General features: G+C 44.4%; 1 long non-coding RNA gene across 1 annotated transcript; it reads left to right on the plus strand.

Moving 5' to 3' along the window:
* Nucleotides 1-12,063: 12,063 nt before the first annotated feature.
* LOC144690068 (uncharacterized) lies at nucleotides 12,064-113,597 on the plus strand. The gene is made up of 3 exons (XR_013578745.1): nucleotides 12,064-12,127; nucleotides 13,715-13,869; nucleotides 113,502-113,597. It is a non-coding gene; the product is annotated as an uncharacterized LOC144690068 (long non-coding RNA).
* Nucleotides 113,598-144,179: the final 30,582 nt, after the last annotated feature.

Consider the following 144,179-nt stretch of genomic DNA (forward strand, 5'->3'; position numbering starts at 1 on the left):
ATAGTGTTCTGGCCTCATCCTCATATTGAGTCTCCAGCCTGAAACCTTTCTTCAGGACAAAGTGATCTGTCACTCTCAGTCATGGATGCGAGCCTGTGAGTGAGGTTACCCCTGTGTGCACAGAGAGTGCTTCGACAGCACCATCGTCTGATCATTGACAAGGACCCATGGGCCAGCCTTCACATGGAGCTCCCCAAGTTCCCATCCAGCATTGCCTTGGCATCTGTGACCCCGCAAATGTCGACACTAAAGCACACACATCAGATGTTGTGGAGCTTTGCTCTGAATTGAGCTCCCATTTGAGGCCTCCACATTTTCATTCCAGCAGTGTCGAGTAGAGAGAAGGAAACCTGGCACACTGAATGCATTGCGACGATCAGCTAACCATGCTGATTGCCCATCGGAGAGCTGGCTCACAGGTTATGTCCAGCCACGCTAGCCAGACTTTATGGCCCAGAGCTGCACCTTTTCGTTTAATAGTCCGGCATCTGCGGCCTAGACACACACCTCTGAGCTGGTACAGCCATTGCTGTCTAGCCAACAGTTCAGGAGTCACCAAGTCCATCATTCTGCATCACGTGGGTGGAGGTTGGGGACTATTGTAGGGGTGATGTCTAACTGTTCATGTGGTCTCGACATCACGCCACAAGCTGCCATGAGCCCCGACTATTACTTGAAATGTAACCCAAGCCTGACAGACATTACATGGAGGCCATTGAAAGATGCACCGAGTTGGATTGACTCCAATGCGGGTCACCAGTAAAACCTGTAAGATCCACATAGATCAGTCTTCAGTGCAGCAACATCAGGAGAGAAAACCAAACTGCTGAATCTATACTCGTGAGTCCACTCGATATTATTCCCTGACAAGTCTAAGACATGCACTGCCCAACCACCATGTCAGTGGAGCTACAGGCTTTGCTCGAGTTGCTGCTGTGGAGGGAAAGGTGACTGACTGTACAGAGATCGAGAAAAGCACCATAGGCCTGAGGCACGTGATGGGAGATAAGTGAGGGGGGGTGCACCTGTTACACCTGTATGACCTCGGAGCATTGTACCAGACAAGAATTTCCAAAGCAGTCCATGTCCAAATGCAACAAGACCTGAACAATACCCAAACTTGGACTGACAAGTGGCAAGTAACATTCGTGCCACACAAGTGCCAAGCAATGCCCATCTCCAGCCAGGGAGAATCTAACCATCACCCCTTGACATTCAATGGCATTACCATCGCTGAATCTTCCACTATCAACATGCTGGAGATTACCATTAACCAGAAACTGAACTGAACTAGCCATATAAATACTGTGGCTACAAGAGCAGGTCAGGGGCTAGGAATCCTGTGGTGAGTAACTCACCTCCTGACTCTCCAAAGCTTGTCCATAATCTGTAAGACACAAGTCAGGAGTGTGATGGAATATTTTCCATTTGCCTGGATGAGTGTAGCTCCAACAGCACTCAAGAAGCTTGACACCATCCAGGCAAAGCAGCCGGCTTGATTGACACCCCATCCACAAACATTCACTCCCTTCACCACAGATGCACAGTAGCAGCAGTGTGTACCATCTATGAGATGCACTGCAGAAACTCACCATGGGTCCTTAGACAGCACCTCCCAAACCCACAACCGCCACCATCTAGAAGGACAAGGGCAGCAGACACATGGGAACACCATGACCTGGAAGTTCCCCTCCAAGCCACTCACCATCCTGACTTGGAAACATATCACCGCTCCTTCATTGTCACTGGGTTTAAATCCTGGAACTCCCTCCCTAACAGCACAGTGGGTGTACCTACACCACATGGACTGCAGCGGTTCAAGAAGGCAGCTCAGCACCACCTTCTCGAGGGCAATTAGGGATGGGCAATAAATGCTGGCCCAGCCAGCGAAACCCACATCCTATGAATGAATTTTAAAAAGTATATACAGTGAGTGAACACTCATGTCACCATTGTGCTCTCAATATTTCTTAATTTTTCTTAGCCTACCACTACATCTAGGAGTAACCCCAACATCCACAGCAGAGGTGGAGTCAGACTGCTGACTGCTATGCCTCTGTTGCCTGTGATGACCTTGGTGGGCGTCCTCTGGAGGGCTGGAGCCTGGAGGGCCCTGGCCTGCTCTGGGTCTCCTACTGTGGGGCAGGTGCACCCACCTTGGCCTGAGCAGCTGGAGTTGCTGGGGTGACAGGCAGGGGGGACTTGGAGCAGCTGGACAGTCCAGGAGAGTCCGAGGTGAGATTGGCCTGGGTGTCCAGCTGACGCTTCTCCTCCCTGTGGGTGCCCGAGGGGCCCTCCCTGACTCCGTGAGGAGAAGGGACTCGTGGAGGAGATCGAGGTGCCCCGTCCTCTTCTTGCCTGGCCATGATGGATCCCACTTATGGCTATAGCGATGATGTGCATGTCCACGCGCATATCTGGCACAAACTGCTGGACCAAGGTCTCCATGACAGTCACCATCTTTCCAACGATGTCCTCGATTACTGGCATGTCAGTGCCACGACATCAGGCAGAACATGAACAGACTCCTCCATCCTCTGCTCAAATCTGGTGACGGCCTCTGACAACCCTGCCTGCTGTGCCTCTGCCTATCTCTGGAGCTCCAACATCTCTCAGAGGGCCGATTCCAGAGGCTTGTCATCAGACCTGGACTCAGCAGGAGCCTGGCCTCCAGCAGTCCTCCGAATGTCGGTGACCATGGCTGTCACTGCCTCTGCCTGCTGTGAACCTGTATCTGTGCCGTGCTCACCAGATGGTGACCCTGAGCCTGCTCTTAAACTAGGTCCCACTGAGGTGTGTGTCTCTCCATTGGTGGAGGATGCAGATGAACAAAGTGATGGCTCTACATCTAGTGGGTCCTCAGGATCCTCATCGTGGGTGACCTGGAGGGTGGGGCTGATGCACTGGCTGATGTGTCTCCTCCTTCTCTTGCTGGTGGCTGCAATAGAGGAAAAATTAGTGATTGGTTGGAAACTCACCTACAGTAAAGAGCACTCCCAGTTTCGGTGGGTGGGTGAAGACTAGAGGATGGGGTCTCACTGGCTTGTTGGGAGATGCCAATCTCTCCTTAGGCATGGGTACGGTCCCTGTCCTCACCAGCCAGCTCTATCACCTGCTGCTCAAAGTGGCCTGAGCTCTGGCATCCCATCTCTGGTCTGGGATCTCTCCCTGTGGTTGTGGGCCATCTTTTCCTGCATAAAGACAGCAGGACAGATGCCAAGGCAGATGATGAAGCATGCCTGCCTCCTGTGTGTGCTGAGTGGACCGATGAAGACTCGACGAGGGCAGGGTGTGACAAGAGATGAAAATGTAAAAGTGTGTTTGAGAGAATCAGTGATGATGTCCCTTGTGCTGGTAAGTGCGTGAGATTCCTGTGGACTGTAACCCTGCGAATGCCTGATGGCCTTGTGAGAGTGTGAGTTGAGATTGAGGAGGAGGTTGACTTACTCTGGCGGAGTGGATGAGATCATTCATCCTCTTCCTGCACTGGAAGGCAGTCCCTCTGTTGAGCAGCGCTGCCCTGGCAACCTGCTCCCAAGGCTTTGTGGTGAGGTTAGTGGGCCTCTAGCTCCCATCACGGCTGTAAAGTATTTTGTGCCTGTCCTCGACTGGAGTGCTGCCAGTGCCTTGTCCCTGAACTTAGGGGCACAACGCTTATCTCCTCTGGGGGCTGGCGCTCACCACAGCAAGCCCTCGGCTGCAGAGAGCCAATGTGTGCACAGGTGCCGTTTAAATAGGGCATCCATAAATAGCAGCTGATGAGGTCACAGCAGGTGGGCAACCCCAGCCCATCCCGCTGCGTGACACAATGTGCTTCTCAGTTACACGTGCATAATGAGGCATGGTGATGTGGCATGGAAACCGGCCACGCCAGCCAACAGGCTCCACACCGCCTTTCCCGCTGGCCACCGCTCTCAGTCTCCGATCGGAAAATTCCGCCCTACATTTGTTCTTACCTTGTTTAGCTCCATGGGCCCTTGATTCTACATTTCAAAGGCTGAATTCTTAGCCAGCAGACTCTCGGTAGGAACATCGCAAGATTTGTCCCATTGTCAACAGCAGTAATGTAATTGTAGAAAAGTAAAACTGGGCAATCAATGAAAATTACATTACAAAATGAATATTAAGACTTTATTTTCTCCTGCCTTTACTCTTTCCTTAGTTTGGTACAATTTCTATTTCTTACATGGTTTATGAAAAGCCTACTTTTCACTGCAACAACCCCTGCACAGAACCTGAAGCATCAAATTCAATCTGAGCTCATTATGGCTTCTGCGCGAGTCCATTCAGTTTGGGTTGCATATGGAAATGAACTTCGTGCCCTGGGAAGTAATGCAATCAGAAAATGAGCCAAAGAACTGAAAAGACATGTCCCACACCGCTTCTTGGTACCTAAACACATTCAATCTGCCAATGGAAATAGTGCACTCAGTGGGGAAACTACTCTTCCATCTCCAGGATATTTATAATGCAATGGTTTCTGCTATTTTAATTATACCTTCCACCTCTTTAGCTTTGATTTCCTTTGGGTTTCCTCTTCATGTTTGTCTCCCTCCCCATTCCTCTCTCTTTAGCTTGTTTACAAGACTCTGCTTTCCATGTGACATCCTTCTCCCTCTCCTTACTACCTTTCTTATTTCATCTTTACGGGCAGAAATTTTCATCCCTGGCGGGTGTGTGCCCGAGCCGAACAGGAGTGAAATAGTGTGCGATGACGTCAGGCGAGTGTCCCGACATCACTGCGCACTCTCGCGATCTTTCGGTCAGCGGGCACGCGCGAGAGGCGGCAGCATGCCCGCCGACAATTAAGGTGCCTATTTAAAGGCCCTTAAGTAATTAATTAAGTTTCATTTTTCACTGCAGGCTCAACCATTCAGTTGGTGGGTGGGCGAATAGGCCAAGCAGCCTTTGCATTTTTAACCAAACCTCGTCCACGGGCGGGATGGGGCTTCCAAAGGTGACTAAAAACACAGTAAAAATTTCCCAACATCCTTTTCTCCATCCCCTCTTGATGTGACTGATCACATGTGGGGACGTGTTAATATCACATGTAAAAAATTGATTTTACATTTTAAAAATCCTTCAGCTCTCTGAGGCAGCTCTGTGCCTTCAGGAAGCTGTCGACGCGCACTCCCCCTGCGCATGCGCACATTTCAGCGCTCGCGCTCCTCCAGCACCCCACCCCAGCAGCGCTGAGGCTCTTAGTGCACCTTTCACGCTGCCTGGCCATCAGTTGTCCAGCCAGCGTGAGATTGCAGGCGGCGATCACTCTCACGGCCGTTCCCGGGCCTGCCCGACGAGGGGAAAATCCTCCCCTATGTTTTTTTGAGTGTTGAGCTGGTCGCCTCTGCACTGTTTATCACTGCTATTGCTTCCTTTGCTAATTACTTTTCCCTCCTTGTTTCTTCCTTTCATTTCTCCCTCCTCTTTCACTCCTGTTAGCTCCTTTTTGATTTTTTTGTTTATTTTTATCGAACGGCCATTTTAGTGGTTCATTGGTGGCATTCTTGTGCAAAACCTTCTTGCATGAATTCCACAAAAAGTATAGCACAGAAACAAACCATTCAGCCCAACTGGTTCATACTCCACACAAGTTTCTTCCAGCCCCCCCCTCACCGTATCCACATATCCTTCATGTCTTTATGTAGCTTTCCCTTAAATGCATTTTTCTTGGGTTGTCTTGGAACATTTTTGCTACATTAAAGATGCTTTATAAATGAAAGTTTTTGTTGCTATTTATGTTCTACGTTCTTATCACTCTTTGGGTACATTTGGTAGTTTCAAAATCAATAAATTTAGTGTGACGACCGTTTTTGTAGCCTGGTAAACTAACAGGGTCAGAAGCCATGTTGTACTAACCTAGAAGACATTTTAAACCCGTTATTGCATTATTGGAAACCAGCCAGATTAGCGAAGTAGAGAGCCTTAGTTGTGAAACAGTTAAAGAATAAGTAATTAATCGATAGATGTATTAGTAAGGTTACAATATAACCTGCAACACAAAGTATGTTTTATAATTACACGTAATTAACACTTGATTTTAAATATACTAATCATGAGAATTGTAAAATGACATCTCTCCAGCCAGTCTGGGGAGATAAGGTGTACTAAACTCGAAACTTTCATGACCTTGTCAAGTTAGATTAAGATGGGGAATGAATGGGTCATTATCCAGCCTCTCATTTTTGAGTGGTCTATTGTATTAAGGCATCAGGAGATACTAACAGGTGTCAGGAGTCAATTATAAATCAGCAGCCAGTTAAATTAACAAATTATTGTTCAATACTTAGGCTTATTCAAGATAAGAAAATGTGAGTTGAGGGGATAAAATTGAAGGTTTCGAGTAGCCATTTTGTTAACGTTATCCACCTTTTAGGGTTATCTTCACTTCACATCTTTGGCCTGATCAACCGAGGAAAGTTGTGAGAAGTCTGTTTGATTGTTAAAGTTAAGCTTTCTCCTCTTACTGTTGGTTTCTGCTAATTGCTGTTAATTAAGACTTTGCTTTTTACCTTTCCAACTTGTTATCTTTCTATCTTTTAATGGTTAATAAATCTTTTGAATTTACCATTTAAAAGTGTTCAGTCTTGCCAGGTGGTTAATTTTTGTAGAACCTGATAATTTAATTCACAGTTGGGGACTTATTGCAAATGATATGTACCCCATAAATCAATTCATTTCTCCTGAATTCCCAAATGGATTAAGATGTGGCTATCTTATATTTATGGCCCCCAGTTTTGGTCCCCTCGCAAATATAAACATTGTTGCCATAAAACTGCCTCATAATCTTAAAGTGCTCTTCAGTAATTCCTCAGTCTTCATTTTCTAGGGAAAGTACCTTCTACCTGTCTTTCATTCATTGCACCTATTTGCTTATATATTTCTTCCTCTGCCTCCATCTTGTTTTATTCTAGGTAGCCAGGTGGTGAAGGATAGAACTGGAGCCAATCTTTACACACTTATAAGCTTTTATTTACAGAGGTACACATTACCAGTATGCACCTTCAAACCCAACAACCACAATTTCAGTCTGTTTCCTTTTATATGAGCATGAGTGAATCCCTGATTAACGCACAACACCGGAACAGAATTAAACAGAATTAATATGCAGTTAACATCTTCTATGAGTAGATGATCTGTAGCATCTCCTATTAGCATAATCAATCTCTACTTATCTTTTAGCTTAATCTAAAAGGAGTGGAATTTACTTTGCACTTGGATCCCGCCTCCCCGGCATAAATATTGGGGTGAACCTGTCCCCACTCTGCTGGATTACACTACAGCCATTCAACAGTGGACAGGCCAATTAAATGGCCAGCAGCTCTTTGGTCCCAGCAGCGCCACTGGGAGCGGTGGCCACTGCTGGGATTGCATCCAGTCCCTAATGGCGATCATCACTGGAGCCAGATGCAGAGGTAAAAGGAGGGGTGGGGAGTGGGGAGTGGGCATGCTACTGCCAGCACCAGCCTGGCAGGCACCAGTGAGCAGGGTGAGAGGAGTGGGGGTCTGTGACGCACAGGCTAAGGGGGGGAGAAATGTTGGGGAGGATGGTTAGACCTTGGAAGGAGGCATCCGATGGGAAGGGGGTAACACCACCCCCCCCTCCGCCCCCCCCCCCAATCCCCAAACCCTGCCCCCGCCCCCTGCCTACCACCAGCCCAAACAGTGAAAGCTGCCGGGCTTCACACTTGGCACCAACTTCTACCCATTGTGAAAAAAAAATTGCAGCCATTAATTACTCACTTAAGAGCTTCAATTGGCACATGGGCAGGCGGGTGACCGGCTGCCTTCCCCACACGCATGTAAAATTGTGGGAGGTCAGGGGCAGGGGCAGGTAGGTAGCTGCTGGGAATGGTGCCCATGGCACTGTGCCCAATTTTATACCCCCTTCCCACCTGCCAACCCACCCCAGGAGATCGTCAAATTCAGTCCATGGATTCTGTTTCTATTTTGCTGTTAATTATGTCCTATTGTCATTATGTTATCTCTAATTAGTACAGCTACCCTACCTCCCATTCTGATTTCCCTACCCTTTCTTAATATATTCGAGGCTCTAATATGTAATTGTCAGCTCTGTTCTTAATGTAACCATGTTTCCATCATCCCGACAATGTTTCGGTTCCTCACGACAAGTTATTGCCTCCAGTTGCCCCCAAACATATTTCCACATTTATGTTCGGAGAGAAAAAAATGACACAGAAACACTTTGACATCTGAACCTGCCCCTCAGGCTGCATAATACAAAACATGGCAGTTAGAATATGGCCGATGCTGACACGTGTGCAATGAAGGTGTGACCAGCCGTACAACACACAATTTTCAGGTATTTCAAATTTGCGTGGACCAACAACAGCATCTTGCATTTATGTGGTTCCTTTAATGTAATAAAACATCCCAAAGTGCTTCGCAGGAGCATTATAAAGCAAAATCTGACACCGAGCCACAAAAGGAGTTATTAGGGCAGGTGATGAAAAGCTTGGTCAAAGGGGTAGGTTTTAAGAAGTGATTTCAAGGAGAAAAGTGAAGTAGAGAGGCAGAGAGGTGTAGGGAGGGAATTCCAGAGCTTGGGGCCTAGACAACTGAAGGCACAGTCACCAATAGTGGGGCAATTAAAACCAGGGTTGCCCAAAAGGCCTGAATGAGAGGAGCAGAGAAATGTATGAATTAAAGAAATGATATAGCGCGTGATAGGTGTGACCTTAGGCAGGTCTATGGAACAGCAATAATGAGAAATGTTAGTGATTTTATTCTATGAGATGATTTACCTCAGTTTATATCAATCATTCAGTTGTAGGTACTACAGGTTTGAAACAGTCTCTGAGAGACAGAATGGGACAAGGAAAGGCAACAAAACTTGCAATTATATAATGGTTTTAATCTGATGAAACATTCCAAACAACCTCACAGCAGAGATCATCAGACAAAGTTCGACACTGAACCACATAAGTGATATTAATAGTCGTTTGGTAGTACAGAACTTGAGTATTGCTGAAAAAAGAGACATGTCAAAGCTTTTCCTCTTGCACTCATCAGGACACTTTGCAAGAATACCAATATAAGGGGAAAACAACAATTTATACTGTATGTGAAGAGAGTGCTGATTGGTTGGCAAGTGGACTCTGATTGATGGAGGCGCCCTATTTCAGCAACATGGTGAATAAATGGCTCAGGCCTTATTTACAAGGTTGCCGATAAGACTAATCTTATAGCATGTGGAACTGTAAGAATCCAGGTGCATATATTGACCAGTGAAGGTAGACTGTGTTAGAGAACCCTCTGGCAGATTTTTCAACTAGTACGTCAAGGAAGGGGAGTTCATTTGACTGCTCCATGTCAAAGGTGAATTTCAGTGCAGAATGGAACACATTAAGACATGTAAGGAAATTATTACATGCAGCTGCAAATTCTAATATGTGGATGATACCTTCATGATATTTAAATCCACAGTTGCATTCGCTGACTCATTCCTCAGGGCAATGCTTTGCCCAATCAAGGTTAAGCTGCCTGGTTTAAATTTCAAACAATGCTTGGCAGTTAACTGTCAATCACCATCACTAGTGCATTCTCCATGGCAACACCTGTACCAATCAGAGTCCACTTGCCAACCAATCAGTACTTTCTTCACATACATCATAACTTGTTGTTTTCCCCCTTAGATTGGCATTCTTGTGAAATATCCTGCTGAGTGCAAGACAAAAAGCTTCAACATGTCCCTTTTTTCAGCAATACTTAAAAGATATTAGGACTGGTGATCAACATATTGAAACAAAACCTGTGCCTTACAAAAAAAGAGCTGGGTTTTAAAAATGTCTTAAAGGAGGAGAGAGGTGGAGAGATGCAAAGGCTTAGGGACAGAGTTCCCGAGCTCAGGGATTAGAAATCTGGGGGCACAGCTGTCAGACAAATAAGCACGCATATATTTTGCTGGATAAGAAATATTCTTAGCTCTTTCAGAAATGCTCATTTCGTCAGGTATATGGCAGTAGCTGGTACAGTCCAGAAACGAAAAAAATAAGAGAGTCTTTGCTATTATGCGAAAAAAATTGAGGCTAACAGTATTGGACCAGGAGCCATATTTAATTCCATTGCATAATAAATGTCTGAACATTACAGGCGTGACTTTAAAGCCCCCATTGCCCAATGAGAACAGTGCATGCAAAATAGGGATTCAAATCTGAGTCTTCCTGATGGGGTCGGGAATCCCCGAATCAGGTCCCAGCCGCCATTTTTAAAGAGCGCCCGAGTCATCCCAACTCGGTGAAAATCCAGGCCACGTCACTGGACTAGTAGTCCAGAGGCCCAGGCTAGTACTCTGGGGACATGGGTTCAAATCCCACCATGGCAGCTGGTGGAATTTAAATTCCATGAATAAATCTGGGATTGAAAGCGAGTCTCAGTAATGGTGACCACAAAACTATCATGGGTTATTGTAAAAACCCATCTGGTTCACTAATGTCCTTTGGGGAAGGAAATCTGCCGTCCTTACCTGGCCTGGCCTACGTGTGACTCCAGACCCACAGCAATGTGGTTGACTCTTAACTGCCCCCTGAAATGGCCCAGCAAGCCACTCAATTCCAAGGGCAATTAGGGATAGGGAACAAATGCTGGCCTTGCCAGCGATGCCCACATCCCATGGAAGAATAAAGAAAAAAAAAATTAATGCCCATCAACCTGATGCCAGCTCCAGCCTGGAGTTGTCCCTGGTACGTTTCAATGAGGCCAGAGAGTTAAAATGGCTCAAGTTTGACGTCAACAAGTCTGGCACTCACTCCATCAGCCCCCACGCTCACTGCAAGTTAAAATCCAGGCTTTAAAAACCCAGTTGCCAGGCAGTTGAATTCGACTCTGGGTCCCATTCTTCAGGACACTCAGATAACTGGGTAAGCGCGATAAACCTGCTGTCACATCATCAGCGAGAATGGGAGGTTTGGTATACTGCTGGGCGCCTTATACAGGATGTGTCTAATTTTAAAAGCACAAGAGGTAAAAGGACAAAAGAAAAATGATGACCCCTGTCATGACGTTTAGTTTAATTGAGTTATGAACTCCCTGTGTCTGATTTCTTTCTCTTAGTAATACCCAAAGAAGGCAGATTGCAATTCTGACAACTTAAATTTTTCTCCAAGTCGCATTGTTTTTCGAATGATAGGAAAAACAAAGTTTGAAATTAAATAAATATTTACAACACAAAGCCCTTTTTAGATATCCATCGGACTCCCATCATTTATATTGTGACAAGGTTGCATTCTGTTAGAATCAGTCCATTTTGGAACCGTCTATTGTTCCATATCCAGTAAAGAAATAGATTTCTAGCAATCTGTCATCTGCTATTTCCACACTGATTTTTTTATTCATTCACGGGATGTGGGTGTGACTGGCTAGGCCAGAATTAACAGCCCATCCCTCGTTGTCCTTGAGAAGGTGGTGGTGAGCTGCCTTCTTGAACCGCTGTGAATATGTTGCAAATATCTAGTTCATGGTTCATGTGTTTTAGAATATACCTATTAGTTTTAGAATATAACTTGTAGTTTTAAGAATTAAAGTTTTAACTTTAAAAACTGGGTTAAATGCAACATAAACAAGCTGGGAAGTTATCACACTTAAAAGGTCAGAATAGAAGTGATGGAACTATTAAGCAGCAGGTGGAGAATCTTAAACAATGCATGAAAACAGAAACTAAAAATGGAAACAGAAAAGGGAAACATAGGAAGGAAACTGCACCTCTCAGTTTCTAAGACAACAAAATCTTAACCTGGGGTTTGGAAGCCAAAACTTCTAGGCAATCTGAAACTGGTTGAGGCTATATAACGAGATGCAGGGCCATCCAAGTAGTGGTTGCAGCTTGGAACTGGTGTGAGCAGTTTGCAGCTTACTGAGCAAAAGGTAGCCAAAGTGAATGATATTTAGCTAGCTCTGCGCTGCAGGATTTTTGCTCTGCTAACTTCATCATTCACTATGCGGGTGAGGCTTAATCTCAGTTTGAATTTTGTGGGGGGAAGATTGCCTCGTTTTAAACTAGTGAAACAATCTCAGAGTCCTGTGGCAAAGACAGCAAACAACAGGCTAGCTTGGAAGTATTGAAAAAGCAAACAAAACAAGGGACTGAGGCATCTGCAGTCAAGAAATGGTAAATTAAAGTTTTATCTCTGATAATATCTGGAGCTGAGGAAAATTCTCCAGAGGACTGTGGCATAATTATGGGGTGTTCCTACAGAAGTAAATTACTTTAAAAGTGAACAAGTAAGAAGCAAACCTAAGCGCCTGGCATATGAGGGTATAAGCTATAGAATTAACTTAATTGTATTTGCTTTGTTTAATTTGTTCTGTATAAAATAAGGTTTGTGTTTTGTTTAAAAACTGAAATTCTGTGGCATCGTTCTATTGGTTACAATGAGGTGTTCAGATTTCTCTTTAAATGTTAATGGTCCCTAACTGGGTCATAACGAATGATGTAATTTTTCATCTATGATCAGTCTGAATCTAAAGTCAAACTGTGCTTTCAGGAGGCACAGGTTTAACATTTCATCGGTTTTACTAAGGAAAGAAAATGTTGATTTCTAGATGCTCTCTTTAAACACATTTAACCAATAAAAATAGCTGTCTCATTATAGGAGCACATATTGATTTAAGTACTCAATGTCAAAAATGTGCTTGTTGCACTGAAGTATAAGAGATGTGTCTTGAATCAATGGTGTCAGTTTTGCCTGAGTCAAATAGTTATGAGTTCAAATCCTACTCCAGAGACTTGAGCATGATAATCCAGATTAACGTTTTAACAAGGGACTGCTGAATTGTCAAAGGCTGGATGAGATATTAAACTGCTGCATTTAAACCACTTGCATGGGGATAAAATATCTGTGAAGTTCTTTAAGGAAGAGCAAGGGTGTATACATTAATCAACATCACCAAACCAGAATTTGTGATTATTTATCTCTGCTGTTTACGGGATCTTGCTGTGGACAATTTGACAACTGTGTCCGCTGATATTTCTACAATTACTGCAGTAGTTATGAAGTGATTTGAGATGTCTGAGTCAGAAAAGCAGGTCATAAATATCAATTCTTACTCTCAAAGTTAGGTTCATTAGACTGTGAAATCATGAATCAGATTGTTTAAATTAGCCAATGATATAACACGTCTTGCCTCAGAGCTGTGAAACATTGTCAAGTTTATCTCATTATGAAGAGCAAATGCTGTTGGTATCAGATAACGTGGCACTGAGATTTGACTGCACTGGGAAGGGGGGCCTTGCTTTGGGACCATTGGGAGAAGTTGTGGCTTGGCCACATTTCTTTCAAGAGGAATTGTTTATAAATGTGAAAAGGAAACATTTGTAAGACGACAGGGAAAGAGCAGGGCTGTGGGATTAATTTGATAGCCCTTTCCTTGCCTGGACACAATAACCACCAGTCCCTATAATTCATTGCAGGAGGAAAAGTTGGGCTTGGCAGAAGTCAGGGGTGGAGTGTGGCTTCTGGTACCATTGAGGTAGGGAAGAATCTGGAAACACTTCTGTAAGAGACATCGCAGGGAGTGAGAGATATTGGTCAGTGGTGGGGAGTGTGGCAGTGGGGGGGAACTCAGTGATTTTTAAACTGGAAGCAGGTAAGCTCGCTGGATTGGGGCTGAAACCTACTCATCCTGTCCCACAAGCAGTGCGACAACAGGACTTACCTCATGGATCCAACCATTCATGTCTCCTTTTACCTACCAGGTTTCCCAAGGCCTGCAAAAACATTAATTGAAAATAAAAAGCAGCCTCCTGAAATGCTTTTACTGGAGAATCTGCCTCCTGAGAGTGACTTGCTGACCTGCCACTTGACCCACCTCCAGCGAAACCAGAATCAAGCAGGATCGAGGTGGTTTGGGGTCAGGTTTGAAATTATTAATAGCTTATCTTCTTACTCAAGTGAAGTCCATCAATTCTGGAAGTTACAAATTTACCCAGTGAATCCATGGCCCTGGTTTTGTTGCCGAAGTCTATGGTAAATTTAATGGTGCTCAACGTTATCGATGTATAAATCACCCAGCAACTTGTTAAAAGTTAGTGCAAAAATTCGTGTTTAATGCTGTTTCCATGGGCAGAAAGTTTCATTCGGCGGTGGTCACGCCCCCGACCCGCTCGAACGTGAAATGACGCGCGTTGACATTGGCTGAGTGTGCCGACATCAACGCGCAGTCACCCGATAGTCCCTTCAGTGGGCGTGCACCAAAGCCAGCAGCGCGCCTGCCGACAATTAAAAGGCCCTGTTAAGGCCATTAAGTTATCGATGAAATTAAAATTTTCGCTAACGGTTGGCGGGCAGGCGAAAATGCCAAGCGGCCTTTGCATTTGTTTTGGAAACCTCATCCACAGGCAGGATGAGGTTTCCAAAAGGAAATTAAAAAAAAATTAAAACTTTAATTTTTCATCAATAACATCGTGCAATAGAGTCACATGAGGGGGCGAGGGGACATGTTTTATTACATTTTTATTTAAAAAAATTTTTTTTTGATATATCTCTTCATCTGCCTCAGGGAGATTATGCAGCACTGACTGCCCCCACTCCCCACCTCCCACGCACAGGCAGCACTGAACGCTGCTACTTGCGTTTCACGCGGGGCGGGCCTTAGTTGGCCCACCCCGCGTGAAATCAGGGTGCGGTGCCGATGGTGGATGGCGGTCAGCTTTCTGCCCCCACCGAGCCTGCCGAGCACCCCCGCCAAGGGCAAAATTCTGCCCCATGTTAATGCTGGGATGTGGAAATGGTCGGCGTCTTCAGTGTATTTATAATTCATGTTTCTCATAGTCGCTGCACTATATAAATGGTCTTTATGCAACCCGTGCCTTGGGGCATTTTACTACATTAAAGGTGCCATCTAAATGCAAATTGTTGAAGCTGTTGTTAGTTGGTAAATTGCAATGATGTTGAACAGCAATTTGTCAATGTTTTCGCAGTATGTAAGTGGAAGGAATGAGGCACATACTTGTCTCATACAGATCACTGAACTGATGGACATTCAACTGCCTCAGCTGGACAAATGAGAAACGAAGTCTGGTATTTCCGTACACTGCATACAGACATACCATTTTTAATAAATAGATAGGTTAATAGCTAATCATCCAGATGGATAGATAGATAAGAAGATGCTTCTTTTGGGAACAAGCACAAGGTCCCAGATTTTGCTGCGGTGATGATGGTGAAACTGGCAGTGTTTACCATCATTACTCCACTGCAACTAACAGCAACTTTGGGAGTCTGCACATGCACAGAATAACACTGAAGTCCAGGAGTGAGTCTGTACTGCTCTCTAGGGTGGGCTGTAGAGGCACCACAGACTGTAATCTTCATTACAAGCAGGAGTTGATGAGAACTTCCGCTCTAATGCTTTAGTCTGACTGTAAAAACTCTTGGAAAAGCTGCACCTTATTGAATGAGGAGTAGCTGGCTTTTTGACAGCATGCTAACTTTATAATTAGTGCTAAACACCTTCACTGGCCCTGAAAAGCTATTTTTAACATTTGTGGACTCTCACGTTTCTCCATGGGCAGAATTTCCTGTTTGACGTGCGGGGAGCGGGACCCCCTGCACATCAGCACGTAAAATGACGCATAGTGACGTTGGGCGAGCGTCCTGATGTCACCACGCGCCATCGCGATATTTTGCTGGGCGGGCACGCGATGAAATTCGACATTAATTAACGGGCTAGTTAAGGCCCTTAATTCATCAATCGACAGCAATTTTCAGGCACCCGTGCGACCTTCAGGTCGGCGCACGGGCGCAATGGGCAGGTGGGTAAGAGACTTTTTAATGAACCTCATCCACGGGCGGGATAAGAGGGCTCAGTGGGGTCGTCAATCTGCTCTGTGAAGTATTTATTGCAGAAAGTTTTTTAAACTTGCCTGTGTGATCTGCAACAGTTCAGAATGAATTCCAACAGCTTTCTCTGTACTTTGAACCTTCAGGTCAGCACTCTGCAGTCAGGAATCTTTATCAGGCCTGCAGCTTTCCAGAAGCCTCCCCTTAGCCTGGGTATGGGTTCTGACATGTCCACTGGAGGCAGCTCCTCTGAGGAGGAAGGGATGGCTAGAAGGGAGAGGAGGCCAGGAGCGCACAATCAGCCTCTAGGGGAGCCACCTTTGGGAGGAGAGGCGCAGGCACAAGGGGTGCAGGGCCAAGAGGTAGACCAAGGTGGAAGGAGCTGCAGAAGACGCCACTATCCTGCTGCCAGGGAAACAAATGGCGAAGCAGCTACCTCAATATGACTGAGGTGCAGTGCCAAAAGAGGCTCTGAGTGTCAAGGGAGACACTCAACTATATCTGTCAGATGATTGGCCCTGAGATCTCTCCTAACTGTGTGGGCGGACACCCATGCCAGCGGCTCTGAAGGTCACAGCTGCCCTCAGCTTCTACGCCTTTGGCTCCTTCCAGGGCTCGATGGGTGATCTTTGTGGTGTCAAGCAGGTTATAGATGCTCTGTTCAGACAGACATTGACCTTCATCCACTTCCGTTGGGATCAGGCAAGTCAGACACAGCGAGCCAGAGGCTTCGCGGCCATTGCTGGCTTCCCCCGTGTCCAGGGTGCTATAGACTGTACACATGTGGCCATCAAGGCGCCAGCAGGTGAGCCCGGTACCTTCGTCAACAGGAAGGGCTTCCACTCCATGAACGTGCAGATAGTGTGTGATCACAGGATGCTGATTCTACAAGTCTGTGCAAGGTACCCACGCAGCTCCCATGACGCCTACATCCTCAGTCGGGGCTCTTCAGTGCTCCAGCCCGGCTGGAGGGATGGCTGCTGGGTGACAAGGGCTATCCCCTCAGAAGGTGGCTCATGACTTCTCTCCGCCATCCAAGAACAGAAGCTGAGCAGCGGTACAATAGGAGCCACGGCTCCACAAGGGCTGTGGTGGAGAGAACCATCGGTCTTCTCAAGATGCGCTTCCGATGCCTGGACCGCTCAGGGGGCGCACTCCAGTACCCCCCAGATCATGTGTTGCTGATAGTGGTTGCATGCTGCGCTCTACACAATCTTGCGCTGGAAAGGGGGGATGCAGTGGACAATGAAGACATTGACGCAGTGGATGCGGCTGCACACGATGAGTCCAGCACTGATTCTGAGGATGAGGAAGCACAGGGGAATGCTGAGGGGATAGACGCTGACCTGGTACTACACCAAGGAGGCAGGGACACCCAGGAGACTTTAATTTAATGAACCTTCAGCTAGCACAACACAAATGGATCAGCAGGACCAGCCTTGCCTGGTGCTTCCATACTCAGCACTTAAGTGCTAAACCTGCCAGGTCATCAGCTGCAAGTAAGGGCTTTGGACATAAACTTGAATGTCCAAATAAACACTCTTGACATTTATCTTAAATATACAAATGCAGAACAAAGGAGCAACCCTCAGCCATGGTAACACATCTGGTTTTTATTTTAACCATCAGAAGTTCTCACAAATCCAAAACAAAACGTTAATCAAGCAGAAAAAAATTATAAGGACCTAATCTCAGTCCAACACAAAAGCACCAGTGAGAAACCCGTGCTGTGCCTAAGGTGCCTTATGTTTACGTTTCCGGGTGCTACGTCTTGGTGCTGCCCCCTCGCTGGGACTGGTATCTGAGACAGCTGCTGACTCTGCTGTCCTGTTAGCCTCGATGACCTTGGTGGTCGTCCTCTGGCCCGTGGAGCCTGTGCTGGCCCCGCCTGGGAGGGAGCTGCCAGTTCCACAGCTGGCACCTCCCCAGTCGTCACAGCCTCAACCGATGCAACGGTCACTGGCAGAGGGGCAGAGGAGCTGGTGCCCTCATCCGGAGCGCCCTGAGAGGTGCCCGCAGAGACGACAGGCAGCTGCTCCGCGACGTGAGGTCACCCTGGACCTCCCTGCTCACCGTCGATGGATGGGCAACGGGCTGGGAAGCTTGAAGCCCACACCATCTCCCACACTGGCACTGACCAGCTGTGGCCACCGGCACTGTGAGTGCTGCAGGTCCGAGCGTCACCCCAGGAGAAGCTGATTGTTCTCCTGGAGGCCCCTCTCCACGAGAGTCACCACTCTCTCCATGGAGGAAGCTTGACGCTCTGACATGAGGCTCATGGCATCACTCATGCTCCACGTGGACTCCTCCACCATGGACACCAAGTGAAGCAGAGTCTCACGCAACACTCCCAGATGCTCCCGCACATCTGGCCGCATTTCCTGCAGCTGCTGCATCGTGGACGACTCCAGAGACACATCATCAGGCACCGACTGAGCATGTGCCTGGTCCCCTGCAGTCCTCTGACTGCTGGTGCCATGGGCACTCTCTGTCTCTGCCAGCTCCTCCAGCGATTGTGAAGTGCCCTCTCCACTGTGCCCCAGGACATTAACCGATGTTGCAATGCCCACCGAGGTGCTGGTACCTGTACGGGTGCCTGCCCCGCAGAAATAGTGTGATGCAGGTGACAATTGAGGGCCCTCAGATGTGCAAATGCGCATCTGCGGTTCCTCCTGGCGTCCATGCTCTGATGATGCTGAAATGAGCAACAAGGACGGTGGATCAGTTAGCGTGCACACGGTGACACACTTCATCCCTTTCCCCCTGGCTCATAATGTGCTCAACCTTCCAGAACCAATGGACACGAACATTGGTGGGGTGGCGAATAGTGCGGAGGATAGCCTTACATTACAGGCGGATACAGACGGGCTGGTCAGGTGGGCTAAGGAACACCAAATGGAATGTTATGTGGATAGGTGTGAGGTGATGCACTTGGGCAGGACAAACAAGGTACGGGAATACATGAGGAATGGTAGGACCATGGAAAGTAAGGAGGATCAGAGGGACCTTGCTGGGCATGTCGGCTGGTCCCTTAAGGTAGCGGGACAGGTACATAAGGCGTTTAAGAAGGTAAATGCCATACTTGCCTTTATTAGCCGAGGAATAGAATATAGGAGCAGGGAGGTTATGTTCCAAGTGCAGAAAACGCTGCCTAGGCCACAGCTAGAGTTCTGTGGGCAGTTGTGAAATGCGCTTCATGGTAGGGATGTGATTGGAGTGGAGAGAGTGCAGAGGTCGCTGACCAGGATGCTGGCTGGGCTGGAGAGTTTGACTTATGAGGAGACATAGCATAGACCTCCCCTGGAGCAGAGGAGATTGAGGGGTGACATGATTGAGGTTTTTAAAGTTATGAGGGGCGATAGAAAGGAACTTTTCCCCTTGGCGGAGGGATGAGTAACCAGGTGGCATAGATTTAAGGTAAGGGGCAGGAGGTTGACAGGTGATGTGATGAGCATCTTTTGCACACAGAGGGTGTTGGGAATGTGGAACGCACTGCCTGAATGGGTGGTGGATGCAGAAACCCTCCTAACATGTAATAAGTATTTGGATGTGCAGTTGTGATGCCATGGCATACAAGGCCATGGGGATAGTGCTGGGAAATGGGATTAGGAGATTTAGGAAGGTGCTGGACACACAAATCTTCGAAGGGCCGAGGGACCTTTTTCTATGATCCACACCCCTGACTCTATCAGTCTGTGACCGAGCAATGTTGCAACAATAACAAATCAAACAATCATCAGCGTTATGGATGGTGGGAGGACATAGCGGATCTCACTGTTGGCCTCACATACCTGGCCGTTCCACCCCAGCCTCAGCGACACCAGTTGACCTGGGCGCATGGCGCCTCTCAAGCTCCAGGGCATTCTGTTGGAAGTGGCTTAACATCATCAGGTGAGCCTGGCCGCCTCCAGTCCTCGAACATTCAGATGCATTATGAGCATTCTTCTCCTGAGAAACAGAGAAGGCCATTCATTGTGGCAATTTGCACATGGACTCTGCACACGCACACTGCATCCCAACCACAGTGGTCCATATCAAGCCTCCAGTGCCTCCCCTCCCCGCTACTGCTGATCAGTCACACAAAAATAGTACACCTGCTCCCAACCCCCCCAATGGCCACCTTGGACAGATGCTATGTACATCACTTTAGGAAACACACGGTCTTTGCTCCCATGGCAAGGTGGCACAACTACATGCAGCGTCGAGGGCAGCTGGTGGTTCTTGGCCACGACACCTTGAGGCTCCCCTTCCACCATCTCATCACCATGAATAGGACATGTGTTTGAGTTCTGAGTATGTGCCGAGCTGCATCTCCTGCAGGTTGCCCCCAGGCTAGTCATGTGGGACTAAGAGAAAAACATGGTGCGGAGGAGAACTCATCTCCTCATGAACCACTCAGGCTGATCTAAGGATGGGCACTATCTGCTTGCCCACTTAGCGTACGAGAAATGCCCAACATGATTCAATGCAGTTACAACAGTAACACTTGGTGGGGGGGGAGGCCGAAGAGGGTAAGGCTACCTGCTGGATTAAATGCCCAACACCAACATGGTGCTCACCCTTCCAGAGTGCAATGAATCGTTGAAGCTCTTATGGCACTGGATCCAGGTGTGCCGCACCATGTCGCGGGAGCTCACCACCTCCTCCCAGGCACGTTTCGTCATGTAGGGGGGCCTCTTCCTCCCATCCTAAGGGACCAAAACCTCCCGCCGTGCTGCCACCTCCTCGAGGAGGGCAGCAAGGCAATCCCAGAAAAGCTAGGGGCTCATTGGCCACCCCGCTGGCCTACCCTGCAACCTGCCCTGCTCCTGGGGCAGACCCTGCAGCCTAGCCTGCTCCCCTGCCCTTCTCTCCAGCCTGGCCTGTTCAGCTGACCCCTTGCGGTTTGACCTGGAGCAGCCTACAGGAGGCTGCCAGGCCTTCCTTTAAACAGGCTGCCAGGTCACCATTGGACCCGGCGGCCTGTACACGCCCACCACCGCCCACACACTCCCGCTCTCCACGGGAGTCAGCATATATGCTGGGCAGGCCTTAATTGGTCCGCCCATGTAAAATGGCGGCGCGGGCCCAATCACGGGCGCCGATCAGGTCCACACCCGCCCACGCCTGCCCCAGTTCCGCACCCACCCCGGACAGGCAGAAAATTCTGCCCCATGATTAAAAAAAAAATTTGCATACTTTTAAAAACTTATAATTGCTTTTAATTGTTTGTTTATCTTTATTTTAGCTTCTATGTTAATCCGATCATAATCATTTATTTTGCTACCTGGAAAATTAAATTGAAAGGGAATGACATTAACGGTACTTTGTACTTCCTGGTTTGCTGAGTATGAATACGTCAATGTGACTGGGTGTTATGTGCTCGCTGACATCACTGTGTCTGCACGCCAAGACATCCCCTTGACTTGGCTACAGATTTAAACTGCTACCGGAAGGGGAAAAGCTAGGGCATTAATATCGTTAGATCTTTGGTAGCAGCTTTCATTGAGGTCAGTACGAGGTCACCCTTGCTTCATCACTAGCCGCAAAATCTAGACCAATATAATAAACATTCTAACTCCTGCCGCTAACCAGAAAGGCATCAGGAGCGGTTCTGCATGTGCACTTGACCCACACTTGCAATCAGCATCAATTTCACTGCAGCAAATAACCGAGAGGAAACAAAAACATAATATTCCAGCAACAAGTCATTCTTGTTCCCAACCTCTTATGGGACTTCAATCTCAATGTGAGTGCTGCCTCTTTACACTAGACCCAGTGCGGTAAGGCTCTGTGTAGGTATTTCCTAAATAGCTCTGTAGGTAATGGGACTCTTGATCCCCGGGTCATTATTTGGATTCCAGGGTCATTATTTTTCTTAAACATTTTATTAAAATTATTTTTTTTGCCAAAAAATGTTCTTCAACTAAATATATCCACATTGGAAGTTGAGAATCTCATTTACTGAAATTGCCTGACTATCGATCTTCATCATTGACTGAATTTTCAGAAGCATGTTTTACAGAGGGAACAGTTGATAAATCACAGGTAGAGTGGATACAAGATCTTGCAATTGGTTAAGGACTGCACAGGAGTAAAAATGGGTAACTTGAACTTTATTGTTTGTCTGCGTCAAGCCAAATTGCTTGTTTTAATGCTGCCAGTTGACACTGATACTGCAACTGAACATGTGCAGGATGCGCTCCCCCTAGTGTTGCAGTGTAAATAAACACAGCCTATTAAATAAAAACCTCAGTAATGACAACTCTCAGGAACCATCTACTTGCCTTTAAACTTTTCTGACATAAATTTGCATTACGAGCTGTGAGAGAAAGTGACGACCAATTGATTGATTGATTCTGACAGGCTTCAGTTTCACTGAAAGCCAAAGTGACAGGCCCACTCTGCACCCTTTAGTGTTTCTGACAGCATCCAATCACACTTTTCAACTGAGATGGTTTGTTGATATGGTGACAATCGCAGTGAATGGACTTTTCTTGTGAAATGTCAATGAGTTGGCGCATTGGTTCAAACACTGCCTGCCATCTCAAAATATAACTTATGAGCATTTAAAGTGTTACAAGCAGACCAGTTCCTAGGCTGACCAATTATTCCAATTTTCTACTCATGTACTGCCTTGCTTAAACAAGTTGCAATATTACATAACTTTTCCTCAGTGTAAATTGCTGGCATATTCAGGTAAAATTGAATTTAGTGTAAGTTCTGATAGGTTTTAAAAGCAGCCTTGTTCATTACAGCTCTCTGTTTCGCTATTGTATGTATCGTAAATGTGTATATAAGCCAAATGTGTTTAATTTTAAAGAGGGAAAAGGTACAATGCAGCAAACATATCCTCACCGGTTAATCATTGAACAGTTGAGTCAGGGAAGAATTCAGCAGAACAGAGATAAATTTCATTGTGTTTCAAATCTGTTTACGTGGCGAGAAATATATCACCATAAATCTGATGTTTTCCGACTTTGAGTCTGTCTTGCAGGGTTCTAAGAAATCTGGTTTAAATACTCCATGTATTCCGTAGGCTTTAGTTCCCTTCGGGGTAGAATGTCAGGAAGCTCCAACCTTTACAGTGAAATGACAACAGCAGGAAATTGTCCTTTTGTCCCTTGCCTCCTGCTTGGCAGGTGACAACATGAGGACTCTCAAAGTGCACAAACTGCCGGGAGTGACACAGTTCCACTGACAAGGAAGCGCCACTTAACAAGTTGGTCCATTCCTCCCATCTAGACTGGCTGCATTGGATTATTTTCCTCTTGCTGGCATTTTATTGTCTCGTTTCACCCCGGGCATGTCTTAAACACTGAGTTAATTCTATTTAAGTTTAATTTAAAGGCATATTAAAAATTTAAAGGTCTATTTATCAGCACCAGCTGATATTGTTCGCAAGGAAATTTGTCTATAAGATTCTAATACCAGCCCTGCAATAATGGAAAACAATGAAGGCGATGTACGTGGCAATGCCTGCGTAACACACAATTCCTGAGCCAAAAAACACGGCTGGATGAATCAAAGCAAGTACGTACATTAGGACAGTGGGCAACAGTAGGCAAGAGACTGATGTCAGACAACATATAGCATGCTGTTAAGTCCTGCCATTCCACTACACAGCTTGTCTCCTGTACCAGGCAATGGGAATGACAGCAGAGATGTGCCTGAGGGACTAAAGCTTAACAAGGGGTCATGGGCAAGGATGTGCTGTCTCCTTCACAAAGATCTCTGCTAAATATATATGAGCAATCCATTTGACACTGCCAAAGGGCATGAAAATCTGCATTGAGTGTCATGCTCTTTTCCGGCTAGCAGTGGGGACATCTACAATGTCAGCCCAGTCTGCTGCTCAACTATATTCAGACTTATTAAATGAATATTTGCATCTGTTTTACAGTAGAGGAAGAGGACAAAATACTAGCAGTACACGGGAACATAACATGTCAGCAGGAATAACTTTGGAGAGAGAAGCAAAGATTCTCAAGAAGAGTCTTACGGACTTGAAACGTTAACTCTGTTTCTCTCTCCACAGATGCTGCCAGCCCTGCTGAGTTTTTCCAGCATTCCTGTTTTTGTTTCAGATTTCCAGCATCTGCAGTATTTTGCATTTATTGTAGAAGGGGTAACTCACTGGACTCGAATAAATTTCAAAAAAATCTAATGAGGGAAACAATGGTTTGGGAGTCGGGCTGTAACATGCTATTCCATCGTACTGTCAAGGTCTGCTTTTTCTAAGATGTAATATTGTTTTTTTTTTGCTGTTATTCAAGAAAAGTGCAGTCAAACATTCTGGTGTTGTAGAGCTAGAGAGAGAGAGACCACAGCTTCATGGAGAATTCTTGCTGGCATCATATGAGGTGCTACTATATAATGCCAGTTATTAGTTCAGGGGAACATTTACTCACACACTGAGTCGTTCTAAGAATGAGAGGGGATCTCAATGAAGCATACAAAACGGTTACAGGGCTGGAAAGGTTAGATGCAGGATGGATGTTTCTCCTGGTTGGGGGAGGAGGGGAGGTCTAGAGCAAGGGGACACAGTCACTGAATAAGAGGTAGGCCATTTAGGACTGAGATAAGGAGGAATTTCTTCACTCAGGTAGTTGGTAAAAATTTGGATTCTCTACTCCAGAGGGCTGTGGAGGCTCAGTTGTTGAATATGTTCAAGACAGAGATCGATAGATTTCTAGATATTAAAGATATCAAGGGATACGGAGATAGTGCAGGAAATGGCATTGAGGTAGAGGATCAGCCATGATCTAGTTGAATGGCAGAGGAGGCTCGAGGGGCCGAATGGCCCACTCCTGCTCCTATTCCCAATGTTCCTATGTACTGATGCCAGCTGGTGAACAGGGTGATGCAGTCCATCCTTTGCCCTGTTAGTTCACCATTGCTGATGAACCTTTACTGAATTATAGGGTACATGAGCCTTCAGTCACATTCATGGAGCAAAGCATTACAATAGCAATTGTTTCCTTCCCATCGTTAAAATTAATTTCAAATACTGAAAATGTCCAGCTAAATTATATGGGCTGGATATAACTAACTGCATCAGATTTTAATGGCATTGCAATCTTGCCAATGAAAATAGTTATTGGAGACAGAACAAGACCTATTTGATCTTTCAACTCAAAAGCATCAACAGCATTTTGAAAGTTGGTTTCTTGGCTATCAGCCAAAGTTACATCCTTTTAATCAGCAGGATGGCATAATGCCATAGGGGATAGTTTTCTAAAATATATAACAGTGTGATATATCCCTGTAATAACTTTTCCAATCTCAACTCAGTGAAAAGCTTTCTTCCTGTCAGCTAGCCCCTTCACAGGCCCGCTGTTATTATTGTAAAGTATGCTGGTCGCAATATGAGTCACAATTATTTTACAGTGAAGATCAGTCAGGACAGGGGGCTGAACAATGTCAGGGGTGCAGGGGAAGTGGAAAAGGGAGGGGGGGGGTTACGTTGCAGAAACTGAATTTAACACTTTATAAAGTTAATAAGGCTGGCACTTGTTATGAAATAAGAATGTGAAAGGTAGGCAACAGCATTAGGACATTAAAATACCAATTAAAGTATTATAGGTGGGGGGCTTTGTTCCACAGGGCAAAAGGTGTTAATTTCATGACTTCCTCTATACTATCAGATTTCTTATCCAGCATTTCCCTTATAATCTGGATCCCTCTGTAACCTTGACCCACCATGTCACGGCAGCCTCCTTAAAGCCAAATCTCCATCTGAACATCCGTTGCTCTAACCCTGCCTGCCTGCCCGTTCCCTTTTCCTTTCTCCCAATGCTTGTATCGAAGTTTTCAACTAGTTTTAACTCGGGATAGAGGGGAGGGTGTGCAATGAACAGCGTGAACTGGGGAATAGAAACTTAACTTGATTTAATTGAGGTCAAAGTGCCAGATTGAATTACTAAGAAAGAAAGGAATGCCAGTATGAAATAGAAAAAATGAAGGAGAAAGAAGTGTCTGGGTGAAAGGGTGGAGATTTGGATGGGGTCCTTTGCCTTTGCAAACTGGGTCCGGAAGGGATAGAAAGCATTTGTGAGTCGTGTTCACTCCAGGAGAGTTAATTAGGGTGGCTCTTAGTGAAGAGAATATCTGGTTTATTTGGTCAAAATCAAAATGTCACTTTAATTTAATTTTAATTTTATTAAGAAATTGTTCATTTTGAATACTATACATTGAGCTTGAGTTCTCCGTTTTTAATGTTAAGATACAATATTGTGCATCCCTTCAATTTCAGGCTACAGAATCTATGCAAATATATGTTTTTACATGTCAGGGTTATTCTTGATCTATGAGCATCTTGGGAGCTGTGTCTGGTTTTTCTACATTAACTGTCAATATATTACAATAACCATCAATACAGTACATTAACCACCGCCTGTTTTAAACTACCACCCAAGACCAATTTAAACCAAAGATTCAATGGCACTATTTGAAGGTGACTAGACATTTCTACCACTGATCTGGTCAATAATCTTCTCTCCATTGACACCATTAGAGCTCGATTAAGAATTTTTCATTTCATTGTTGACTGTAAGACCTTGCAGGGTTCAATTTGGCTGTCATGTTTATGCTTAATAGTGACTGCACTTCATTGTATTTCATTGCTTGGGGATGTTTCCAAAAGAAGTGTAAGATTATATATTGTGATGAGGCTGTGTCCCTTTATTTTTGAAAATATGAGTTTCCAACTTTTAACTGACTGGAAAGTTTGCAATTTGAGCTGAGATAGAGCAAACTGTTTAGAAATACAAGGTCACATTCCGAGGTGAAGGTGAGAAACCAACAAATCACCCTCAGGGGAGTGTGAAGAGAGAGACATTTCCCATAATCCAGACACCCATCGAAACTCTTAACTGTCCAAGGAAGAGACATTAAAAATGCAAAGTACTGGATATTGAAACAATGGCTGCCACAGACAGACCAACCCAAAACCTCTTGGAAGTGCACAAAGGGTGAAGTATTTCAAGGAAAGGCTGCCAGCCACTGCAGAGAGATTGCAAGAGACACAGGTGGTGCCAACAAAGTCTTCAGCAGACAAAACAAGCTAATGGCTGCTCCCTCTCTCTCTCTTTTGGAATAAGCGTGTTGCCCAGTTTGAGAAGCCAACTCTACCAGAAACCTACCAGTGAACGAAGATCTTGGAACAATTACAACATCTTCTATATCTGACTGCATCCAAGAAACCAGCTAATCGAAATGGACCACGGCACTTAAAATCTATGCCTCAAGGACAATCAAAGGAAACTTAACTAAATATTCTTTTACTTTTTTTAAAAATTGGACTCTAACTCCCCTTATTTCTGATACTTGTGTGTGTGTGTGTGTCTGGGCCCTAATGACTGCATGATGACTGAATGCTTGACGTCTTGACGTTTTTATTATTTTTCTTCGGTTTAGTGGTTAATAAATTGGATCTTCCTTTTATTCAGGAAAACCTTGTTTGATTGGCTCCATATTGCTCACAGCTTAAATAGTTATGTACATTCTGATCTGGAAAAGGCACATTCTCGTGACAAAGAAATTTAGGGCCGAATTTCATCCCTGTCGGGCGGGCTGGGCAGGGGTGCTTGGGAAGCCGGCCACTGCCCACCATCGGGGCAGGAAGGCAATTGCAAGCTGGCGGGCCAATTAAAGCCTGCCCAGCATGAAACGCGAGCAACAGCGCTCAGGGTTGCCTGTGCTGGATGGGGGGGGAGGGGAGTGCTGGGAGGGGAGGGGGGGTGGGGGGAATGGAGTGCAAGCCAGGCGAGCATGACCTTCGTGCATGTGGGCGAGCGGGCGCTTCATAATCTCCCTGAGGCACGGAGCCACCTCAGGTAGATGAAGAGATATGAAAAAAAAATTTTAAATGTAATGAAACATGTCCCCCCATGTGTGACTCTGTCACATGAGCAGGGACATGTTATTAATTAAATTTTAACATTTTAATTTTATTTTTATTTGCTTTTGGAAACCTCATCCCGCCCATGGACGAGGCTTCCAAAAAAGCACAAAGGCCGCTTGGCCTTTTCGCCTGCCCGCCAACCGTAAGGTTGGACAGGCAGTGAAAAATTTGTTTTAATTTGCTTTTTAATGGCCTTTAATAGGCCTTTGAATTGACGGTGGGCACATTGCCGACTCCAGTGCATGCCCGCCGACCGAATCTCGCGTGAGTGCGCGATGATGCCGGGACGCTCGCCCGACATTGTCGGATGTCATTTTACGTTTGGTCGGGTCAGGCCTGCCTGCCTGCCGAGCTAAAAATTTTACCCTCAAACCTTTGTTGTGACGAACCGAGGAGGTTGAACAGAGGGGAGCAAGTTCACCCTTTCTCACCTGTTCATAGCAATATAAACGTTGAATGCTTCACTTTCAAACTGACCAGCAATCTACCATTATCATTGGCAGCTATTTCTGTTCAGCAGTGATGACATTTCACTCGTCTTTTATATCATTCGAGCTAGATTAGGAATACTTCATCTTCAACTCTGTCAGTTCTTTGTAATCTTAGCTGCTCACTTGTTGAATTTTGTGTTTTATTTTTCTTACACATTTGATCGTGCTCCTTTCTCACCAACTCATCTTCTCCTCTGTACGTTTAGCCTTGAAACACATGTTGAAAAAAATAAAAATTATGGTGGGCACATAGGCTTAATGATTAACGTTGAGCTCCCTTTATCTCCCTCCCCCTTCATTTATGAGTGCCAGCCTGTGAGACTTTTAATTCTGAAGTATCAGTGTAATAATGCAGAATTAAAGCCTACTTAGAACCTGATAGCACTTACTTTTTAGCATTCTTAATAATGCAGAACATCCTCAGCATAATTTACCTAAATAAGATCCAGCAGAAAAATAACTATCTTAGTTCATGTTGAGGTTAATTCATCTGTTAAAGCTCTGCAGGGAAAGTGAAGTGTGTCCTGGTTACAGTGAGTAGCTTAGAGTGGGCTGAGCCTGTGTTTGGCGGTTTGGCAGCAGTTGGATGTAAAATGAAACCGCCCCAGCTTTTGTCTCCGGGCATTGGCCCAACGTTTGGCTTAACCATTGGATTGGTAACATTTCGTTAAGTTCCTTATAACGATTATATCATTTTTCATTTGTGGAATCTCCCCTTACAGCCTTCCTACCTCAACATTGTTCTTTATAAGCAACAAGTTAAGACATGTATAAAAGCAAAATACTGCGGGTGCTGGAAACCTGAAATAAAAACAGGAAATGCTTGAAGTACTCAGCAGGACTGGCAGCATCTGTGGAGAGAGAAACCGAGTCAACATTTCGAGCCCGTGTGACGCTCCTTAAAGAGCCACACGGACTCAAAACGTTGACTCTGTTTCTCTCTCCACAGATGCTGCCAGTCTTGCTGAGTTCTTCCAGCATTTTCTGCTTTGATTTTATATAAGAGAAGGAATGGGTTGGGCCTTGAATTTCCCCGTGCTCTTCAAATGCAACCTTAGTTCACGTGTGTTTTGCAACGTCAAAGTCTGATAGGTTCAATTCTGTTTTCAATGAGGAAAACTGTTCCGGGAATATCAGGTCGACCTTTCATCCCCAATGTGGTGGGGGGGGGGGTGGCACGGAGGTGGGGGTGGGGGGGGGCAGATGCGGAATTTCACACTGGCTGGTGCGCCAGTTTGCTGGCACCACCCCACCCTTGGGCCATGGTGGGGGAATTGGCGGGGCTACCCGCCCACAAGTGGTGGATTGTCGATTGAGGCACTAGAAGGCCTTCAATCGAAGGTCGATAGGGATTTTCCAGTTGGCCTCTAGGTCCCCCAAATGCAGCAGGGGAAACGCTGCTGCCTGCAGGGGCTGGCCTCCCAGCAGTGGAGCAGAGAGGAGAGGAGAGGAGCGGAGAGGAGTGGCACGTCGCGGGTAGGCAGGGAGCTCCTCCCTGCTTGCCCGGCTTCAGCACCAGCCGCCGTGTGGAGGCCATTTTTAAATTTGGAGTTAAAAAAGTTGGAGAGAGAGAGAGAGGTCGCCTCCATTTTGGGGCTCCATTTTCCTCCTGCTGTTGCTGCCAATCAGGAGGAAACTCAGGGCCGTCCTGTTTAAAATAAGTGGGTTAATGGCTCGATTTACATTAATGGGCAAAGGAACAGTATCAGAACCCATTGCGGATTCAGACATTAATATTGAAAGAGTTTAATTTGATGGCTAAAATTATGTAAGTGAGATAGAAGGAGTGACACGTTCATGGAATCTACTTTTCTGGTTGTTTTTCACATTTCACTTCAATGGCAGAACTAGAATTTGTTTTAAAAATTCTTTAGTGGCTTTTAAGCATGACATTTTAAGCTTGCGAATGGGTGGTTCAAGTGATATAAATAAACATTTGGATGTAAGCTTTCAAAGGAAAATCTCTGATGCAGTTAGTTATATCCCTCCCTTCCATTTCCTGATTTGCAGCTATTTCTGGGACGTTTACTTGTATCCAGGCCTTGGAGCTGGGCCCTAGGGTTGGAGCTGCGATTGGAATCCTTAGAGGACGGATCGAGAGATGGGATGGGGATTGAGTGCGGGCGGGGTGGGGGGGTGGGGGGGGGGGGGTGGGATGTGGGGGGCACTTTGGGGGCCTGTGGGTTGGGATGAAGGGATCAGCAACTGGGAGGTTCCAGAGATCAGGGCTTGGGTGCTAGAATTGGGATTTAGGGGCCTGGAGACCAGGGCTGGGGTGAAGCCGTTGGGGGTTGAGGGGTCTGTATCTAAGGACCTGAAGCAATAGCGGTTGGGTTGGTTATTATGGTAATTTTTGTTTTAATTTATGGGATGTTTACCATGGGGCAAAATCATGTTGCAGCCAAAAACTGTACCATATTTTGAGGGACTGTCTCTTATTTTGACTTTTCGTCCGTCCCATGTCCCTTAAGGGACACCTTTTGCCCTGTATTTCTAGGACAACCTGTGGGGGGACTGATTCTGAAAATCTTCAGAGCGAGTTTGAGTGATTTGACCAGGACTGAGTGAGTTGGCCAGCAGAGAAATGATAATGTTGTGACTCAATGAGATGAATTGTAAGTTTTATTTGATTGTACCACCATTCCCCCACCACCCCCCCCACCACCAGCCGCACTCATGGTCACCATTGCCCCACCATGCCAGTCCCATGGTCAAAGTGTCCCTTATTTTATTTCATAAGATCTGGTCACTCACGTTGCCACAGCGACCTGAATCTGATGTTGGGCCTATCAAACATGAATGGCTTTTGCTTGTCCTCACCATTATGGTGGGCAGAAAGTGTGCGCCCTTCCTGTCCGCCATTTTGTAGCCCTAGGTGGCCACGTAGTGCCCGAAATACTTCAGTGTCCCTTCCCCTTTCCTCTTTAAGAGCCTGTCACGTTAAACCAAAGTTTTTTCACCTCCTATACATTCCCACAGTTTTTGTACTTGATCAAGTATTTCACCCAAGCTTTCAAAATATTTTTCATCAGTCTGCCATATCCATATACGAGAGAAAAAGAAAGATTTCCCCTTGTTCCCACATGGATTTAATTATCGTAAAACCTTCACGATTGTTTTCGGCTGCAAGGCAGTGACAGCCTTTGCTTTGTATTCGTCTACACTGGGCACCTATAGTAAGTACTTTTAATGAAAGGAAAGGAATATTTAAAATATTCCAGTTTGAGTTTCCTTAAAGTAAAAGGGAGTGTAACCATGGGGCACCTCACCACCCACTCCAGTCACCATGCTTTTGGGCATGTTGAGTGGTATCTCCAGACCGGGGCAAACCAGCCCCTGAACTCCTTGTCCATTTATATCCCCTTCCAGTGTGCAAAGAACATCTGACCAAGGGGTTTGTAGATCTACTATATCATTTTTATAATTATGCCAACAGGTTTACTGTGATGTAAACTCATGCAAATACTGTGAAAGCAAGTTCTGCAACCCTGTGTAATTCAGTACAAAAATTCCCAAATAAATCACACCTTCCTATGAGACTGCAATGGTGTGAATGCAATTTGAGGAAAGATAGCGCAGTATTGAGTTCTCATGATTTCTAAAGAGTGTTCTGATATATTTTGCCAGAAAATCAAACGCAAGCTGTGAATTTGTTTTTTTCTTAATCTATAATCAAAGACAGCAGCCAGAGTAATAGCCATGGAGAATGCTACCATAACATGGCATAGTTTCCACATTAAAAGCTTGGAGAAGGAGATGTCAATGTCGCGGACACAGAGGTGGATTCATTACTGCCAAAGAAGCTGAATAAAAGGTTTTATCCTGTGTTTTTGCTTCACTCGGTAAATCTCTCTGTCAAATCCATGTTGCTTGATTTTGACTGGAATACAAGGGGCATTTTACCTGAGAATGTAGGGGGCAGTGTGATTGTGAGGAGAACAGAGTTTTCATCCTGTGAAACACGCAGAGAGAGTCACTTCTAAACTTTGGCCCAGAGCAGTGGTGGGCAACCTGCTGCCCGTGGTCCGCATGCGACCCACCAGGGTTCTGAGTGCAGTCCGCAAGACATTTTGTTGACCCTTGTCCATGCTCAGGGTTGCCAGATTATCCATGTTTTTATCCATGTAGTTTTTTTCTTATCTGTATTACTAAAGTGACACACACACAAATCAAGGTGCATGCTGATTGCACACAACATTGACTGGGAGGCCCATGCGCTCCCTCTGCAGCCAATCAAAGTGCTGCTATGGTTCAATCGGCACGCCCCACAAACTCTTATTCGTGGGGTCACGGTTAGTGCACATGCCCGATTTCAGTCTCATGGCCCACTGAGACTCAGGCGGCCCACTCACTAGCCAAGGTTGCCCATCACTGGCCCAGAGATTGCGGTTGGTCAGAGTTCCTGGCCACTGGAAATGCGGCAGGGTGAAGTTTCTGGCCCGCTGCCATTTGGGATGCTGACTCTGTCGGTAAACCTGGGGTTTGTACATGTGGGGAAACTGAGAAGAGAATCCCCACTGCTCTGTTCCTGGGCAGGAGAAAAGCTCCAGTGAGGGGAAAGGGTGGCGGTGTTAATGGTTAGTGTTGTGATATGATGTATCTTGAACTGCTGTCAATCGCTATCCACTGTTACAGTTCTGTTTAGAGTTTACCCTCTGCCCCCCAACCCTGCCCCATCGGCAAAGGGTAATTCTTCCCTTTGAACTTATTCCTAGGTTGAAACCTCAACTAAGAGAAATTCTAAAATACCATAAGAGCTTAATTACCAAGCTAAATAGCAATTAGTCTTCCTCCCAGGAGCTCCTAAACTAAACAAAATTAGCTCAGGAAGAAACATAGTCTGTACATTTAGAATGGACTTGAATTTCTTGAAGCATCCCTCCATCAGAACTTAGAATTTTGTAATTCTGGAATATTTTAAGGGTTTGTGTGGCTTGAAATATATACACTTTCACAGACGCAGAAAAACATACAGGGGCCTTGACGGGCTTTACTTTTCCCGGCAAGGAGCCATGTTTAAAGCTGATAACCCCATACAGCTGCTTTACGAAAACATGTGGATCCTCAAGAAACCGAGTAAATCAAAGAAGCTTCAAATGAAGCCAGAGAATGGTACCTTATTCGCAAATCAGCAGATTTTCTTTAATATTGGAAAACTTAGTAAGCAAAGGTTCCGATGGGAAGATTTTCGCAAGGGACTCAGATCTTATGGGTGGAGGCTGAAGGACCTCACAAACCCTTAAAATATTCTAGACGTATAAAATTCTAAGTTCTGATGGAGGGATACTTCAAGAAATTCGAGTCTTTGTTATAAATAGGCAGAGTATGTTCTTCCTGAGCTAATTTTGTTTAGCTTAGGAGCCCCTGGGAGGAAGGCTAATTATCTTAATTGCTATTTAGCTTGGTGATTAAGCTCTTATGGTATTTTACCCTAGCTAAACTTTGAACCATTTCATAGGCTGAGATAATTCCTTAACACCACCACGGGGCAGGATGTGACCCTGTAGACAGAACAAAGCAGCAGTTCTACAGGTCAGGTATGTCTACATAGCCTCCTAGTTTTCATTGTCTGTATATAGTCCTATCTTCAAATGAAGAACCCACATTGTTTTACCAATCCTTGTCATATGATTGATATGATAAAAAGAAGAACGCAACACTTGGCTGCTCTTGCAGACTAGCTGAGGATAGAAAATACACTATAGAATGAAGAATTGATAAAAGTAGAAGACGGGAACATTTTGAGAAGAGTTTTGAAGCCCTTCGATGGAGGATTTAATACATAGGGCGAGTGATAAAAAAACCCCCACAGATTCTGTTGTACAAACTAAAAAGGAGGTGACTGTGGCCATTAATGCACAGGTTGCCCAGGCTCAAAAACAGTAGGGTATACACTTCCTGCAGTGCCTCTTGGATGTCAGCCCTGGTTCAGGTGATAGCACTCTCACTTTTGAGTTAGGAAGTTGTGGGTTCCAGAGACTTCAACACATAATCCAGACTGACGCTCCAGTGCAGAACTGAGGGTGTGCTGCACTGTCAGAGGTGTCATCTTTCAGATGAGATGTTAAACTCAGGGTCTGTCTGCCCTCTCAGTTGGGCATAAAAGATCCCATGGCAGTATTTTGAAAAAGAGCATAGAAGCTCTCCCTCATTGTATTTGCCAATATTTACCCCCCCCAATCAACATCACTAAAACAGTTTATTATCACATTGGTCATTATCATTGCTGTTTGTGGGAGCTTGCTGTGCACAAACTGGTTGCTGCTTTTACTATATTACAGCAGTGATTACACTTAAATACTTAATTGTCTCTACATCACTGTAGTAATTACAACTTTGTTAAATGTCGGACTCTACCATTAAGAATAGTCCTGTGATGTAAGATCACATGATCTATGTAAACCAATGTGGTAGTAGCGTGAGCTACCTCCGGAGTCAGTGTAGAGATAGAGATGGAGTTGAAAGCACACGTGTAGCTGCTGCTGGCCCTATTGTAAATAAGCCTCATGTTTCCGCTGTCATGAAGAGAAATTAATGTCATTGGAAGTTATTTTTAAATTGGAGTTGTGGTGGGGTCTGTGTCTATGTGCGTGACTGTGTGCGTCTTAATCGGATTAAAGCCAGCTAGCCTGGGTGCTTTGGTGTATAGTAGTTTGAGTTGTTAATTGGGCAAACAGTAAGGATAGAAGGTAAAGTGTAAATTTGCATTTGTTGAATAAAGCATTCAAGAGTGGGAGTAAAATCTTGCTGGGAGACGCCAAGCAACATGTTTATATCACTAATAAAAGTAGTGGGATGAAAATGTTATTGTTAGATGATGTGACGTTAAAAGCCGAGGACACAATGGAAAGTTTACATTCAAAGGGGAAGCTGGGTATAAACAGAAAGGAGTTTGTGCATGTGAGTCAGAAGCATTTAAGATCTAAGCAGCCTGTAAGCCCTACAAAGGAACCAAATTGCAAGGAACCTCATTTTGAATTCACAGAATCACACAGTGCAGAAGAGGCCCTTTGGCCCATCGAGTCTGCACTGACACCTGAGAAACACACGTAGACATGTGTATGCGTTTAATCTGTTGTTAAATTAATAAATGTTTCATTTCATTACATATGAAAAACCTTTTGAGGTTCGGTGGTCTTATTCCTGAATTCAGAGCTGCAACTCAAACATACCAATTGAAAATATAGGTTATGACAGTTGTTCAAGTTTCCCTCTGGGATTTAAACAACTCAACCTTTACCAACTGCGGTGTCATAACACCATTTAGAAAGTTGTCTGCAGATCAACTCTATTACAAATAGACGATTCAGCCACATGCTACAACAATCACTCTGAGACATCCTGAGGTTATGAAAATCATAGTCTTTGGGTGCAGCATAATCTTCTCAAGCAAAGCTGCTGAGCAGGATCACTGTGGACACAGCTGGATCTGTGCTTTCTATCAGCTGGGAACCTGCAAGGTGAGTGTCTCATCTTCTAATATCAGAGCAGCCTTGCCTCTCTCAATTCATTCTCCTGCTCCTCCTCTATTAATGTGCTGCACAAGAGGCTCCTGCTCAGATTTACCTACCTCACAGTGAGGAATTATGTGGCTGGGAGTGTCATACATTCATTATGACACAGAAGGAGGCCATTGGTCCCATTGCGTCCCAGCCGAAAAGTGCCATAAAATGGTCAAAACACTCTCCAAACAAAATACTCTATGCAACACTGAAATCTTAGGCTGCAGCTGAATCGCTGCTGCTTTTATTTCCTTATTTATTCTCAAGGTATGAGCATCACTATCATTTACTGTCCATCCCCAGTTACCCCTGAGAAGCAGGCAGTCCACCTTCTTCTTGAGCCGTTGCAGTATATGTAGTGAAGGTGCTCCCACAATGGCGTTAAGTAGCTCCAGGGTTTTGACCCAGCGACGCTCATTCAGACTGGGGCAATTCTGAATGTTGAAGTTCAGTCAGGGATGGTCTTGTGGTGACCCTATTGTCCAACTCTGTTGCACACAGAGGTGTCAATGCAGAGTTCGCTTGTTAAGCCCAGGTTACTATCCTGCGAAGATCTGTCATATGCCCCTTAGTAGCTCAGTAGAAGTTTGCATTTTGGTTGGATGCATCTAGCAACCATCAGGAACAATCTTACCTGACACTTGGCTTTGTTACTGTTAACTCTGCCTACATCTTGTTGTTATTTAACCTGTTAACGTCTCCTGGTACCTGGGTTTGACCCCAGTTTCAAATTTCTTAACTGTGGTTATGACTCAGTATGAATCCATTCAGCCCCACATTTGTTTTGTATTTTAGTCTGTTGGAACACGGACAACTTACAGCTGTCAAGAAAAGGTCAGCAATTTCCATCTTTGCTGTCTGTGGAGCATTGTGGGTATATCCTGGCAGGCCAAAGTCATGAATGTGACACTCCTCTCAGAGGCAGACTCCCAAGTTTGTTAGCACTCATCAAAGAGAGCTGGCTTCATTGGCTGGGGAATGTCCACAGGATGGAAGACAGCCACATACCCAAGGACTTTCTGTACAGTGAGGTAGCTGGAGTCAGATGGCCAGTAGGACGCCCAAAGCTCCACTTCAAGGATAACTGCAAGCACGACATCAAAAGCCACTAAACATCAATTATCGCAACTGGGAGTCACTCACTGGCAGAAGAGGGAAATGGCGACACCTCCAGTGGGCTGGTGTGCATCACCATTATGAACAAGGATTCAGGGGAGATGGTGGTGTGGCGGTAAGGTGGGCTAATAACCCAGCAGCCCAAGCTAATGCTCAGGGGCACAGGTTCAAATCCCACTACAGCAGCTAGAAGAATTTGAATGTAGTTAAGGGGCATTGAAAGCTAGTTGCAGTAATTGCACCTACAAAACTACCATCAATTGTCATAAAAACCTATCTGGTTCCCTAATGTCCTTTAGGGAAAGAAATCTGCTGTTCTTACCTGATCTGGCCTACATGTGACTCCAGACCAGTATCAATGTGGTTGAATCTTACATAGCGGAGGGGGAGGGAGGCTGACAGGAAAATGGAGTTGAGGCCACAATTAAATCAGCTGTGATCTTATCGAATGGCGGAGCTGGCTTGAGGGGCTGAATGGCCTACGTGTGTTCTTGCGATCAGCGGCTTGGCAACAGACACCAATGCCGAAAACAACAACCAAATGGCACCAGGTAGCTTCATGTGCAGAACTTGTGGTGAAACCCGCCTCCTGAGGATTGGCCTATTCAACCATCAGCAAAGATGCACCAAATGAAGACACCTGATCTGAAATGGATTTGGTTGCTGCATGTCCATCATCTTTCATAGATGGAAGATGCCGGAAATGGCAGTTCCGGAAATTTTCAATTAAGTTTCCTTTAATTCTTTTCAGATAGAACAATCTTAAAACACTTCTTATACGTTTAAAAAAAGGACATCTGTAAATGATGTTTCCTTCAAAAACAGGATGTACAGCACGAGATAAATCTCATCAGTTTCTTCCTTTTACCTCTGTGAGGCAGGACCATGTCTTTCAGTTCATACTTGCCAAGAAGATTCACATCAATGATTAGGATGTTATCAATTCTGATGAAGCGGAGCGGTCAACAAAGGCCCATTCACCCCACAGATACTGCTTTCGTGCTATGTTCTTCCAATGTACTTCTGTTTTTTGCTTTATATTTAGAATTCGTACCATGTTCCACAGCCTCATTTGATTTTTACAGCTGGTTCCGAAAGACAATTTAAAATCTCCCAATCCAGTACGAAAAAAAACTCCGGAATTATTGCAATAGGAACTGGGCCATTCCATGCTCCTTACTTAGCAAATCTGAATCCACAGTTAACAAGGTCACTCTCATCTGTCAACCTTTTTTTTGTTCATTCATAGGATGTGGGCATCATTGGCTAGACCAGCATTTTTTTTGCCCATCCCCAATTGCCCTCATTCAGAGGGCCTGCTGTCACATGTAGGAAAACCAGGAAAGGACAGCAGATTTCCCTTCCCCCAAGGGCGTTAGATAGGTTTTTTTTGACAACCGGCAGTGGTTTCATGGTCGTTATCAGACTCCAAATTCCCGATTTTGTTGTTGAATTCAAATTCCCCCACCATGGTGGGATTTGAACTCAGGTCCCCAGAGCATTACCCTGGGGTCGCTGGAATACTAGTCCAGTGACAATACCACTACACCAGGGAACTCTTGTCGCTGTAGCAGGTTCCTTCACACAATAGCTTTGAGGACAAACTTCCTTGGAACTGCTCTCACTTTGCCAATGTAAGTTTGAAGGAACATCACAACAGCGATTGATATTTATATAGCGCCTTTAACATAATAAAACATTCCAAAGCACTTCACAGGAGTGTTAGAAAACAAACTTTGACACCAAGCCGCCTAAGGAGTTGGTCAAAGAGGTAGTTTCAAGAAATGTTTTAAAGGAGGGAAACATAGTAGAGAGATGGAGACGTGTAGGGGGGAACTTCAGAGCTTAGGGCCTAGGGAACTGAGGGCATTGCCACCAATGGTGGTGCGGCTAAAATCAGGGATGCTCAAGAGCCTAGAATTAGATGACCGCAGGTATCCCGATGGTTATAGGGCTGGAGGACATGACTGAGACAGGGAGGGGTGAGGCCATGGAAGGGTTTGAAAACAAGGACAAGGATTTTAAAATCAAGGTGTTGCTTGGTCAGGAGCCAATGTAGATCAGCGAGCACAGGGGTTGTTTAGGGGAACAGGGCTTGGTAAGTACAGACACTTGGTGTGAGTTCGATGGCCTCAAGTATACAGAGGATAGAATGTGGGAGACCAGCCAGTTGGAATAGTCAAGTCTAGAAGTGAAAAAGGAAGCCTTGAGGAAGTTCTAAGCCCTGATTTTTCTAAATTGGCAACAGCCTAGTTTAATAATAGACATTCAGAGTTCAAAACTAGGTTGAACTGTGGAATTTAGTATTGTTTTAGACCTTTATGATTAAATTCTTGGCCAACTCTCCTAATTACCCCTGCATGTCCCATGTCCATTGTGTGATTCATTTTTAATCCCTTTCCTCTCCCTATATAGAATCTGTATGAAAGGTGCGTCATAAATGCACAATGTAGTGATTTGACATTCTATTCATTTCTATCCATCTTCCACCTAAAAGCAATGTGAATCATCCCCCTCAATCCAGCCCTCTATTCTCCAGGTTACTTACGTAAGAGTGCTGCCATTTTGCTACTGTCTGACATGAGGCTTAGCGACATCCTTTCTATTTGCTCTTGCATTTCCTGTTGAGGAAGACTCAGGAAAAGCAAGCAAACTTACAATCATATGAAGAGACTGACTGCTGCACAGGACACTGCTCAGGACGTTTTGATTTCCTGTCGTACATTCCTGCCTTGAACCTTTTCATTCAGTTCTCTGTCTGGAATTCACTTGGCTGTTTTTTTTTCTTTCCCAATTGATCACTAAACTCCATTTTACTTCTTTCCCGTAAGCTACGATGGGATCGTACCATTTTCAGTGAAGTCAGCCCCTTGAATCAGCTTTAGTCGCTGTCAAACTTGCCACTTTTCTCCGTTGTTGGTATTACAACAGCATAAGAAATGGTGTTGAAATAAAAGCAAGACACTGTGGATGCTGGAACTCCGAAATAAAAACAGAAAGTGCTGGAAAAGCTCACCAAGTCCAGTAGTATGTGTGGAGAGAGCAACTAAGAGGGCTGAATTTTATGTGCTCCTGGCAGGCCTGTTTCCTGCAGGGTTGTGGGTGGGGGGGGGGAGAGGTGGTAAGGGGTGGGCACATAAAATGGGGCAGGCACCCATCCCACCAACTTCCCGCTCACCCCCCGAGCCCACTCCCATAATGCCGAAATTGGCAGCCCACCCGCCATATTTAAATGAACAGTTAAGGGTCAATTAGTCTTGTTGCCAAGCCGATTGACCCTGATAATACGCTGCCCGTGACATAAAACATTTGGCGGGGGCAGCAGGGCAGGAGAGGGAAGCCTGAATTTTCATGCCAAGCTGTTACGGGGGGGAAGGAAGTCGGGGCCCACTCTTTGGGGGCTGTCTTTTGCTGATCGTGGGGCATCCCCCCTTGGGTTGAACCTCCCCACTTCCTTCCTATTTGCTCCCTCCCTTAAACCATCCCCCTCCCCCCCCCGCCACCTGCTCCTCTCCCTAACCTACCCAAAACCCCCTGGCCCAAGACCCCGGACGTACCTGCTCCGGGAATCCAAGGACTTGGTGTCCACCAGCAGTTCCAATCTGATTGGCCGGCAGGGCCGGAGGGCGGGACTTGGGGAGGAAGCCCCACTCGGCCCTTGTTAATCAATCCCGCAGCGCATTATGGCTGCGGAGTGGTCAGGCCAGAGTTAACATTTTGACTCCAATTTGACGTCTTCGTAACCTCGCTTGATGGGTCCGTAGCTGGTTCCACTGAGATCCGATTCCAATGTGAAAAGCATGTGAAATCTGGGGGCAGAAGAGGACTGTCATCGCCTTGGACCTCCCACTGAAACTGGCCCACCACTACTCCTGGCCCTGAGTGCTTACTTTTCTATGTGCTAAAATTCTATCAACTCTGAAGGGAAGACTTCAAAAATAAAGCAGATTGCACCAATTTTAAATAAATAATTCAAACGTTCCTTCCAAGACACACAGTTAACAACATTTTGAAAAAACTGTATACAATTTAAAATATTCTGCCTCTATTTCTGAATTTAGTGGTGTTTTTTTTTACACTGAGAGGAATTTCTCTCAGGAAGGTATTTCTCTCTCCTCTTTGTATCTGTTTCCATTTTTATATCAGCCAGGCTGCTACAGACACATTTTCTTCAGTGCTCCCGTTTTGAGTCTTCATAAACCTGCCTGAAGACTGTAATTCATTCTCTTCAGTGAATTTTTCATTAACCATGCAGCTTTCATCTGTCTCTATTGATTTCGTCAAGGGAGTGTGACCAACATCATAGGCATCGAAAGAAGTTGTCTTATGCCTACCATTCCCAGCAAAGGACATGTTTGTGATTTCACCAGAAATAGGCATTTGAGGGAACCTTTGTGTTTAGCAAGCCACTAGCATATAATAAGCAGAGGAAAACTGCCCCTAATGTGTCAAGTGCTTTCCTAGCTGGTTCTTTTACTGGCAATTAGACTTGTTTCGTTTGTGCTCATTAGGTGATCTGTTACACACCAGGGGCTGAATTTTTAGGCCCCCGATAGGGGTTGGTGAGGAACAGAGGCAGATAAAGTCATGCAGCATGTGCTGGTTGCCCGGCTCTATCTCACCACCGGGCTATTTTCCTAGAGGTGATATGGGGAGGCAATGGCAGGGTTAGCCACCCACAAACCAGTGACCAATTGACCTCATCGAAGGGCTATTAAAGCCAATCATCAGAGGGCGACTGGAATTTCCCAGCTGGGCCTCCAGATCTCTGGAGGTGTTGGGGAACAGTGCAGCTGCCTGGAGGGGGCCTCCCGAAGGCAGATCCGAGGCTGTTTAGTGCTCCAGGGCTTAGAGGCCCACCCCACTGCCTGGCTTCAGGGGCAGCTGCAGACCACCTTGTGGAGGGACTCCTCCTTTAAATTTAAAGTTAAAAGAGGGAACCTCCATCTTACTTACCTACTTACTCTTCCTTAGCTGAAAAGATAACCTACTGGCAAATGCGGGCTCACTCTTAAGTTTTAAGAATAAATTGGATAGATACATGGATGGGAGAGGTCTGGAGGGTTATGGACTGGGTGCAGGTCAATGGGACTAGTGGAATAATATTTCGGCACAGACTAGTGGGCCGAATGGCCTGTTTTTCTGTGCTGTAGTGTTCTATGGTTCTATGCTTCTATGCTTCTTCCAAGCTGGAGGGCCTCCTATTGGCTGTACAGCTTTGAGAGCCCACCCGCCATCTTTAATTGGACAATGAGTCCACCCTCTGGCAATTGGTTGGCCAGTTCAGGGAAAATCACATCCAGGTGACTGTTCCCCACACAGTGCGGGCTCCCGATCCCCACTTGACCATGCCAGCGGGATTCTCAAGCCGACAAGGAAAGCCCTGCTCCATCTTTCCCCATTTGAGAACCTATGATGAGTCTCCTCATTTTAGTTGCTCCAACCTTGTATCCAGCTTGTCCTATTCCGCTGGCGCCTCAGTCACTATGGAACTCCGCAAAGAGTAGCATCTAGCTGAGGGAGAAAAGCCTGGAGTTTTGCTGGGTGTGTCACACAGTCTGCTCCCTTTCTTGTGAATGATGTGATATGGGACACGGCAGCAAATTAAAACCAAAATAATGCTATAAACTATAGGCAATTGGTTCCAGTGACCATCATATCAGATTAGCTATAAGCAGGCCTTTGATCAAACCTTTCTTTGTGGAGGTGGTGGGGGTGGAGGTGGAGGTGGTGGAGGTGGTGGGGGTGGGGTTGGGGTTGGGGGTGGGGGTGGAGGTGGTGGGGGTGGAGCTGGTGGGGGTGGGGGTGGAGGTGGCGGAGGTGGGGGTGGAGGTGGGGGTGGGTGGGTGTGGAGGTGGGTGGGGGAGGTATGGAGGGGGAGGGAAACAAGGAAAATTTTTGAAGGGGAATGAAGTAAGTGGGTGGGATGGTTAATGGCCTGATAGTACAGTATTCAGTTGTACAGAGGAAGAACTGATATCTGTTTCTGTATTGATGTTGTCGCAATTCGGGTACCACGTGTGCAGAACAAAATCAGAAACAGAAATACCTGGAAAAACTCGGCACGTCTGGCAGCATCGGCGGAGAAGGGAACAGTTGACGTTTCGAGTCCTCATGACCCTTCAACAGAACTAAGTAAAAATAGGAAAGGGGTGAAATATAAGCTGGTTTAAGGAGGGGGGTTGTTGGGACAAGCAGCCAGTAATAGGTGGAGATAACCAAAAAATGTCACAGACAAAAGAACAAAGAGGTGTTGAAGGTGGTGATATTATCTAAAGGAATGTGCTAATTAAGAGTAGAAAGCAGGACAGACAAGGCAAAGATAGCCCTAGTGGAGGTGGGATGAAGGAATACTAAAAGGGCTAAAAGGTAGAGATAAACAATGGGTCGAAATACATTTAAAAATAATGGAAATAGGTGGGAAAAGAAAAATCTATATAAATTATTGGAAAAAACAAAAAGGAGGGGGAAAATCGGAAAGGGGGTGGGGATGGAGGAGAGAGTTCAAGATCTAAAATTGTTGAACTCAATATTCAGTCCGGAAGGCTGTAAAGTGCCTAGTCGGAAGATGAGGTGCTGTTCCTCCAGTTTGCGTTGAGCTTCACTGGAACAATGCAGCAGGCCAAGGACAGACATGTGGGCATGAGGGCATGTGGAGTGTTGAAATGGCAAGCGACAGGGAGGTTTGGGTAATGCTTGCGGACAGACCGAAGGTGTTCTGCAAAGTGGTCACCCAGTCTGCATTTGGTCTCTCCAATGTAGAGGAAACCGCATTGGGAGCAGCGAATGCAATAGACTAAATTGAGGGAAGTGCAAGTGAAATGCTGCTTCACTTGAAAGGAGTATTTGGGCCCTTGGATGGTGAAGAGAGAGGAAGTGAAGGGGCAGGTGTTGCATCTTCTGCGGTTGCATGGGAAGGTGCCGTGGGAGGGGGTTGAGGAGTAGGGGGTGATGGAGGAGTGGACCAGGGTGTCCCGGAGGGAACGATCCCTACGGAATGCCGCCGGGGGGGTGAAGGGAAGATGTGTTTGGTGGTGGCATCATGCTGGAGTTGGCGGAAATGGCGGAGGATGATCCTCCGGAGGCTGGTGGGGTGATAAGTGAGGACAAGGGGTACCCTATCATGTTTCTGGGAGGGAGAAGGCATGAGGGCGGATGTGCGGGAGATGGGCTGGACATGGTTGAGGGCCCTGTCAACCACCGTGGGTGGAAAACCTCGGTTAAGGAAGAAGGAGGACATGTCAGAGGAACTGTTTTTGAAAGTGGCATCAGAACAGATGCGACGGAGGCGAAGGAACTGAGAGAATGGGATGGAATCCTTACAGGAAGCGGGGTGTGAGGAGCTGTAGTCGAGCTAGCTGTGGGAGTCGGTAGGCTTGTAATGGATATTGGTGGACAATCTATCACCAGAAATTGAGACAGAGAGGTCAAGGAAGGGAAGGGAAGTGTCAGAGATGGACCATGTGAAAATGATGGAGGGGTGGAGATTGGAAGCAAAATTATTAAATTTTTCCAGGTCCCAATGAGAGCATGAAGCAGCAACGAAGTAATCATCGATGTACCGGAGAAAGAGTTGTGGGAGGGGGCCGGAGTAGGACTGGAACAAGGAATGTTCCACATACCCCATAAAGAGACAGGCATAACTGGGGCCCATGCGGGTACCCATAGCCACACCTTTTATTTGAAGGAAGTGAGAGGAGTTTAAGGAGAAATTGTTCAGTGTGAGAACAAGTTCAGCCAGATGGAGGAGAGTAGTGGTGGATGGGGATTGTTCGGGCCTCTGTTCAAGGAAGAAGCGGAGAGCCATCAGACCATCCCGGTGGGGGATGGAGGTGTAGAGGGATTGGACGTCCATGGTGAAGAGGAAGCGGTTGGGGCCAGGGAACTGGAAATTGTTGATGTGACGTAAGGTGTCAGAGGAATCACGGATGTAGGTGGGAAGGGACTGGACAGGGGGAGAGAGAAGGGAGTCAAGATAGCGAGAAATGAGTTCCGTGGGGCAGGAACAGGCTGACACGATCGGTCTGCCGGGACAGTCCTGTTTGTGGATTTTGGGTAGGAGGTAGAAATGGGCCGTCCGAGGTTGGGCAACTATCAGGTTGGAAGCTGTGGAAGGAAGATCTCCAGAGGAGATGAGGTCAGTAACAGTCCTGGAAACAATGGCTTGATGTTCAGTGGTGGGGTCATGGTCCAGGGAGAGGTAGGAGGAAGTGTCTGCGAGTTGACGCTCAGCCTCCGCGAGGTAGAGGTCAGTGCGCCAGACAACAACAGTACCACCCTTGTCAGCGGGTTTGATGACAATGTTAGGGTTGGACCTGAGAGAACGGAGTGCAGTAAGTTCGGAGAGAGAGACAGGTTAGAATAGGTGAGAGGAGCAGAGAAATTGAGACGACTAATGTCACGCCGAACTACGAGTGCAGTGTCAGTTAGCTGCCACTGTGTAATGTGCTAAACTCAGCTCTCTTAACCCAGCAGTGCATTCATAGACCGAGTTCTACAAGGGCAGTGGTTCTGCTGCTGTGTTAAGAGTGGAACATTTTGTGTTGCAAATGCCAGAAGCTCTTTGAAACAAAGTTCAGTCTAAGAAGAGCTAATAAAGGACGAGAGACAGAGGGAAAGGGTATTTCTTCCACACTGGGTAACTCTAGTTTTCAGCTCACTGGCAAGCTCTGAAATGCTGTTTTCCCGTCCAAATTAATATTGCTTTCAGCTTTGGAAAGGGCTGTTGTATAATCAGGCAGTACAGAAGGGGGCCACTCACCCATGCCAGCTCTTTCAAAGAACTATCTATGGAGTTCCACTCCCTTGCCCTTTCCCTCTTGCCCTGCAAATGTTTTCTTTTCAAGTATTACTCCAACTCCCTTTAGAAAGTTACCATTGAAGTGCTTCCACCATCCCCTCAGGTAGTGCTTACCGTCATAAAAAAACTCACTGATTTAAAAGAAAATCTTCTCATCTCCCCTCTGTTTCTTTTGACACTTACCTTTAATCTGTGTCCTTTAGTTATCGACACTTTGCTAGTCAAAACATCCTATAATATCCCTTCATAATTTTGAACTTTTGACTAAATCTCACCATGACTGCTCTAAAGAGAACAACCCTAGCTTCTCAAGTCTCTCCATTCACATTTTCTTTTAATTTATTTATGGACATGGACAAGGGCCAGCATTTATTGCCCATCCCTAATTGCCCTTGAAATGGCTTCTCAGGCCATTCCTGAGGGCATTTAAGAGTCAACCACATTGCTGTGGATCTGGAATCATGCATAGGCCAGACCAGGTAAGGGCAGCAGATTTCCTTCCCTGAAGGGCATTAGTGAACCAGGTGGGTTTTTATGTTCATGGTCATCATTAGGCTTTTAGTTCCAGATTTTTATTGAATTCAAATTCCGCCATCTGGAATTTGAACCCTGGGTCCAGTGACAAAACCACGATGCCAACGCCTCCCCCATCGCTGAAGTTCCCCTGGTACCATTCTGGTAAATCACCTCTGCACCTCCTCCATGGTTAACATCTCTCATAAACTGTGCTGCCCAGAATTGAAGGCAATACACTAGTTGAGGCCTAATCAGTGATTTATAAATTTATATCTTCCTTACCTTCATGCTCTGTCTCCACTTATAAAGCCCAGGATCCCAGAAGTATTTTCAACAGCTTTATAAACTTGTCTTGCTACCTTCAAGAATTGATGTATGTGAACCCACAGGTCTCTCTGTTCCTGCATCCCCTGTAAAATTGTAACATTTGGTTTATATTGCCTCTCCTCATGCTTCCTTCCAAAACGCATCACTTCATACCTCTGTGTTACGTTTCACCTGTTTGGATCTGCAAGTCACCAGCCTACATCTTCCTGAAGTCTGCTACTATATCCTCCTCAGCGCTCAATGTATTTCCAAGCTTTTGTGTCCTGCTTTCAGTTTCAGAACAGCCTCTGTGTAGAATAGCAGTGCAGCATACTCAGAAGGAGCCAGTGGAAGAGGACTTGAAGTTATCACAGCCACTACCGATCCCAGCTCTTTATTATCCAGTAGCTGCAGGCATCCTGGCATTGAAGGCTCATAAAACAGTTGCCTCCTAAACCAAATTCTGAGGAGATAATTTTGTGCAATCATTGGCAGTCTAAACTCTACCATTAAAAGCAAATTGTAAACAAGGTGAATGCAAGGAGTGAGAAACATGGATTAAGAATGAACGCGAAGACCAAAGATCTAACCTCGGAAGTGAAAACTGAAGTAAATGGACAAGTCCTGGAACAAGTGAAAGGGTTCACATACCTTGGGCTGATATCACAGACAATGGAAGATGTGATTGTGAGATCTGAAGGAGAATTGAGATAATCAAGACCAGCTCTGTCAGAATGAAGGATGTGTTGACATCAAATAAGCTGGACCTGAATCTTAGGAAAAGAATGCTGAGGTGTTACATTTTGATATCCATGTTTTATTCCTCACGGACATGGACAACAGAGAGATTACTGATAAGCTGAATGCATTTGAGATGTGGATGTATAGGAGAATGCTCCGCATATCCTACAGACAGAAAGACGAATGAGGAAGTGCTGGAAATGGCTGGGGAAAAGAGGAAATTAGTGCATAACATCAAAGAGAGAAAAATATAATACTTCAGTCACGTATTAGAGCAGACGATAGACAGAGGCAGTTATTGTAGAGCAAACATAGGAAGAAAACATTGGACAGGAAAGCAGAAGAGAAAATGGAGATGGATATAATGGACTGGGTGCAGTTGACTGGTGGAGAATGTGTAAGGGCAGGTGGAGATCCAAGGCTGTCAACCTTGGAAGGTGACACCAATGGTTGCACAAACCAGTATGTGTGGGTGGCAGATACTGGTAGATTTACACAAGCTACCTCTGTTGCAGTATGATCAGTCTACCATTCATTTATTGCTCCTCCTCTTCTTCTGCCAACGAATATAAATAAAAGGGACTTCCAATAGGAAATTCATCCTCCCCATATCGCAAAGATACCAAGAGCACAGCACTGACTAGCAAAGCCTCAACTAGAACATAAGAACACAAGAAATAGGAGCAGGAGTAGGCCATACGATCTGAAGAACCTGCTGCACCATTCAATATGATCATGGCTGATCTTAGGCTTCAACTTCACTTTTCCACCCATTCACCATATCCCTTGATTCCCTTGGAGACCAAAAGCCTGTATCTCAGCCTTACATATATTCAGTGATGGAGCATCCACAACCCTCTGGGGTAGAGAATTCCAAAGATTTCCAACCCTATGAGTGAAGAAATTTCTCCTCATCCCAGTCCTAAATGATCAGCTCCTTAACCTGATAGTGTGCCCTCTTATTCAAAACTCCCCAGCCTAGGGAACCAACCTCTCAGGGTCTACCCTGTCAAGCTCCTCCAGAATCTTGAATTTTCAATGAGATCGCCTCTCATTCTTCTGAACTCCAGAGAATATAGACGCAATTTACTCAGCCTCTCATCATAGGACAACCCCCTCATCTCAGGACCAATCTGGTGAACCTTTGTCTCCAATGCAAGTATATCCTTTCTTAAATATGGAGGCTAAAACTGCACACAGTACTCTAGATGCGATCTCACTGAAGCTTCATACAATTGTAGCAAGCCTTCTTTATTCTTGTACTCCAATGTCCCCTTACAATAAAGCCAACATGCCATTTGCTTTCCTAATTGCTTACTGTACTTGCATACTAACATTTTGTACTCCTTGCACGGGTACACCCAACTCCCTCTGAACATCAACAAGTTTCACACCTTTACAAAAATATTCTATTTTTCTATTCTTGCGACCAAAGTGAATAACCTCACACTTCCCCACATTATACTTCATCTGCCATCTTGTTGCTCACTCACGTAACCTGTTTATATCTCTCTTCAGCATTTTGGTGTCCTCCTCACAGCTCACATTCCCATCTAACTTTGTATCAGCAGCAAACTTAGATACATTGCTCTGTCTTTTTCTCTAAGTCATTAACATAGATTGTAAATAGTTGAGGTCCCAGCACTGCTTCTTGTGGCACTCCACTAGTCGCATCCTGCCAACTTGAAATTGCCCCATTTATCCCTACTCTCTGCTTCCTGTCCATTCGCCAATCCTCTGTCTGTGCTAATATATTACCCTCACTTCCATGAGCCCTTATCTATGAGTATTAACCTTTTATGTGGCACTGTCAAGGAGATATAATAGTGTCTATAATGTTACTGGAAGTTATTTTAAAATGGAGTTCTGGTGTTGTCTATGTTTATGTGTGTGTATGTGTGTGTGTCTTAATTGAATTAAAGCCAGCTGGTCCAGGGGCTTTGGTGTATAGAAGAGAAGTAGGTTCAAAATGTTAATTAGATAAACATGGGGGAAGTTTAGAAACGGAGATGTCAAGGGGGAAATTTGCATTTTTAAATAAACCATTCAAAAGAATGGGTGAAATGTTACACCTAGCCAGAAGAAGCCAAACAATGTGTTTACTTTTTCCAAAGCTTATTAATAAAATTGGCGTTATGAAAAGGTCTTATTATTAGAAGAGGTGAAGTTCAAAAGGCGTAGTGCTAGAATGAAAATTTGCATTCAAAGAGGAAAATATGTATAAAGGGAGGGAAGGCTGTTGGTAAAAAGGAGAGGGATTCTAAGATCTAAATTCTCTAGCCTGTAAGCCTCAAGCCACTGTCTGCAAGGGCTGAAAGAAACTCATTTTGAATTCGACTGTCCAGACTGTGCTTTGCCAGGGGTCTGTTTAAATCTATGAGGAGAATTTTCTCCCCGTAAGGGGAGTTGTGCGGGGCGGGCGCAGGCAGGCGCAGAGCCAATCAGCACCCCTGATTGGCTGGGCACTGCCATTTTATGTGGGCGGGCCAATGAAGGCCTGCCCAGTGTGATGCACACCCGGAACTGCTGAGCGCTCTCTGTGCAGGCAGGGGTGGGGTTGCCTGTGTTGGGAGTGATTGCCTTAATTGCTTTTTAACAGGCCTTTGACAATTCGGCGGACGCGCAGCCAAGTCAGCTGTGTGGCCGCCAAACTGAAAATCTAAATGAGGCTCGGTGACATTGGGATGCTCGCCCAACATCACCCCGCATCATTTTATGCCTCAGCGAGCAGGACCCGACCTCACTCACCGAGTCGAAGATTTAGCACTTTCTGTTTTAATGTTTCCTGAACGGAGGTATGCCTAGGAGTCAGATTAATTAGACGATTTTTGTAGTTATTATGGTAGTAATTTTGTAGACATAATTATGTGCTTACAATCTTTCTTGTATTAGTAAATGTTAAATTTAGTTTTATAAAAAACCTCTTGAGGCTCGGTGGTCTTATTACTACTGAATTCAAGGCCTGCATCTCGAAACATTCAAATTGCAAAATTGGTCATGACAGTTGTTTCAAGTTTCCCTCTGGGATTTGAACAGCTCAGCATTTACCATCAGCTGTGTCATATTAGGCACCTTATCAAATGCCATTCGGAATTAAGTGGAGGCAGAAAAATAAATAAATAAAAGGTCGAGAAATAGCCACACAATCCAGTTACCGATCTTTCTGGAGAATTTACACTGCTTAATTTCACCTCCATAAACAGCACACCCTTGGACACCCAGACCATATGGTTGTGTAGATGAGTGAGCACTGTAGTGGTTTAGCAATGGAAAATTATGTGACTATCTAAATTATATTATCTGGGCCCAGGTTTGATGCTGCTGAGGCCTCCATTCATGCCTTTGCTACCTCCTGACTATTCTAATGCACTCCTGGCTGGTCTCCCACATTCTACCCTCTGTAAAGTTGAAGCCATCCAAACCTCTGCTGCCCATGTCCTAACTTGCACCAAGTCCCGTTCCTTATCATCCCTGTGCTCGCTGACCCACATTGGCTCCCAGTCAAGCAACATCTTGGCCTGAATTTTACCCTTGGTGGGTGGGCACGATCAGTGGGCCTGGGAGCGGCTGATAAACGGACCGCCGACCACAATCGGCTCCCGACCACAATTTCAAGCTGGCTGGCCAATTAAAGGCACACTGAAAAGCTCAGCGCTGCCAGGGTGAGGTGGGAAGAGGGCAGGCAATGAAGTTACCGTGGGTGTGGGTGAGCACTGCGAGAGAGCTCCCTGAAGGCAGATAGTTTCCTCAGGGAGCTGCAGACCTGCAAATAATTAAATGAAGGTGTAAAAAGCTGCAAAAAAATGTCCATGAATCATAATCAAGCGCCAGAAAGCATACCTCATAAAAGTGCAGTCCACAGATATTTACTTTTATTTTATTTCATAACAGAGATCTCCTCCCGCCCTTGGATGAGGTTTGATGAAAAATGCAAAGGCCGCCCGGCCGATTCACCCGTCTGCCAACCGTGAGGTTGGACAGGCCACGAAAAATCGGAGACAATTGCTTCATTAATGGGCTTGATTGCCCCCCTTAATTGCCGACGGGTGCTCTTCTGACTTTTGCGTGCACCTGCAGAGCGAAATATCGCGTGAGTGCACGATGACGTCGGGACACTCGCCCAACATCACCTCGTGCGATTTTACACCTGATCGGTTTGGGCGCGTGCCTGCCCCACCAGCAGGATGTAAAATTTTTGTCCCGTCATTTTAAATTCCTCATTCTTGTTTTCAAATCCCTTCATGGCCTCGCCCCGCCCTATCTCTGTAATCTCCTCCAGCCCCGCAACCCTCCGAGATACCTGGCCTCCTCTAATTTTGACCTCTTGTGCATTCCCAATCATAATTTCTCCACCATAGGTGGCCATGCTTTTAGTTCCCTAGGCTCCAAGTTCTGGAATACCCACCCGACACATCTCCACCCCTCTACCTCTCTATCCTTTAAGACACTCATTAAAACCTACTCCTTTGACCATGCTTTTGGTCATCTGACCTAATATCTCCTTACATGGCTCACCATCCTGACTTGGAAAAATAAAGGCCGTTCCTTCGCTGTCGCTGGGTCAAAATCCTGCAACTCCTTTCCTAACAGCAGTGTGGGTGTACCTACAGCACAGGGACTGCAGCGGTTCAAGAAGGCAGCTCACCACCACCTTCTCAAGGCCAACTAGGGATGGGCAATAAACGCTGGCCTAGCCAGCGAAGCCCACATCCCAAAAATGAATTTAAAAAATACTCAATTACTTTCTATTAATTAGCTTTGAATGGTAATTCACATTTCAGTTAATTCTACTTATTGCTGAAATGGCCTCCATTACAATAAAGTCAAATTTCAGACTATCAGAGAAACAAAACCCATTTAAAAATGCTATTAATCTTGTTTAGGCATTCAGATCCACGAGACTATTTTCTATTGTACAACAAAGGATGTTCGCAGCAGCTGCCCTTTAGAAAATCGCACATTCAGAACAGCACAACATCTTACACATTGATCCTGACAAATCTAAACACAGTGCAGCCAGATACAATCAGAAATGACATTTGCAGCACTCAGACAGGAGTGTGACGGAATACTCTCCACTTGCCTGGATGAGTGCAGCTCTAACAACACTCAAGAAACTCGATGCCATCCAGGACAAAGTAGCTCACTTGACTGGCACCCCATCCACCACCTTCAACATTCACTCGCTCCACCACCGATGCACAGTGTGTACCATCTACAAGATGCACTTCAGCAACTCACCTAGAGTCCTTCAACGGCATTTTCCAAACCTGCAGCCTCTACAATTGTGAAGGACAAGGGCAGCAGGTGCATGGGAACACCATGACCTGCGAGTTCCCTTTCGAGCCACTTACCATCCTGATTTGGAAATATATCGCCGTTCCTTCACTGTCACTGGGTCAAAATCCTGGAACTCCCTCCCTAACAGCACTGTGGGTGTACCTACACCACATGGACTGCAGCGGCTCAAGAAGGCGGCTTACCACCTTCTCGAGGGCAATTAGGAACGGGCAATAAATGGTGGCCCGGCCAGCGACGGCCACATCCCATGAAGGAATAAATTGAAAAAAAAAGTTACAGTTGATTGTGTGAAGGCTTTGACCTGCTTCCTTGTCATAAATGCAAACGTGATTGTTGATGTAGAATTGCAGCAACATATTACTTGTTCCAACAATCAGTAAGTGATGTGCTGCATGCACAGCTCACAGTTTGAAAGTTCCACAAACAGGAGAAGTAAACTTTCATAAATAAGCAATAGGAAACTCTGCTCTGCTAACTGCAGTGGATACACCTTTGGTTGATTCTCCCCATTCAACATTAAAGAAATTGAGCGTATAAGCACTATCATTAATTATTATGTGCACAAGTCTTAGTTTACCCAACAAATTATAAACAAGTCTATGGTTTTCCAACTCATCTCCTCTAATTATACTTTATGGTAAATGACATTTTAAAATTTTACAGTTATTTGCATAAACATGAATGTCATAAGACGTACATACTTTGAAAGCGAAAAACAATTTTTCTTGCTCAACTGTTTAATTAGAAATTATGACACCAGTTTTCTGAAGACAGATGGAGAGAAACAATGAGTCATGCAGTTCATTTGTGTGTCCTGCATCACACACTTAAAGGGCAAGACTGCAAGCTATTTTATTCCAGGAAAGTAGGGACGTGGCTCCCTTGCTGAACATTAATTCAGGGCCTCGTTTAAATTAATTGATATAGGCTCCCGCCCAACAGGCAGGTGGATCAATAGCCTGGCCAACAGGCAGGCGTGTGACTGAGTGGCAGGAGAAGATGGCCACCCTGCCAGTTTTGGTGACTTCAAAGCTTGCATGGGGAGGCGGAGGGGTTATGGAGGCATCAGGGGCACAGTTGGGGCCAGAAGATGGTCTTCCCATGAACAAAGGAAGGAAGGTGGTTCCCCTGGTTCACCAAAGGTCCAAAGCCTCCTCGTGAGGCCTGGGGAACACTCCTGGTTCACAAGAACACCCTGACAAAATGAATGTCAAACTTCCCTTCTGGGCCTCTTCTGTCCAGCTCCTGGCTCCCAGGAAATTTTACCTGATGGGGGAGTAACCAATGGCCCCCACCCACCCACCCCAATAAAGTCTCAGGCTGAAATTGGAGATCGGGTCCGCACCATCAATGTCAATCTGCATACTTAAAATAGGAGCCCGATTCCTTCCTGTGGGTGTCCAATTAGTCCCAGTCCCCTACTCTTTCCCCATAGCCCTGTGAAACATTTCCCTTCAAGTATATATCCAATTCCCTGTTGAATGTTACTAAAGAATCTGCTTTCATGACCCTTTCAGGGAGATGTAAAGCCTAACAACTCGCTGTATAAAAAGAAATTCTCCTCATCGCTTCTCAGTGTCTTCAAATAACTCAGCCTCCTGCCTATGAAAGCAACTTCTCATTGTTCGTTCAATGTCATTAGGTCAAATCGTGGAACTCCATATCTACCAAGACCTTCACCAAATGGACTACAGCGGTTCAAGAAGAAATTCCATCACTACCCTCTCCAGGACAATAAATGCTGGCCTTGCCAGTGACACCTGTTTCTCGAAAATAGGAAGAAAAATATTACCAGTGATCGGCCTTGTTGCATGTGTCTATACACATATTCTGCCATATTCATTCTCACTGGAGCAGTCAATATTTCTTATCAAAGTCGTCTCGTAGTACAGAACTTGAGTACAGCTGAGAAAAGAGACATGTCAAAGCTTTTCGTCCTGCACTCATCAGGACACTTCATAAGAATCCTAATCTAAGGGGAAAACAACGATTTATACTGTACGTGAAGACAGTGCTGATTGGTTGGCAAGTGGGCTCTGATTGGTAGAGGCATTGCCATGGAGTATGCACCAGTGATGGTGACTGACAATTAACTGTGAAGCGTTGTTTGAAATTTAACCAGGCAGCTTGACACTGATTGGTCAAGACGTTCCCCCGAGGAATAAGTTAGAGAATGGCTGGCACTTATTTTGTTTAGCTGAAACAGGCACAATGAAAAACAGTAAAATCTGGGAAATAGGAATGCTTGTCTGAACTGATCTTGTATACCTTAAAACGGGATACCGGTAAAAACTGGGAAATAAGAGTACTGGCCTGAACTGTTTTTTTCTTCAGGGGAACCTGGCAGTTAAAATGGCAGAAAGCAGAAACAGGAGCTCACGCCATTTTAATCCACTACATACCCCATTGGGGAGGTCTTGTGCCACCGTGGGTAGCGTCCCTGCTCCAGGTTCAAGTCCCTGCTCCAGGTTCAAGTCCCACCCCAGGACTTGATGTCCGAGGAAGGTAGATTCAAAATGCGGCCAAATAGTTTGGGTATCAGCCTGCAAACCCTTCCACCACACACCAGTGACAGGCGGTTAAGAGCAGGCTTCTGAGGGTACATAGTCCCTGTACTTGAATGGCAAGGTGCTTTCTTTAGTGTCCAAGTTAGACATGCTTTAGTACATTTTGCAAATTGAGATGCAGCTTCAGAAGGTGAAAGGTTGGGTGTTGGCTCCCTCCTTTAGATCCCCAGTACCAATGTTGACTGTGAAGATTGGTATCTAGTCAGTTTCTAGCTTCTACCCATATTGTCCTGTAACTGGCACCAGGGCGGATACATCCCTTGTTTCTGTTTCCCCCCCTTCTCCCCTCTGTTTCCCCGGAGTAAATTCCTTAGCTCCATATTATATCTCTCCTAGTTTGTACTGTCGAGATCAGGAATTTATCGTGCTGTTAAACCCAGGGCTATTTATGGGGCATTCTCCACCCCCCCAGAGATAATCCATGTAGATAGTCTTTCAACGTATCACAAATTTAACACAGCGGGGGATGAAGGAGATTGCAGGACTTTTTCATCAAAGAAAGCAAAACAGAGCAGTTTTCTAAATATGGCAGAGCATTCATCTTTTCTTTTCATGATTATTATTCTTGGGGTATTTTAGAATAATTTTTTGGTGCTATTTTAATTTTATGATTCTTTTTAGCCTTTTAAAAATTATTTTGAAGCCTTTTTCAATTAATTTTTAATCAATCTTTTGACAATTACCCGTTTCTAAGCCTTTTCTGCTGATTGTTAATTTCAAGGCATATATTTGAAGATTATTGTCTGCTATTTTTTTGGCGATTGATATTTTTCAAAGGGTGTTCTCTTCATCAACTGCTGTTTCTCTGACAGAGGATTGGTGGAAATTTTATTTATTCTAGTTTCTGCTGATGTTCTGCCAAAGTTATGGTGGCCAATCAGGAGAATTCCCAAGAAAATTCCTGAATTAAGAGCTCGTTTAAAAATAATTGCATTCAAACTCCTTTCTAGGCAGAAAGATAATTGAGACTTTTAGAAAAAATTTTAAACAGGTTTTCAGTTGTTAAAGTAAAGCTTTGATCTCAAACGCAAACCGTTACCAATTTTTGGGATGTGTGGCCTACGCAACTGGCATTGCACTAACACTGGAATTCAAACACCATGTTGCTCAATGGGTTGGTAGGCAGAACGAATCAAACAACACGTTCCTCGTAATAGGCAGAGTACAGAGCGTACTCAACCAGCCCACACTTGCAAAGCCCAAAGCAAAATGTCTACTGTCAGGTGCAATTCTGTGAATGGGCAGCACTTGCTGAACAATCCTGAGTGCGCTAATAACTACACTAACAACCAATTTTGAGATAATCAGTCGAGTTCCTAGCAAGGCTCATTTACACTTGCTAGGTGGGACTTACATTCATACACAGAGATCCGTTCTCTGCAAACAAAAGGAATATGTTCAAGCCTTGCGCTTTTTTTTGAATCACCCGGGAGCTTGGGGAGCCAATATTTCCCTGCTGCTTTCTCTATGGCACTGCTTTGGCCAATGAGAGTCAACTTACCAACCAGTCAGCACTCTTTTCTCCTGTCATGTAAATTGTTGTGGTAGTTTGAAATTTGTCATTCTTATGTTAGTCCGGATGAGTGTAAGATGAAAAGTTGCAGCAACGTGTCTCTCTTTTCAGCAACATTCAAATCCCGTACTACCAAGTGACTGTATCTGGTTTTGCTTTATGCCCGTCTGTTCATTCTTGGGTTTGAAATCGTGTTGCGCAATTTGGCCAAACCAAGATCAGCTCCACTGCTATTGGAAGGGCGGGCACTTCCTCTGAGGAGAGGGAGGAAGATAATCACCCAGACTTCCTTCTTCATCAGCTTGTGGCCAGTTTCAGGAGCTCTGAAGTAATTATTAATGCTGCAAAGCTGAACGTGAGGGAGGGGGTGCAGATGGCCTTCAGATTTTCTTAATTTGGGTGTTTTTTTTTTGGTGATTCTTCTTATAAAATCCCATTCCACATCCCAAATATAACCATATCACTGGTCTTTGGAGTTCTCTTCCCCAGAGAGCACTGGGGCCTGGGTCATTGAATATATTCATGGCTGAGTTAGGCAGATTTTTAATTGATAAGGGAGTCAAGGGTTATTGGGGTGGGGGTGTGGGGCAGACAGGAAAGAGGAGTTGAGGCCATAATCAAATCAGCCATTATCTTATTGAATGGTGGAGCAGGCTCAAAGGGCCAAATGACCTACTCCTGCTCCAATTTCTTATGTTCCTATGCACCAGCAAAGATGGTAAATCAAACACCAGAGTCATTGCCCGATGGAAATAATTGCCACTGGATCCCACTATTCCAGAGGTAACATTCTTGCCTCCTTTCCCACATTGAGGCAAATATTGACACTCCCGTTCCTTTGCCCTCGCCCCTCCCTTTTTCACTTCGCCCTCTCCCCTTCCTCACCCTCCTCTCACCTCCCATCCCCCACCCACCTCTCCACACCTCTGACCTCCCTTTATCCCTGCTTTTTATTTCCTGGCCTGGCTCTGAACCAGTGCTGCCTTTTGCACTGGAACAGTCCGGAGCTGGAAATGATCAGCCAACCCATTGATGGAAAACAAGAAGAGTCACTTCAGTCCCCAGCATTAAACTGTGTGCTCTGTAACCCGGGAGCATGTCCAATTCTTCTCTGTGAAATCCAACATTACCCCGTGCAGAAACCGCAAAATGTGCCCCATTCATTGTTTGGTTTCTGACCTCCTCCCCAGTTCCGAGGGGGAGATGGTGGGTGCTACTGCCAGCAAGTGAGTTAGAACATGACCCTTTGAGATGAACATGTTTCTGATGGTAAGCCTCTCCAGAAAATTACTTTCCCGCCTGCTTCCAACCACAGTAAATCATGGCTATTTTAACCATGGGAGAGACATGGAGAGAGCTGCTGTATAGCTTTGATTTTTCTCAGAGCAATGCAGATATGACACTAGTTTCTAAGTGTGTAGGAACTTTATTTACAGAGTTTTTTTTACACAATGCTTCAAAATGTCTGCCCCCATGCTTCTCATAGTTTTTTCTATAGTGCCTGTTTACTTTGCTCTGTGTCAACACCCAGGCTTAACCAATCAAGCACTGTAAGCATAGATCAGCCACACAGTCAAACACAGAACAACTGAGCATTACAGGGGTTAGTTCAGTGCAGGGACAGGTCGTGGTTCTCCTACAGGACTTGGAGGAGCAATCCTGCACTCTCTGGTGCCGCTAAGGAAAATTTGGTGCCTCCCTCTGCCTGGACCACAGTCAGACGGGAAAGTTAAGACAACTTGCCCACCAAGGCTCCAGTTAAAATGCAATCGGAATCCCATCAACATAATAGGACCCAATCTGCATAAGTTCATACTGCCTGCCTTAGTCGACCATCTTATCCATCCACAGAATGCTTTCGGTTAATATTCGGATGTGGGGGTGGTAGAAGTTGAGTTACAGACCAGGTAAGTAAACTGTTCACTTTTAGCTGCCCGGTTGCTCAGTTACTGCAGGGTTGGTAAGTTTAAAATCAACCCCTTTGCATTAGCACCATACATAATGCCAGTACCACTTACCAGTAGCCCAAAAGCATTAGAATCCTTGAGTGTTACAGCACAAAAGGAGGCCATTCAACCCATCGTACCTGCACCAGCTCTTTGAAAGAGCTAACCAATTAGTTGCACTTCTTAGGCTCATTCTCCCGGCCTTGCAGAATTTTCCACTTTAATTTATTCGATTTCCTTTTGAACCTGCTTCCACCATTCTTTCAGGCAGCGCCTTCCAGATCGTAACAACTCACAGTGTTAAAAATAAAACTCTCCTCATCTCGCCTCTGGTTCTTTTTGTCAATTACTTTAAATTTTCAATTCAGCCACAGTGTTTCCATGCGTTAATGAGGGGGCGAATCTCCCTCTGGGCTGAGAGAGCAAGCTGTCCAAAAACCAAGAGGCGCCATGTTTGAATTTACAGATACTGTTTTCCCAGCATGCAGAGCAATTAAATATGATGGCAAGTCGCTCGGTGTGTTAAAAGGTACAGCTGCCCTGTGTGCAGTGAACAGGAAATTGCCATGTGTGGTACTGCCCACACCCTTTGCAACGTCATTATCATTAAAAGCAACTCGAGCTGGGAGACAGTCAAGGCTACAGCAGCTAGGAGCTGTCTCAGGCGCCGAAGAGTATTCTATGCCAAGGGGACAAATTCACTAAAGAGCCTGAACTTTGCCAGCCCAGTTGCCCAATACTATGGCCCTGTTGCAAAGAAACAGGTGGGAAAGGTGCACCACTGCCAACCCATCGTAACCCCCCCTCTAGACTGCAGACACTTCGAGGGCCAGGCCTCATTTGTAAGAAGCCTGAGGCCTGCACACACCAAGGGTGGGATTTGACGCCCCAGCCAGAAGCCCATTGACCTGCAGCGGGACCGGACGATCCCAGCGGCGGGCGGGCGCGGGAAATCCCGCCCAAATTGTTCTGAGGAAGCTCGGCATTCAGGAAATCAGCCTGACGCTCTCAGAGCTGAGGGAAGCAGGAGAGGCAATCTATAGGACATTGCCGCTCCCCCTGGCCCCACAGAAATAAAAGCGCACACTTCCTTTGGGCTGCTTCTTGACTGGTCTTCAATGGCCCCCCTAAGGATAATAAGTGAAGTAGACAGTGGATGGCACACGCTCATTCGATTTCTACCTCATTAAATTTAGTTGCCTGGTATTGCTACAAAACCCCATTTGCAACAATTCAGCCCTGACCGCTTATGGCACTTGTCTATGAAGCTAGCAGCTGGTAGGTACCTGGGTGTTTGGGAGGGGGAACACTCCCCATGATTAAAAAATTCAACCCTCCCCCCGCTGGACCCCAATTCAGCATGGGGGCAGGGAGTCACTATTAAGGTCTCTCCCTTGTTATAAAATTTCAGTTAACATAATCAGCTTTAATAATGCAGGCAAGTGATCAGACAGCGCTGTGCATACTAACACTAATGATTCTATTTCCATGGTGTCATATATTGGGCTCAATAAATCTATAGTTCAGTTAATTCAGGTTCTTGCATTGAATGGATAACCCATTCACTTGCTTCAGATTTGTTTTTGTGTACAATGGGGATAATCACTTCAGAAACACTGATCACTTTGCTGCTCTCAGACCTCGTTATTTTCATTCATTCATGGGATGTGGGTGTCACTGGCTGGGCCAGCATTTATTGCCCATCCCTAATTGCCCTTGAGAAGGGGGTAGTGAGCTGCCTTCTTGAACCGCTGCAGTCCATGTGGTGCAGGAACACCCACAGTGCTGTTAGGGAGGAAGTTCCAGGATTTTGACCCAGCGACAGTGAAGGGATGGCAAAGTGGTTCCAAGTCAGGATGGTGAGTGGCTTGGATGGGAACTTGCAGCTGGTGGTGTTTCAGTCCGCTTGCTACCCCACAGGTTTGGAAGTTGCTGTTGAAGGAACCCCAGCAAGTTGCTGCAGCACATCTTGGAGATGGTACCCACTGCTGCCAATGTGCACTGGTGGTGGAGGGAGTGAATGTTTGTGGATGGGGTGCCAATCAAGCAGGCTGCTTTGTCTTGGACGGTGTCAAGCTTCTTGAGCGCTGTTGGAGCTGCACTCATCCAGGCAAGTGGAGTGTGTTCCATCACACTCCTATTAATAGGTTAATGATGTGTCCTGCCATTACTGTTGCTATTACTGCTCTGTAATTTGAGCCCTTCTTTTGGAAAAATACACGACTTCTGATTAGTGTCGCCCACCCCACCCAATCAAATGGCTAAGATTGGGGAACTACCATTTGGAGATTAGCAGCATCAATCTATGCCCGATGGATGATCTACGAACATTGATGGAACTTTTCTCAATTCACCTTTTGGTGATGCAGATAAAACAGAACAAAACTTAATATGTTAAACATAAATTGATGTTGAAATAATGGTAAATGCACTATGCCATGCTCTCTTGCATGGCTGAGTGCAAGTCTGATTCCGATAAGGCACTTAATCTTCTTGAGCAGGAATTCCTTATCCTCCCAGGTATTCCCAGTCCTGGGGATCCCGCATGGTAACTGTTAAGTTTCAAATAGGCTTGATTTAAATGTGTTAACGAAGCATCGTGCCATCAATGTTAAAGGAAAATACTCGTTCTCTCAAACTGTTAGACAGATACTGTGGCAAAAGTCTCAGTAGGAAGGGCATTACGAGAGGCAGAATACACTGACATGCAAGATACTCCATTGACTTTCCCATAGCTGTTAAAAAAGTGCAACTATCGACAAGTAAACTATCACAACAAATAAACTAAGAGTAACCTCAAAAATTCGGTTTGGTACTATTGGAGTATTGAATGTCCTCATTCAACAGGATGAGAAAGGAGAAACCTATTATTAAATGTTGAGAGTTTACATTTATTTTGTTTATCTGCTCTGGGGATGTGGTGACACTGATAAGGCTGCAAGTATAACTCATAACAAAAACAGAATTACCTGGAAAAACTCAGCAGGTCTGGCAGCATCGGCGGAGAAGAAATCAATTAACGTTTCGAGCCTTCATGGCCCTTCGGCAGAACTGAAGCATAGTTAGAAGAAGGGAGAAATATAAATTGGTTTAAGGTGGGGGTGGGGGGGGGTGGTGGGGGGAGAGAGAGACATTGAGGGTGTGGTGATTGTGGAGATGAGCAGATAATCAAAAGATGTCACAGACAAAAGGGTCAAAGAGGTGTTTTGTCTGAGAAAAGTGCTAATTAAGAATGGAGGACAGGATATTCAAAGTACAGCTCTAGTGGGGGTGGGGTGGAAAGACTAACAAGGTTTTAGTTTTAGATTTAAAAATAATGGAAATAGGTGGGGAAAGAAGAATCTATATAAATTATTGAAAAAAAAAGCGGGGTGGGGGGGTGGGGGGGGAGAAACGGGGTGGAGATGGGGGGAGGGGGAGTTTAAGATCTAAAGTTGTTGAATTCAATATTCAGCCCGGAAGGCTGTAAAGTGCCTAGTCGGAAGATGACTCATCCCTGGTTACCCTGAGAAGCTGGTGGTGTATCTTTCTGAATTACTGTCATCCTTATGGTGGCGATTGTTGGCTCAGTACTCAGCAATGAGTCAAATCACATGCATGTGTTTACAGCACATGTAATGTTCCTCCCATCCAACCACCAACTGTGACAAAAAAAAGAGACAAAAAAGAAAACCTGGCAGCAAATGTAACGAGAGGTAAACTTATTTCAAATTGAGGACTGCAGCAGAACAATCATCGGAACATTCAGCCCTCCGAAACTGCTGTGCCATTCAATAAGATCATGGTTGATCTGGTTGTGTCCCAACTCCACTTTCCTGCCTGCCCCCCATAACCCTTGATTCCCTTGCCTATCAAAAATTTGTCTAACTCAGCCTTGAATAAATTCAATGACCCAGCCTCCACTGCTCTCTGAGGAAGAGAATTCCACAGACTAATGGGCCTCTGAGAGAAAAAAAATTCTCCTCATCTCAGTCTTAAAAAGGGAGACCTCTTATCCTTAAGCTGTGTCTCCTAGTTCTAGCTACCCCCCACAAGAAGGAATATCCTCCCAGTGTCCACCCTGTCAACTCCCCTCAGGATCTTATATCTTTCAATAAGATCACCTCTCATTATTCTAAACTCCAGTGGGCCAACCTGTTCAACCTTTCCTCGTTGGATAAACCCTTCATCCCAGGAATGTGTCGAGTGAACCTTCTCTGAACTGCTTCAAATGCAATTCTATCTTTGTTTCAAATAAGGAGACCAGAACTGTAGACAATGCTGAAGATCTAGTCTCACCAAGGCCCTGTATGGCTGCAATAAAGTTTCCCTACTTTTAAATTCCATTCCCCTTGCTATAAACGTTAATCTTCTGCAATTGATCATGACATATGTATGCTTTCTATTCCCAATGCACTATAATGCTCCTTCTGTCCACCACCAACCTAGCAACAGGGGAACATATTGGTGAATTTAGTGCTTCTGAGTAGAGCTTTGTATAATGGGAATGTGTTCTGGGAACTGGGGGGAGAGGCACTAGTGCGTCTCTTCTGTAGGCTACACAATTTTCCCAGAATTAGAAAGAGGAGTCCCAAAATTCCAATTGGAGCCAAGATTGAATCCAGGTGGAGTTCCTGGTTAGGGGCCAAAATCCAGGGAAGGAGCCAATTTTGCCCAGCAATGCCTTAACCTGGAAAATGGCCAGATATTTGTCAGCTAAAGTAACATGCCTGTAATTTGTACTTCTGTTTTCTATCCAGAGCTGCATGCTTAAACGCTTACATTTTCTTGACCTTGTCAGAATTTTTACAGCTTGTTTTACTTTGAATGCATTGTCACGGACAGAATTGATGGGTGGGACATTCTGGCCCCGCCCACCGGTGGGATCTTCCGGTCCCGCCAAAGTCAATGGGCTTTTGGCTGGATCACCACATCCACTGTGCCAGGACCCGCCATGCTGTGTCCATAAAACCCCAGCCAATGTCTTTTCCTTTACTGCCCATGACCAGTCTGTTTGTATGTAAGTGATGTACACTTTCTTGCCCTCAGAATGAGTGTCCCAATTAAAGAGTGACATCACAAGACAGTGCGAGAGAGAGCGACGGAGAGATCAGAACCAGCTCGAGTGCGGGGAAGCTTTAAAAAGTGACGACAGCACAAAGATGACAGCTGATTGGTGAGTTGCGGGTAAGTGTTTTTCTCCAGTTCTTTCTCCAGTTTTTCTCCAGTTTAAAATAGATTAGGCTAAGGAAAGGCAAGAGTTCTGGTTTAAATTTAAAGAACATAAGTAATTTAACGTAATTTTACTGTATTTAATTTAAAGTAAGGGGTTTTATTTCAACTAGAGGCATGGCAGGGCAGCTCAGTCCCACGTTATGTACCGCCTGCAACATGTGGGAAGTCCTAGACACTCCCTGTGCTCTGACTGACCACATGTGCAGGAAGTGCCACCAGCTGCAGCTACTTGAGCTCCGGGTTTCGGAGCTTGAGCGGCAGCTGGAGACACTGAGGCACATCCACAAGGCTGAGAGTTTCGTGGATAGCGTGTTTTTAGATGTGGTCACCCCACAGCTTACGGAAGTGCAGACAGAGAGGGAATGGTTGACCATCAGTCAGAAGAAAGGTGTCAGGCAGGTTGTCAGGAAATCCCCAGGGTGCATCTCACTCAAGAACTGTTTTTCTGTGTTGGAAAACAGTGAGAGTGATGGCTCCTCTGGAGAGTGCAGCCACGCTCGTGGCACTGTGAGTGGCTCAGCTGCACTGGGAGGTAGGAAAAAGGGGAAGAGCAATAGTGGTAGGACACTCGATATTAAGGGGAACAGACGGGCGTTTCTGCAGCTGTAGACGTGACTCCAGGATGGTATGTTGCCTCCCTGGTGCCAGGATCAAGGATGTCACTGAATGGCTGCAGGGCATTCTAAAGGGGGAGGGCAAACAAACAGTGATCGTGATACATATTGGTACCAATGACATAGGTAGAAAGAGGGATGAGGTCCTGTAAGAAGGATTTAGGGAGCTAGGAAGCAGATTAAAAAACAGGACCTCAGAGGGAGTAATCTCTGGATTACTTCTGGTGCAACGCGCTAGTGAGTATAGAAATAGGAGGTTAGTCTAGATGAATAAGCGGCTGGAGAGATGATGCAGGAGGGAGGGCTTCAGGTTTCTGGGACATTGGGATCGTTTCTGGGGGCAGTGGGACCTGTACAAGGCGGACGGGTTGAACCTGAACCAGAATGGGACCAACATCCTTGCGGGGAGGTTTTCTAGTGTTGTTGGGGAGGGTTTAAACTAACTTGGCAGGGGGATGGGATCCTGAGAGGAGGTTCGGCAGGGGGAGACGCACAGCCAAAATTAGAAGAGAGAGCAAGTGAGTCGGGAAGGCATAGAAATTATAGGCCACTTAAGGCACAAGGGAGTTTGGCAAGATTGGATGGTATTTAATTTAATGCAAGGAGTCCGACAAAAAAGGCAGATGAGTTAAGGGCACAAATTAACACATGGAAGTATGATATCATTGCTGTCACAGAGACATGGTTGAGAGTGGGGCAGGATTGGCAGCTCAATATTCCAGGATAGAGGGTCTTCAGGCGAGACAGGGAAGGAGATAATAGAGGAGGGGGTATAGCAATATTGATCAAGGAATCAATTACAGCAGTAAGGAGGGATGACATCTTAGAAGGCTCCTCAAATGAAGTCAAATGGGTGGAAGTTAAAAACAAAAAAGGAGCAATCACAGGAGTGTACTATAGGCCCCCAAACAGTCAGAGAGAAATAGAAGAGCAGATATGTAGGCAAATTTCAGAGAAGCATAAAAATAATAGGGTAGTAATAATGGGGGATTTCAACTTCCCCAACATTAACTGGGTTAGTCATTGTGTGATAGATTTAGAGGGAGCGGAATTCTTAAAATGAATCCAGGAGAGCTTTTTAAGCCAGTACGTAGAAGGTCCTACAAGAGAGGGGGCGGTCCTGGACTTAATTTTAGGGAGTGAAGCCGAGCAAATGATAGAGGTATCAGTGGGGGTGCATTTTGCAGATAGTGATTACAACTCCGTTAGATTCAAGGTTGTTATGGAAAAGGACAAGAATGGGCCAGAAATCAGAGTTCTAAATTGGGAGAAGGCCGATTTTAATAAGATCAGACATAATTTGGCCAGAGTGGACTGGAAGCAGCTACTTTTAGATAAATCTGTGTCAGAGCAAAGGGACTCATTCAAGAAGGAAATAGGGAGAGTACAGGGCCAACATATTCCAGTAAAGACAAAGGGTGGGACCAACAAATTGAGGGAACCCTGGAAGTCGAGGGATACACAGGATTGGATAAAGAGAAAAAGGGAGGCTATTGGCAGATACCGAGGGCTCAAAACACTGGAAGACCTAGAGGAGTATAGAATGCATAGGGGAGAACTTAAAAAGGAAATTAGGAGAGCAAAAAGGGGGCATGAAAAAACATTGGCAGATAAAATAAACGAAAATCCAAAGTTATTTTACAAGTACATTAAGATTAAGAGGATAACTAGGGAAAGAGTAGGGCCCATTAAGGACCACAGTGGTAATTTGTGTGTGGAGCCAGAAGACGTAGGTAGGGTTCTAAATGAATACTTTGTGTCGGTGTTCACAAGTGAGAGGGTGACGTGGGTATGGAAATCAGGCAGAAGGACTGTGATATCATTAAAGAAATTAGCATAGAAAGGGAGGAGGTTCTAAGTAGTCTGGCAGGCTTAAAAGTAGATAAATCTCCAGGCCTGGATGAAATGTATCCCAGGCTGTTGAGTGAGGCAAGAGAGGAGATAGCAGGGGCACTGGCAATAATTTTCAAAACTCTCTGGCCACAGGAGAGGTGCCAGAGGACTGGAGGACAGCCAATATGGTACCATTATTCAAGAAGGGAGGAAGGGATAAACCAGCGAACTACAGGCCAGTCAGTCTAACCTCAGTGGTGGGGAAACTATTGGAAGCAATTCTGAGGGACAGAATTAATCTTCACTTGGAGAGGCAGGGATTAATCAAGGACAGTCAGCATGTTTTTGTTAAAGGGAGGTCATGTCTGACCAATTTGATTGAATTTTTCGAAGAGGTGACCAGGTGTGTAGATGAGGGCAATGCATTTGATGTAGTCTACTTGGACTTTAGCAAGGCTTTTGATAAGGCCCCACATGGGAGACTGATAACGAAGGTAAGAGCCCATGGGATCCAAGGCAATTTGGCAAATTGGATCCAGAATTGGCTGAGTGGCAGAAAACAGAGGGTGATGGTCGAGGGGTGTTTTTGTGACTGGATGCCTGTTTCCAGTGGGGTTTCACAGGGATCGGTGTTGCGTCCCTTGCTGTTTGTGGTATGTATAAACGATTTAGACTTGAATGTAGGAGGGTTGATCAGTAAGATTGCGGATGACACGCAATTTGATGCAGTGGTAAATAGTGAGGAGGATAGCCTTAGATTACAGGAGAATATAGACGGGCTGGTCAGATGGGCTGATCAGTGGCAAATGAAATTTAATCCGGATAAGTGTGAGGTGATGCACTGGGGCAGGACAAACAAGGCACGGGAATACACGATGAATGGTAGGACCCTGGGAAGTACCGAGGATCAGAGGGACCTTGGTGTGCATGTCCACCGGTCCCTTAAGGTGGCGGGACAGGTAGATAAGGTGGTTAAGAAGGCATATGGGATACTTGCCTTTGTTAGCCGACGCATAGAATATAAAAGCAGGGAGGTTATGTTGGAACTGTATAAAATGCTGGTTAGGCCACAGTTAGAGTACTGCATGCAGTTCTGGAATCTGCATTATAGGAAGGATGTGATTGCACTAGAGAGAGTGCAGAGGAGATTTACCAGGATGTTGTCTGGGCTGGAGAGTTTTAGTTTTGAGGAGAGATTGGATAGACTGGGGCTATTTTCCCTGGAGCAGAGGAGATTGAGAGGGCACATGACTGAGGAGTATACAATTATGAGGGGCATAGATAGGGTAGACAGGAAGGAACTTTTCCCCTTGGTGAAGGGATCAATAACCAGGGGGCATAGATTTAAGTTAAGGGGCAGGAGGTTTAGAGGGGATGTGGGGAAGAATTTTTTCACCCAGCTGGCGATGGGAATCTGAAACTCACTGCCTGAAAGGGTGGTAGAGGCAAAAACCCTCATAACATTGAAGAAGTATTTGGATGTGCACTTGCGATGCCATGGCATACAAGGCTATGGGCCTAGTACTGGAAAATGGGATAAAAATAATTAAGTACTTGATTGACCGGTGCAGACCCGCTGGATCGAAGGGCCTTTTTCTGTGCTGAGGACCTCTATGACTCTATAAATAATTCTAGCAGCATGCTTTATGTGAGTTTAATAATAAAGAGGGTTATTTATTTTCACACACTATTAATGCTTTAGTTGAAGTCAAAGTCAGGTAAAGCGAAGGGTTCTCAGTAAGCTATGAGGTTTCTTGTAATCAAATTTTCAGAAGAGTGGATCTCAGGTGAAACTGGAGCAGGTAGGAGAGTCCTCTCTCCCTCAAGGTATTGCTGTTTAATGCCTTGGCTGCTTGGGTGACTTGCCGCTAGTTCAATGGCTTTCGGCGGAACTCTCTGTCTGCAAGCAGCTTCTTGCTGGTTTTAAAATCAGACAACAAAAATGGTTTCCTCATCATGTGACTTCCACAATGTTCAAAGTCCTTTTTTCCAAACAAAAGGGTGGTGTGTATGTTGGTTCGAGTCATCCTGCGCTGTCGTTTAACACCTTGAGATTCACCCAGTCCAGTTTGGATGAGGAAACTATCATAATACAATGGAAGGATGATAGGATCTATTTGTGTCCATTTTATACACATTGAGGTTTGAATGTCCCCTTTTGTCCAGGGTGACACATGGATTCAGGTTGGCTGGAGTTCAATAGTCCTTTTGTATTGAGCTATCCTTAAACAAAGTGATGTGTGAATTCCATGTCCAAATTATTCACTTGAGACTGAGGACAGTCCAAAGCTCAAGTGCTAAAGGTCACATGATTTGCAGTAGCCATTTTAATAGTCTGTTTATGTCCAGTTTGAAAAGTATCAACTGAAAGTTCATAATTCTTTTATATCCATTCATGGGACCTGGGTGCTGCAAGCTAGGCCAGCATTTATTACCCATCACTAATTGCTCTCGAGAAGGTGGTGGTGAGCTGCCTTCTTGAATTGCTACAGTCCATGTGGTATAGGTACACCCACAGTGCTGTAGGGAGGGAGTTCCAGAACCTTGACCCAGTGACATTGAAGAGACAGTAATATAGTTACAAGTCAGGATGATGTGTGACTTGGAGGGGAACTTGCAGGTAGTGGTGTTCCCATGTGACTGCTGCCCTTGTCCTTCTAGGTGATAGCGGCCGTGGGTTTGGAAGATGCTGTCTAAGGAGCCTTGGTCAGTTGCTGCAGTGCATCTTGTAGATGGTACACACTGCTGCCACTATGCCTCAATGGTGGTGGGAGTGAATGCTTAAGCTGGTGGATGGGGTGCCAATCAAGTGGGCTGCCTTGTTCTGGATGGTGTCAAGCTTCTTGAGTGTTCTTGGAACTGCACTCATCCAGGAAAGTGGAGAGTATTCCATCATGCTCCCAACTTCTGCCTTGTAGATGGTGGACAGGCTTTTCAGAGTTTGGAGGTGGGTTACTCTCCACAGAATTCCTAGCCCCTGACCTGCTCTTATAGCCACAATACTCATATGGCTGGTCCAGTTCAGTTTCTGGTCAATGGTAATCCCCCGGGATGTTGATGGCGGGGAATTCAGTAATGGTAATGCCATTGAGTGTCAAGGAGAGATGGTTAGATTCTCTCATGTTTGAACTGACACTTGTGTGGCACGAATGTTAATTGCCACTTATCAGCCCAAGCCTGAATATTGTCCAGGTCTTGCTCCATATGGACATTGACTACTTCAGTATCTGAGGAATCACAAATGGTGCTGAACATTATGCAATCATCTGCAAACATCCCCACTTCTGACCTTATGATGAGGGAAAGTCACTAATGAAACCATTGAAGATGGTTGGGCCTAGGACACTACCCTCAGAAACTTCTGCAGCGATGTCCCAGGACGGAGATGATTGACCTCCAACAACCACAACCATCTTCCTTTGTGCTAGATATGACCCCAACCAGTGGAGAACTTTCCCCCAGATTCCCATTGACTTCAGTTTTGCTAGAATCCTTGATGTTACACTCAGTCAAATGCTCCTTTGATGTCAAAGGCAGTCACCCTGCCCTCACCTTTTGAGTTCAGCTCTTTGACCATGTTTGGACTAAGGCTGTAATGAGATTAGGAGCTAAGTGGCCCTGGCAGAACCCAAACTGAGCATCAGTGAGCAGGTTATTGCTGAGTAAGTGCCACTTGATAGCACTGTCAACGACACTTTCCTTTACTTCACTGATGACTGAGAGAAGATTGATGGGGCAGTAATTGGCCTTTTTGTGGACAAGACACACTTGAGCAATTTTCCACATTGCCAATGTTGTAGCTGTACTGGAATGGCTTGGCTAGTTCTGGAACAGAAGTCTTCAGTACTATTGCCAGGAGGTTGTCAGGAGACTTCTGGAGGAGGCCAAGATGGATCATCCCCTCGGCACTTCTGGCTGAAGATTGTAGGAAATGCTTCAGCCTTATCTTTTGCACTGATGTGCTTGGCTCCCCCATCATCGAGGATAGGGATATTTGTGGAGTTTCCTCCTCCAGTGAGTTGTTTAATTGTCCACCACCATTCATGACTGATATAAAAACAAAAAACTGCGGATGCTGGAAATCCAAAACCAAAACAGAAAAACCTGGAAAAACTCAGCAGGTCTGGCAGCATCGGCGGAGAAGAACAAAGTTGACATTTCGAGTCCTCATGACCCTTCAACAGAACTAAGTAAAAATAGGAGAGGGGTGAAATATAAGCTGGTTTAAGGTGGGGGGTTGGGGGGAGATCATGACTGGATGTGGCAGGACTGCAGAGCATCTTAATCCATTGGTTGTGGGATTGCTTAGCTCTGTCTATCGCATGCTGCTTCCACTGTTTGGCACACAAGTAGTCCTGTGTTATAGCTTCACCAGGTCGACACCTCATTTTTCGGTATGCCTGGTGCTGCTCCTGGCATGCCCTCATGCACTATTCATTGAACCAGATGGTAATGGTAGAATGGGGGATATGCTGGGCCATGAGGTTACAGGTTGTGGTTTGTACAGTTCTGCTGCTGATGGCCCACAGCGCCTCCTGGAGACCCAGTTTTGAGTTGCTTGATCTGTTTGAAATCTATCCCATTTAGCATGATGATAGTGCCATATAATATGATGGTGGGTATCCTTAAAGTGAAGGCGGGACCTCATCTGCACAGAGACTGTGCTGTGGTCACTCCTACCAATACTGTCATGGACAGATGCATCTGCAACAGGTAGGTTGATGAGGATGAGGTCAAGTAGGTTTTTCCTTCTTTTTGGTTCCCTCACCACCTGCCGAAGACCCAATCTGGCAGCTATGACCTTGAGGGTAAAACAGAAAATGCTGGAACAACTCAGCAGCATCTGTAGAGAGAGAAACAGAGTTAACATTTCAAGTCCGTCTGACTTTTTTTCAGAGCTTGTTAACGTGGTCACCATTACGCTAGCTTTTTATGCCAGATTTTATTAATTGGATTTAAATTCCATCAACTGCTGTGGTTGAATTTGAACCTGTGACCCCAAGGCAGTAGCCTGGGTCTCTGGGTTATGAGTCCAGTGATAGTACCACTATGCCATTGCCTCCCCTAAATATTCTGGGGCCATGACAGTACATTTTCCATCTCTCTCCCATTTCCCTCTCTCTCCTTTTGTCTTAAAGCAAAGGTTCCTAGATTGAGATGAGCTCAGCAAAAAATGTGTAAATGTTGTAGAGGGATGTCATTTATTTATGTAATGTTTAATTTAGTTGTTTTTCTTCTTGCACCTCTGTTCTTCCCAATAAAAGTTTGAAACTCACAGCTCAAGTCAGTCTATTTTTCAGTTTCTCCACTAGTTTTTCACAATGGAGCTGATCTTGTACTGCCAAGTTAAAGTATTGGGGTGAATTTGCTATATTTCTCTTGCATAAACTGAGCTCAGCTGGGGGCAACCAGTGGCAGCTGCCTCCAGCTCAGAAAAGCAAGCTGCTAACAGCTGGGATCAACTATTGCCGACTGGTCCCAATCCTCAGTTGGCAGCTGTTTTGGCCCATCCATTTCACTGCCTTGTTTTTGTTGTTCTGGGAGTTGAATCTGCTTCCAAACCCTATGCCGCTTACCACCCAACCCGCCACCCCACCCCACCCCCACCCCCATGCCACTAAACATTCACGTCTGGACAAGCGGCCGGCCTGTATGTGGAATTCCGTCCAGTACTCGCTTTTAATGGCTCAACAGCACTCTCATTAGCTAAGAGATGGAACGAGTAACACCGAGGCATTTTTATGGCCCACAGCTTCCAGTAGCTAACAGCAACCCATTCTGGAGACCATCACTGCCTTGTCCAGAAGCAACTGGCTGCTTTGTGAGGGTAAGGCAAATTAATTTACCTTAATCCACTGGAGAAATTTCTGGGCCTTCCTTCACTCAGCCTTTGGAGTGACATGGCACACCTCTGATTTTCCAGGCCTCAATTGGAGCGGGTGTACCTGAGGCACCACTACAAGCACCCACAGCTCACCCTACCGATGCTAATGACCCCATCCCGGCAACTTGGGACAGGGCCTATGGTTTCTAGGATCAATAGGCTTACAACATTTTGGATTGCAAATTAATTATGTAGAGATCCATGTCAGGACCACAGACGTACATTGCTGTCACAAGAAGCTGTACACCAAAAATTAAATTGTACGAACTACTGTACAGGAACAGAAGAAGGATACTTGGTTAATGTTTATATGTATTTTAATTTTAATTATTTTTACTAAGTAATTGACTCCTGCAGCCTAACCTGGTTCACATATTTATGAGCTATTTAGATGTAGGTTAGTCATTTCAACCTTACTGAGCCCTGACAAATTTTACTGAGCAACTGTGCAATTTTCTTTCCAAAATGCTTACATTCAAAAGAATCGTCTTGCGTTTGATGTTAAGTCAAAGCAGCCGCACTTATAATTAGTTTTCACAAAATAGCCTCATGTAAATTCATAAAATGCATTTTACTATGCAGCGTTTTTTCCTCATGAAATAATAATGTCCCTCTGCCACCCACAAACTTCTTTCATTTCGCATGGCACAAGTGCTTATTGGAAAAATAAGCCAAAGTATTTGAATGAGAATGCAAGGAAGCAGTGAGTTTTTATTATTCATGGCAGTCTCATGGTGACGTGATAGCACACCCCTAGTGTTATAACATGGTGGGCTATAGGGTTGCCAATCTCCGTCTGACAAGTGGAGGCAGAGGGATGCATTTCTGTCTCCACTGCCTGTGAAGTAACCTAGAATCACTGGAATTAAAATTGGGCAGGCTCCATATCAGGTGGAAGGTGAAATTCTACCCGAGATGCCTTTTTAAGTTGAGGGCATGAAAGTTAATGAATGAGTCACTCTCTTGATGTGGCCAGCACTCACAGTTTCATTAACATTGACTTTTACATGGTTCCACTAATGGCCCACATTTCTCAGCCAGTTATAAAGGTTGTCACTTGTCACTGATCTCGAGAAAAGCTGCCCACAATGATTCAGCATCAGCTGAAATATCAGACCAACTTTAAAAGGTACATACTTTTTATTTTAAAGGTCATGCAATTTTTTAAATGCTCTTCTGAGGTAATGAGACTCCACACATGAAATTAGATTTTAAAGGCCAGAGAGGATGTTCAGCAATAACTGGCTAGGCCAGCATTTATTGCCCATCTTAAGAGTCAACCACATTGCTGTGGGTCTGGAGTCACATGTAGGCCAGACCAGGTAAGGACGGCAGATTTCCTTCCCTAAAGGGCATTAGTGAACCAGGTGGGTTTTTACAACAGTCGGCAATGGTTTCATGGTCTTCAGACTTTTAATTCCAGATTTTTATTGGATTCAAATTTCACCATCTGCCATGGTGCAATTTGAACCCAGGTCCCCAGAGAATTACCTTGGATCTCTGGAATACTAATCCAGTGATAATACCACTATGTCACTGCCTCCCCTGACTTAGGCAGGTCAGCGACGAGCGACAACCTTTATAACTGACTGAGAAATGTGGGCCATTAACGGAACCACGTAAAAATCAATGTTAATGAAACTGTGAATGCTGGCCACACCAGGGAAATGACTCATTCATTAAATTTCGTGCCTTCAGACTTAGAATGCCGTTAAAAATTCAGTTCTCCCAATTGAATAAGACTTAACATTAGCTTGAGCTTTTAGCGTGAGAATGGTGCGTAAAATTTGAAATTCATAGCAAATGAGTGATTCCATATTGCAAAGACAGCAACAGTGCAGCCTGCTGAAGAGCAGCTGATGACTGACAGTAAATTCCAGATTTTTACACTTAACTACGCATGTACAGACCCCAGAAACTGCTGTCAGGCTCAGAGGAATAATGACACCGAATCCTGACAGTTTCATCATCAGTACAATGGCATTATTATTTTAATGAAATGATTTGCAAAAAGAGAAAGGAAGAGGAGAGATAATGCCCTCCCTCCTATATCAGTAACTCTTGCATATTGAACCATTAACAATAAACTTCTATTGCATTTAAGTTGTGACAAAAATGTTTTGTATTTTGGAATACAAACATATTTTCTCACAATACTAATCAGCTTCCTGGCGACAAAGAGGATATCGAGATTAGACACAAAACCCACACACTCCAACCCCATTTTATTGATAGTAACATGACCAATTACAACTACTAAACAATATATCCTGCTTGTGATATGCCTTTGGAAAATGAATGTTTTTCTTAATCAATGTACCTTTCCCAATTGGTCACATATCCAAAAGTTCAGTCCTTAGCATAATGTCAGATTGAAACTTGTAACTACTGAAGGCCCAGGAAATTGTTCTTATTCTTTGTAGGTTTTTATTGTTTTCTCCCTGTCACCTTCTGCAGTCACTCTTTGTCCTGCATCATCCTTTTACTGAAGGCGGTCAGATAACCTGCCTCCAAGGCCATGCCAGTCTGAAAGCTGAACAAGAGTGGCTGAGGGTATCTCTCCCGCCCTCTTCCTTTCCCTCCATATATGGGAAAAGTGTTCCTACTTCCCTTGGGGCCAAGATCAGGATCTCTCCACAAAGGAACTATCTCCTGCCATTTTGTGGTGTAGCACATTGGACCTTCAAACTATCCAAACACCACGCTACCCAAAATAAACATCCAGACACATGGAAGAAAACAAATAGCAGCGTCCCCATCACTAAAATAGTTTCTCAATGAGTGATCAGGTAATTTAGCACCTCTACAGCACATTCCAGCTGACCAACTAGAAACACCTTAACTTACTTCAAACTTTGCTTCACAAAACAAGAGGCTTTGACTATGAATCTTCACCAAAGAGCAGAAGAAGAGTGAAAAATACCTTCAACTGGGGGAAGGGAGTCAGTTGGTAAAAGCAATTGCAAACTAAGGCTTCATCTGTGGAACCTATGCTGAAATCCAGTCAAGACTAATGAGATGAAAGTTTGCTCATTCTAAGGATACTGAGATAAGCTTGGCTAGTGTCAATTTACAGTGAACAAGTCACAGTGACTGCCAACATTCCACATTGTAGATTAATTGATGGCCAACTGGAGGGCAACATGTGCTGACAGGAAAGAAAGCGAACAAAATGATCATCTCTACTGGCACTGATAGGTCCTAATTGATGTGAACATGATATCTTTCAGCTTATTAAGCAGGCAACACAGCATTTGCTCATTAAATCTAAATCTGGACCACGTCAAATCAATCAATGGTATGAAAGCAACATCTACAAATCTCCAAGGCTGTTTTTTTTCCCCAAGTGTGCCTTGAGTACTAATGGTTGTCAGATTAATACTGGAACTAGAAAGCTTAAAGTCAATGCTTAACTCAACGGAATTGTGTTCTCTGCCAAATGCCTCATGTACATCCGTGCGTGTTGTTTTAGTACTTAAAAATACATGGAGCAAGGAAAGCAATAAATAAAAGCACACCGTGTACTCTGCAGACTGATGGAACCAACAACAACACCTCTTTGTCCTTTTGTCTATGACATCTTTCGGTTATCTCCACCTATCACTGGCCCTCTATCCAGCTCTACCTGTCTCACTCCCCACTTAAACCAACTTATATTTCACCTCTTTTCTATTTTTCCTTAGTTCTGTTGAACAGTCATACAGACTCGAAACGTTAACTGTGTTCCTCTCCGCAGATGCCGAGTTTTTCCAGGTATTTTTGTTTTTACATTGGTGTCCTACTTATCACAATGCAGTCAATATTCTTTTAAGGCTCTCCATTTAGCAAGATTACTGAGAGTGAGATGGTTTAGACCATAAATGAGTATGATTTTCCTTCTGCACTCCTGTCTCTAAGCTACATTTTTTTGTTAAAAGGCTCCATTTCAAAATAAATTTAGCTGAAGTCCTGACTAATGTTCCATGGTGATCTTGCAGCCCTATGTCTCATGTATAATGTGAGTAACCACTGTGCAGTAAAGGTTGCTTCCGTTCATTTATTTTATCCCCTTGTGAAGGCATCGATCTTTTTCTCCATGCTCTTACCTTACGATCACCACTCATGCCTCGACCCCCTATCTTTTGGGGAGCAAATGAGCACCATTTAAAGATTAGTGTGTTGGGTTGATCAGAAGTTGGACTATGCTGCAAGAGCAGGGTTGGCTTCACTACCATCACATGGAGGGAGCTTCCGGCATTTTAAACAGCTGTGAGCGGCAGCTCACATGTCGGCCATGGCAAATTGTATTCTCCTGTAGGATTTAAGGAGCAGCAATTTCAAGAGAAAGGCATAGCAATTTGCATATGTGAAAGTCAAACAATAGCCCGGTATTATTTGGAGAGGTCTTTTCGGAGCAGAGTTTGGACAGGACAGAACATCTGCCCAGTGGCAGTGCCCCAACCAAGTCTATACCGCATTTACACAATTATTGCCTCACTGAGACACTTGTCTCAGATGGGGAGGGGAGGAAATTTGCTTACAAATACCTCCACTTCACACCACCTTCCAGACCTTACCATGGAGCCCTGGCAAAGTTGAAATCAATAGGGAAAATGTCTCCACTAGCTGGAATCATACCTAGCACAAAGGAAGATGGTTGTGGTCGTTGGAGGTCAGTCACCACAGCGCCAGGACATCACTACATGAGATCTTCAGGGTAGTGTCCTATGCCCAGTTATTTCAGCTGTTTCATCAATGACCATCCCTCCATCATAAGGTCAGAGGTGGGATTGTTCACTGATGATTGCGTAATGTTCAACACTATTCATGACTCCTTAGATACTGAAGAAGCCCATTCCCACATGCAGCAAGACCTGGACAACATTCAAGCTCAGGCTGATAAGTGGCAAGCCACACAAGTGAGAGGCAATGACCATCCCCATCCAACAATAGAGAATCTAACCATTCCCCTTTGATATTTAATGGCATTATCAGCCTTGAATTGCCTACCATCAACATCCTGGAGACTAATACTGACCAGAAACTAAATTCAACCAGCTATATAAGTATTGTGGCTACATGATCAGGTCAGATGCTGGGAATTCTGCGATGAGTAACTCATTTCTCAAAACCTGTCCACCATCTACAAGGCACAAGTCATGAGTGTGATGGAAATACATTTGCCCCTGGATGAGTTCAGCTCCAACAACACTCAAGAAGCTCAAAACCATCCAGGGCAAAGCAGCCCGCTTGATCAACACCCCATCCACAAACATTCACTCCCTCCACCACCGACACACAGTAGCAACAGTGTGTACCATGTACAAGATGCACTGCAGCAACTCACCAAGGCTCCTTCAACAACACTTCCAAACCCGTGACCTCTAGCACCTAGAAGGACAAGGGCAGTAGGCCCACCACCCGAAAGTTCCCCTCCAAGTTTCTCTTCATTTACACTTTCTGCACTTCATGATTTTAAACACCTCCTTCAAATCTCTTCTTAGCCTTCACCCATCCTCTCTGCTACTTCATTAAAATAATCAACCTAGTCAAACACAATTTGCCCATGTCAAATCTATGCTGACTCTCCTTCATTCATTCATGATTGTCCAAGTGGCTGTTAATTTGCTCCTGGATTATTATTTTTAGAAGCTTTCTCACCACCAAAGTTAAACTGACTGACCCACATTGCCATGTTTATCCTTCTCACCTTTATTGAATAAGTGTGTAGTATTTACAAACCTCCAGTCTTTTGGCATTACCCCTGTATCTAAAGGGGATTGGAAAATTGTGGCCGACACTTGCACAATTTCAATGCTTAATTCTCTCAGCAACCGAGGATGCAAACCACCTGCTGACTTGCCCATTTTAAGTATTGCCAGCCTTTCTAGGATTTATTTTTATCTTATCCAAAATCCCAGCAATTTCCTCATCAATCATAACTTGGCAAAGTTGTCTTCCTTGCTAAATGCTGATGTCAGGTGCTCAGCATCTCAGCTATGCCTTCTGCCATGTCCATTTTAGTCCCGAGTCAGTCCCACTGCTCCTCGGACAACACTTTTACTGTTAATATACCTATAGAGGACATTTGGATTCCCCTTTATGTGAACCGCCAATCCATTCTTGTGCTGTCTCCTTGCCCCTCTTATTTCCTTTTTCACCTCTCCTCTGTACTTTTTATATTCAGTCTGACTCTCCGTTGTAACATCAAGCTGACATCTGGCATAACTTTTTCTTCTTCACCCTACTCTCTAACTCCTTCATCATCCAGGGAGTTCTGCCTTTGGTTGATCACCATTTCCCCCTTGTGCGAATATACCTAGACTGTATCCAACCAGGCCACCCTTTGCCCCATTACATTTCTGCTTACCACACTTTGATTCCAATCTACCTGGGTCAGACCATTCCTCAATTTGCTGAAATTAGCTCTCCTCCAGTTAAGCATTTTTTAAATTTTTGATTGCTACTTGTCATTCTACATGACCAACCTAAAGCTTGCAATATTGTGATCGCTATTCTCAAGATGCTCCCCCATTGTGACATTCTTCAATTGAAACACTTCGTTCTCCAGGACTCAATCCAGCCATGCCTCCTTCCTCATTGGGCAGGAGTGGTGGGTCGCAAGACATTCAATGTGGTTTTGTTTGGCTGCTGATTGTCCCATAACATGAAGATTTGACAGTAATGCCCTTTTATAATAAAGCCAGAGGACTTTTCAGTGTTGAAACTGTTGGTTCTGGGGGGACTGAGAATTCACAAGAGGACTTTTTCTGAGTACTGTAAATTTCTGTGGAACTGAGTCTGCCGGTAGGGTCATTTGCTTCCTCAGAGGGATTCTGGGCATTGACAGGGGATGCAACATGAACACTGATCCATTGCCCATCACCCCGCCACCCCCACCCCCTATTATTGAAATACCAGTGGAAGTGGTCCTTGCTAAACAAGTTCAGGACAGGCCAAGACCTGTGTACAATCAATCTCCACATCTGGAGCCTCAGTACAAACTCCTTATGCACTTGTGCAGACAAACAATGGTGCACATTACTGAGGAGTGCCCCTCTACAGACTAGGTGCTGGGCTAATCATCTTAAATTCAGCAAATGAGGAGGCTATCACTTGGCCTTGGGAATTTGCAATCACTAAATAAAATTGGGCAGGAAACATACTGATCAAGTAAATTCCCCTGAACATAGTTCAGAAATTCTTCCCTCTCTCTGCCCTTAACATAGTTACTGCTCCTTTCAATCTTAGGGTAGTTAAAGTATCTCATTATCACTACTCTCTAGTTCATGCACCTACTTCTCCATCTGTAGTTAATTGTTTTGACTCTACAAGAGTTACTTCTCCATCTGTTCCCCACTATTTGGTGGTTTGTAAAATGTACCAAGTGGTGTAATAGCACATTTTATTGTTTTTTTAACTCCGACAACATTGATTCGGTCTTTGATCCCTCAAGAACATTCTCTCTCTCTCTGTCAACACAGTAATATTTTGCTTAATAAAGCTGAAACCTCTCCTCTTTCTTTTTTCTTCCCTATCTTTCCTGAATATTCATAACCAGGAATATCAAACATTCGATCCTCTCCTTTTACCAGCCAGGTCTCAAGTTAACACTGCCATATCATATTCCCAAGTGGTTGTTTGCGCCAGGCTTGATTCCTATGTGTTCAGATATCTAGGCACTTCCACAGAGCCCACAATGCCTGAACACCCGGACGGCAGACTGAACTAACAGAGACTGTAGCTTGTCCAGTTCTGGATTCAGCCGCCAGCAGACTTCCAAGTGGCTCTTATACTGACGATAACAATCACACAAAGGCAGTTAGACACCTTACTTCTAGCTGCCTCTTAGACAACACTTAGGTGAAGCAGAAGACTGAAGGGAAAACTGAACAATGCCAAACTCCCGGCATTGGGCTAAGTTCAAAGGAAATGTGAGCCAGGGAATTGGGGCTGCAATTTGCAGTCCTACTTTCCACCTTTATTCCCTTTGATCGCACTTCTATGTTGAGAGCACTGATTGTAAACCTTCCTACAGATTTGAAAGCACAAACATCGTTGTATTGTCACCATGGAAACAAACAACGGGGACTCGAGCACATGGCTCGCTATGAAAAATCCGGTTGCATTGACATTATTGTGTGTTCAAACAGTGCCCTTTGCAAAGATTTGGAAAATGGTTTCATCACATGGCCATGGTGGGCAGATTTGTGGTATGCATCTAAGATTTAAAACAGAGCTAAAACAGGTGAAGACAGAGCTGTTAACAAAGTGGATGTATTTACGTAATAAACGCAGAAAGTGCTGGAAATGATCAGCAGGATAGGCAACGTCTGTGGAGAGAGAAACAGAGTTAACTTTTCAGATTGGTTACCTTTCGTCAGAAGTGGGAAAAGTTAGTGATGGGATGGGTTTTGAGCAAGGGTGGGACAAGGACAAAAGGAAGGTCTGTGATAGGACGGAAGACAGGAGATTGAGTGACAGAACATTCGGTCAGACAGGGCCAAAGGAAATGGCAATGGGGCAAGAAAAGAAACAAAGACTCACACTTGCTGCCTGGTCTGCTGCACACTTCCAGTATTTCTATTTTTATTTCAGATTTCCAGCAGTATTCTCCTTTTTGATTGGACACATTTCCATGTTAAGCAAACTACGGTGCGAGAACTTGATGGATTGCTTTCACAGCTGGCAAAGGGTTCTTATGTCTGGGGGAGGGGCTTCTTTTTTCTATGGCATCTTCATGGGCATGTCTCTTTGCCAAGTTGTGCAATATGTGGAGATATCCCTCGAAACCATATCTAGGTGGTAATACAGGAACATTTCCTCACCCCTCAACCGCCCACCTTCCCAAATGGTGGACAAATAAAGGGCAAAGAGTAAATGAGACACAGAAATATAGGGAAGAAAAGCAGATGAAGAAAAAGGCGGACAGAGTTATTGTCCATTCCAGAAAGAAAGTTAATGGAGGTGGTGGTTTGCAGATTAGCACTAGTCCAGCTCACTGTAGCTCCTAATCATGTAGACCTTCACTCTGTAATGTATTTTAAGTGTAAATTTGTGTTTAGTGACATTCAACAAATGTAACATGTTGTGACAGGTAAAAGGAAATCGCACATTATTACTGGAGCATTGTTTTAACAAAAATAATAAAGATAACGAAAACACATATAGGAACAATGATGGTCAGAAAAAGACATACTTGTCCATCCAACATGTTCCACACAACTGCAATGCTAGGAGCATTATAATATATACATTTACCATCCCACCCGAATAACTGAGAGCGAGAATACTCAACTATCACATGTCATAAGGCTCAAGTCCCTTGTAGGTTAGAATTTTTTTTTATTATTCGTTTATGGGATGTGGGCATCTCTGGCTAGGCCAGCATTTATTGCCCATCCCTAATTGCCAAGTCATTGCCAACATCAGGAATATTGCCCAGGAAATCAAGAAAATTCCCTGTACTTTGCTGTATTATGATGTAGGAACTTTAAGATTCAGTGTGTCAGGAGTGTGATAGAATACTCTCCACTTACCTGGCTCCAACAACACTCAAGAAGCCCAATGTCATCCAGGACAAAACAGCCCACTTGATCAGCACCCCTTCCACCACCTTAAATATTCACTCCCCCCACCACCGACGCACAGTGGCAGCAGTGCATACTAAACACAAAGTGCACTGCAGCAACTTACCAAGGATCCTTCAACAGCGCCTTCCAAACCAGCAACCTCTACCATCAAGAAGGGCAAGGGCAAAAGGCACAGGGAACACCACCACCTGCAAGTTCCCCTCCAAACCACACGCCATCTTGATGTGGAACTATATCCTGGTTCCTTCACTGGCACTAGATCAAAATCCTGGAACTCCCTTCCTAACAGCATTGCGGGTGTACATACACCACAGCAGCGCCAGAAGGTGGCTCACCACCACCTTCTCAAAGGCAGTTAGGGGAAAGAAACAAATGCTGGCCTTGCTAGTAATGCCCATATCTCCTGAAAAAATAAAAAGAAGATTCATCTGGACCCCCTGAACTGGCAGATAAGATTTCATATCCATCTCTCCCTATCACTGGCAGTAGTATTACCTAAATGAGTAGAAACCAACTTCTGATTTTTTTTTTCCAGTTAGCTATGGTATTAAACAGTATTAGTACTTTATTAATTCTGGCAGTAAGTGAAATTCTAGCAGCCGTCTCCAAGCGCATCACCTTCATTCTAAAAGAAACTTTATAAATATGATAATAAGAAATTTGCTTTGTTTGTTACCTGTTCAATAAAGGCAATTTTCTAGATTGAAAACAGCGAGAAGTGTCTTCACTTAAATAACCCTGCTTTTCATGAAGCAATGTGCACTGAGGCCTGATTAAATGCTCCTACGCCGTTCAAAATATCAAGGTTAAATAATGTGCCATCAGAAGCTGGTGACTGCTAACAGCAATGTCAGAGGCAGCAAGAAAATTCTGAAAAGTGCTAGCTCAAAAACAGATCTCCAAAGAAACAGATTTCCAAAAAAAAACCTCCAAAAAAACAGATCTCCAAGAATCATGTTCATTGTGAAAATCTCAGGTTTTGAGCGGAATGTAGAAACTACACTGAGAACTCCTGCACATTTAACAGACCAGTTTCTGCACACAGTGATGAAGACTCTGGGACATGATCTCACCCACTTCTTTACAAAACCATAACTGAAGGATTCAAACAAGCGCTGGTATCGATATCTCAATTCTACCATTATACCCTCAATAGACTACACTTCAAAAAAAAATGTAATTGTCTGTAAAGTGCTTTGGGACATCCAATGGTCATGAAAGGTACTGTATATATCCAAGTCTTTCTTTCTAGTACTTCGCAAAAATCACCTTTACCATCTTCAGCTGTTTCATCAATAACCTTCCTTCCATCATAAGGTCAGAAGTGGGGATATGATTGCACAGTGTTCAGCACCATTCTTGACTTCTCAGACACTGAAACAGTCCGTGTCCAAATGCAGCAAGACCTGCACAACATTCAGGCTTGGGCTGATAAGTGATAAGTAACATGCATGCCACACAAATGCCAGGCAGTATCATCTCCAATAAGAGAGAATCTAACCACCTCCCTTTGACATTCAATGGCATTACCATCACTGAATTCCCTACTATCAACTTTCTGGGGGCTATCATTGACCAGAAACTGAACTGGACTAGCCATATAAATACTGTGGCTGCAAGAGCAGGTCAAAGACTGGGAATTATGTGGAGGGTAACTCACCTCCTGACTCCCCAAAGCCTGTCCAGAATCTACAAGGCAGAAGTCAGGGGTGTGATGGAAAACTCTCCACTTGCCTGGATGAGTGCAGTTTCAATAACACTCAAGAAACTCGACACAATCCAGGACAAAGGAGCCCACTTCATTGATGCCCCATCCACCACCTTAAATATTCACTCGCTCCAACACCAACGCACAGTGGCAGCAGTGTGTACCAAGTACAAGATACACTGCAGCAACTCACCAAGACTCCTTCAACAACACATTCCAAACCCACGACCTCTACCACCTAGACAGACATGGGCAGCAGACACATGGGAACAGCACCGCCTGCAAGTCCCCCTCCAAGCCATTCACCTTCCTGACTTGGAGTTATATCGCCATCCCTTTACTGTTGCTAGGTCAAAATCCTGGAACTCCCTCCCTAACAGCACTGTGGGTTTACCTACACCACATGGACTGCAGCGGTTCAAGAAGGCAACACACCACCATGTTCTCAAGGGCAATTAGGGATGGGCAATAAATTCTGGCCTAGCAAGTGATGCCACATCCCATGATCGAAAAGTAAAAAAAACAAAAATTATGGAGCTGGTAGTTTACCCTACGTTAATTACTTGTTTGAACCTTCCTAACCAATGAGTACAGGACAGGTGCCCAAGGAGTCAGGTTGGTCACCTCCTCCCCACTGTCCATCGATCAGCTTGAGGTCACCTTTTAGTTTACCTCATGCTAGAAGCCATTTTCTAGATATAGGGGTATTCAGATCACTAGAAGGCTTCCTACTATCAGTATAGGTATATAAATAGAGTCTAGTAATCTGAATGCAAGGAGTGCAATCTTTGGACCTTTTTCTCTACCTTGTCTTGGTCCCTAACTCCTTAGAATTGTTTTTTTTTCAGAAAGAGAGAGAACTAAGGCTGTGCCAGCTAATTCTAAAAAATACAATTCTAAAAAATATCATTTCTTAAAGGTCCCTATTTCATACAGTTCAGAATACATTTGGAAATAATACCAGCATTTTCTCTTTTTATTCCTATTATATCCAGGGATGCCCACCAAATTAGCAGAATATCTCAGGCTTCTGGTGGTGTCTGTGGTTTTAGGCATTATCCTAGGATTAGCTGCTAGTATACCAACTTGATTTTAAAAATCTCATCCTTGTTTCCAAATCCCTCCCTATCTCTGTAACAATCCTCCAGCTCCACAAACCTCTGCAATATCTGTGTCATTCCAATTCTGGCCTTTGCACATCCTCCATTTTAATCGCTCCATCATTGATGATGGTATCTTCAGCTGCTCAGGCCGTCTGCTCTGAATTTGTCTCCCTCACCCTGTCCACTTCTTAACCTCTGTCTCTTCCTTGAAGATACTTTTTGAAACCCATCTCTTTGAGCAGAGTTTTCTCATCTGTCCTAATAACTCTTCATGTGGTTCATGTGTTATGAAATCCATTGATCTTTGTGTCCCTGGGTGTTAAATTGGAAGCCTGTGGCGATTGTAACATTTAAGAGAAGGCGTTCCAATAATTGTTATATTGGCCCCTGCCAAGTAACAAGGGTGTGACCCTCTGGGAGTGTTTTGATAGGTCCCCAGATCATTTCAAGGGCCAGTCAACAGCTCTTCTTGAGGCAGTCAGTTTGAGGCTATCTGGAAGTGCCACAGACACAGGGCCAGGAATAGGTCCAGTTAAGTAACTTAAAAGAAGGGAGCAAAGAAATAGGCTCTGAATTAAAGAGCTGCAGTTAGCAGACTGACTCCATACTGTGGGCTTTTGGGGCAAAGATACCCCTTTGGAGCAGTGGTGTTCTGCTTGGCGTGGCCATAGATCTGAAAGTGTGCTTGCAAGCTAGTGTTTGAGCGTACTCGGGAATCCAGGGAGAAGAAATCTCGGAAGGTGAGATTGAAACCCTGTGAGTGTGCCATTGTTAAAACTGTCCGAGTGGGAGCAACTTTTGGAGACAATTCTAGGGGAGAAGTTCAATAGTGGAGATTGAAAACCCTCGTGAGAAAGACAAAGTTTCAGTGAGATTGGTTGACTCACAATGGGACAAACATCTGGGTGACTTGTTGAGAAATCTATGGAATATTTGGTTGCATCTGTCATTTACTCTGTAATGTGGTGTGTCCAACCATCTGTTAATTCACATGTACCTCATACTTATCCTGAATGTTAGAGTATAAGATACATATTGTAAATTGTTTCACCTTTCTGAACTTGTATAGGGAAGTTTATTTTTGTTTGTTCAAAACTCATGGAACCTTAAAGCTTTATTCCAAAAGCAGGTGTCTTGAATCTCAACCTTTATCGACTTTAAACAAAATGTTATTGGTCCCTAACCAGATCAACCCCATGTCCCAGGGTCTGGCCAAGGATCATAACATATGTTAAATTTTGTTTGCTAATGCTACTGTGAGCACCCTGGGACATGTTACCATGTTAAAAGTACTAAATAAATAAATGTTGTTGTTGTCACCACAGAGAGTTTCCAGTGATGTGGTTGGGACAGCAATTTCTGGAGTTTTGATGTGCACATTTTGCACCTGCCCGTCACCAGTCGTTAAGTTGCCACAAAGCTTCCCAATGGCGAATAAAGCACATGCGGACAGTACAACATGGTTATGTGACATGAGAATTGACAAATTATGGGTACTAAAGTTGGAATCAGCAATACTGCTGTATTTGCACACTGCATGTGAGTGCAATAATATATTAGAACTGTTTAAGGTTCTCAAGTGTTGTGACCAGGAGCAGTAGGGTCAGCTATCTCTAGCTGACACCTGTGGAGTTTGCTTTGAGCTCCTCCTTATTACTTAATTTAATGGGGCGCATCATTAGGGTCAGAGAAAGGCTGTCATGTTTGTCAGGTGTATTATCTGCATCCATGAATATGCCAGCCACCATATCTATAGCCTGCTCACAGCTACTTGCCAGCGGCCATGGTACAAGTGCCTCCGGAAGCGAGTTACAGAGCTGTGCCATCTGATAGAAACGGCACTGCCAGTGGTCACTAAGGCAAGGTTGGCATTCATTTTTTCATGCCTCCACCTCCCTCCAGTCAAGTGAAGATGGTACCTGCTGATTTGACAATTTGCTGTGCCCAATCTAGCAAAAAGGTGATTGCTACATTATTCAGCAAGGCTAAGAGAGTGACCACAGCATGACACAACTGCATAATTCACTGTATTGCGAGCTTGCCTGATGTATAGAGGATATTTGATTCCAACTGTGTGGCTATCATGAACCTAAGCACAATGCCACTGCATTAAATCCCTTCCTCTTCTGTAGCCAATGAATGTGCAGCTAACCAGTAACCACCAACACCATGTCCTGTGTGTAGAAGCAATGAGGTAATATTAAACTTATACAAATAATTCATTACAATAGAATATTTTATACAGTTTAGGGGACTCTACTTTAAAATGGTGTTGCCCAATAGAAATTGTTGACTAGCCACAGACAGTTTCAGTCACATGCACTAGCCATATTGTTAACTTCATTTATTCAATACCAGTCAATGTACTTCAGCGTATATCTATTTAACAAACATCCAGCACCATTCAGTGTGAAATTTTACTGTGTTTCACCTTCACCAAAATCTGGAATTTTGCGTGAATTGTAAGAGAGGTACATCTTAGTGCAACTTCTAAATTTTTATCCAACATTTGTGAGAGATACTCTAACTTTATCAGTGTGATTGCTGAGAGCTCTGACTCACACAACAAGACATGTCAAACCCTCCCCTACTCTCCACCCAGACCCTCCCTTACTCTCCATCCAGACCCTCCCCTACTGTCCATCTAGACCCTCCTCTCCATACAGACCCTCCCACACTCTCCACCTAAACCCCACTCTCCATCCAGACCCTCCCCTGCTCTCCATCCAGAACCTCCTCTCCATACAGACCCTCCTCTCCATACAGACCCTCCCACATTCTCCACCTAAACCCCACTCTCCATCTAGACCCTTCCCTACTCTTCATCCAGACCCTCTCCCACTCTCCATCCAGACCCTCCCCTACTCTCCAACCAGACCCTCCCTTACTCTCCATCCAGACCCTCCCCTACTCTCCATCCAGACCCTCCCCTACTGTCCATCTAGACACTCCTCTCCAAACAGACCATCCCCCACTCTCCATCTAAACCCCACTCTCCATCAAGACCCTTCCCTACTCTTCATCCAGACCCACCCCCACTCTCCATCCAGACCCTCCCCAACTCTCCATAGACCATCCCCCACACCCAGTTCAGTCCTTCCCCCACTCTCCTACAAGAGAGGGGCGATCCTGGACTTAATTTTAGGAAATGAAGCCGAGCAAGTGGTAGAGGTATCAGTGGGGAGCATTTTGCAGGTAGTGATCACAACTCCGTTAGATTCAAGGTTGTTATGGAAAAGGATAAGGATGGGCCAGAAATCAGAGTTCTAAATTGGGGGAAGGCTGATTTTAATAAGATCAGATATGATTTGGCCAGAGTGGACTGGAAGCAGCTACTTTTAGGTAAATCTGCGTCAGAGCAGTGGGATTCATTCAAGAAGGAAATAGGGAGAGTACAGGGCCAACATATTCCAGTAAAGACAAAGGGTGGGACCAGCAAATCCAAGGAATCCTGGATGTTGAGGGATATACAGGATTGGATAAAGAGAAAAGGGGAGGCTTATGGCAGATACCGAGGGCTCAAAACAGTGGAAGCCCTAGAGGAATATAGAATGTGTAGGGGGGAACTTAAAAAGGAAATTAGGAGAGCAAAAAGGGGGCACGAAAAACATTGGCAGGTAAGATAAAGGAAAATCCAAAGTTATTTTATAAGTATATTAAGATTAAGATGATAACTAGGGAAAGAGTAGGGCCCATTAAGGACCATAGTGGTAATTTGTGTGTGGAGCCAGAAGAGGTAGGTAGGGTTCTAAATGAATACTTTGAGTCGGTGTTCACAAGTGAGAGGGACGATGTGGGCATGGAAATCAGGAATGGAAATTAAAGAAATTAGCATAGAAAGGGAGGAGGTTCTAAGTACTCTGGTAGGCTTAAAAGTAGATAAATCTCCAGGCCTGAATGAAATGTATCCCAGGCTGTTGAGTGAGGCAAGGGAGGAGATAGCAGGGGTGCTGGCAATAATTTTCAATACCTCTCTGGCCACAGGAGAGGTGCCAGAGGACTGGAGAACAGCCAATGTGGTACCGTTATTCAAGAAGGGAGGAAGGGATAGACCAGGGAACTACAGGCTAGTCAGTCTAACCTCAGTGGTGGGGAAACTATTGGAAGCAATTCTGAGGGACAGAATTAATCTACACTTGGAGAGACAGGGATTAATCAAGGACAGTCAGCATGGTTTTGTTAAGGGGAGGTCATGTCTGACCAATTTGATTGAATTTTTCGAAAAGGTGACCAGGTGTGTGGATGAGGGCAATGCATTTGACATAGTCTACTTGGACTTCAGCAAGGCTTTTGATAAGGTCCCACATGGGAGACTGATAACGAAGGTAAGAGCCCATGGGATCCAAGGCAATTTGGCAAATTGTATCCAGAATTGGCTGAGTGGCAGGAAGCAGAGGGTGATAGTCGAGGGGTGTTTTTGTGACTGGATGCCAATGTCCAGTGGGCTTCCACAGGGATTGGTGTTGGGTCCCTTGCTGTTTGTGATATGTATAGACAATTTAGACTTGAATGTAGGAGGGTTAATCAGTAAGTTTGCGGATGACACGAAAATTGGTGCAGTGGTTAATAGTGAGGAGGATAGCCTTAGATTACAGGAGGATACAGACAGGCTGGGTCAGATGGGCTGATCAGTTGCAAATGGAATTTAATCCGGATAAGTGTGAGGTGATGCACTGGGGCAGGGAAAACAAGGCATGGGAATACACGATGAATGGTAGGACCCTGGAAAGTACCAAGGATCAGAGGGACCTTGGTGTGCATGTCCACCGGTCCCTTAAGGTAGCGGGACAGGTAGATAAGGTGGTTAGGAAGGCATATGGGATACTTACCTTTATTAGCCGAGGAGTAGAATTTGAGAGCAGGGAGATTATGCTGGAACTGCATAAAACGCTGGTTAGGCCACTGCTAGAGTATTGCGTGCAGTTCTCGAATCTGCATTTTAGGAAGTATGTGATTGCACTAGAGAGAGTGCAGAGGAGATTTACCAGGATGTTGTCTGGGCTGGAGAGTTTTATTTATGAGGAGAGATTGGATAGACTGGGGTTATTTTCCCTGGAGCAGAGGAGATTGAGAGGGCACATGATTGAGGTGTATAAAATTATGAGGGACATAGATAGGGTAGACAGGAAGGAATTGTTCCCCTTGGTGGAGGGATCAATAACCAGGGGGCATAGATTTAAGTTAAGGGGCAGGAGGTTTAGAGGGGATGGGAGGAAGAATTTTTTCATCCAGATGGTGGTGGGAATCTGGAACTCGCTGCCTGAAAGGGTGGTAGAGGCAGAAACCCTCATAACATTTAAGTATTTGGATGTGCACTTGCGATGCCATGGCATGTAAGGCTATGGGCCTAGTGCTGGAAAATGGGATAACAATAGTTAGGTGCTTGTTTAACTGGCGCAGACTCGGTGGGCTGAAGGGCCTTTTTCTGTGCTGTAGACCTCTATGACTCTATTGCTCTCCATAGGCCTGCCCCCACTCCCCGTCCAGTCCCTCCCCCACTCTCCATAGGCCCTCCCCACTCTCCATTCAGACTTTCCTCCACTCTCCATCCAAAGGCAGCAGATGCATGGGAACACCACCGCCTCCCCTCCAAGCCACACACCATCCTGACTTGGAAATATATCGCCGTTTCTTCACTGTCGCTGGGTCACAATCCTTGAACTTCCTCCCTAACAGCACTGTGGGTGTACCTACACGACATGGACTGCAGCGGTTCAAGAAGGCAGCTCACCACCACTTTCTCAAGGGCAATCCGGAAAGGGCAACAAATGCTGGCCCAGCCAGCGACACCCGCATCCTGTGAAAGAATTTTAAAAATTAGCTACATCTGGTCTCCCAATTAGGCACATTGATCATCTGTTCATTATCACATTGCTGTTTGTGGGAGCTTGCTGCATGCAAATTAGTTGTTGCATTTCCTAAGTTACGACAGTGACTACATTTCAAAAGTACGTCATTGGCTGAAAAGAACTCTGGTACATCCCGTGGTCATGAAAGGTGCTACTTAATATAAGTCTTTCTTTCTTTCTATACCAGTGAATCTATTAAATGGTTTGCTATAGTTTTCTGAATGTCATTTTTGGTGAATTTAACTCTGGTTACTCGCAAACTAGACACTTATTAAAAAACACTTATTATTGGTCATAAACCAATTTTCAGCTGTATTAATAAAACTGCACCACTCTTAAAAACATCCAGAAATACTTCTTTAATGCAAAGAAAACTAAGAAATAATGAAGCTCTATTACTGTCAAATCACGTTGGTCCATGCAGCATTTTACACTTGTGATTACACAAGTGAATTTTATCGAAAACGTGAACTGTAATGCGACCAGCGCAATTTTGAGTGCATTTTGGTTTCAATTTCCCTGTAGGGCCCAAAGCGAAAACTCTACCCCAGAAATCGTTTTAACCTAAGCTGCCCGGGGGAATATTGGCAGGATTGGATCGCCTGCCCATTTAATTTACCACTGAATTTAAATTAAAAATTATCCCCATACGTTTGTCACTTGCTTGATTCATGCCTGTACCGCAGACTGCACAGTGTGTCAGATATCCCCGGGGGTATGTGGTTTGGAAAGATCTAGCAGCATTAAAGCTTTATGACAGTATAAACTTCATTTCTATGAGAAAAAAAAAATCTTCCCTAGTCCATTGCCTGCAAGTTATCGAACACCAAATGATGCAGCTCTGTGATAACCTGTCTTGTGAAGGAGAGGCAGCAGGGAGAGACCTTGTCCGTTACATCCAGCCAAGTGTGGAATGGTCCATGAACATGAATATCAGGAGAGTGATGAATTCAGGCAAAGCAATGCAGAAGTTGCTGCTTATGTATTTCTTGCCTTCTCAGGAGCTGGTCTTCCTCATCTAAATCGTGCACTAATATGGGAACCCCTCTGTTCTCAGCTCTTCATATGGTGCATTGATGCGACAGAACCTGGAAGGAGGAAAGTATTGGAGAAACACTTTTATACCCCAAAATGGCAGGCCAGACAACAAAACTGACTGACGTACAGAGTAAAATTCATTAAAATGTCATCAACGATGCAGAAGCAGCAAACTGTGATGTCTCCGACTGGGCCTATTTGAATTGGTTAGTTGTACGGTCAAGGTATGCAGTTTGGGCACTCAAAGTTGCAAAATTATGCATTGGGCCTAACTTTACTGAGGGAGATGTCGTGGGAATGTCACTGAACTGAAAGTTGTCCAGAGGCCCAGGCTAATGTCCTGGGGACAGGGGTTCAAATCCCACCGTGAAAGCCGGTGGAATTTAAATTCAATTAATTAATAAATTCAATTAACTAATTTAAAAATGTAGAATTCAAAGCTTATCATCAGTGATGGTGACCATGAAAGTATTATTGAGTGTCATAAAAGCCCATCCGGTTCACTAATGCCCTATAGGGAAGGAAATCTGCCATCCTTACCCGGGTCTGGCCTACATGTGACTCTGGAGCCACAGCCATGTGGTTGACCCTTACTGTAACAAACCACTGCAGAAAAGTCAAAAAGGAATTAAACCAGATGGACACTCGGCAAACAAAAAATGTAAAAAATTCTTTGGTAGCTCCAGCGCTGCTATTCTAATGTTCTCACCTTCCATTTTTCATCAATTTTAGTTCATCCAAAACTCCTCTGCCATATCCTAACTCACACAAAGGGCGGAATTTTATGGCCCTGTTGCAGCGAGGGCAGGCCTGTAACATACCACCCAAAGTCTCATTCACCCATCACTTACCTCTGTGCTTGCTAATTTACATTGGTTCCCAGTTTACTGATGCTCATTTATAAAATACTCACCCTCGTGTTCAAATCCTTCCTTGGCATCTCTCCTGTAACATCATCTCTGTAACCTCTGCCAGCCCTACAACTCTCCGATAACTCTGGACTGCTTCAGTACAGGCCTCTTGTTTATCCCTGACTTCCTATACCCCATTCCACTGCACCGCAGCCCCCCCACCACCACCTGATTGATGGCTGTGACTGCAGCCATTCAGGCCCTAAGCTCTGGAATTCACTCCCCAGGTCTCCCCACCTTGTCACTTCACTCTCTTCCTTTGAGACCCTACTTAAAACTCCTTGATCAAGTTTTCCCTATCCTAATCACTTCCTTTGGCTCTACGTCAATTTTTGCTTCCTGTGAAGCACTTTGGGCAGGTCTTGTGACTCAGTGGGTAGCGCTCCTACCTCTGAACCAGAAGCTCTGAGGCAGGTCCCACTCCAGGATTTGATGCCCAAAGAAGCTGCATTTTTAACAAGGCCAAACAGGTTGATTATCAACTTGCAAATCGTTCCAACATAAGCTAATGGCAGGCAGTAAGAGTGAGAGAGGTTGCTGGTCGGCCATGTGTCTGCAGAAGGCAACAGCAAATCACTGCAATATCTTGCCAAGCATAACCATGGACCTAGAAAACCATGGTCACCAATGTCCTCTTAGAGAATGCTGTATGAAGAAGAAAAAGTACCTTGGGATGTTTTACTATGATAAACATGGTATAAAAATGCAAGTTATTGTTAAGTATCCTATTTCAATGAGCACCATGCATGCCTCTACTGGTAATTATATATTAATTGTGTTTAATTGTATGAAGGTGGCAGGTATTGACTGGGATTTCACTTGAGCCCCTTTAAAAATAGACACAGATTAAAACTATGGTTGTTGTGTTAAGAGGTATATATTTGTAATGCAGAACTCTGTTATCAAATATAAAAGTGTGTACAGATTGGTTGCAGCCCTATCCTTCACCTTTAAGCGACCATCCTCTCCTACCATGTTCTATTCCCAAAACCCAATTGATGAAAGATGGAACTGGAGCCAATCTTTACACACTTTTATATTTATTTACAGAGTTACTCATTACAAGCATCTAGCACAGCATTATTTGGGATTTGAAAGTTTGGGTGAGCAGCATTCATGCTCCATGTTCCTCTACCAATGAGATTTTGCACCATCCTGGCAGAGGATCACAGACTTGGTTCTTAAACCGTGAACTTGACTAGGCTGGTAGTACTCTCAATTTTGAGTCAGAAAATGGTTGCCTGAAGCCCCATTCTAGAACTTGAACAAGTAAATCTAAGATGACACTTTAATGCTGCATTGTCAGACGTGCCATCCTGTAGATGAGACGTTGAACAGAGCATCTGCTTTTATAAAAGATCCTGTGGCATTATTTGTAGAAGAGCAGGTGTCTATTCTGCTTTCCTGGCCCATAATCTTACTTCAGTAGACCTATCAAACACTGACTAACTGCTGATTCACCTCAGTGCTGTTTGTGGAATCTTGCTGTGCACAATACGGCTGCTGCATTTACCTACATAAGAACAGTGACTGCAATTCAAAAGTGGTGCTTGGGGTTATCCAGATTGCTGTGATAAAGCAAACCCAAACATGCAGGTTCTTCCCTGTAGGAGAAAATAGATGCAGCAAAACCATTCATCACTTCTCCAATTTTCTCCCTTCCTCCTCAGACTCTTGCTGCATATTTTCCCACAGGTGCTGCCTGCCTTTCCCAAGGGACCACTCTTTATGTGTGAGTCGATGTTGAGAAAGAAAGACGAGCTTCTATTTACTGATCCTGTTTCTAACAAGAAGCAATACAGAAGGTTAATGGAGCCTGAATCCTCCATAGAGACCAGTTTTGTACAGCACTCTACTATCTTGTTAGTAAGTGCTGTGACAGGTTCAAGTAGCACATCTGAGAGGTTTACATAAGCTGTCTGGAAATACATTGCCGAAGGATCACAGACAAATACTGATTATAAATTGGGCTTCTTTCAGGAGAGAGAAATTAGACATTTTCTTTCATTAAACACATTATTCATGAGGCTTAATTACTAAGCATAACAAAGAATATTCTTTTCCTACTTGTCCTTGATAAATGTTTCAAAACATTTCTCAACTGATTTAACTTTGGTAAAAAAAAAATCATACAAATTTGATTTTGCCAAATAAATTAACCATGTTTGGTTACACCCATAATTATTGACATATTAGGTTAGGTGAAGCGGGTTTTTTGGCAAGCAGGAAATAAGTCCATAAATATTTTTCATAACCTAAGACTATAAAGTATATTTCCATACCGAAGGACGCTGTCATGCATTTACATATGGATCATCTAGGAAAGTGTGGTGGGGTTTAAGACTAATCTGTATATGATACTTCCTTAAGTAAAAGAGAGACTTGTAGATAATACACGTTTCATCATAAACTTCTTCTGTCTACCTGGGAAAAATAAATGCTTGAAGACCACTAACTTTGTACAAACGGTTGAGTTTAATCATTTGTGATGCTTATTTAAGAGGCAGATTCCTTGGCGAAGGATAAAACTCCTTCAGAAAGGCAGGCAGAGGGTTAATAAAACATCACAATCGTTACACTCCAAGCCAGCAAAATGCACTGAGGATAAAGAAAGAAAACAAAACAAGAAGAAAGGGAAGCAAGACTAGGAGAGAAGTGAAAGCTTAAAGTGACGGATTATAAATGAGTATGTGATATATTTGAGGATGTGGTCAATCATGCAGAGAAATTATTTATATCCTTTAAAGCTCACCCTTAAGACTTGGATTATTTATTTCTTTCCAGTTATAAATATTACTTTGAAACTACTATCTGACCTTATACATTTAATACAATCACACGTTTAATACAATCACACATTTAATACAATCACACATTTCATACAATCACACGTTTAATACAATCACACATTTCATACAATCACACGTTTAATACAATCACACATTTAATACAATCACACATTTCATACAATCACACGTTTAATACAATCACACATTTCATACAATCACACGTTTAATACAATCACACGTTTAATACAATCACACATTTAATACAATCACACATTCCTAAAGTTTCCTTTTCAATGAAAAATTATTCTCAGGTTTTCTAAAAAAGGCTGTCATCTCCCCAGAACAAGTGCTGCACAATGACTAGTCCCAGCTTTGGTGGAGAAATTTGGAGATCCTTCCCCGAACTTCTGAAAGGTTTCTTCAATTAATCTTCCTCAAAGATAGCTTCTCAACACAAAGGGTGTCTTGTTCACACACCACTTCACTGCATTATCACCACCCCATTTTATTACACCTTGCATGTCAGTCTTTCACATAATGGGTGGAATCATCCCAGGTGTGCACAAAGTGTGGTAGTGGGCGGGAAAAAAGTTGTTTTACCCACCAGCCGCAATGGCGGGTTTTTGCTCTGTATCATCCCTTTCCCGCCTCATTAATAAAGCAGCACAGGAAACTCGCTGTCTCACTGGAAGGCCTCCGATTTGCCCAACACGCTGCTACCTTGCCACTTCCTCACACAGGGCACCATATTTAAACTGCAGCCGCGCGCACACTTCTCAATGCTTGTAGCCCAGGACTGCTCTGGTGAAGACATGGTCCCAAACGCCAAGAAGAGTGCAGCCCCCTGATTCAGTGACGCATCGCTAAGATGCTTCTGGACTCTATGGAGGCCCTCGGCAATGTCCCCTACCCCCGATCAGGCTGTAGGAGGCCCATCAGTCTCACTGCTCCGACTTGGGAGGCAGTGGCAGATGTGGTCAGTGCCAATGCTGCGCGGAAGAGGTTTGCCATGCAGTGCAGAAAACAGATGAATGATCTCATCCATGCCGCCAGGATAAGGCAACTATCTTATCACTCTAAACTCACACACTCACAAGGCCATCGCACATTCACTGGTATCTCACTCACTGCCAACTCAAGAGCCATCACCACTCGCTCTCTCACACACGGCCTCACATGAACATCTGGCCTCATCTCCTCTGGAGACTGCCTCCTCAGCCCTCACCATCTTGAGGCCACTTGCACAGATCAACTTGTGCCCCCACACACACACCCTGGGATACCCCCCTTCCCCAGTACAGACCTCACCCTGCAGCCTCTTCCCTTGTAGAGAACTGCCTGTGAGCTCCCCCAAAAGTGATGTGGTGCTGCCTGTGAAGCCTGGCGTTGATAACCGCGAGTGCTGCCCGAAGCAAGGTGGGCAAACAAACCTCGAAGTCCCGAGTGAAGTGCAGCTCACCAGGTGCACATTGTTTATGTACAGTTATGAAACTATGAAACACGTCAGCGTGATTGTGCCCAGATGATGCAGCATGGGGAATGATTCCGGCGAGCAGGGCTTATAATGAGTTGCTGAAGTACTGAAATTAGGGTTCCTGGCGGGCAGCAGCAGGAAACGCGGCCCGTCATTGATGGAACTCAAGAGGTGTTGCTTTAAAAGAAGGCTGGGGAGCGAAAAGCAGGTGGTGACACAACTGGAGAGGTCTAGTACCCACGTCTGCAGGGAAATAATGGATTTTGGCAGGAGGTGTAGCATAAAGGGTTAACTGAATGGATATACTAATCTATGGGGCAACAGGGGAACCTGCATTTTCAAACTGCGGCCCATAAAGAGTGCAGCCAGAGAGAATCCATTGGCCAGGGATGTAGCACAATACTGGATGATAGCTGAATCTGAATTCTTGGATATTAGGTACTTAGTAGTGCGAGCTGCTCGCTTTCAGCTTCCCTGTTGGCTGGTGGGTGAAGAGCCTTTTATTTGAGAGATCCCGTCATCAACGGTGAACTGCAGAAAATGGTCATTGGCGAATCGGAGCCCATCATCTGAATGAATTTCATCCCGTGGATGTAAAAGGTGGTCTGCAGCGCTTCGATGACAAACTCCGCTGTGGTTATAAGAAGCCTGATTATCTCTAACCATCGAGAATAATAATCAATAACCACAAGGTATGCCTTACCATGGAAGTCAAAGAGGTTGAGCCCTAACTTCTGCCATGGGCGGTGAGGAAAGACCAATAGTGTCAGGGGTTCCACTGGTGTCGGAGTGTGAATGCGGCAAGTGTGGCAGGATCAGACAAAATCCTGGACTACTTGTGTGATGCCCGGGCACCACACTGATTGTAGGGCTCTCGCTCTGCATTTAGTGATGGTGACCTTTGTGGAGACTGTGAAGAAACCTTGTTGCATGGTGTGTGGAATGACAAAACAATGGTCATAAACTAGGTCAGCCACAACGGTCACATGGGCTTGTTGCTCATAGAGTTTGTGGGTAAGACGGTCAGTAGGGTTGCATTTGGACCACCCTCGGAGACAGAATTCCCTCACTTGAACGCATTCGGCATGCTCTTTTATGGCATGTCGAACATCCTGGTGCTTTGTGGCAGATATGGGCAGGTGGCTCATGATGGTGAGGAAAATGCTTCTGCTCCTGAGTCCAGTGTAGACTCGAGGGCAACTGCGTGGTCCGACTGTGGCTCTGGGGAGAGCATCAGCCGTGGTTTGTGACTTGCCTGGGTGACAGATGGCTGCATGTTGGTACCGCATCAACCGGAGGCGATATCATTGAATATGGATGGGCATCTTAATAATCTCCGTAGAATTGAGGAGTGGTATGAGGGGCTTGTGGCCTGTTTACAGCTGAAAGGGCCGCCCTGTCAGGTAATCAGAAAAAACAGTCGACAGCCCAAACCACCTTTCTCAATAATGACATACTTCGTTCAGTTTCCATGAGGGCTCTCAGAGCAAAATAGACAGGTTTTCAATCACCGTTCTTTTGCAGCTGGATTAGGACACTGCTGAGGCCTATGGAGGAAGCATCAGCAGTGGCAAGTGTAGACAACATGGGGTCACGGTTTGCCAGGGCACCCAAGGAGACTAGGCGATCTTTAATGGATTGAAAGGCCTTGTTTTGCTCCACACTCAGAACAATTGTTGGACCTTCCACAGGAGATCCCTCAAGGGTTCTGCGGCCAAATTAGGGATAAATGTTCCCACCCCATTTACCATCCTCAGGAAACGCTGAATATCAGTGGTGCATGCTGGTTAGGGAACTGAGTAATGGTCGTTGTTTTCTGAGAATCGACTGTGATACCATGCTGTTGGATGATGTGTCCTAGGAATTTTATGTTGGGTCTGGCGATCTCATATTTGTCGTTCAGAGTGAGACCTGCTTCCTGGAGCACCTTGAGGATCTCTCTTTACCATGGTCATGTTCGGCTCTTATAGGACCATGTATGAGGATGTCGTTCACATGACAGATAACACCTTGTTTGCCCTCAAGAATTGTTAACATTTTACATTGGAATATCTCAGGGGCAGACAAAATGCCAAAAGGGAGGCAGGTAAAGCAAAATCGACCAAAGGGTGTGGTGAAGGTCGTTAGCAGCCTAGATTCCTTGTTGAGGGGTATTTACCAAAACCTGCTGTTCACATCGATCTTAGTTAAAAAGGACGCAATTGGTGAACTTAGCCAAACTGTCATCTACCGATGTCATCGGGCAGACCTCCTGCTGTACAGCTTTATTAAGCTGCATAAGATCCACACAAAGCCAGAGGTGGCCATTAGGCTTGGGTACGGTAACCAGACTGGAACACCAATGGATTGGTTGTGTGACCGGGGAAATAATGCCCCTGTGAAACAGACGGTTAAGCTCCTCCTTAACCTTCAGCGATAGGGGGTGTGACACCCTCCTAGGGGTGAACAGACAGACTGGCATGGCGTCTAGGAGCAGAGAAATATGATCAGTTTTCAGCTTCCCCAGCCTGTGAAAAAATTGTGGAAACTCCTGGCAGGATATGACCCTGGTGTTGGCTGGAGGAATCTCATTGACTTTCTGTATGACGCCTAACTGTACACACACATTCCTGCTGAGTAAGGAAATGGCTTGGTTGCAGGTGACATAAAGGGTTTTCGTGATCTGTCAGCCCTTGTGTGGCAAAGTGTGGTAGTAACCTAGCCCTTAACATGTAGGTTTGTTCAACCCAGCCCTTGGAGTTTCAAATTGGAAGGCTGAAGAGGAATTTTGCAGACCCATGCAAGGTGATCAGTCAGTACAGATACCCCTGCGCCTGTGTCAAGTTTGAAGCATGTTGGGAACCCTCTGACCTCTAAATTGATGGACCACAAGTCCTGGGAATGCTGGCAAACTTCACCAGGAAGTGTGAGCTAATTTCTGGTGGTATTGTCATTTTTCCTGTTTGTTAGAGGCTCTAACCAAGCAGAAGTGCTGGAAATGTCCCGGCCTGCCGCATCTGAAATACTGAGTGCCCCCTGCTGCCTTTTTTGCTGTCGTTTTACACCGCGATACAGACATTCCAAAATGGCGGCGGAGCAGTTTTCAGCCTTTTGCACTGTTTTGACGAGCTTCGGGCCAGGTGGAATTACTGAGTGTGGCCCCGCAAAAGAAGGGAAAGAACTGACCTGGATTGGTTGTGTATATGAACCTCCCCCCCCACCTCCTCCCGGCATGTCATTCAGCAGTAATCTCCGTGTAGGTGCTCAAGGCTTGAAAACGAGCGGGGTAGTGGCAGTAACTGTTCTTGTAGTGCCGCCATCACTACCCGTCTGCAGTGAGTGTGTTGCCAGGGTGCTCAATGAGGCATCGTGGCAAAGCAGGACCATAGTCATCATGGATGTGGGTGTTCGTCATGTGGCACCAACAATAGAATAAATTGTTGCTATCACCGCTGCTACCATGTTGCAGAAGGCCAGGATTGTAGCAGGCGCATCAGGGTATCTACTTAAAAACCAGTTTGTTTACAGTATGTACATAGTGAGTAATCAGGAAGACACATCGCTCCTCAGGGCCGCCTGCCTGCTCTCTACAGTACCTCACACATGGCCGCCTGACATCAGTGCCACATCATCATGTGCCCCATATTAGCATATCCATTCTGTTAGCCCTTTATCCTGCAGCTCTGGCCCAGTCAGTGATGCTGGGAGCACTTTTCTCCCCAGTAACAAGCTCTTGCTGGTCTTTTTAAATTACAACAGAACATGCGTTTTAATTAGAGAGGGAGAGATTTAATAGATCTATTCAAAATCATGAAGGTTTGGATAGATAAATAAAGAGAGACTGTGTCCATGACCGGAGCACATAGATTTAAGGTAATTGGCAAAAGAATGAGAGGCAAGACGAAGAGAACTTTTTAAAATCCTTTTAATCCCCATCACCCGAGTAGGAGAAAATATATCCACTTATCTTTTATAAGAGCTACTGTCCCCCACCAAAATTACCTGCCTATTGCTTCATCACAGCAGTTACTATACTGTGCAGGCTCTATGTTGTTAAGTTGCATTTTCCTCAGTATCCATTGAGACACATTCAACAAATGTTTTGTATCTCACAGCTGAGTGAGCCAGCTTTGGCACTTTTATACCAGTTAAGATGACCAAATGGTTGAGAAGCATTAAAGGATCTTTATTACAGATCTACTGGTCCATTATCACCACTATCAAAATCGCATTGCCAGAAATAGTCCAATTCACTAAAAGTCATAAGTTACAACGAAAGATTAATTTTTCACACTGTTTTGAATAAGAACAAATGGCCTAGATAGTGTTATGGTTATTATGGTGTTATTATCCTTAACTTCCATTAAAAGTAACAATACAGAGCCATATGTAAAACTCTTACCTACAACGGTAGGGCAGTACAACTGTATTTGGTTTTTCTGTAATATTCTTACACTTTGTGACTGAGAGATCACATGCAGTAATTTATCTGAAATAATGTATCCAGTCAGCACTGAAATCACAGAGCAAATGGCTTCCCCAATCCTAATTCATCGGTGTATGAAATGTTTGTTGGCACCCAGCACAATCTAAATTCTTGCATGTGATTACCCATTCAGAGGGTTGCTCACATTTAAACAAATGGGTATGCAGAATGTTTAACTCCAATAAAGCTCCCTCCTTCAGAATACAGAATGCATTCATAACATGTTATTACAAACCACTTACACTCTCACATTTTGGTGAAAATGAATGTAAAATCAAAGGTCAAAAGCAAATTGGTTCATAAGTCAGTTCCTGAATTCTGTGCACTCACTTGCCCTTTCAAATGGTTCACCTGAATGGATAATGATGCACTTCTGGATTCAATGGTGCATGATTGATGCAGGGTCACAGATGAATAAGCTGTGGTCTTAGCCAGCAAGGAAAATCTCATTTAGCTTACTAACAGGGATCTGAGCCGTCACAATTCAGCTCACGTTTTCCCATAATAAGTGAGGTTAATTTAGAAAAGTCAAGATATGTCTGTTGTAAGGCTTCAGTGATGCTCTCGTGCAAGTCACGTTTTCCCTTGGAGTTCCTGTGACTGTAAATATTGGTGGGCCAGTTTTTTCACTGGTGGCAATTTCTCTCCTCCTTAATGGTAAAACTGCCCTCATTAGGCAGGAAAGGCAGAGTGCACTGAGCTGCAAGAACACTCAATGATTCATTCCCTAAATCTTTCCGTTAGCACCTTGAAGTTATGCACTGTGCAGAGGGTAGTGTCCATTGGTTTTACATTAGGAGAGTCTCATTGATGAGTTGTGATGGATGTTTTTGTATTCTTTATGTCTTCTTCTTGCTAACAGTGTAATGTTCCCCACATTCCATTCAGTAAGGTCCCCTGATGTGGAAATGACAATATTTAATTTGTGCATCTGGCCTGTTTCCTTGTAAAGTGAACTTCAGGGCAAAATTCACCAGGTAAATCTCCTTGGATTAAAACTTCACTCTGTTCCTGCAGTGAGATTAGCAATTTCTGATTTTCCAGGAAACAGCAAGGTATGGGTTAAATACAGAGTTTGCAAATTGTCCCTTCACAATTTATAAAAGTTGTTTTAAAAATGGTTGCCCTTTGAAATAAATTCATATATGACCTTCTGCTAGTATTATACTTTAAAGCAACTCCCAAGGGCTATTTAGCAGTAAGTGGATATGAGGAAAAATTTCAGGGCTATGGCCAAAGAGAAGGGAAGTGGGACTTTAAAAAATCCAACACAGGCACAATGGCTTCCTTTTGTGCTGTAATATTTTATGGGTATGTCTAACTGAACCTGCCTATTAGAAAACTGATGAGATAGGGTTCAGCACTGTTTATACATGCCAACAGATTTTAGTCTCCATTGAAATAAATGTAGAGTAACAATGGCCGAGGTGCAAATCCATCATTCCACCCGGTCCCATGGGTTTTCCACCCGATGAGTTTGATTAAAATTGCCCCATATGATTGCCCCTATGGTTGTATGAAATGATAGCAGTCAAACTGTAGGCTTAGAATTTGCCGGAACACGAGAGTATTTTGGACAAGTGGAACTGTGCTTTACATCCAGGGGAATGAGGTACTTGGGAGGCTTTCTGGGGTCAATACCCTTGAGACAACTGCCAAACTCAATGCACAGCATTAGAAGTTTCCATTTTTTCAATTCATTGAATAGGAGTCTATTATATTTGTATTTAAACAGCTCTTGCAGCAGTATGACAGTTCAAAGCCTCCATAAGCAATTATTAAAATTGGTTGACTAAACTGGTAAAGACAAGCGTATACGAACATACAAATCAGGAGTAGGCCATTCAGCCCGTCAAGCCTACTCTGCCATTCAATAAGATCATGGCTGGTCTGATTGTGGACTCAATTCCACGTTCCGCCTACCCTTGATAATCTTTGACTCCCTTGTTAGTCTCTATCTACCTCAGCCTTAAAAATACTCAATGACCCTGCCTTCACTGCTCTCTGAGGAAGAGTTTCAAAGATTCACGACCCTCTGAGTGAAAAAAATTCTTCTCATCTTCGTCTTAAATGGGAGATCCCTTATTTTTAAACGTGTCCCCTAGTTCTAGTCTCTCCTCAAAGGGAAACATCCTTTCAGCAGCCACCCTCAGGATCTTATACGTTTCCATAAGATCAACTCTCATTCTTCTAAACTCCAATGTATACAGGCCCACCCTGTCCAACCTTTCCTCATAAGATAAGCCCCCATCCCAGGTATTAGTCAGATAATCCTTCTCTAAACTGCTTCCTTTCTTAAATAAGGAGACCAAAACTGTACATCGTAGACGTGGTCTCACCAATGCCCTGTACAATTGCAGCAAAACATCCCTACTTTTACAATCCATTTCCCTTGCAACAGACAACATTCCATTTGCCTTCCTAATCATTTGCCTTCAACTAAACTTACCTTAACATTGAGAGCGGAGTTCAGGAACTTCAACCCTCAATGGGCTGTGAAGCTTTTGCGCATTCGCAAACCAGGAGCGGGCTGAACATGCACAGATCAGCATTTTTACATTCTTCGGACTCAGTGCACCTGTGCAAGAAGAAAAACGCTGTGAAAACCCGGGTCAGCTGACCGGGAGCAGAGCGCCATGGAAGGCGTGTCCCAGGCAGGTGAAAGGTCCGAGAAATACTCTGGTACAAAATTTTAACACTCGGAGTCCAGATGCAATATTCAAGTGGTTCCTTTATTACGCATGTGGGGAGCAAACACTGGGCACTCCAGGCACTTCTCCACCGTGGTTCAAATGAGCACAGTTTATATATCTTTTATTATCAATAACAACTTAATGGTATTAGTTAGACAAAGGCCACAGCACAATAACCCCCGGAGGGCTGATATTTGTGTTCATGTTTAGTAATTGCAGTCCAGAGACTAAGCATTGTCCTTTTGAAGATGGCTATCAGACGGTGCGAAATGGCCTTCCCCATTTCTTGATTGAGTTATCCCGTGTCCCCGCCCGTGTGTCTCCCATTTCCTAATTGCAAATTTACATCTGAGCCCTTTGTCCAAGTTTATAGCTTTCATGTAAGGCTGTGATTGTCTGTGTGTGCTTTGGTGCCCTAGCTGCTGGTCCTGGCTAGCACTTTAAAATAAATCCAAATTTTATGCATCTTCACAGGATACAGGGAGAGGTCCCAAAAGAAGAGCCTTAGACAGGGGACAGGGACAAGAAGAGGTCTCAGTTCAGTTTAAAAAAAAAAGGAGCAGAGAAACATGCTCCAAACAGGAAAAGGACCGCAGGGAGCAGACTTTAAGTGAAGAAGGCAACCAAAGGTTGGTGACTTGGTGCTACGAGTCATTGGGTGAAGATACCACTTTGCAGCAGTAGTGTTCTGCTTGGCGTGGCTAAAGATCTGCAGCTGTGCTTGTGAGTTGGTACTAGAGTGTATACTTGGGAATCCAGGGGAACAGAATTTCAGGAGACGAGGCAGAAACACTACGAGGTGGGCTATTGTTGAGGCCATCTGATTTGGAGCAACTTCTAGAGAGAATTCCAAGGCAAGATCTTTGAAGGTGAAGATCGGAATCCCTCGTGAGCAAGCGACAGTGTTTACTGACATCTGGGTGGGCTGCTGAAAAGTCCATGGGCTCTGTCTTTGTCACATCTGTCGTTTATTGAATAGTGTGGTGTGTTCGACCACAGTTTGCCTTTTAATTCACATGTACCTCATATTTACCCTGAATGTTAAAGTATAGGATAGATATTGTAAATTGTTTTATCTTTCTGACCTTGTATAGTGAAGTTTATTTTTGTTTGTTCAAAAAACCTGTGGAATCTTGTGGCTTTATTCTATTAGCAAGTGTCTTGAATCTCAAACTTTGTCTACTTTAAATAAGACATTATTGGTCTCTAGCCAAATCTTACCAAAAATTTAGGGGTCGGGTGAAGGATCATAATGGCTTACATACTCCCTTTTCCTGATTCATGTACCAGGACATCCAGATCCCTCAGTACCTCAAGAGTTGTGCAATCTTGCTCTATTTAAATAATACACTACTTTTCAATTCTTCCTGCCAAAGTGAACAAGTTCACATTTTCCCACATTATACTCCATCTGCCTATGTTTTGCCCACTCACTTAGCCTCCCTGTGTTCCTTTGCAGACTCCTTAAGTCCTCTTCACAACTTACTTTCCCACCTATCTTTGTGTCATCAGCAAATTTAGCAACCATACATTCAGTCACTTCGTCCAAACCATTGATAGAAATTGTAAATAGTTGGGGCCCCAGCACTGATCCCTGTGGCACTCCACTCGTCATATCTTGCCAACCTGATAAAGACCCATTTACCCCTACTGTCTGCTACCTGTTAGCTAACCAATCCTCTATCCTTGTTAATATGTTACCCCCTACAACATGAGCTTTTATTTTGCCTGGTAACCTTTGATGCGGCATCTTGTCAAATGCCTTCTGGAAATCTAAGTATGGCACATCCACAGGTTCCCCGTTATCTACATTAATTATTACTTCCTCAAAGAGCTCCAATAAAATAGTCAAACATGATCTCCCTTTCACAAAACCATACTGACTCTGTTTGATTGCATTGAGATTTTCTAAGTGCCCCGCTATAACTTCCTTAATAATAGATTCCATATAACAGATACTAAGCTACATGGCATGTAGTTTCCTGCTTTCAGTCTCTTTCATTTCTTGAATAGAGTAGTCACATTTGCTATTTTCCAATGTGATGGGACCCTTCCAGAATCTAGGAAATTTTGGAAAATTAAAACCAATGCATCTACTATCTCAGCACTTATTTTAAGACACTAGGATGAAGACCATAGGGAACTGCTGACTTGTCAGCTTTTAGTTCTAATAATTTTCTCAGTACCCTTTCCCTGGTGATTGTAATTGTTTTAAGTTCCTCCCTCCCTTTCATCTCCTGATTCACAATTATTTCTGGGATGTTATATGTATCATCTACAGTGAAGACAGATGCAATACATCTGCTCAATTCATTTGCCATTTCCTTATTTTCCATTATTAATTCCCAATTCTCACTATCTAGAAGACTAACGCTTTCTTTACTGACTCTTTTCCTTTTTTAAATACCGGCAGAAACTCTTACTATCTGTTTTTATCTTTCTAGCTAACTTTCTTTCGTACTCTAATTTCTCCCTCCTTATTAATCTTTTAGTCATTCTTTGCTGCTTTTTATATTCTGTCCAATCTTCTGACCTGCCACTCATCTTTGTGGAACTATATGCTTTTTTTTTCAATTTGATCCTATCTTTAACTTCTTCAGTTAGCCATGTTCTTAGTGTGTTCTTCTCTTAAAGTTTTTCTTTCTCAGTGGAATGCATCTTTTCTGAGTATTCTGAAATATTTCCTTAAATGTCTACCACTGCATCTCTACTGACCTATGCCTTAACCTAATTTCCCTGTTTTCCTTAGCCAGCTCTGTCTTCATGCCCTCATAATTGCCCTTATTTAAGTTTAAAACACTAGTCTTAGATCCACGCTTCTCTCCCCCAAACTGAATGTGAAATTCAAACATATTATAATCACAGAGATAAAAACAAAAAACTGCTGCAGATGCTGGAAATCCAAAACAAAAACAGAATTACCTGGAAAAACTCAGCAGGTCTGGCAGCATCGGCGGAGAAGAAAAGAGTCGACGTTTCGAATCCTCACGACCCTTCAACAGAACTGAGTATAGTTAGGAGAGGGGTGAAATATAAGCTGGTTTAAGGTGGGGGTGGGGGGGGGGGGGGGGAGAGAGAGAGAGAGAGATTGAGGGGGGGGAGATGGTTGTAGGGACAAGCAAGCAGTGATAGGAGCAGATAATCAAAAGATGTCACAGACAAAAGGATCAAAGAGGTGTTGAAGGTGGTGATATTATTTAAGAAAATGTGCTAATTAAGAATGGATGGCAGGACACTCAAGGCACAGCTCTAGTGAGGGTGGGGTGGAAAGACTGACAAGGTATTAGTTGTAGATTTAAAAATAATGGAAATAGGTGGGAAAAGAAAAATCTATATAAATTATTGAAAAAAACAAAAGGGAGGGGGAAGAAACGGGGTGGGGATGGGGGGAGGGAGTTTAAGATCTAAAGTTGTTGAATTCAATATTCAGCCCGGAAGGCTGTAAAGTGCCTAGTCGGAAGATGAGGTGCTGTTCCTCCAGTTTGCGTTGGGCTTCACTGGAACAATGCAGCAAGCCAAGGACAGACATGTGGGCAAGAGAGCAGGGTGGAGTGTTAAAATGGCAAAATTATATTATAATAAATTATATTATTAAATAATAAATTAAATTAAATAAATTAAATTAAATTATTTTATTATATAAAACATATTATAATCACTGTTACCTAGGGGTGCCTACACTATGAGGCCATTATTTAACCCTGTCACATTACACATTACAAGACCAGTATAGCCTGCTCTCTGGTTGGTGCTAGAACATGCTGCCCTTCGGAACTTTCCTGAAAACATTGTATGAACTCAAAATCCAGGCTACCTTTGTCAATCTGATTTGTCCAATCTTATTGTAGATTAAAATCACCCATGATCATCATTGTACCTTTCTCACGAGCCCACATTATTTCTTCCTGTATAACCCCTCCTATAGTGTGGTTACTGTTGGGGAGGCTATAAACAACCCCCACAAGTGACTTCTTACCTTTACTGTTGCTCATCTGTACCCAAACTGATTCTTCAACTTGATCTCCAGAACTAAGGTCATCTCTCTTTATTGTACCAATGTCATCCTTAATTAACAGAGCTACCCCTCCACCTTTTCCTAGCTTCCTGTCCTTCCGAAATGTCATATACCCTTTCATATTCAGGTCCCAGTCTTTGTCACCCTGTAACCATGTCTCTGTAATGGCTATCAGATCATGTAGATTTATTGCTATTTATGCTGTCAATTCATCTGCTTTGTTACGAATGCTGCATGCATTCAGATACAAAGCCTTTAGTTCTGTCTTTTTACTATTTTTGTAACCTCTAGCCTTATCTGTTGGTGTGCTCTTATGTTTGTATGATTTGTCCCTCCCTGCCACACTCTGATCATCATGCCCCTTATTCCTACCTTGCTCTCTTGCCTTGTCTTCTCTATTTAATTTCTCACATTTTCCAAAACTTGATCCCTTTTCCCCATTATTTGGTTTAAAGCCCTCTCTACCATTCTAATTATACTATTCACCAGAACACTCGGCCCAGCACAGCTCAAGTGAAGACCTTCAAAACAGTCCAGATCTCACTTTCCCTTGTACTGGTGCCAGTGCCTCATGAATCAAAAGCAATTCCTCCCACACCAAACTTTGATCCATGCATTAAACCCTCTAATCCGATTTACCCTACATCAATTTGCTTGTGGTTCAGGTAGTAATCCAAAGATTGTTACTTTTGAAGTTCTGCTTTTTACTTAGACCCTAGCTGCTCATATTCGCTCAACTGAACCTCTTTCCTAGTTCTACCTATGTTGTTGGTACCTGCATGGACCATGACCACTGGAACCTCCCCCTCTGACTGCAAATTCCTCTCCATCCCAGAGCAGATTTCCCAAACCCTGGCAATCAGCAGGCACCACAGCCATATGGACTCCTGCGCTTGGCTACAGAGAACTGCAAGGCACACAATGGGGGGCCAAAGGTTAATGTTACACCAAGGTGAAAGGTCAGCTATCTGAGTATTTTTCAGTGCTCCTAATTATCAGCACATAACGTTACTATTATTCAGCCTTACCTTCTCTTTTTCTTTATGGATAGTGTCTGCTTATTATTATGCAACAGTCTGGTATAGGGATTTGTTTATTGTATTTACTATGGTACTTTACTTATGTAACATAATTGTTTCCTTTCGATAATTGAGCATTACAGGTAAGAATGGCTTCGATTTGAAAATTCTCATCTTTGTTTTCAAATCCTTCGATGGCCTCACCCCTCCCTATCTCTGCAATCTCCTCCAGCGCTACAATCTTCCAAGATCTCCATGTCCTTCTAATTGTGGCCTCTTGCGCATCCCTTATTTTAATAATACCATCAACTTCCAGGGCCCTAAGTTCTTGAATTTTCTCCCTAAGCTTCTCCACCTCTCTTTCCTCTTTTGAAACACTCCTCAAAACATAAGAACATAAGAACTAGGAGCAGGAGTAGGCAATTCAGCCCCTCGAGCCTGCCCCGCCATTCATTACGATCATGGCTGATCTCATTTCGGCCTCAACTCCAATTTCCTGCCCTCTACCCATAACCTTTCAACCCATTTCTAATTAAAAATCTGTCTATCTCCTCCTTAAATTTATTCAGCGTCCCGGCATCCACTGCACTCTGAGGTAGTGAATTCCACAGATTCACGACCCTTTGATCTCTGATCTCTGATTTAAATCTACCACCCCTTAGCCTTAAAACTATGGCCTCTCATTCTAGAATGCCCCACAAGGGGAAATATCTGCTCCACGTCTACTTTGTCTATCCCCTTTGGCATCTTATATACCTCAATTAAATCTCCTCTCATCCTTTCAAACTCTAGCGAGTATAGGGCTAAACTGCTCAATCTCTCCTCATAAGACAAGCCCCGCATCTCTGGAATCAATCTAGTGAACGTCCTCTGAACCGCCTCCAATGTAACTACATCCTTTCTCAAGTAAGGGGACCAAAACTGTGCACAGTACTCCAGGTGCGGTCTCACCAATGCCTTGTACAGTTGCAACAATACTTCCCTATTTTTATACTCTATTCCTTTAGCAATAAATGCCAAAATTCCATTTGCTTTCCTTATTACCTGCTGTACCTGCATACTAGCTTTCAACGCTTCATGTACGAGGACACCCAGATCCCTCTGCACTGAAGCATTCTGAAGTTTCTCTCCATTTAAATAGTCACCTTTTTATTCTTCTGACCAAAATGGATAACCTCATACTTATCCACGTTAAACTCCATCTGCCAAATTTTGGCCCATTCACCTAACCTGTCCATATCCATTTGTAAATTTCTTATTTCTTCATTGCAACTTACTTCCCCACCTATTTTGGTGTCATCTGCAAATTTAGCTATAGTACCTTCTATCCCTGAATCCAAGTCATTAATATAGATTGTAAATAGTTGTGGCCCAAGGACCGAACCCTGTGGCACCCCACTAGTTACAGCTTGCCATCTAGAAAAAGGCCCATTTATCCCAGCTCTCTGCTTTCTGTTGGTTAGCCAATCCTCTATCCAAACTAATATATTACCCTTAACTCCGTGTGATCGTATCTTGTCTATTAATCTTTTGTGCGGCACCTTATCAAAGGCCTTCTGGAAGTCCAGATATACTACACCTACAGGATCTCTATTATCCACTTTGCTTGTCACATCTTCAAAGAATTCTAGCAAATTAGTCAAACACGATTTACTCTTCATAAAATCATGTTGACTCTGATGGATTGCATTTTGACTTTCCAAATGCCCCATTACTACTTCCTTAATAATGGATTCCAACAATTTCCCAATGCCAGACATTAAACTAACTGTCCTATAGTTTCCTACTTTCTGCCTCCTCCCTTTTTGAATAAGGACATCATATTAGCATTTTTCCAATCCACTGGAACCTTTCCAGAATCAAGGGAATTTTGGAATATTATAGCCAATGCATCCAATATGTCCACTGCTACTTCCTTTAAGACCCTGGGATGTAGGCCATCAGGTCCTGGGGACTTGTCACCCTTTAATCCCAATAGTTTGCTCAGTACTTCTTCTCTAGTGATGGTGATTTTTCTAAGTTCCTCCTTCTCTATACCCTCTGCACTACCTGTTACTATTGGGGTGGTACTAGTGTCCTCCACTGTGAAAACTGAGGCAAAATATTGATTAAGCGTCTCTGCCATTTCTGCATTCCCTGTTATTAACTCCCCAGTCTCATCCTCCAAGGGACCAACATTTACTTTAGCTACTCTCTTTCCTTGTATATACTTGTAGAAGCTTTTGCTATCAGTTTTTGCATTTTGCACGAGTTTTCTTTGATAATTTACCTTTGCTCTTTTTATTTTTTTTTAGTAACCCTTTGTTGATCTTTAAAAGTTTCCTAATCTTCCAGCCTGCCACTGACCTTTGCAATTTGTTATGCCTTAGTTTTTGCCTTTATGTTATCTTTAACTTCCTTGCTTAGCCATGGATGCTTTTCACCCCTCTTACCACCTTTCTTCCTCTTTGGAATATATTTTACTTGGGAGGAATTGAATATCTCCTTAAATATCTGCCACTGTTCATCAACTGCCATACCTTGAAGTCTTCCTGCCCAGTCCACTAGGGCCAAATCTGCCCTCATACTTATGTAGTTAACTTTGTTTAACTCCAGAACACCAGTGTGGGACTCAAGTTTCTCGCTCTCAAAATGAACTTGAAATTCTAGCATGCTATGATCACTCTTCCCTAGAGGATCCTTTACTATGAGATCACTAATTAATCGCATCTCATTACACAAAACCAAATCCAGAATAGCCTGCTCCCTGGTTGGTTCCACAACGTATTGCTCCAATAAACAATCTCTAATACACTCTATGAACTCTCCCTCGAGGCTACCCTTGCCAATTTGATTAGTCTAGTCTATATGCATATTAAAATCACCCATGATTATTGCCGTGCCTTTCTTACATGCTCCCAGTATTTTCTGGTTTATTCTGTGCCCTAGTGCTGAACTAATGTTCGGGGACCTATAGATTACACCCACCAGGTACTTCTTTCCCTTGCTATTTCTTATTTCTACCCAGACTGACTCTACGTCTTGATCTCCAGTGCCTATATCATTCCTCGCTATAGCACTGATCTCTTCCTTTACTAACAAAGCTTCACCACCTCCTTTTCCTTCCTGCCTATCCTTCTGAAACACTGAGTACGCTTGGATATTCAACTCCCAAACCTGTTCTCCCTGTAACCACGTCCAAGTAATCGCCACCAAATCATACCTATTTATCTCCATATGCACTGTTAACTCATTAGTTTTATTCCGAATGCTACGCGCATTCAGATACAAAGCCTTTAAGTTTGCCCTATTGTCAATTTTCCCTACTCTTATATAATTCTTTGGTGCAATATGGTGTTCATACACTCTGTCCCTTCCTTTCACATTTTGGTAACAATCAGCCTCATCACTAACCTGCACTCTTACCCTCTCCTTAAACTTTGATTTTTAATATTTCCGTGCAACTGAACCTCCGCCCTCCCCACTATTTAGTTTAAAGCCCTATCTACACCCCTAGTTATGCGATTCCCCAGGACACTGGTCCCAGCCTGATTCAAGTGGAGCCCGTCCGAAGGGAATAGCTCCCTCTATCCCCAGTACTGGTGTCAATGTCCCATGAATTCAAACTCATTTCTCCCACACCAACCTTTGAGCCACGCATTTACCTCTTTAATCTTATTGACCCTGTGCCAATTATCTCGTGGCTCAGATAGTAATCTGGAGATTATACCCTTTTTGGTTCTGCTTTTTAATTTAGCCCCTAGCTGCTCGTATTCCCTCAGCAGAACCTCTTTCCTTGTTCTACCTATATCATTGGTACCTACATGGACCATGACAACTGGATCTTTCCCCTCCCACTCCAAGTTCCTCTGCAGCCGAGATGAGATATCCTTAGCCCTGGCACCAGGCAGGCAACACAGCCTTCGGAACTCTCGATCCAGGCTACAGAGAACAGTATCTATTCCCCTAACTATATTATCCCCGATTACAACTACATTTCTCTTTTCTCCCCCAACTTGATTGGCTCCCTGTACCGCGGTGCTATGGTCAGTTTGCTCATCCTCCCTAAAGTCCCCGCACTCATCCACACAGGGAGCAAGAATCTCGAACCTGTTGGATAAGGGCAAGGGCTGAGGCTCCTGCAGTGCTACTTCCTGGATCCCTCTACCTGCCTCACTCATAGTCACGGCCTCCTGCCCCTGACCACTGGCTGAATTTAAGGTAGTTAATCTAAAGGTTACTCTGCGTCCAGGTAACTCTCCCCCTCCCTGATGTGTCGCAGTGTCCAAAGCTCAGACTCCAGCTCATCAACTCTGAGCCAGAGTTCCTCGAGCAACCAACATTTGCTAGAGATGTGGTCACTAAGGACCACAATGGAGTCCACCAGCTCCCACATCATGCAGCTACAACACATCGCCTGGCCCTGCATCTCTATTTTATTTAATTAGCTTTTCAATTTGTTTTTAAATTTCCCACTGGTCTTTAGTTGATCAATCTGTAAAATATTTCTCCTATTTACCTTTAATCTGAAAGCAAGTTAGAATAGAGATTCAAAATACACTTTTTAAAATCAATTGGAACTCGGTCTCTCTGCTGAGTTTAAGCTGAAGTGTTCGGCCTCCGATCCTGGGCCCCAGTCAACACCTTTAATCCGAAATCAATTTAGGATAGGTAGTTCAAACTAGCAGTTACTTACCAACCAATGGACTTACGGTTTTCCTGTGATGTCACTCTTTGCTTTTCACTTACATCTTTGCCCAGGCTTCTGGGCATCCAACTTAATATCGGCTTATGTGGCTCAATGTCAAATTTTGTTTGATAATGTTCCTGTTTTCTTTTTGTTTATTCTTTTTCACAGGATGCGGGTGTCGCTGGCTTGGCCAGCATTTAATGTCCAACACCCTTGAGGAAGTGATGGGGAGCCACCTTCTTGAACCGTTGCCGTCTTGTGAGGTGCCTTGGGAAGTTTTAGTATGTTAAATAAATAACGTTTTTTTCTTGTGTGTTGGTTGTTGTTTTGTTATGTTACTTGTGTTTTGTTCATGGCAATTTGATATAATTTATTAAAACTCATTAAACTATCATGTGACAGCAAAAGCTGGAAGTAATATTTCTACATTAAACAAAAATACAGTTCCACTATAATCATCTCCAAACTCTTAACAAGTTTTTCAAAAAAAGAATGTCAAGAAAGCTGAGGTTAAGTTTTCACAATGACATGTTTTAAACAAACAGAGCAGAAGGAGTAGTGCAATTTTGGAAAGGTCCTGGCAGTACACATTCATGGGGCAAGAAAACTAATTGACCTGCACTGACTGCTAGAACAGTTTTTCTAAGTTTTTCTTCCAATTTCATTGGGTTTTTTTTATCGAACCGTAATCTGAACAGAACTAGATTATTTTTTTAAAATCTGTTTGTTATATTTAAGATCATTGAAGAAAACAAAAATGACATACAAATGAGAGGGAGGCCTAGTGGCACAGTGGTAATGTCCCTAACTCTGAACTAGAAGCTCAGGACTAGAACTTCTGGACTTGATGGCCATAGAAGATACATTCATAAACTTATCAGCCTGTAAACCCTTCCAATATGGCCTGATGGCAGGTGGTAAGAGTGGAAGAGTTCTCTAGTCAGCCAGACTTCAGAAGGCAATGGCAAACCACTGCAGTACTTTGCCAAGCATAATCATGGACCAGTCCAATGAAAGTCCATGGTTGCTAATGCCCTCTTTGTGCATGGTGCCTGAAGGAGGAGGATATAACTAAAGCAAGGTACATATCAGGAGAGACCTTCTCAGTCCTAGATGGATAGTAGGTGTTTGTTACTAATTAATATACCAGTACTTGGTACTGGTTGCAAGTAAACATAGCAAGATGTCCGCCACGCCACATTTATTTGCAACTTGGTATAATTTTCACTAAAACAGGGGCCTTTCTTCTTCTTCACGCATACACATGCAAGCTCTACAGTGTACCATCTGTTGTTGGCACTGGAACATGTAAAGCTGTGCCCACAAAGCGCATTGCCAAGCGCAGCACTGACTTCCTCAGAATACTCAACCTTTATCCGGCGGCTTACAAATCATCGGTCCCCCTCAACAGAATCATTGTGTCCCCTGTTGACGGGCGCGGGTGTTCTGAGCAGGGGGCAGCTCTCCACGTTGTGCGTATTTATATTTTTGACAGGGTGCCCGCTCAGAGGTCAGCCTGATTGGCAGGATGGGAACCTTCCCGAGCAGGCTTTGGCAGTGGGTAAAAAAAAGATTCACACCTCAACCAATCCCAAATCACCCCTTTGTGTTGTACCTCCCATGTAACATTGTCAAATATTTATAACTATTTCCACCTTAATTGATAAGCTGTTTAATCAAACATAAATTTAGTTCCCCTATACCACCTGCTTCTAGCACAGTGTGTAGTTTTTGAATAACAATAATCACGGCTACTTCCCAAAAATTGTAATTATGTCATAAAATATTTATTTCACTCTGACTGTGTTGAAGAGGCTATCACATGATTATGACTTTTCCTGCTAAAGTTAATTACTTTCACATTTTTATTCTAACGATCCAGGAAAACTAATTACGGCAACCAGGGAGCACAGTCTCAGGAGTAAATGATGGCAATAAATTATGTATTATTGCTCTACTAATCCAACAGGAAAGGTTATCAAAATGCAAATCCATTCATGATCACAGCTTGAATTATTCCATCCTCGGTTAAAGCTGTTTCAAAGGCTCCTTCGCTAGATCAACAAGTGGTGCACATCAGGAAGATTTCAGGCTTAATCCCATTGGTGCTGAGTAAGTGGATCCCATCTAAAGTGCTGGTATAAGGTCCCAGCGCATGCCACCTCTGGTTTAAGGGCTGCGAAAATCAGTTGAGGGTTCCTACTCCCACCCCTGGCATGCTAGCTATGGGCGCGAGTGGATATTGGGTTTGATGGAACCCTACAGTCAGATGGTCTGCTGACATTCAGTGGGTGATTTTAACCTCACGGCCGCTGGGTAACCCACAGGACCAAGTGTAACGTTGGGTTTTACAACTGGCTTATATTGTTCAACATTGACTTCAATGGTGAGTAAAATTGGGTGGGGTATGTGTAGTATTAGGGTTTGTGAGGGTCAATCTGTGTAAATAGGACCTCCCAAAATGATGATGAAAGAGAACACATGACTAGGAGAGGGGGGAGAATGTTCATGGATTCAGCAGGGTAACGCCTAGTCATGGATAGCTGTACATAGATTAGTTGCACGTAGTAAACCAGTTATTGTTTGGACATATCAATGTCTCAGTGATCATTCCGAAGCTAGACCAACCAACATACAACATGGTGGCAGCAGTGATGGAAGCCAAAACACTGAAAATTCAACCTTTAAAAAGGTGAAGTCAGACCTGTAAAAGTGGCGTCAAGACTGCAGAACTCTCAAAAACACAGTTGAAGAACTCCAAATGCACCACAGATGAGTTGGAGACAGGAAGAGTCAGCAAATCAACTTTTAAAGTCCCTCAGGGCCACACTGATGGTTTGCTCCACCAAGATGCGAGTTTGAGCGTGAGCCTCGTTATAGCGTCGCTCTGCTGCAGTCTGAGGCCACCACACGGGTGTCATCAGCCACATCCTCTGTGGGTAGCCCTTGTCCCTGAGGAGCCAACCCTGCAGCTTCTGTGGGACCTGGAAGATGTCTGGTATCTGTGACCGACTGAGAATGTAGGAGCCATGGACACTTGCTGGAAAGCATGCGCAGGCCTACAGGATGCGTTTGTGGTGACCGCACACCAGCTGCACATGCAGGGAATGGGAGCCCTTGCGGCTGACATAGTTGACTGCTTGTTGTGACGGAGATCTGAGTGCCACATGAGTGCACCTGTGGGAAACCCAAAATCTGGGCAAATCCAATCACTCTTGCATCCTGGCTCTCCTGGTCCCGGGTGAAATACACAAAGTTGTGTGCCCTCACGAAGATGGCATCCGTGACCTCATAGATGCATGTGTGGGTGGAGGCTTGTGATATCTCACAGAGGTCACCTGTGGAGTCATGAAAGGAGCCACTGGCGTAGAAATTGACTGCCACGGTCACGTCCACGGCCACTGGCAGTGGATGCCCTCCATGTCCCCTTGGCGCTAAATCCTGCAGCAGGTGGCAGATGTGACCGACCTGTTTCCTACATAAGCGCAATCTTCGGTGACACTGGTTCTCAGTCATCTGCAGGAATGAAAGGCAGCGTCTATAGACCCTGGGCCTAGCTAGGCGCCAACCAGCACCGGCTCACTGTGGCCCTTGGGTGGCGTGTGCGGGAGCCCCAGCCACCCCTTCTTCCAGAAGGTGCTGCTCCTCCCTCTGCACAGCCAGGTACCTCAGCTGCTCTCCCCCCGTCGTGTTCATTCTCTGTATGCCAGGAGGCATACAGATAGTTCACCAGGCTCCATGATCCTGATGTACTCCTCCTGCAGGATGAAAGAGAGAAATGCATGTGTTAGCTTGAGTGTTCTCAGAACTTCTCTTGGTTAAGTCTGAAGGCCCCTTTACATATCCCAGAGAGTCCTGACCATCGATTGGATGGGCAGAATTTAGTGCGCTGCATGGCTGCCCGAAACCCCAACCACTACTGCCCCACTCCGCCTGACCAATTGGCAGTAGCTTTGCCCATTGGACTGCAGGCTGTGCTCTCAGCTCAGGTGCAGGCATTCTCCTAAACCATACTGCAAGGCTGCGCTGTTAGCTTGAATCATGGGGGAGACTGGACCAAACCGGGATGCTGACATTGCAAGGGGCTGTGAGCATCTCCACCAGTGACGGCTCCATGACCAGCTTTCGCAAGGAAATTGTACAACGTTCCCAGTCATTCAGTTGTTCTGCAATCCACTAAAAATCATATTAGATTGCAGTCCATGCCCAAGGGGTGAAAAACTCTGGAGAACTTGGTGGCACTTTCGTGCCTCAGTGTTGCTTGAATGGGCAGAGAAGCTAAAGGCCCGACTCCACACACGTCAGTATGTGGCTGCATCTCAACTGTCTCAGCTGCGGAGGAATGGTTACTTTATACAAGGTTTCCCTAAAGTGTGGCTGCTTCCCTCCCTGAAACCCTGCACATGTTTGTACTCTATCTTCAACCAGAGGGCAGCCCTTGCCCCCCCCACTACCCAACGTACCTCAACTGCAGGGCAGCCCTTGTTCCACACCCCCCATCAATGCACCTCAACCTTGAAGCCCAACAAGCGACCCTTGCAAACGCTGTGCAACGTTACTGTGCACTCACCTCCAATTTCCCCTCAAAGGGTGGCCCGCCAAGTGCACGCCACAGATATGCTGTAGTGAAACACGTCAGCATGTGGGGGGTCGATCCAGCCGGGCGGGGGTGGGGTTTAATTCCTACAGGCTGGCCTTTTAATGACATGCAAGTGTTTTACAACGAGGCTCCCGTCGTCTGATGTCGGGAAAAGCAGCCTGCCATCGACGGGCTGAGCGGACGATCAAAAACTGGTTTCACGACGTGGTGAAACCGATTTTTGGCCTTCTCGTCATTATGCCTGCTCACGCCACTGAACACACCCGACACCAGTGGGCACGGACCATTCTACCCAAGGTTGTTCAAAACAATCAGTTGCATCATTAAATACACAAAACTTCTTGGAATTTAAAGAGTCAGCCATGTTTCAATTGCCTGAGTCAGAAGACTGTGGGTTCAAGTCCAACTCCTGGACTTCCGCAGAGAATCAAGGCTTGCATTCCAGTACAGTACCGAGGGAGAGCTGCACAGTCAGAGGCTCTGCCTGTCAGGTGATATGTTAAGTCGAGGCCCTGTCTGCCCTCTCAGGTGGATGTAAGAGATCCCATGGCACTTTTTCGAAGAAGAGCCAGGGATGTCCTGGCCAATATTTATCCCTCAATCCACATCACAAAAACAAATTATCTGATCATTGTTGTTTGTGGGAGTTTGCTGTGAGCTACTGCATTTGCTACATCACAATGGTGACCCAATTCCAGAAGTGTTTCATTAACTGTAAAGCACTTTGGGTAGCCCTGAGGTCATGAAAGGCGCTATCTAAATGCATGTATTTCTTTCTATCTGCAGAGTTAAAGCATCTCTGCACTGATCTTTAATTTTCATGTTAATTCCTGCAAAGTTTAAAAAATATTGTAAGCGTCAGCAGAGGAAGGGACCACAATGAATCCAAAATTAACATATCTGCCTTTTAAAATTGTTAATTCCATTTGACTTTTCATGACTGCTTAGTCTTTGCCAACCTCTATTTAGGTGCCTAGTCTGTTCTAAGAAAACTGTTGGGATGTAGGCCAAATGTATTTTTTTCTCTCTATTTTGGTAATGTGAGTAGGAAATAATACAAACGTATAGACTTTACAAGCCAAAAATGTTACACAGCCCATGTGGCTTTCCTGCTACATTTGACCCTCTGCAGAATGATGTTTTCCCACAGAATTTACATCTCTTATGGAAAAGAACAATTAAAGTCAGAGAGTGAATTGTTTAAGGACTTTATAAGTCACAAAAATATAACTACTCTAGTTTATTTGCACAATTCTATAAATTAAGAAATCTTCCGTGGCTCCCATACAATTTTCCAATTTTATTTTCTAATATTGTAGACTATTAAGTTGATAGGATATTTAGAAAATCACTATTCCATTTAAAGAGTTGAACATTTGGACTTCAGGGCACAAGAGTAACTGTTATCCAGAGGTTGCTTCAAGGAATAATTCACCAGAATGATACCGGGACTTAAAGGGTTAAATTAAGAGGACAGGATTCTGTGGCTTCGCTTGTGTCCCTTGAGGATTGAGGGGTATCCGATCAAAGTATTTAAAGCCTTAAAAGGATTTGATAGGGGTAGGTACAGAAAAAAATGATTTCCTCTGGTAGGGGAATCCAGAAACGGGATAAAATCTTAAAATAAGAACTTTGCCTTTCAGGAGTGAAATCAGGAAATGTTTTTTCATGCAATGGGTTGTGGAAGTCTGAAATTCTCTCCTCAAAAGGCTGTGAATAATGGGGCAATTGGCGCTTGCAAAATGGAGAATGATAGATTTTCGTTGGGCATCAATGGATATGAAATTAAAACATCTAAATAAGTTGAGATATAGATCGGCCATGATCTAAGTGAATGGCAAAGCAGGCCTGAAGGGCTGAATGGCCTGCTTCAGTTTTCATATCCCTAAATTAATGAGGCCAGAATCTGAGGAGAGTGTACAGGAAGAAAGCACAGCTAGAGAAGGTTTTATTTTTATTCTCTCATAGGATGTGGGTGTCACTGGCAAGGCCAACATTTAATGTCTATTGCTAATTGCCCTTGAGAAAGCAGTGGTGAGCCGCCATCTGTATTGCTGCAGTCTGTATGGTGTAAATGCTGCTAGGGAGGGAGTTCCAGGATTTTGACCCAGCAGCAATGAAGGAACGGTGATATGGTTTCAAGTCAGGATGGTATGAGGTTTTGAGTGGAATTCTCAAGTGGTGATCTTCCCATGCATCTTCTGCCCTTGTTCCTCTAGGGGGTAGAGGTCACAGGTTTGAAAAATGCTGTTGAATTGCTGCAGTGTGCGTTGGAGATGCTACACACTGCTGCTATGGTGTGGCAATGGTTGAGGGAGTGAATGCTTGTGGTGGATGAGTTTGCTTTGTCCTGGAAGTTATTGAGCTCCATGAGTGTTGTTGGAGCTGACTCACGCATGTAAGTGGAAAGTATTCCATCACATCTTTGAGTTGTTGGCTTGTAAATGGTGAAAAGGCTTATGCAAGTCAGAAGGTGAGCTGCAAAATCCCCAGCCTCTGACCTGCTCTTGTGGCCGTTACATTTATGTGCTAGTGCAGTTGAGTTTCTTGTCAGTGGTGACCACAGGATGTTGATGTTGGGGGACTCAGAGGTGGTAATGCCATTGAATGTCAAAGGGAAATGGTTAGATTCTCTTTTGTTGGAGATGGCTATCGCCTGGCACTTGTGTGATGCAAATGTTACTTGGCATTTAGCAGCCCAAACCTGAATGCAGGTCCTGCTGCACGTGGGGTAATTTGTTTAAAGGGAACTGTCGCCGCAGTATCTTGTCAACACTGCTTCTGTTTGCCAGCAGGGAGATTACTTTGTTTCCATTCAGCACAGGGGCTGATTGTTTCTTTCTTTGTACTGGATAGAAGGTTTGTCAGTGAAAATTGGTGTGGGCCCCAGCAGGGATCATTGCCTTTAATGTAACACAACATTGGCATATTACCTAGAGAGTGAGAAAAGGATAGCGTGCCCTTCTCATTTAGGAGCCAAAGCAGAATGAAAGGAAGTTTTACTTTGCCTCTGCAAGACATGGGAACGATTAATGCTGTGACTAGATGCTGGAAGTAGAAAAGTGTTCTATTTTCTGGCAGTGTAATCCGTCTTCCTAACAAGCACAAATAAACAGAAAAATCATTCATTCGGAAGTTGCTATTGTTGAAACATTACATTTATGAAGGAAAATTTGAGGTGCAACAGGAATTCTTTTCACTGGAGGTCAGAAAGTTAAAGAGCAACCTTATAGATGAATTCAATACTATTGAGAGTAATAATGAGGTAAATGATGATAGATTGATTACTCTTCTCAGCAAAATAGTAACAAGGGCATGAAAATTTAAGATAATCACCAAATGAATTTTTTGATTCATTTAAGGGATGTGGGCTTCACTGGCTAGGCCAGCATTTATTCCCCATCCCTAATTGCCCTTGAGAAGGTGGTGGTGAGCTGCCTTCCTGAACCGCTGCAGTCCATGTGGTGTAGGTACGCCCACAGTGCTGTTAGGGAGGGATTTCCAGGATTTAGGTGTATTTGAATTTTCAGAAAGCTTTTGATAAAGTCCGGCATAAGAGGTTAGTGTGAAAAATTAAAGCACATGGGTTTGGGGGTAATATATTGGCATGGATTGAGAATTGGTTATCAGACAGGAAACAGAGAGTAAGAATAAATGGGTATTTTTCGGAATGGCAGGTGGTGACCAGTGGGGTACTGCAGGGGTCAGTGCTTAGGCCCCACCTGTTCACAATATAGATCAATGATATGGATGAGGGAACCAAATGTTATATTTCCAAGTTTGCTGACAGCACAAAACTAGAGGGTGGGAATGTGAGTGGTGAGGAGGATGTTAAGAGGCTTCAAGGCAATTTAGACAAGTTGTGTAAGAGGGAAATACATTGGCAGATGCAGTATAATGTGGATAAGTGTGAAGTTATCCACTTTGGTAGGAGAAACAGAATGGCAGAGTATTATTTAAATGGTGATAGATTGGGAAATGTTGATGTACAAAGGGACCTGGGTGTCCTTGTACGCCAAACACTGAAAGAAATCATACAGGTGCAGCAAGCAGTTAGAAACAAATGGTATAGAAACACAAAAACATAGAAACTAGGAGCAGGAGTAGGCCATTCGGCCCTTCGAGCCTGCTCCGCCATTCATTATGATCATGGCTGATCATCCAACTCAATAACCTGCTCCCACTTTCTCCCCGTATCCTTTGATCCCCTTCACCTCAAGAACTATATCTAACTCCTTCTTGAAAACATACAATGTTTTGGCCTCAACTGCTTTCTGTGGTAGCGAATTCCACAGGCTCACCACTCTCTGGGTGAAGAAATTTCTCCTCATCTCAGTCCTACTCCGTATCCTCAGACTGTGATCCCTGGTTCTGGACTCCCCCACCATTAGGAACATCCTTCCTGCATCTACGCTGTCTAGTCCTGTTAGAATTTTATAGGTTTCTATGAGATCCCCCCTCATTCTTCTGAATTCCAGTGAATATAATCCTAACCGACTGAATCTCTCCTCATATGTCAGTCCCGCCATCCCAGGAATCAGTCTTGTAAACCTTCGCTGCACTCCCTCTACAGCAAGAACATCCTTCCTCAGATAAGGAGACCAAACTGCATACAATATTCCAGGTGTGGTCTCACCAAAGCCCTGTATAATTGCAGCAAGACATCCCTGCTCCTGTACTCGAATCCTCTCGCTATGAAAGCCAACATACCATTTGCCTTCTTTACCGCCTGCTGCACCAGCATGCTTACCTTCAGCGACTGGTGTACAAGGACACCAAGGTCTCATTGCACATTCCCCTCTCTCAATTTATAGCCATTCAGATGGCCAGATGGTATGATGGCCTTCATTGCGAGAGGACTTAAGTACAGGAACAACGATGTCTTACTGCAGTTGTACAGGGCCTTGGTGAGATCACACTTGGAGTATTGTGTGCAGTTTTGGTCTCCTTACCTTAGAAAGGATACACTTGCCATAGAGGGAGTGTAGCAAAGGTTCACCAAACTGATTCCTGGGACGGCAGGGTTGTCATATGAGGAGAGATTGGGCCGACTAGGCCTGGATTCACTGGAGTTTAGAAGGACGAGAGGGGATCTCATTGAAACGTATAAAATTCTGACAGGGTGGGACAGACTGGATACGGGGATAATATTACCTGTGGCTGTGGGTCTAGAACAAGGGGTCACAATCTCAGGATACGGGGTAGGCCATTTACGGCTGAGGTGAGGAGAAACTTCTTCACTCAGAGGGTAGTGAATCTGTGGAATTCTCTACCACAGAGGGCTGTGGAGACCAAGTCACTGAATATATTTAAGAAGGAAATAGATAGACTTTTAGACTCTAAAGGCGTCAAGGGGTATGGGGAGAGATTGGAAGTATGGCGTAGAGATAGAGGATCAGCCATGATCATACTGAATAGCAGAGCAGGCTCAAAGGGCCAAATGACCTACTCCTGCTTCTATCTTTCTATGTTTCTATGATTTTGACCCAGCAACAGTGAAGGAACAGCGATATATTTCCAAGTCAGGATGGTGAATGGTTTGGAGGGGAACTTGTAGGTGGTGGTTTTCCCATGTATCTGCTGCCCTTGTCCTTCTAGATAGCAGTGGTCGTGGTTTTGGAACGTGCTTTCCAAGGATCCTTGCTGTGTTTCTGCAGTGCATCTTACAGTTGGTAGACACTGCCGCCACTGTGCACTGGTGGTGGAGGGAGTGAATGTTTGTGGATGGGGTGCCAATCAAGCTGGCTGCTTTGTCCTGGGTGGTGTTAAGCTTCTTGAGTGTTGTTGGAACTGCACTCATCCAGGCAAGTGGGGAGTATTCCATTACACTCTTGACTTGTGCCTTGCAGGTTGTGGACAGGTTTTGGGGAGGCAGTAGTTGAGTTACTTGCCTCAGGATTCCTCGACTCTGACCTGTTCTTGCAGCCACAGTATTTTTATGGCTAGTCCAGTTCAGTTTCTGATCAATGGTAATCCCCAGGATGTTGATAGTGGAGGATTCAGCGATGGTAATGCCATTGAATGACAAGGGGCAATGGTTAGATTCTCTCTTGTTGGATATAGTCATTGCCTGGCATTTGTGTGGCGCAAATGTTACTTGTCACTTGTCAGCCCAAGCCTGTTTGTTGTCCAGGTCTTGCTGCATTTGGACATGGACTGCTTCAGTATCTGAGGAGTCGCGAATGGTGCTGAACATTGTGCAGTCATCAGCGAACATCCCCACTTCTGACTTTATGATGGAGGGAAAGTCATTGATGAAGCAGCTGAAGATGGTTGGGCAAAGGACACTACCCTGAGGATGTCCTAGAGCTGAGATGGCAAAGGAAAAGAGAATGGTGGAAAAAAACTGGTACATATGATAGCTATTATGCGGAGTTCTCCTCCATAATCTGCAATTGAAGTAGAGGCTGTAGATTCTTTTAACCAGGAATGGAATAGTCACTGAAAAAAAAATTGAAAGATATGGGCAGTGATTAGGAGGTTAAATTAGGTGGCTCATGTGAGGAAAAACAGCAGCAGAGACTTGATGATGCCAATAATCTGTTTTTCTCCTTTGATATTTTGGATTCTATGAAGTGGTATTGTATCAATGCAGCTGTAAACTGCATTTGAATTTGATTGACTGTTGAGGCTATGATTTGAATCTATATCCTTCCAACCAAAATTGAAATAATTTGAAATGAAAGCTCTTCGGAGCACTGGAACTGCCCTTGACAAAATAATGATCATTATCCCTTCAGTGCTCTTTGATATCTCCATAACACCATGGCGTTCTCCTCCATCACTTCCCAGCTCCAAGGGACTGCCCTTGCTGGGCCCCACATCCACCTAACCCAACACATCTAAGTGCATACCAAACAATGGCTCTTATCCCGTTGCCTCAATGACACTTCTGAAATCTTTCGAGCAGTCCAGAACACAAGAACAGGAATAGTCATTCAGCCCCTTCAGCCTGTGCCACCATTCAATAAGATCATGGCTGATCTGTACCCTAACCGCACCCAACTGCCTTGGCTCCATAGCCTTGGCTTGTAAAAATCTATGAATCTAAGATTTCAAATTATTAGCATCTATTGATTTTTGCGGGTCAGAATTCCACATTTCTAACAGCCTTTGCATAACAAAACTGTTCCTAGCTTTTGTCCTGAAAGGCCTGGCTTGCATTTTAAGACTATGTTCCCTTATCCTAGGCTGCCCTACTGGCAGGAGACATTTCTCTCCATCTACCCTATCAATGTCTTTGAAAATCCTAAAAACCTGAATCAAATCACCCCTTACACTTCTTTGGGAAGAATCTTTTGTCCTGTGGGCGGGCGCATGCCCGATCCGATTGGGAGTGAAATAGTGCGAGATGAGGTCACGCGATATTTCAGTCGGCGGCCGCGCACAAAAGTCAGAAGCACGCCCGCCGACAATTAAGAGACCTATTGAGGGCCTTAAGGAAGTATTTGAAAGGTTTTTTTTTCACTGCCCATCCAACCTTATGGTTGACAGGTGGGCGAATAGGCCAGGCGGCTTTTGCATTTTGTACGAAACCTCATCCACGGGTGGGATGAGGTTTCCAACAGTAAATTTAACATTATTTTTGATATTTCCCTCTTCATGTGACTGAGTCACATGTGGGGACATGTTTATATCATTTGTTAAATACTTATTTTTCATTTTAAAATTCCTCAGCTCCCTGAGGCGGCTCTGTGCCTTCAGGAGTGTTTCTGTTAGCGCTCGCACGCCCATGCCCAAAGTTCAGCGCTCACGCTCCTCCCGCCACCACCCCAGCAGCACTGAGGCTCCCAGGGCGTGTATCACGCTGGCTAGCCGTTACTTGGCCAGCCAGTGTGAAACCGAGATCGGAGCCTGATCGCGGGTGGCGGACCGTTTCCCAGCCGACGAAGGGAAAATCCTCCCCTATATTCTGGGAATACGAGTCTAGTTTATGTAAACTCCCTTCGTAATCACATCTTTGGTGCCCTGGTAACGTTCTGGTGAATCTTCGCTCCTTCCTAGGTGAGTATACCCTTTCTAAGGTGCGGTACTCAGATCTGTACACAGTACTTCTGATGTGGTCCAACCAGATATTATAAAGCTTTAGAAAAACTTCTTCCCCTTCCTCCCTTTTATCCTTACCCTCCAGATACAAAAGCTAACATTGTTTTTGATTTTTTTTTTGGGTACATAATTATTGCCTTTTAGTGATCTGTGTTCATGAACCCCGAAATCTCTTTGGGCCATTACTGTTCCTAGATTTTCACTATTTAAAACAATGCTTGAATCTATCCTTTTTTGGCTCACAATGGATGATTTCATACTTGGCTGCATTCAGATACATCTGCCATAGCTTTTCTCACTCACTTTATCTACCAATGTCTCTTTGTAATTTTATGTTTCCATCTACACTACTTACTATGCCACCAATCTGTATGTGATCGGAAAACTTGAATATATGGCTCTCTATTGTGTTATCTGGAGATCTTGTGGTGCAGTGGGTTAGTGTCTCTACCTCTTGGCCAAAGGCTGTGCGTTCAAATTCCATTCCAGGACTTGATGGCCACAGAAAGTGCATTCATAAATTGGCCAAACAGGCTGGTTATCAGCCTGTAAATCCTTCTGATAGGCCTGATGAATGGCAGGGAGAGTTTCCTGGTCAGCCATATTGCAGAAGGCAATGGCAAACCACTGCAGTACTTTGCCGAGCATAATCATGGACCAATCCAATGGAAGTCCATGGTTGCCTGCGCCCTCTTAGGGCATGGTACCTGAAGGAGAAGGATTGTCTAAGTAATCAATGATACTGTGTGGGAGAATAAAATATATATACAGGATAACAAAGGGTTAAGTGGTTAAACTATATAATGGAATATTACAACAAAGTGTCCTTGAAACTAGGCCCATCCGTTTTCTCACTAGCACCTAAAATAATAGACTAATCGCGCTATCAGCTACCTTCCCAGACTAATGGGCGCCAGATGGGTTGTGCAAGTGTCAGATGTGGTTGTAAACTAAAAGAGCTATTGTGTACATGTCAAAAGATATGTACTTTTTTGCTATAACTATGTGTGTACTCTGATGCTTCCTCAGAGTGTCAGCTAGCTCCATTGTATGCTGCTGGGCTCTCCGTGATATCGCGATTTAATAAAGGCTTCCGAGACAAACCTCCTGGGTCTGAGTGTTCACTCCGTTTTCCGCGACAAATTGGCGACGAGGATGGGATCTGACTGAAGTCCAGTAGCCTCTTAAGTTGGAGAGGTGATTGAAATCCTGGGCCGTCGGATCTCTAAAAAAAAAAGAACCCTCGTGGAGAAAGGGAGGAATAACTCTCCTAAGTTAGGGAGAGTATGAACTGCATCCTAGCTGAGAGGGGGATTGCAGTGAAAGCATCCTAGCTGAAAGGGGGAGTGCTTGAAAAAGGGTAGCTAACGACCACACTCAAAAGACCCAAGGAACTGGAGGACTTGTTCAGGAACTCTTAAACACCGGTGAGCGCATAGGGTAGGAAATGCGCCGCACTGTTAATTGTGTTTTCTTTTCACAAAAATGGGAGGTCGCAACAGCAGAGCGGGCTCTGCCACTCCCCCCGCTTCGCAAAGCACTAAGAACAAACTGAAACCGGCGAAACCGGAGCTTAAAACAGGAACTTTGAAGATGGGCAAGAAAACGGAATGAAATATGGATGGAGGTAAAAAAAAAAGTAGTAGTAGTATACCCAGGGGTTCGAGTCCCCTGGAGGTGAAAAAGTAGTAGTAGTATACCCAGGGGTTCGAGTCCCCTGGAGGTGAAAAAGTAGTGGTAGTATACCCAAGGGTTCGAGTTCCCTGGAGGTGAAAAGTAAGTAATTTCTGTGTTTTCTTTTGTGTCCATTACAGTCCTGAAATTGTCCAATATGTTTCTGATTGGGTTAAATGGACTCAAAGTAAAGAAGAGAGCTTCCCACCAGCTGGAACTTTTAATCAGGACAGAATTGAGCGCTTATAATATGTTTTAAGGGAGGTAGATAGTCCGCTACTGAATTTTCTGTAACTCAAAAAAAAATTAATTGATCTAAGTTACAAGAGCTGTTTGTGCTGAAGAGAGAGAGAGGGAGAAAGGGTACCCCTAGGGGGTTAATGAGCAATTGACAAGCAGCAGCAGAGAAAATGTGAGCTTTTGTCAGTTTGAAGGTCCCCATAGGTGGAGCCTTCAAGATCCCTTTATTCCCCCACTGCTACGCCAAGATTCGTTTAGAGTTAAGTTCAATATTATAGGAGTATCGATACACACCTTTATCTATGTGTTTGTTTGTGTACAATGAAGCATTTGTATGTGAGCTTTAATGTGTTTTCTTCCCTGAATTGTCTTTTGTGTGTGTAGTTGAGCACTTTAGAGTCGAAAGCCCCATATTAGATTAAAGGAAAAGTTTATTCAAATATTCCAAAGTTTTGAGCATAAGGTTTGAGTTGAGATTTCTGGCAAAAATCGTAATTTGAAGGTAGTGTAAAGATAAAACAAGGCTTGCCTTTGTTTGAGATGAACCAACCCTTGTACCACCCCCTTGCAGACTAGTAGGGAATAACCCTCATCATCAGCTTCCAAACTGATTGGGATTAATACATAGGAGTTAGTATTCTAAAATTCTGAGAAAAAGAAATTACTTGAAATTCAGAAGGATTCTAGGAAAACGAAAAGACATAAACACAAGGTCTAGATGGTTCCAATGGATAAAAAGGGGTTTCTTAAGAAGAGATGAATTAAATATTAAAGGAAATCTGCTTTCCAAAAGCACTGGAATTTGAATTTGGGACAATCTTGAGATGTAAAGCGCAGTGTAATTTAACAGGTTACGTTTGAATCACTAGGATGCTGTCTAAGATAAAGAATGTGTCGATAAACACACGGAAATTATAACTTGGATACAAATCGTTACACATGAAAAAGAAGTTATTTTAATTTTGATAGTGTAAATTACAGTTCTTACAAAGTTTAAAAATTTGAGGTTTGGTTCTTGATAAAGTTCTCAAAAGGGAATTTTCATTTTAAAAGGTCTGACAACAATTGGCACTAATTCAAATGCTGCAAGCTTTTGTATTTGTAAGTCTGTTCCCAAAATATGAAGCTCAAGACCTTGGCAAAGTTTGGCAGAAATCCAATTTTTGGCTGAGTTAATGAATCTGGCATAATTCTAAAAGAAAAGGGTCAGACACAATTTAATGGGTTACTTTTAAGACAATAAATTCTTTGAGAAGAAGAAAAGGAAGCAAAACATGTCAATACCTGATTTCTGTTTTAAAACTGTTATGAGAATACTTTATTGGATTGTAAAGTCTCTCTAGACAACCTGAACAAGATAAGATGGTAGCTGTTGCAAGTGTAATATGGTATGAGGCAAGTAGGAGAATGAGTCAGGGAAAGAGGACATAATGTACAAACTGTTTTAAGGGAAATGAATTTGATAATCTGGCCAACAACTGAGGCATTGGAACTGCACAGGGGGAGATAAGCAAAGATCTAGAGACAGAGATCCCCGTTGAAATGGAATAGTTAATATGGCCTAAAGAGTAAGGAAACATTTTAAACAATCAAGACAATAGAGAAACTGAACTCAAGAGAATCTTAAGATGATCATGGTCAGGAAAGAAAGCTTAGAGATAAAACTACGTGGAATCTGTAGTTCAGGAATTGAAATGTAAGGAGAAATAATACTTAACAACAATTTACCACAAGATGGATACAGGTAAAGGGAAAGCTGGAAAAAGGCTAAATAGATGTATTACTGATTATATTAATGTGCCTGTGAGCTACAAAAAGTAAAACCATAGGATTAACACCTTGATGACAGGCAGAGTTAAGCGGTTCCCAGAGAGAACCATCACTGGAAGTGAAGATACTGAGCCATTGAAAGATAGGATGAGAAGGTGCATTGTAGAGTTGTTTAAGGAATTGAGGTCTGACATGAGACAGCAGCAGGAGGGAGTAAACTGGAAGGAGTGGGGGGGTGCCTACCCAGATGGATTCAAATCAGGGAACTCATTTCACAGGGAGAGCCATTAAAGAAGTGTGTAATCGTATGGAGATTAAACAGAAATTCCATATTCCTTACCACCCCCAGAGTCCAGGGATGGTGGAAAGGATGAACTGAACTTTAAAACCATCTATAGCCTAAACAATTCAGGAGACAGGCAACAGGTGGGCCACGGTATTGCCCAGCATTCTGATGCGCCTTAGGGCTACACCAAATAAAACTACCAGGTTCACCGCATTGAATTGATAACAGGAAGGGCTATGCAATTACCTGAAGGTATTATAGTAGGAGGTGTAGGGCCACAGAAAGGGAAAATACAGGACAATGTAAGGGAATTAAGTAGGCAATTGCATGAGTTAAGGAAGGAAGTCAGAGACCAACAGGTGATTAAGGATATGGAAACAGGCAAATCCAAAGAGAAAGATACATGACAATTGACCAAGCGGTAACCCAGAGAACGGGAGCGGATGTTAATGTCTCCACAGATCTACGATCCTGGTCGTGGGCCTATCAGTACTGGCAACAAGATCGGGGATCATCACTGCTCATCCTGCACCGCAGGAGGAACTTTGGTACAGCATGGACAGTGCTGAATGCAATACGCAACGGGGAATGATAAATGTAACAGTAGGAGAACAAGTGCTTTCAAATTGTAGTAAGGGTTTGCTTCAGATCGAGCATGGGAGGACCGCCACTACCCAGCCACCTCCCACCTCTACTTTCACAGTCTGAGTTGAGATAATTGAAGCCCCTCAAACCACACCGACTGATCCATCTTGTCCGACTATGCATCCAGGACCGACGAATGGTTTGGTACTGGTTAATCAGAAGTTTTGTACGATAACGTACACCATGAGCTGGTACCCGTAGTCTTGAATGTATCCGGTGTCGTCCTGCCCCAATGGTGCTCAACCCATACCCAAGCACTCTATACGGCTCTGACGCGCCAATTGATGACTGAAGCAGTTCAGTTCAGTGGCGAGATACGATCAGGCTTGGGAGGGAACCGTGTTAAGCGCAGCCTGATAAATGATGCCACTATGATATTCAATATAGGGACATCATTGGTTAATCCAAAGTCTGGCTACCATGCTCGAAAGTCATGCGGGAACTATCAATAAATTAATTGAAATAGGGAAAAATATTTCAGACGAAGCGAGCAGAAATGATGTATGCAACACCTATGGATCTTGGGCACTGGAACAAGCCCGAGAAAATTTAGGACAGACTAAAGAAGAGGTAGTCCCTTTATGGGTAACTAATGAGCATTTATTGAATCTCTCATGACTCAAGAATCATGACTTGACCGGTTGCCAGCTCAGGGGTTTAACACGTGTATGTAGAATGAATGTTGAATGTATAGTGAATAGTAATATGCTAATAGGCATTGTATTAGTAATACCTGTCATACCTATGTCAATGACATAACCCAGGCAAGATGCCCACAGTGACTGCTGGTACGGGACCCCAGCCATGGGGCCCATTTGTACACCTATAAATGGACTTTATACAAATGCCTAAATGTATGGAATATAATTATGTTTTAGTTCTAGTATGTTTGTTCTCGCGATGGGTGGAGGCGTATCCCACCCGACGAAATGATGCTGTTGTTGTTGTAAAATTGTTGTTCATTTTACTGCTAAAGTGATAAAGGAACTGTTGAAGGCCTTACAATGCAACCATCACCTTTCCTGTCCATACCACCCCCAGTCTACTGGGGCGGTGGAAAGACAAAATGGTATTCTGAAAAACAAACTAGCTAAATTATGTGAAGAAACCAGTTTGAAAGGGCCTGAAGCTCTACCCTTGACGCTCATGACTATGCGCTCTCACCCTAACTGTCTCAAGGGCTTGCATATACAGGTAGTAGAAGCTCAGAAAAAGCCCACCATTGAAGACTGCCATCCATACCAGCCCGGGGACCTAGTCCTAGTAAAGACCTTCAGGAGAAAGAACTGTTTGGAACCTCGATGGGAAGGGCCTTTCCAAGTCCTGCTCACCACCCATATGGCCGTAAACATTGAAGGACGCCCTTGTGGATCCACGCATCGCACGTCAAGCGGACGCTGACCTCAGACGGAAGTGCTTGTGCAAGAACTTTAACTGAGCCATCAGAATGCTGACTCTGATTTGGGTCCTGTCCTGCGTGGTCCTTGCAGGGGGCATGGAATACCAATTCTGCCGTTCAACGAACGCAGGCCATAGCCTCGCAAGTTAATCGGACTAAATGTTGGATTTGTACTCATTTTCCTCTAAGCAAAACAGCAGCTGAATTGCATGAGAGGGTGGAAAGGACCCTACCTTGTGCTGCTAACAACTCGAATGGCCCTGAAGGTTAAAGGGAAGGAAGATTGGGTCCACGCCACTCGTAAAAAACATTGTCGGGCTGTCCTATAACTGTCGTTACCAGTGAACTAATTTGCATTATGTATAGGATACTGCCTTTTGCTATATTCTGTCTTTTTTTGGGGTATACCCAAAGGATTCTCACCCCAACACCTTTTTGTCTTTATGCTATGCCTATGCTAGACAAGCAGGACAGGGCGCCTGTTGGATATGTGCCCAGACTCCCCAACATGGAGGTGAGTCAAGCACCTATCAAGCAAAACCAATGACTGAGGAAGAAGTGAAGGATCTCACAAATTTCCACACCCAGTCAGATGATGCAGAATCCAATATGTTCAGGGGATGGTTCCGTCGCTCTCCACCTACTAATGGGTGGAACTATACAGATCATGGGATAAGAATCAAGCCTCCTCAGGAGCCAATAAACGCCACCTGTTGGTGTTCGAACCTTACAACCGGTACCTATAACCTGGGAAACAGTGGTTGCCAAAACACCATATCTACTAGCCCTGGCAGTTATGATCCTCAAAATCCTCTAAATGGTACATACTGGGTTGGTGGGGAAAAAGCATACCCCTGGCTGCCTGGGATGCCGCAATTATCTTCCTTCTTTAATCAAGATAATGGAAGTTTGGGCAAGGGCGCTACCGCTCCCACCTGGAGTGGCTGCTGCTACCGAGCATATTTGAATCCCTATCTTCGCTATATAAGTAAATTAGATATTCACCCGCATCTGCGTCTACATCGCTGTGACATCCCGGAATCTGAACGATTCTGAATGATTGCTATCCCCTCTTATGGAGCTGCTCGTAATTCCCGAGAGATTATCAACCTGGCGGCTGCACTTGAAAAATTTGCTAATTCAACGGCTGATGCTTTGATTGAGACACAGAAACAGATTTCAGCTACCGCTACTGAAATGATAGCCCTACGCCTGACCGCCTTACAAAATAGAATGGCCCTTGATTTCCTCCTAGCTGAAAAAGGTGGCACTTGTGCCATGATAGGTTCAGAGTGCTGCACTTATGTGCCTGATGTTTCTGAGAACATTACTAACCTGGGACAGCATGTTATGGATAAAGTGCAAGAAATAAAGAAAGTTGGGGAAAGACTGAGTAATTTTTATAACAAGGATTCCTGGTGGGCTACAGTAATGGGGTGGTTCTCCGGTTGGGGAAGTTGGCTGCTGTATGTTTTAATTGGGTTGGTCATAGCATGTGTTATAGGATGTTGTGCATGTGTTGCTCTGCGAATTTGCTGTTCCCAGGTTATTAACAGTGTCTCTACTGAATTAGGAGGAACTCCAGTAGTCCCTCAAATGATGCGCACTGGCCCCAGCGAAGCCCACTGGTGGGGAGAGAAAGTTTACCCCGCCAGAGATCAGCCTTTTCCTTATGGTTATGAACCCCCATATGATAATGAAGATACTATTCCTCATTGGCGTTAATCTAGGAGATTAACAAGGAGGGATTGTGGGAGAATAAAATACATATACAGGATAACAAAGGGTTAAGTGGTTAAACTATATAATGGAATATTACAACAAAGTGTCCTTGAAACTAGGCCCATCCGTTTTCTCACTAGCACATAAAATAATAGACTAGTCGCGCTATCAGCTACCTTCCCAGACTAATGGGCGTCAGATGGGTTGTGCAAGTGTCAGATGTGGTTGTAAACTAAAAGAACTATTGTGTGCACGCCAAAAGATATGTACTTTTTTGCTATAACTATGTGTGTACTCTGATGCTTCCCCAGAGTGTCAGCTAGCTCCATTGTATGCTGCTAGGCTCTCCGTGATATCACGATTTAATACAGGCTTCCGAGACAAACCTCTTGGGTCTGAGTGTTCACTCCGTTTTCCGCGACATACTGTGAATAGTTGTGGCTCCAGCACTAATCCTTGTGGGACACCACTAGTCACTTTCTTCCAAATCAAATTATCCTAATGCTTTGTCTTCTATTGCCTAATCAATCACCTCGCCAAGTCAATAAATTGTTTTCAATTCTATGAGCTTTAATTTTAGCTAACAGTCCCTTACGTGGAACCTTATCAAATAACTTCTGGGAGTCCAGATAAACTACATCCATAGAAATTCCCCTGTCCACTACCCTAGTGGCTTCCTCAAAAAAATCCATTATTTTCATTAGGTATGACCTCCTCTTTCCAAACCCATGTTGTTTCTCTCTAATCTGTTCAACTTGCTTGGAGTTCTCTGCCGCTCTATCTATAATTGTAGATTCCAATAACTTCCCCAAAACAGGTGTCAGACCAACCGATCTGTATAATTTCCTGCTTTGTCTCTTTCACCTTTCCTTAATACTGATCATGACCTCCTTGCCTTTCTTATTGACATGTCACCCTTCGGTAACATCATTCACAGGAAAGAGGTTAGTTTCTATATGCTATTGACACCAAGTCCTAACTCTTGACCACCTCTTCCACCTTGCAATATCCTTCAAGCTGTCTGACTGTCCATCTAACATTAAGTCATACTTGAGTCAAGACTTCCTTTGTCTAAGCAATGGGAAGACCAAAGCTATCATCTCGATGCACCCCCCCCCCCTCATGTAGCATAAGGGTATTTGGCATAGCAAGGTTTAATGTGGGACTGGAGGACAGTATCACCCATAGTAAAATGTATGGAGGCACATGACAGTAGACAGGAGACAGAGTTGTATAGAGACAGTCAAGGAAAAGTCAGCATGAAGTTAGCTCCTAGTTTGGGCTATAATTTGTACATATGAATATAGTTATGTGTTACCAACAAACACTACTGTTCAACCTTACAAGCCTCTGAACCTCTTAGTGACACACACTGAAGAAACCATTACAACACCTCATAGGTTTCACACCTGTGCCACTGATTCCATTCTCTTCCCCACTTCTCACTCTGGGTCAGCTGGACTTTGACATCCTCTTCAAGCCAGGGCTGAGCTCCAAACCTCACCTCCTACCTATTGCCAAGCCCATGTTTTTCTACCAGCTAAGCATTACATGCACTGACCTCTAGCTCAACTGCTCATCTTCTGAAAGCCCGATCTTTGCTTTTGTCACCCCTGGTCTAAATGTCTCCACCTCCTTCCTTACTAATCTTCAGTCTTCCTTTCTCCATAATTCTCAACTTGACCAACCTGCAACCATCCCTACCATGTCCATCAAACCCATCAACCCTGTCCTGGCTGATCTGCAGTGACTACCTCGCCCCCTAAGCATTAACCGTAAAATACTCAACCTCACCTAGAAATCCTTCCACAGCCTTGCCTCATTTGAACTCTGCAACCTCTTTCAGATTTCCATTGCCTTTCTCACCCTAAGGCTGCTGATTTTGAACTTTGCATGTTGTCCCCTGCTCCTGGTCTTTAGGTGGCAGAGCATTCAGCCACCCCAGTGCCTCACAATGAAACTCCTTCAGTAAACGCCCTCTTCACTACCAGTCCCAACTCCTCCTTTCAAAAGCTCCTCAAAACCATCTTTCAGATTCTAACTCTAATCCCCCCGACCACAACATAGTATTCATGCCTGTATCTGTTTTTTTCCATTGTGAAACACATTGGGATTTGTTAATTTACATTAAAAGCAATATCCAGAAGCAGACTATAATTGTTATTGGCTTCAGCTATTTTATATTGGCATGGAAGACAATTTTAGTCTTTAACCACAGATCGGTTAAATCACCAAATTTTTATGGCAATGTATGTAACAGTCAAATGTGGTTAAGAAAATTGCTGAGCATTAGAAGAAGCTACAACACTGATAAGAAGTCAGTTAAAAAGCTTCAGTTACTTAATCAGTACTAAAGTAACTTCCTTAAGAAACATGCAGAAAAAAGCTCATCATTGTAAAGCCACTTTAAATGAATACTGAAGTTATCTATTAAATGGATTCCATACCAAATGCGAAAGCAGCTTTTTGTGCTCGGCAAAAATGGTGGATATTAATTCCGTGTGTAAACGCCATTTAAAAAGTATGTTATTACACTCAACCTCTTACAACTAAATGCAAGATGAATGATGAAAGCATCTCTTCAAAGCTTGCCCTACCACATGGACTACAATGGTTCAAGAAAGCGGTTCACCATAGCTTTCTCAAAGATATGTCGGGGATGGATAATAAATGCTGGCCTTGCCAGTGACATCCATGTCCTATGAATTCATTTTAAAAAGGATCAAGAAAGTGGAAAGCTTTATGGTTCTGTTCAGAAGGACTGCTTTTAATAGCCTTCTCTATGAATTCCATATGTATAATTTTATATGTCGCTAATAAATCTTGTCTCCTGGCTCAAATGCAACCAATGTCAAATAGCATTTTTTGGGGGGAAGTAAACAGGAGGTAATGCGTTAAAATTTTGTTATATAATGAGTCTGCTGCTGAGTGATCATTTTTGGAATGTTTCAAAATGGTCTGGGGACACTTAGAGCTGGATTTTAGCGGAGTTGGGGAAATTTCGCCACCATATAAAAATGGCAGCGGGACCCAGATGTTAAAGTCCGGACCCATTTCCAACAGATCCCATTTTTGTCGGTAGAGGAGATAAGGCAGGGTTTGATTCACACAGGAGGGAAACTCAATCTCAGCAAGGTAATTTGAACTCAGTGCTGTTCAACTCCATTTTGGCTGTTACAAAGGCCTTAATCTGTAGCATGGGAGTCACAAATTGATGGAGTAGATGCAAATGCTTTTAAAGAATAGATAAGGTTTGTATAGCTGTCATGATCTGACTTTTTTTTTAAAGTTTTTAAAAACTCTCTGCTAGACTACTTTGGTTGATAGACCATCTGCTGTAGGCTAGAAGAAAGCAGTGGCATCTGATCATTTAGTTTCAACAGGGTTTTTTGTTGATAATTATGCCATTATGAAAGCTTGGCTGAGTTTCAAAAACTATAATTATCTCAATTTCAACAGGAGGTTCTGCGTTCACAGTTTGATTGACAGTTGAAAGGGGTTATTAAAGAATTAGTTGCCTTTAATATGGGGTCCAAATAGAATTTGGATTTTTTAAGAGATTAACCACTTGAGGAGATTTAAAAGCTTTGAAAGGGTTTCTGGAATCAGATTTATTTTTACTATCAAGTGAGTAGGAGTAAGAGTAATCTATCTGATTGGTAGAAGTTTATTTTTTTTCATCTCCATGTGGCTCCTGAAGCCTTCCCATGGTGGATGCTGGGTGAGCGGCTATGGAGGTTGGGCATGTAGGGTATGAGAGGCCAAGGGGGATGGGTGGGGGTGGGGGGGGGCGGAGGCATGTGTTGCCATTGAATTGGCATAGAAGGTATGAGGGGCCATGGGGATGGATGGAGGGATGAGGTGGTGTGAGTGGTGAGGGCTAGGGACCTAAAAGCTTTAAAAACAATTGGGCTGAAGTCCCAGAGAACAATGATGGGCCTTCTAATTTGCTTGCCCTTCTGGCCACCCACACTTTGCTTCCAGTGTCGGCCGTACCCAACTCCAACCCAGTCCCCCACCCTGAAGTGGAAATTGTGCGATTCAGGGTATTTTTTTACTGAAGCAGGTCCGGCAAATCAGGAAATTTCCTGATTTGAGCTATCCACCTCGGTAGCAAAAATCATGTTCTAAAGCACTGAGAACAAAAATGCATCCTTTAGGCATATTAAGCACCAGTCCAAGTGGATAAATGTGAGGCACAGTGTCCGCTTTGAAAGTAAACAATGCCTGGACCCTATCAACATCTACTTGATAAATTTGGAAATTTCCTGTTTTGTTAGCCAAAGTATTAATTTTCTTTCCATGGAAGTGCTGACTACGCACAGCTATCCCTTAAAGTCTATTTAAGGGTTGGAACAGCCTGTCAGATTGCTATCTAGCGACGTCCACTTTGTAGAACACAGTTCAGTACGTCTTATGTCTGTGCAACGCGTGGAAAATAAAAACAGTTTTCACTTACTGGGAATCGAATTTCAGCCGCAAATCCACTTCTATGCTGGACCTATTCAAGGTAACAGCGTCAGCTTGAGCTTTGAACTACTCCTTTGTCCTTAAGACACGATTCCATTCCAACTAATAAAATAAAAAACCCAACCTTTCAAAGTGGAAAGAGGTTACAAGTGTTTTTTCAAAAACGGAAGAAAATTCTGATGCCGGGACAGCACAATGAGCAGTCAGGAACATGAGTATAACAATAAGACTTTCTGTCATCTTTTATTTTTATACATCATTTCTATGGCTTGGAGTAGACAAAACCCAGAATAATCTTAAGGAAAGTGCTGCAGCATTGAACAAATGCTGTTTAGAAGGGATAAGTACCTGGCTGGGAGACTGAGGGTACAGGGATGCTCAGAAATTTCAAATCGCACTTAATCAGACCACTCTCAATTCTCCACTTCAGTGTATGTGCAAACGTGTTCCTCATTCATATTCCATCTCTTTTTTTTCAAATATTGAAGAAACCGGTAGCTTTAATGTAGTCACTCTACTTTTGCTTGCATAAGGGCTATTCAATCAACTGATGCATGTCGAGAATTGGTTTCCTGCCTACAAGACAAGATTTGTAGTTTCAGAATTAAAACCAAAGATGTTTACAACAAAGAATGAGGCCATTCAGCCCATCATATCCGTACTGATTCTGAATTAGAACAATCAAGAGCTAAACTAATGTGGCATTGTAGCCCTGTATCATCCTCTGCTTCACATATTATCCAGGTTTTCCGTTAAAAAGTCGATGCTTCAATGACTATGTTAAAGTGTTTCATGCTCCAACAACTTTTTCCTTAAAGACAATTTTAAATTAATGGGCTTTCGTCCCTGTTCTCCAACCAAAGTATTTGTTCTGTAGTGGTCTGCTCATTACTGTTGTTTCTGGCCTACATATAATTCCAAACCAATAGCAATGTGGTTGACTCGTAACTGCCCCCTGAAACGGCCTAGCAAATGCACTCAGTTCAAGGGCTATTAGGGATGGGTGACAAATGCTGGCTTTGCCAACGACGCCCACATCCCATCAAAGAATTTTAAAGTGCACATACATCCTTCATAGTTTTAGTTTTTAAATAATAGGGCATTCAAAGACGCACATAGTACTCAATGTCTGAATATTTTCCACAAATGTATCATAACCAGGGGAAGGATTTTCAGCTTGGCAGGCGCGCACCCGACATACACGAGCATGAAATAGTGTGCGATGACATTGGGCGAGCGTCCCGACATCGTCGCACACTCGCGTGATATTTTGGTCGGCAATACGCCCGCCAACAATTAAGAGGGCTGTTGTGCCCATTAATCAATTAATTAAAGCGAAACTTTCCCTGCTCGTCCATCCTTACGGTTGGCGAGCGGGCGAATAGGCCAAGTGGCCTTTGCATTTTTTGTGAAACCTCATCCGTGGATGGGAGGAGGTATCAAACGGTGATTAAAAAAACAATAAAAAGCTTTCAATCTCAGTTTTAACATGTACCTGCTCATGTGACAGAGTCACACGAGGGGACATATTTTCCTCATTTTTGAAGTCTTTATTTTGAAAGTTAAAAATCTTCAGCTCCCTGAGGCAGCTCTGTGCCTTTGGGGAGCTTTCACTGAGCGCACTCCCGCGCACATGTGCAGACTTCAGCGCTCGCGCTCCTCTCACCCCCACCCTGGCAGTGCTGAGGTTATCAGCGCACGTTTTGCGCTGGTTGGCCGTTAATTGGCCAGCCAGCGTGAAATCGCAGTCGGGGCCTGATCATGGGTGGAGGACCATTGCGCAGCTGCTCCTGGGCCCACCCACTGCGACGCCTGATGAGGGGAAGATCCTCCCCCTGGTTATCCTTACACTCCAAGGCTGTTACACTCACACTTCAATGGAGGTGAAGTGTGCCCACCAGTAAGAGTCCCGCATTACCCACTTTCGCGAAGATCCGCTGAAGTAACTGTCAAACAGGGACTTAACTAGCCAGTGACAAGCTCTCTCGTGGATCAAGGATCCCAGGGGTTGAGATCTCACCATTGGGAGCTGCCGGCCAACTGGTAGCCATGCTTCACTTGGCAGTGCCAGCGGGAGCGATGGCTGCTGCTGGCAATGCACACACCCGAGGCCCAGGGTCACCAGGGGGCCCAGTGTACAGGTGAGTTATGGCGAGGTGGGGAGCATGGGGGGAGGGGTTAGGTGGGTCTGCATTAAGGGCAGAGCGGGGTGGATCCCTCTCCTGATGCTGGGTTCCCTGATCAGGCACTGAGAGGCTGACAAAGAGGGATCCCCCTGGAAGCCTGGTGGGAGGTCCTGACACAGTTTGCTTTTCAGGCTTTTGTACGGTGGCAACAGGGTGAGGCACTTAAATGGGCATTAATTGCCAACTTAAGGGCCTCAATTAGCCTTGGGCCAGGAAGGTCATCCATGAGCCCTCCCACCCAATTAAATGTCCCCCCGCCACCAAACTCACCTCAGGAATGGGCAATAATATTTCCCCACATCACTATTTATAAAACCCAGATGCTGTTGGTCTTTTTATGGCTTTACCAATCTGCATTTACACACTCAGTGAATTATTTATGGAAAGCTCGAGGCTCACCAGCTCATTGATTCCTAGCCATTAACCAACTTTTCCACATGACAGCAGTGACCACAGGCTGGACTTTATGCCCCTCTGCCCCTGTGACTTTATGGGTGGGGGGTGGCGGGGGGGGCTCTTAAAGTTTCATAGTCTGCTGCCTACCCGCCCACCCCTGTCCCCACTGCAATGTTACCAGTGTCAGGGAAGGCGTTAGATGGTCCGCTCACCAGTTGAAGTCCTTAAATGGCCAATTAATGCCCAGTTTAGGCCCTCATCCTACTGCCACTGGGTTTCCACCAGTGGTGGGAGAGGCCCACACCAAGAAGACAGCCTGGCAGGTTTCCCTGCGTGGGCTGCTAGCAGGCAAGGTAGGGGTTGGGGGATTCGGTGACTCCTTAAAGGACCCAGGTCTTCCTCCCCACATCCCAGTTCCTCTCCCTCTGGCCTGTCTATCCCGTCATCCCAAACCCCTCGTCCCTCCCCACTGACTGAGGTCTTTATGCCTGGCCCCACCGAAACCAATGCCCCGCTTACCTTTCACTCCAGCTCCATGGCTCCACATAGTTGAGAACTGGATGCAGTGCCGGCAGTGGCCACCACTCCTGGTGGCGCAACTGGGACTGGAGAGCAACTGGTCATTTGATTGGCCAGCAGCTCTAAGAGATGGGTCTTCCTGCTCAGATGGAGACAGAAGCCTCACTTTAAACCAATTAAAAATGCCAGCAGCGCAACCCACTGGAGCAGAGAATGGGGTCATTATAGGTTTCTACGCCTTTTTCCCAAACTTTGGATACGGGACAATTGGTATTCCCTGAGGGCGAGGATCAGGATAAGCTATCCTATTGTTTTTAGTTTAGTAACTGGTGAACCATTCTAAGCTATCTAGAGTAAATAATACTTTTGAAGCCTCCCATTACAAGCTAACAAAAAAATGGTAGTATAAAGGGTATTTTAACATAAATATATTAATGTGGTCTAATAGACATTGGGCCAAACCAACAAACTGAGCTAAGACCCTAAATCTCTGAAAATACCAGTGCTTAAAGAGTTCACTTATGAAGCCTTGGCTCATATACCTTTGAGTTTAAAAGATTGAGGGATGTTTAAAGCGATTTGATAGTGTAGATAAAGGGAAAAAAAGTTCCTCTGGTTGGGGAATATGGAACACATGGTCATCATAAAATTCAGGAGGGGAAGCAGGAATTATTTCTTCATTCAAAGGAGAGTAATTGTCTGGAACTCCCTTCCCCCAAAAGGCTGTGTAGATGCTGCATCAATTGGCGCTTTCAAGACTGAGATAGATTGAAGCTAGACATGTATGTCAAGGGAAATGGAGATCCTGTTCCCATGGATGGAATTTAATGAGCCCCCGCTGGGGTTGGGAGCCCCGCCACTTTCTCAACCCTACCCCCGCTCCCCCCCCCACCCCCGATCAAACTTAGGGCAGGAAGGGTGGAGGGCGACCTTCCCACCCAGAGGCCAATTGATGCCCTCAAGTAGCCTCTTAACTGGCCGCCTCCTCGAAAATCTGCCCCCATGGTCACACCTAGGGCCACCAGGTTCCTGAACCAGAATTCAGCCCAGCATTGGAATCGGGAACCTGGGTCTAAAATCCAGTCCTTGATTTCGCTATAAGGTGCTTTGGTTTTGTTAGAAATTCAAAAAAAAAATAATGGCAGATGAACACGTTACAGTTGTATGACATTATTCCATCTGCTATTTTATTGGAAGCATGAATTCATGTCAAAACAGATGAACATCCTATTTCATCCGATGGACGGTGGTGACATGTCCAATACAAAATAGATTTGCCAGGCAGAAAAGATTGTACCATAAAAATATTCAACATATCTAAATCATTTCATAAGCGGATATAGTTACGGTATCAGCGTACCTAATGAAAAAAATAAATTTCTCCTGCTTTCTGCCTATTCTTTTAGGAGAGTGACCATTAGGTGCATTACGTAAAAAGGTTGTTTTCCATCCAATCGTTCAAAGAAAATCTACTTATCAAGCAGTGTAGCATGTGCATGCTTAGATTGTACGTTTCCTTCTCCTTTATTTTAGTCTTGGGTAAATGTTGTCTTATGAAAGCACAGAATGTTGGCTCTGAGAGTTGAAATCCATACTTTTAACCATTTTTGGCTCTCAAGTGTCAGAATCAATTATTCAGCTGTAGCAGAGCCAAGGTCGCAATTCCCTTTACTCTGGCTCCTTAGTGTCCTTTAACCCCAAGCTCAAAAGAACGCCCACCAATGTTACATTCCGCTGTACATTTCCCACTAGGGTTGCCAACTGCGATTAAATGTATTCCTGGAAGTTCCATCACACAACTTGCTCCCAAACTCCAGCCTTTACCGGCTAACACATCCATCCTTGTTACACACGGCCTTCCTAGGCCAGTTGGAAAGCCATAAGACTTATTACCCAAATGAATGATGCTTGACCGTTGTCCAAACAGCCTTTTTTCCCCCATTTTCAATATTTTTATATCTGGTAAAGAGAGATGTTCAAAGAAAATGACAAATAAAAGTCTTTTTAATGCCCTGATGATTTTTCTCCTGGATTGTGCACAGCAATGACCTGGAGATTAATATTCAATTCCTGGAGACTCTCGGTCAATCCTGGAGGGTTGGCAACCTCCATTTTCCACACCGGTCTTGGTAGATTAACAAAAGGAAAGACTTGTGTTTATATAGCATCTTTCACAGCCTTCATTTTCATGGCGTTCAATGGAGATGGGAATAAGGAGAGATGTACAATGAGCGGCTTCTCGGTGTCAGCCCTCTTACACCATCACCCAAAGTAAACTTACCTCCATTGTCTGCAATCAGGGAAGGACTGGCAATAGATGTTCCAAAGATCTTGCTGATGACATTCCTGACTGAAGACCTAACCTATGAGGAAGAGCAATCCATTGCAGTGACAACTGTTGCCAGATAGCTGATAGACATACCAGGCACATGAAGAGAATGCTATTATCTGGAAGTCTCAGCCCAGCTGCCTCCATTCACCAACCTTTCTGCGGCCTAAGTAAAATCCTTGGCCATTTCATCCTAATCTTGAGCCTCAACATTACCTGTCATGCAGGGGAACTAAAAACCAAGCAACTCTTGCATCAAATATTCCAGTAATTTTTCACGACTATTTATGGAAGTGTTACTTGCTGCTATCTCAATGCACACCCCTTATGAGCACACACGTTGCTCCATCTACATACTGCCTGAGAACCAGGGGTCTGTGATCTAGACAGCTGCTGGAAAACGCCTTGCCCCTCGTGCAATGGAGGCAGCACTTGTCTCAGGTTTCCCATGGACCTGGGACCTGCTGATTCTTTCTCGTGGTCGTACATGGGTGAAGCCTTCAGCAGTGGGGTGATGGAGTGCCCCACTATGCTGCAGCTGTCGGGGAAGCAGCCTCTGAGTCA

Source organism: Cetorhinus maximus, chromosome 14, assembly GCF_964194155.1.
Source record: "Cetorhinus maximus chromosome 14, sCetMax3.hap1.1, whole genome shotgun sequence".
NCBI classification, from domain to species: Eukaryota; Metazoa; Chordata; class Chondrichthyes; order Lamniformes; family Cetorhinidae; genus Cetorhinus; species Cetorhinus maximus.